A 144,179-nucleotide genomic window follows, 5' to 3' on the forward strand; every position below is an offset into this window, starting at 1 on the left:
CTCGCAATTTGTTTCGGGTACCATTGAATGCTATCTGGCTAGAGTTTTTCAAGCAGCACCCGTATTGTCTCTCATGCGCCCTCTCACCACCAGAGCCACAAAGCGTGGAAACCGGCTAACTTTCGATTGACAGTTGGCAGTTTCCATCTGTCTCAGGCGAGCTCAGTGAGTTTACAAACACCTTAATTGTAGCATGTTGACGTAGTCGCATCAAATGACTGTCACTTTGAAGGGTTTCAGCCCGGCGTAAAGGTGTACTAGCGCGTACGTATTACGGACCGGCCGATGTTTGCTTGTGCTTGGCGGTGGCAAGGGCGGTCCTCCTCCAAGTGGTCCCTGCCTATGCGCATAGGCCACCAGTCCGGACCGGCAAATCTCTACACCAGTACGTTTGCATCACGTTGAATTCTCCGCCGTCTCATAATCTCTGTGCACACGTGGACTCTAGATTGGTCGCACCTTCTTGAACATCGGGATAGAGATATGGAGTTTCAAACGGGAAATATCTGTGATTTTTAGAGATCTCATAATACAATTCTCGAATGTCGATAGATATGCCTGTAAAAACTTATTTCATTTCTTTTAATATTGAAGGAACGTGCATGAACAAAGCGAGATTGGAATCTTGTATCTTGATGAACATGATGAAACACGCATCTGAATGGACAATGCACAGAACACACACACACACACACACACACACACACACACACACACACACACACACACACACACACACACACACACACACACACACACACACACACACACACACACACACACACACACACACACACACACACACACACACACACACACACACACAAAGTTCGATGATACACTGACAACAAATGATTTATACCCGCATATGTTCTTTCTCAATTTTGTATATGTATAAATTACTTCATCTTTAACTGTCCTCCCAGTGATCTAAAAATTCTTGCTCCTTCTTCAATCAGAGAACAGAAGGTGAGGTAAGATGATTTCGGTGCAATTACGCCTGCCTTCTCTTTTAGTGCCTACGGCCTTGTCGCCACCACGTGACCATATCAACAACATAGCAGAAAGCTTGGTGATGCAACGAGCGAAAAAAGACAGCCAGATTTGAGAAATAATAAGGATAAGAGAGAGATATCGGAAACCTGGGCTACATCAGTGGCTGGTGGGGATAGCACGCCTTCTGTTCTCTTATCGGCAACGTGCACCGCGTAGGTAGCGCTGCAATTGTCCCGCAGCGTGACTCAAAAATTCTGCTGTTAGCCACTTGGTTCGTGATAAACGACCGAGCATGTACAGCAGCATTATAGATACGCGTGTGGCAGATAACACCCTTTACCAGGCGCTCTCGATGCAGCCTAGTTGTCTGACATACGCCACGCAAAGCTTCGACAGAGCGTGCATTCTGATCACTGTAAGCTCACACAGGTGGCGTGAAAACGCCCTAAAAAGCTGCCTCAAAAGTATTTGCTGTTCTCGCTAGGATGTGTGTTACGGCACGACGATCGACACAGCAAACTTCGTTGCAGGAAGAAGGTGAAAAGTTTTAGTTCACTATAGGAGGACAGTGAAAGATGAAGTGATGTGTACATAAAACACGTTGGGAAAGAATGCGTGCAGGTATAAATCACTAGTTGTCAGTGCAGCGTCCTTTTCTATGTGTGCGTGTGTGCCTCTTCTGAGTATTTTCTATTCGGCTGCGTGTTTTATCATGTCAGACCAACTAGCTCAACGACATTGTTCATGTATCTTGGTCTCGTTGCCGTGCCAGAGACTTTGCAAAGAAATCATGCAGAATGCCAAGCGCAGCTGGTAGAAACAAAATTCTTTTGCTTTTGAGATTCAGGTTCGAAAAGAAAACAGCCACTTCTACACTGCCCGTTTAATTTATCGCGTCAACTGCCAAGATCTTTTTCTGTCCACAATGAATAGCACTTTCTTTTTTTCACTTGGAGTTTCTCGAGGTTTATACCCCACGAGAAATCTTGACAATGGCTTTCCTCGCTTTTTGTTTTGTCATATGCTATAGAAGCGGCCAACCCCGGAACCTCCCTCCTTATCGAAGAGACGCAGCCCAAGGTTATTTTCGCGAAGTTCTCGAACAGTTAAACCTAACCTTACCTGTGCCGGAGCGCCGCTTCGTTGCGCCGGCAAATGGCGTTCAGGCCTTCGCTGATTATCCGAGGTGCCCCATCGGATGGAGCTTTTTCTATAGTCGAGGCTGGACAGCGTATTTGGGGCCTCTTTCCAGGAATTGTCTATTTTCGAAGCAAAGCTGAACATACCGAACGATTTCCACACGTCACCTGCCGCAACTGCGCTTTAGTACGGAGGCAAGAAGCCCTGCGTGACGCGCAGTCGCTAGCTCAGTATACCGGTGCATCATCAGAGCCAACTAGTGGTCCGAAATCGGCAGTTCCATTTCGCTATCCTAGGGGTGCTCGTCTGAAAGCGTCTGCTCTACCTCTCTTGAGTTTAGTGCAACAAACAGCCCACGTGACGAGTCAACAATATGACGCGTTTCCCGGCGTATGCAGCCACTTTGATAAGGCGCCTGCAACGTCATTTTTGGATGTTGCTCGTTGCTGCGGGCTGACGAAGCGCTGCTTCTTGTATCAAGCCACTGTAATCAAGCCAAACGACCAATGGAACATGAATGAGCCGGGCGATATGAAAATATAGCGCCGCCAGCAAGACACTTCTGCACGCACTCGCGTGTCTTGCTGAGTGCTTCGTCACCTTTCACACCTCGATCGTCTTTAAATTAGAAACTAAATATACACCCTTGTGCGAAGGGACACTATGGAGTGCATCGCTACTGGCGTTATGTTGTTGGAAGACTTTGAAGCAATGAGTTCATTTGTAGAAAATCCATTAGAAGGTACTTTACACACTTCAGACCTTGCGGTATTTGTGACCATTGTGTACAAAGACAGGACCGCTGTGTGTACAGTTTGTGTCTTCCTGCGTCTTAATGTTCAGGCTGGCCCACCGAAGCGGATTCGCACCATCTAACTCTGAAACGTAACGTTCTGTGATCGCTAGCTGTAAAGCCAGGACAGTCGAAGTTATCACTCATTAAAGAAATTATAAAGCTGTGCACTTTCTACTAACTGTGCTTTACGATACCGAGGCGGTACTGAGCCCCTGCTCCCGCTCCTCGTTTCCGAGAATTCTTTCCAGCGTATCTCTGACGCAAAGCGTTGCACTAGTAGCTCGCTTCGGTGATGCTCTCGTGATTGCGACGCGCTCATCCGCCATCTCAGTCAGCTCATTAGAAACTTTGCCCAAAGCAATCGGGAAGAGGCGGAATAGAAACACCTCCGATTGTTTATCCGAAGCTACTTTGTAAACAGCAGCCTCTCATTTGCAGACCGAAGACCAGCCGTTAGCCGGCTAATGTGTTCCGACAAATGAACCTGTCCCGACGCAGTGAATAAATTCTCTGGAGCCTCTTATCCGATTGGTTCTGCAAGACACTCTGTGCCGATGAAACATGAGTACACGGGCGTTCAACGAGACTATACCTTGTATCACTATATAGGTTTCTAAGAAAGCTTGACGTTTCTAGATCGGGCCTGTAACAATTACAAAAAGGCGGCGTTGCTTTCACTTTGTTGCTATGCTTTCACACTGGCTTGCCGGTGTTCTGTATCAAAAAGGTTCCCCAGTTTCGTCCGAAGCAGTGAAAGCAGAATACTCTCTTTTTGTGCGCTCCGTTGCCTGCTCGTGCATCGAGCACAAAGCGTGCCCTGTTTGCGTGTTGTACCAAACGATTCGCCCTGCTTTCGTAGGCACAATAGACACAATAACTGCACGTGGCCAAGCGCGAAAAAAATAAAAAAAAAATGAAAGACCACTTCAGAATCTGCATTGGAGTAATGCGAAAGCACGGATGCTGCTGTTGGTTGCTTCTGGTTGCTTCTAGTTGCTTAATTCACTTCTTGTTTACCTGGTACTTTCAAATTGCGCGCCAATCCCTTCCTATGCCCTTTTTTGGCTCGACTTCAGGTTGCGTGACGTCACATCGTTGACATCTCCTTGACAGATTTAATTAAGTGTTTTATTATTTGACACATTCAGATGTGGCGCCAAGCCATTCGCTAATGAGACTATTTTCGCCTTTGCATTTACATTTGTTACCTCTAATTAATACCTTACTGGCATTTTTTCGGACCCATTACGTTACCTTCCATCGACTGACACCACTCATTAACCTCTATCACTTCTCATTCACTCACAACTGCTGCGGGCACAATTTTGCGTGTTTTACCTCTAATTAATTACCTAATTAACTTATCGGCCTAATTATTTGGGGGGGGGGGACAACATTACGTCACACTATCCAGTGACACCACTCATTAACCTCTACCACTTCTCAATTGATCACGAGTCGCAACAGCTGCGGACAACAAGGGGTTTACTTCTTAGCCACACTTTCTATGCATTTCCAGTGCTCCAAATTTTGACAAAGAATATTTTTCGTCCTGCCCTCTCCAGTGGGTTTATCTTCCACGAATGCTAAATAAGCCCTACGTAGACATCTCCGAAGCGACCCCTCTGGGCTCTACACTTTTGACATGTACATATGTCATCAGTCCGAATCTTATCAAGAACTAGCTTCCAAGTTGACTAGCATATGGATGAAAAATTGAAAGCGAAATGGTATGACCCCGCCTGCAATAATGCTGCACAACCATGGAGTACGGTTAGCCACTGTAGTACGGTGATGAATGGGCTTTAATCATTGAGGAAGGAAACAACTTCGGAGATTGGAGAAAGTGTGGCGGAAGTGACGTCAAAATTTAGGGTTAGCCAAGTCGGGCCACTAGCAACAGCGTTGCTAAGGGCCCGAGGTCCATGAGCGTCGCGGAGACAGCGTCCGGTCGCGGCGCGGCCGCGCCGGCTTCAAAAAAGTGACGTCAGGGCCTCTCCTAAGTTCTTTCCTTCCTCCATGTGCACAACGAACGGTTACGTCAAACTTTTAGTACGAAATCCCGTCATATTTTTGTTGCCGTTCTGTACACAATTTCTGTACCTGCCAAGAATGAGCCGTGCAAAGCTTTCGCATTAATAACCCGAGGTTAAAGCCCATTCATCACCGTACACGGCCAGTCTGCCCACACCAAGTCGAGAAGGTGTTGCCACTCGGGTCGCCAACGGCTGGCTCAAAGCGCTCAGCGAGCGGCAACAGCTAAGGCTGCTAATGCCGCAAATGAGGTCTTGAACTGAGGGCTCCACCCACAGTTCAGTAATTTCTCCTCCTTTATCGTTCCTATCATATCTCTCAAGTCTTGTTTACCTACCGATGAGAACACGGTAAAAAAAGATTACCGCACTTTACTCCCCATTCTGCCCGCAAGAACGATGCGACGTGTGCCCGGCTAGCTCAGTCGGTAGAGCATGAGACTCTTAATCTCAGGGTCGTGGGTTCGAGCCCCACGTTGGGCGTGCATTTTTTTTTTTTTTTTTTTTTTTTTTTTTTTTTTTTCACACCGTGGGTGGCAAGAGGCTTCTTTCCCCATTCTGCCCGCAAGGACGAATGCGATGTGTAATGTGTTCAGTGCTTCGAGGACAAACATACAAAAACTTCACCGTGTTTTTGCCGTTTTCATTTGGGCGTCGACCTGGGAAAGGACGAGCCGAACAAATTTGTTTCTTTCCGTACAAAAAGGAGGGCTTGGTCTGGCGCATTTATTTTTGCGACAAGTTGTCTCGCGTTTCATGTACCTTCGTGACCAAAATGATGTCTTCCTCAGAACAGTAATCCAAGTTCGGCTTGGTCGACTCCTTCCTAATTTTCTTGTCAGTTCGTGTCTTAATGTAGGTGGTACAGTAAGAGGGTACTTGCGAGAAGTGGTGCTCGCGTACATATTGCTGTATGTGCGCTTTTCCACGGAGTACTTGTGCAATGTTAAGCGGAAAAAATTGTATGCGGACCTAGTGGACACAATGCTTCCTGTACCGATATACCGTTTGTAGCACTGTCCAGGCCCAGGAGATGATGTACTCAAGAGAGTTAAGAAGATGCCATTATCACCACCAGTCAAATCATTTTTCTTTAAACTCCACACTAGCACATTATCAGTCAAAACATGGATGCACGCTAAAGGCCTGTTCGTCCCTTGGTCAACAAACTGTTCCTTGTGTAAAAGGCCAGAGACGATAGAACACGTGTTTTTGGACTGTTGGGATGCCATTTTTTTTTTTTTTCTGGGATGTGCTTCAGAAAACTTAAAAAAAAGAGCTACCTCTGGATGCATATGGCATACGATTTTTACCTTTTCCTAATACAGAGGAGTTTCCCTTTGATACAATAATGCTCCTGGGCCTCCACAGCTAGTGGAAAACCAGAATGCAGTTTAACAATCCAGATATACAAGTCAATCCTGTATGAGAACATTTCATACACAGTGTTGTGCGGTTCAGGGAAGTGCATATGACACTCCCCGAGCAGCCACAATGGATTCATGTGCTTGACAGTTTGGTAAAACTGAAAAAGTTTTAACCCGCCGTGTCACGCGAAAGTGTGCTGGCACGTTTTATTGTTCATCGTCTTGTTTTGAATGTCCAAGTCGGCAATTAAGAAAAAAAAAAAAAAAAAAAGCCCGGCTAGCTCAGTCGGTAGAGCATGAGACTCTTAATCTCAGGGTCGTGGGTTCGAGCCCCACGTTGGGCGTGATCTTTTTTTTTTCACACCGTGGGTGGCAAGAGGCTTTTTTCCCCATTCTGGCCGCAAGGACGAATGCGATGTGTGCCCGGCTAGCTCAGTCGGTAGAGCATGAGACTCTTAATCTCAGGGTCGTGGGTTCGAGCTTCGTGATCTTTTTTTTTTTTTTTTTTTTTCACACCGTGGGTGGCAAGAGGCTTTTTTCCCCATTCTGCCCGCAAGGACGAATGCGATGTGTGCCCGGCTAGCTCAGTCGGTAGAGCATGAGACTCTTAATCTCAGGGTCGTGGGTTCGAGCCCCACGTTGGGCGTGATCTTTTTTTTTTTTTTTTTTTCACACCGTGGGTGGCGAGGATTTTTTCCCCATTCTGCCCGCATGGACGAATGCGATGTGTGCCCGGCTAGCTCAGTCGGTAGAGCATGAGACTCTTAATCTCAGGGTCGTGGGTTCGAGCCCCACGTTGGGCGTGATTTTTTTTTTTTTTTTTTTTTTTTTGTACACCGTGGGTGGCCAGAGGTTTCTCTGGGGCTTGCGGATGTGTGCTTATTCCTGGACACAGCTAGCAGTGCCGCATTTAGATGAAGGTGGCATGCAATACGCTGAATACTGAGCGCGCGTGAGAACCTTTCCTTTTCTTCACTCCTCCGCGATTAAACCGTTGTCTTCTCCATCTCTTCGTCAATGAATGTCGTGCTTACCATATATGTAGAAGGTGCGGATCGACCGCAAGGCAATCTTCTGTCGTGCGGATCTCTTTGGTAAAGGCTTTCAAAGTTTTCACCTCATCCTTAACCCATTCCTCTAAGTCTTCGATAGGGTTTGCAGTGGATGCCTGGGCCTTCCTCCACCTGTTCCAGTTCGTTATTCTTGCGATACGGTACCTATTTTGCGCTTCAACGCGTTTACCCTTATCTGCAGAGAGAGGATGAAATGATCCCTCCCCAGGTGCTGTTCAGTATTCCAAATGGCGCTGCTGACGTTCTCCGGTGTTCGAACACGGGACCACCGCTTGTCCAGTGCAGTTGAGACACCAACTGAACTAACCAGGACTGTTTGCAGGCAGGACGCAATTAAAAGAATTCGTCAATAAAGTGGCACTGAATTTGTTCGAATGCTAAAGAGGAATTCGCACAGTGTAGACTTGGAATGACGGATCTCGTACTTCCTTAATACTAATACCATAGGAGATTCCCGTAAACGTTGAACCGATTTCATGACAGTACAGAGGCGTATCAGTGATATGTGCGCTCACAGATATATACTTGCCGACATAAAATCCTTGCGCTAAGGCCACTTATAAATAATAATCACGCTGCCCTTCTGTGTGTATCTTTCGCACTTTAACGCAACGGTAATTGATATCGAAGACAATGAGTAGAACAGAAACAAAAGAAGGGTCCGTTACTTCCGTCCATTATTTCCCTGGCTCCTATTTAACGAGTTCCACGAAAGCAGCACGAGAATCTTCTAGGGCATTTTATAGGAACCTTCGCAGCGGCAGCGCTATCTCAAAGGAGATATTGCATAGACTCGTAAAAAAACTAACCTAAGATTTTTTTTTTTTTTTCTTCGCGCAGATATTACGGCAGGCGGCGCTTCAACTTCGCCGGAACACCGAACCCAGCAACCAGTCGAGACAGCACCCTCTCCACGGTGGGTGCCTCCTCCGAGCCAGCGCGGGACAGCCCTGTTCTGACGGTCGTTTAATTTTATTTTGATTGAAAACGGGAAGAGACACAAGATCGGGAAGGGCTAGTCGTGCGGTCGCGGGTCGTGGATGGGCATGGAGTGCAGCACTTCGTCCAGCAGCTGCAGCGACCGGTGCAGGTGGACCTCGATCCAGCAGGGGGTCTCCTTGATGCTCTGGCGCGGGTAGTCGGGGCCCCAGCCCTTGACGAAGCTCAGCCGCAGGATGCACAGCCGCCGCAGATCGTCCACGCCAATGCCCGCTGCCGCCGACAGACCTGCGATACGTCAAGGCACGAGTTTAAAGAGTAACTCCGCACGCAGCAGCTTGCATAATAACAGACTCGGAACGGCATGTGCCGCTTGCATTACTGCTGCTGTCACGATATTGCGCGTGACTGGGCCCGGCAGCAGAGCCCGCAGCCTTGTTGCGCCGATCGCATTCCGCACTCGAACATAATGCGCGCCCTACCGCCCACACTTCCCCGCAATAACTCGAGATAATCGTTTTTATCATCTCGCTAGCCGACATACTTTGTTTCGAGTCCGAATATGAGCGTTACATAACAGTGGCCCTGTACAGCCTGCTGAACGGGCCGATCAATCATTCGTCCTTACCAGGCCGAAAGCGCGGGGCGATCCGTGAAACAGTGAACCGCTCTCGGCGGCCCAAAACAGAGAGGCATCCCCCTCGGCTGCAGAGGCCTCGAGGTACTTCAAGACGTTCCAACAAGCAGAAACCTTTGCGAGAAAACTCCGCAAGATTGCCAGCGGAGCCGCGCAGATGGCTAGTGTAAGAGGCATTTCTTTATTCAGGAAACACTGCCCACGCTGACATGACGTTGTGCTTGGGGATTCGAAGCATCCAATATCGAGTCGTTTTCTGCGTGCCGCTACTAGAAGCAAGCCTCGCGCTGTGTTGAAACACACACAAAAAAAGAAAAACAAAATCGCCAAGCGCGGAGGATACCACGAAACTAGCATAAAGGGGACGAAGGAGCAGAAATTACAAAGCGTGGCCGACGTTCAGTCATGGGTTGCAATGCGATTCCCAGACATTTCAATGTACAAGGTCGTCCAGTTTAAGGGTCGAGCACGTGGCTGCTTTCTAAGAGACAGGCTTTGCGAAGCACCACCTCACAGTCCCTCAACGCCGGCTCGACTTTGCTCCGACATGCTGCGGTATTGGAACGCAGCGGCGTTGCGGAGTGACCACCTCTTCGCGTTTTCTTTGTAAGAGCGGGCGACACTGTACGTTTCACGAAATCGAGGAAAGATATTGCAAAAGGGAGGTACAACCGACGTCTTCAGTTTCCGTAATGTTTTTTTTTTTTTTTTTTTTTTTTTTTTTTTTTTTTTTTTCTCCCGAGAACAAGTCTACTATGCTCAATACTATTACAGAGTGTCCTGAAATAGCAGCTGCCTGCTGAAATGCGCCCTTCAAGTATTTCTGCTTTTGTTTCTGGAACTCCTTCGCCGCGTGCAATATAGCATTTCCGAATACAAGGGCGCGCAGACACAGCACCGGAGCGAGAATTTGAAATATCAGTTACGTTACCGGCCCGACCGTTTTTTTTTTTCTTTTTTCTTTTTTTTTTTTGTTCCCGTTGGCAAGCGAAGCTCTTGGGTGCAAGAACATTTTCTCAAACCTTCTCTTGAAAAAAAAAAAAAAAAAAGAATACACCCAATTTAGAAAAGCTCGCGAAATAAGAAGCGATAGCACATCGCGTTCTATTTAGCCTTCGGTTCGAGGCTCAGCTTCAAAGTCATGAAAAAAAAAAAAAATCTGCGAAATCGGTCACCGGGCAAACTTAATGGCAGCGGAATATAAGATTTCGGGCCGCTTAAACGCACCTTCAGAGGTAGCGGTGCGTTCTGGACCCACTGCGCACAGATGGAAACCGACAGCGAGTACGGCATGCAACTAAGAGGTGACGGAGATCGCTTGCAACGATAGTACAGTGCTCTCGTGCAGCGGCCAGCGAAACTGATGTCTTCGCCTCCGCGAGATCGAAACGTGGTCACGGCCATACTTTATTTATTTATTTACTTATTTATTTATTTATTCATTTATTTATTTATTTATCTATTTATTTATTTATTTATTTATTTATTTATTTATTTATTTATTTATTACGGTGGCGCAGTGGTAAGGGCTCTCGGCTGCTGAACCCAAGGATGCGGGATCGAATCCCGGCCGCGGCGGACGCTTTTCTATAGAGGCGAACAGCAAGGCGTCCGTGTGCTGCACGATGTCAGTGCACGTTAACGAACCCCAGGCGGTCGAGATTTCCGCAACCTTCCACTACGGCATTTCTGATAGCCCGAATCGCTTTGGGACGTTAAACTCCACAAAAACAAACTAAGATCAGAGGTACCGATAAAACAACAGACGACGTCTTCTCGCCGGTTTGGAAGTCCTAGAGCCAGTTCTCTGAAATTTGCTTCGTTTGCTGAGCACCACGAGTGCGTTTCCTAGACACCTGCTCAAATCTATGCTGCATTAAAAAAAAAAAAAAAAAAAAAAAAAAGAGAGAAATAGAAGAAGAGAAAAAAGAAGCTTTCGCGTCACAGCTGCCACTTCAAACGAACAACCTTGGAGAAAGGCTTCGTTACGCTGGGTAAGAAACTTCTTACCCACACTTTCCAAGTTCATGCACAGATCAGACAATGTCGTAGGTAACAAGTGTTGAAGAAAGTTAACTCATGCAGCGCCTGCTGACTCATGATAGCGTATACGAAAACGCCGCTCTAAAGTAGACAACATGCGCTGGCTCGCATGCAGGGCCTTGAGTGTTCTGCGGACATCAGATTTCGGCTGCATGTCCTCTTCTGCAATGATTCGTGAGATAACACTACACATGATCACCAAATGCTAATTGGAGACGAACGTTAAATAATTTATCACTCGATTTCTTCTTTCACCCATTCTGGTTTATATTTAGACAGGCAAGCGATGGCTATGACTTCAAGGCTAGTTTCAGGTCACATGACCCATGCAAAATAAACCATCGCTACTTCCTCAGCTCTGAGGCTGGTTTTACAACTGCAATGAATTAAAACTGATAAAGCATGCAATGACATCACTGTTATATTTTTTTATTCCTCACGTGACCACACACTGACCCCTTGCGTCCGAGTAATTGCTCGCCTGTTGAAACAAGTAAGATAATAAATTTATTATTTCGCAACGAAAATTTTGCTTTCTATACTCTTCTAAATACGCACTAAAAAAATATTCTGAGCTTTTTTTTTTTTTTTTTTTTTTTTATCGCGGAAATTCCATCGCACGCTTTCAGAAAGTTCGAATTATTGTCCCGTGGGGCCGATTTCCCCACTACAATAGAACTAAACGCCTCGGCTCTCACCTCCCCCCCCCCCCCCCCTTTTTTTTCTTCTTTTTCCTTGACTCAGTGCAAACAGTACAGCCGCGTCAGACAACGCACGGAGGGCCCTCCGAGTATATTTCAAGCAATCTCGTGGCTGCTTGTCGCTCTGCCGTCGGAGGAGTAATATGCGGAAACCTTCGAAAACAATAGTCCGCTTGCGTCTGGCTTGTTGTTTTGCGGATATGTTCTTTGACCCACAAATATTAAGCTGTTCTATGTAAATATTATTTAAGTCATGTTGATTATAGTACTTTCGCTGGCCACCGCAGAGTGGTGAGGTTGGGTCCCGCGGGAGCAAACAGTACACGCCTTCCCTTATTTTCACGAGCTTAATTTACGGCTATGCTGTCTACGATTAAAACTACCCACAGAAGCACCCCCCCGCCCCCCTTCCATTTCACCAATCAATCCCTTTAAGAGAAATAAAAGCGAAAATCAATTTTCCAGAGCGATCTTAAGCGCACTTTTGGACGCTTTTAGGTAAAAAATCGGGGTTAACTGGTTTACTATGACATCAGCTCGGAGTCCAAGGATTTGACGAGACCGGGTCTCGCACGAAAAAGAAGGGCCGAAAATATACAGCAACACCAACAAAAAATTACACCGTCGCATTAAAATAAAAAAAAAAGAGAGAAATGAGCCCGGAGGCAAGTGCGAAAGCAACAGAAAAACAGGTGCGATCGCTGAAAAATAATCGACGCCGCAAATGATTGATTGCAGCAGGGCCGCAGCGACTCGATCCAGACGCATAAACTTCCGCGGCCAAAAGAATAAGGGCAAAAAAAAAAAAAAAAAAAAAAATCCTGCGTGCACACGGACAATTCAGGTGACATTATGCGGAAATGTCTCGCATGGCCATTCTCGCGGCCGGTCGCACGTCGTGCTTGCAGTCAACCGCACGGCTCTCGCACCTCTCGCGCCATAAATTCCGTCCAAAAACGCTGCACTCGTTAAAGAGCGCCCTCAATCATAGCACCGAGCGAGGCAGTGCTCCACGGCTCGTTTATCAGTGCAAACATCGTTAACGGTAAACCCCAGACGGCAGGTTACGGAAGCAGGTTGGCACCGCGGACGGCCTCACGTGCGCACGGGGGCGGCAAGTGCTGGCACGGAATATTACGCCTGCCTTGCGTCAACATGGGGCCATGGCTACGGCTAACCGAAACTCGCTGTAGTACAGCCGTTTACGCGCCAGCAGAACTGCACACAGCCAACGAATGACGGGCGAGAAAAAAAAAATAATATGGAGAAAGGCTGTCCCGCAGCTATGCCAAACAAGTTTAACGTTACCTACAGCTCACGAGCTGCGCGCGCGAATCGTTTAGGCAAGCTAACCAAAACAAAGTTCTCGCTCACAAAATCTAGTTCTCATATTTTGCTACAGTGAAAAAGTGACTTCCGCAACATTGAAGTTTCGGCTTGTTGGTTCATATTTCTAAGCTGTAGCACATAAAAAAACAAAACAAAAAAAAAAAAACAACGCGTTTTCCCAACAAAGCTGCTCTTGTAGAAAAAAGAAAAAAACTTTCATAAAGTTTTTCTTTCTGTAGCATACCACAAACTATACATGCAACTTTCGTTTTATTTTGGCAGTCTAAAAGGAACTAGAGCAAAGAAACAGAAAAAGAAAATATGCTATACAAAGTGTACTAATATTTATTCGGGACGTAAAATAAGAAGATCCATGCATACAGGCTGCATAAAATGTAATAATGATATTGTTGGAATTACGGCCTCCAAGTAGTTCTTCTTCTTTAATGGTGCTGAATGGGCACAAAGTGGTGCATTGTTGGCAACCTGCAAGACAGCTTGAAGAACAAACCAAGCCCCAGTGTCTGGACAACAACGTGAACAGCCCCACTGCTGATGCATTTCCTCACAATGCCTGGACAGCAGCGCTAGCAGAGCGGTACTCAGCAAGATGCGGTGCGCTGAGTGCTTGCGTGTTAGTTAAGCCGTACTCGGTCCTGCAAGCAGCTCATAAATGTTGCCACATCCGTGTGATGATCAGCGGGCTGATTTCTGACAGGAATATTTCCTTCCTGGTACATCAGCAACGCCTGGTTGATCTCAGCCTTAAGCTTTGGCAGTTATTTAAAAGTAAAGCATGAAATTTTTCTAACAATTTCTTTTTATCAACATCATACTCAATCGAAAGTGCTTGAAGTGTGCTTTCACAAGAATGCTTGTCAAATTGAGTTTTAGAAACCTTAATGAAATTCCTGAAGCAACACTCTCCATGGCCAAGCCCAGTGTGAATTTTATTGGCAGTGCTAATGAAATCCCATTCATGCAGGCAGTGACAAGTGACGATACATTGTCAACGAGCTCAACAAGGCTATGCGGTCTAGCTCTGATGATCTCAAATTTTATAATATATTTATAGTGCTAACTGGTTTACAAAAAAGAAAAGGTGCAGTATCTGTTACACTTTCCTATGGACACTTGAACCGCTCTGTAAGGGAAGGACGGAAGGAAAGCAAAAGTGGAAAGAGACAAAGAGGTGTAGTAGTGGAGGGCTATAGAGTAATTTCGACCACCTGGCGATCTTTAACGTGCACTGACATCGCATAGCACATGAACACCTCTCTGTTTCGCCTCTGTCGAAACGCAGCCAGCGGCAGCCTCCGGATACCCCGCAACAATAGTAGGGGCGTCTTAACCACTGTGCCACTGCGGCAGGGCAAGAAGCATTCCGACAGACAAAAATTGTGCAGGGTGTGCTTGTGATCCACAGGTTAGCATCCATGTCATAGGATTGAAAAGGGAAGGAGCACTGATGCCCCTAACTTCAGCGTGGCATTGCACTATCTCGCACATTTTTGCCACGTGCTAGTGATCTGACATATGAGAAACACGCAGGTTTAATTTATGTAACAAACACGAGAACGCACATGTGACGGACGCTATTTAGAAACGCCACAATTTCTGGCCACGAGATCCAAGGAGAAGAAATGTCTATGAATTTAAGATGTGCATGAGGTACCGCGAATGAAAACAAGCAGTGCAACCCAAATCGAGCAGCTGACTCTATGCAGAAATTATTAGGAATTTCGAATATTTTCACATCACTGATTTTTTTGACACAGTCACGAAAAGATGGTTTGGTCTGGTTTGTGGGGTTTAACGTCCCAAAGCAACTCAGGCTATGAGAGATGCTCTGGAAATTTCAACCACCTGGGGGGTACATGGGGCTGATTCTCCGTCTGTGCAAATGGCCTCTCCTCCCTGCTCATCAATAGGCATTATGAGCAAAGAGGTTTACCAGACAGTTGTCGGAAGAGTTATTATCCACACAGGCACACAAGAAACTGGGCTTTGAATTGTTTCGACTAGAGCTGCGTGAGCAGCAACACTCAGGAGACATTGAATTTGAATTCCGCCTCCAGGGGCATAATACGGCAGCTTTAACTGGTCCCATCTGCAACTCCTCCTCTGCGTACATACACTTTCTTACTTATTCAACTGCTAGTTCCTTAATCTGAATCTCTATTATCTGACACATATTCATAAGAATTTTGTCATAAGCTATCACATTGTGTGAAAGACCATCAACATAGATATAATATGGACTAGTATCTACCAACTAAACTATGTCTTGTCGTGTTGTGACTTCACACAGCCTGCCGATCATCAGTGCCCGGTCATGTTACCTGCTAACGACAACCTGCCAGAGGCATGCTCGATAGTTTGTTCACTACACTTCAACGTCACTGACGATGGATCGTTCATAAAATAAGGCCTTAAATGCTACTGTGTTAAGATTTCTTGCATGACAATCCGCGTGCTTAGACGTGTTGTTCGTGATGATGCAGTTCCATTACTGTGGCGATGCGCGAGCTCATAACAGAAACCGTGAAAACGAAATTATACCACCTGAGAGAGTGCGCGCGGGATGCACTCTACGGGTAAAACTGCATGGTCTTGCACTAAAGCTTTGGTTTCAGACTTCTGCTTTTTATCCCATATGGCCCGGAGTACCATTCGAATACAAGACTGCACAGGGTGTAAGTAGCCGCTGCAAATATTCCGATGGAGTGCCTGTGGGCCACAGCTACGTCTGCACAGCCACAAGCCATTTCCGCGCCTGACAGAGTTAGGCAGTAGCATTGACACATCTGCTCACATTCCTCGTTAGTGTCTTCACAGCCCTCTGTCAACTGCTGGCAGCGCCGTGGCCCACTGCATAATGGCGCGCTTCGCTTTTGTGATCCAAGCATGCCGAGCCGCTGCGATGCCTGTCAAAAAGAGCCTCAACTAATTTAATGCAAGGCCTAGCGCTGTCGCATGCACTTTTGCCATATGCTGGCGGCGAGTGATACGAAGAAAGCGCACGGTCCGTATTCAGAGTGGAAGCGTGGGCGAGTTGGTGATGGTTCGATTGGTGCATAGCGCTAAAAAGACAAGGACACAGCGAGACACACAGGACGGGCGCTATCGTGGCCGAAGCGGTGGCCTTGTGGTAGAGCATCCGCTTCGCATTCGGGAGGCACCGGGTTCGATCCCTGGTGCCGCCGGGTACCCACCGGTTTTTAAATGGGTACAAGCTTTCCCCCGGCCTGGTGCTCGGCTCTTCTGGGGTGAAATGCTTGGGAAAAGATGTCACGGCCTAAATAGTTGCGCCGATGTGGCAGTGATTCGTTCCGCCATCGGACAACAATAAGCCCGCCTCGTGCGGCAAAAGCCCATTATGTGGCCCTTTTTTTTGTTTTTTTCAGCATGGCCTTTGCAGACCATGGTTGTTCGAAACTAAGCCCCCAAGGGAGCACAGCAGGGTTAGCAGAGCCTCTCCCAAACGCACACCCCTGAAAGAGCCGGGCGCCGGGCCGGGGAACGCTTGTACCCAATTTTACCGGTGGGTGTCCGGCGGCGGGTTTCGAACTGACCACCTCCCGCAGCCGAGACGGGCGCCCAAACCACTCGGCCACGACTGCGCCCGCCCTGTGTGTCTCGCTGTGTCCTTGTCTTTTTAGCGCTATGCACCAATCCAACCGTATTTAGAGTTTGCATTGTTATTTCCCTGACCTCAGGTCATCCGGTTAGCGAGAAACACCAGAACCGGAACTGACATCCGGATCTGGTGTTTCTACCAATCTACCAATCAGATGACTCGAAGTCAGGGAGACAGCAACACTTCTGATAATGATGCAAACAGTGCAAGATTGCGCATGCCAAGTTGCTGAGCACTGTTTAGAAAAGTGGCCACAACTTCCAATAGCAAAGTTCTAGGAATATTTTCGGATATTTGCCCTGGCTTACTTCAAATGAGAATGTGCAATACAGAAATCAAACAACAGATTCTATGTAAAAGCTATCCGAAATTTTCAATATTTTCATGCCCCTACTACTTTCTGATGACAGTCATGGAAAAAGCATACAGCACTCTGGTGGCTCAGTGGTAACAGTGCACGAGTGCAGATCCCAACGCTACAAGTTCGGTACTGGTGACAGCGGCCGCATTTCAATAGAGGCAAAAAACAAGGCACTTGCATAGTGCACAATGTCAGTGCATGTTAAAGAGCCTCATGTGGTCGAAATTTCCGGAGTCCTCCACTAAAAAGTCCCTCATAGCCTTTTGCTTTGGTATGTTTACCCTATAAACCAAATATACAAAACCAAAGCGAACCAACAAGCACCGGCTTCAGACTTTTTTTCTCTCTCCAAACATTTTAAAAAGTGAGCAGCATATAAGATGATGATGATGATGGATTTTAATGGCGCAAGGGCGACTCAGGCCAAAGAGCGCCAAACTCAAGGTTAATGGTGCACTCAAGTTTATATGATGGAATAGTTGTGATTTTCATGAAGGGATAAAAAACTGGTGTATAGGGCCTAAAAATGTATTCGCTCTGTAACATCGCTAAAAACAATGGTGTATAGGGCCTAAAATTCATTTGTGATATATAATGGATGCGCAATGTATAAGTAGATGTATTAAAAGATCTCATCCGTCCTCTCAAGGAGGAGCGGGCTGAGACCCACGTCGATAAGAAATTTCATGTAAAAAGCCTACTTGTGATAAAAATTTAAGCACCTGTTTTAAAGGAAACATTGGGTTGTCGCCAATAAAAATGGATGGGTGTGGAGGTATTTGATGAGTGAACAAGGAGGGAAAATGACGTCTTCTTTCTGGTTCCAGTTGTGCACATATGATTAAAACATGTATGACAGTGAGTCGATCACCACATCTCGAGCAGTGTGGTGCAGGAGAGTTGGTTAAAAGATATGTATGGGTTATGTATGTATGGCCAATTCTCAGCCTGCACAGGGCTACTTCTTTAAATCTGTCTTGTTTTTCTGTGGTGTACCTGCCTATTTTTGCCTTTATTGTGTGTAGTTTATTTTCTGATGCTGCGTCCCATTCCTCTTGCCATTGTTGTCGAATTATGTTTTTTATGTGTGGCTTGAGGTCATGATAAGTTATCTTATCAATGTCTGTGTCATTTCGAAGGGCAGCTGAAGCCGCTAGCCTATCAGCTGCCTCATTACCAGGTATACAGTGGTGGCCTGGCACCCAACACAGTGTAATTTTAATTTCTTGTTCATGGGCAAACATAAGGGTGTTATAAAGAGAGTTCAGTACTGGGTTCTTATTTTGCCATTTCCAAAAGGATAGGGACTTTAAAACACTGAGGGAGTCTGTGTAGATGATCGACGTCTGTATTTTATTTTCTATAATGTGTCTCACAGCTAAAAGGATACCATGGCATTCAGCGGTAAATATACTAGTATGTCTGTTCAGGATTTTTGACTGTGAAAACTGTGGTCCATGTGCTGCACAGGAGACTTGAGCAGACTTCGAAGCATCAGTGTAATATTCATCACAAGTGTACTTCTCCTGAAGTGACATGAAGTGCTGCTGTATGGCAATAGGGGATGCATGTTTGCCCACTTCAAGAAACGACAGGTCGCAATTAACACCGTGCATTTCCCAAGGAGCAATTAGGTCTTTTATGGAAGTTGTATGAAGACTGGTAACCGAAACATTCAGATATTCAATGTGCGTGGCAACTCTGATTGGATATGGTGGTGTTAGAGATGGTTTTTTTGAGAAAAGTGCTGTGCCAGTTTTGTCAAGCAGGAGCCGACGACATGGATGGTCCAGTTGGCATAGTACCTTCATAGCATAAGTTAGAGAAGTAAATTGTCTCCTTCGTTGCAGTGACCATCGATTCGCCTCGACATAGAGGCTAGCAATTGGGCTAGTTCGGAAAGCGCCCGTAGCGAGGCGAAGGCCGAGGTGGTGCACGGGATCGAGCAATTTTAGCGCAGAGGATGATGCTGACCCATAAACCATCGAGCAATAGTCAATGCGTGATAGAACTACACTATTCAGAAGGTTCAGAAGGCAGTCGCGGTCTGTGCCCCATGACCGGTGAGAGAGAATTTTAAGCAAATTCATCGCTTTGAGACACTTCAGTCGCAACTGTTTTATGTGGGGAATGAAGGAAAGTTTTTCGTCAACAACTACGCCAAGAAATTTATGTTCTTTTTTAAAGGCAAGGCTCTGGCCATTCAGTGTAATGTTGGGGTCAGGCCTGATGCCACGCTGCTTAGAGAAAAGTACACAAACACTCTTTCCAGAGTTAAATTTAAACCCATTGTCATCAGCCCACCTGGACAATTTGTTTACACCTAGCTGAATTTGTCGTTCACAGATGGCCAAGTTGCAAGATTTGAAGCTTATCTGGACGTCATCAACATATACAGAACAAGAAATAGTTTTTGGCAGCACGCTTTTTAAAGAGTTCATTTTGACTACAAAAAGTGTGCAACTGAGAACACCACCTAGAGGGACACCATTTTCTTGAATGTACTGCTTTGAATATGCATTGCCAACACGAACTTTGAAGGTCCGTTCAGACAAGTAACTTCGAATTGCATTCAACATGTTTCCTGTGATGCCAAGAGAGAAGAGGTCGTGGATGATACCATAGCGCCAAGTGGTATCATATGCTTTTTCAAGATCGAAAAAGACGGATAAACAATGTTGTTTATGTACGAAAGCATCCCTTGCATAAGACTCAAAGGCAATGAGCTGATCAGCTGTTGATCGCCCAGCTCTAAAACCAGCTTGGTTTTGATAAAGAAGACCATTGTATTCAAGGAAATGGAGAAGGCGACGATTTACCATTTTCTCAAAAAGCTTGCATAGACAGCTGGTTAGTGCGATAGGCCGATAACTAGCAGCAAGTGTGGGTTCTTTTCCAGGTTTTAATATTGGGATGATGATCGCTTCCTTCCATGCTTTAGGAAAGCGTCCTGTGGCCCATACTTTATTATACAGGTAGAGTATGGTTTCAACAGTGTTCACATGCAGATGCCTGAGCATTCCATATGTGATCCTGTCAGGACCTGGTGCTGTGTTACCACATGTGTCTAGTGCAATCTTCAGCTCCTGCATGGTGAATGGGCTATTGTATCCTCCTGAGGATGGCCTTTTATCATGTATGTGCTTCCTCTCCTCTCTTGCCTTGTGCCGCAAAAAGGAATCTGTATAGTGTGCTGAGCTGAATATGTATTCAAAGTGTTGCCCTAGTGTGTCTGCTTGATGTTCAAGAGAGTCACCACTGGTGCTGACAAGGGGCGTTGGGACTGTGCTATATCCTTTAAGTGCTCTTATCCTGTTGTGAACTTTGTGTGCGTCAGAATAGGAGTTCACTGAAGAAAGGAATGATGACCAGCTTTCTCGCTTGGAGATGCGTCGAATACGCCGAGCAGCATATAAGCAGGATTTGCCATTTGGCACAGATTGGTGCAATTGGGATAGCTTTTTCCATCCTGCAGATGAAATTTTCTGCAAAACATGGCCACAAAAAACCACGTTTATTAGATGTGTGAACGCACCAATTTTGGATGTGAAGCAAATGCCAAAATAATGAAGAAGATCATAAATAAAGCAGAATTTTTCAATTCCGAAAATTAGTGCAAGAATAGTTGAAAATAGTTAAATCTCTTTACAAGAGACACTGTTACAAGAGACACTCGGTTATAAGAGACATTTGAAAATGGTTTGGTTGGTTTTCCTATGTCTTTCATGTTAACAACATTGCATACAAGAGACATGGTTACTAGATACTCTGTTACTAAGGGCAACTTTTTCAGGTCCCTAGAGTAAATTCTTCACTATTTAGAAGATACACAACCCAGGTGCGCTCATGCAATGCAGCTGAAACATGTCAACTCATACATGATGCACTTCAGATTCCCTTAGCTAAATTCTGTTCCATATCAGCATCCTTTTTGTTGCAATCTCTCAGGAACTGAGAAGGAGCACTTCCCCATGATCAGAAAGTCAAAACAACCCCGTTGTTTCAACCACTGGCATCATATTACTGTCACCTACGAAGCAAATCAAAATGCATGAATGGCATCCAACATTTTCAACTCCTTGCTGTTAAAATTTGATCACAAGATAAAAGCTCCGAATCCTGATGTCTTTCTCTTTGTGGACAATGCTTCTTGCAGCACCAAAGTTCTTGTGTTCAAAGCCACCAAAGTTATGTTTAACCTCCGAACTCCACACCCTACCTTCAACAAATAAACAAAGCCATTATGCACTCTGTCAAGTTGCTGTACAAAAGAAGCTGTAAAAAACTGTTTCAGACAAGCAGGCTTCCTTGATGATGAAGCTTAGGCGAGCATCAAAGAAACTGCTGAGGTACTAGAATCTTTTGAGGAATTCGTATCTGCAGATGTGGATCTTATGTGCTCCAGAAGAGCTTACAGACAGTGCAGTTCATGTACAAGTAAATGGCACACGTCCCACAGAGGATGACTATGAGGGCATTTCAGAGAAAAAGTGTCAGCATCTGAGGATGACGAGCATTAGCAATAGGAAGGCTTGCAAAGTGAAGTGCTTTACCTCAAGAATTTGGGAAGGAATACACTCTGCACTCACAAAAATGCATACTAGTATGAATAACTTCTTTGAGCTTTGCTGAAAAATTTCCTGTTAATGCGTGTGAATGCATTTAATATGCTGATGTAAAGTAAACTGATCAACGCAGTGCTTTTAGAATTTTTCATTACAAGAGACCTTGCTAACGAGAGACATCCTTTTTGGGTCCCTTGAGTGGCTCTCGTAGTGAGGTTTTACCGCATAAGAGAAACATTTTCTACAAAGCACAGCTATGAAAGGAAACAAATGTGAACCTTGTTTTCACCCATCATCAGTATTCAACTTTTTCCGTGTAAGTCTGGTTCTGAAAATCGTTAGTTATCGATTGGATTTAAAACAAATATTAAAAAGAAAGCTGCTCTTGAATGTGGCTCTCCCTCAGTGCATGCAAGTCGCTAACGAGGTCTTCTTCATTGTTGAAAACAAATCCTATATCATCAGCAACACTGGCGTCAGAACTTCTTCACCTTCATGTGCAGAATTACTATTTGTCCTCTGGAACCTTTCAATTTATTTTCCTCATTGAATTATGCCTGCGATACAGTAGCAGTGTGAACCGCGACATTACTTTGAAATTTTACTAAATTTCCAACCTATACACTTTCAGCACTCCTTCAAGAATTAGCTCTTCATCGCCACCCTCAACATTCTTTGTGTATGAAACCATTATAAAATGATTGATGCCAGGCTAGAGCGAGGATGTGGGGATCAGATCGTGAAAATTGGAAAAATGTTGACTTTAGAAAAGTTAGCTTTTCAACAATTACAATACTAATTCTCTCTAGTGCTGAAATATTTCACCCTAGACCAAATTCAAAGTGCTCAAAAAAAATATACAGACAATGTAATGCACATAGGCAATGTATGTTTCTTTAGAAGTTTAAGGCTTGTTTTCTCAAAAGTTTGTTTTGAGCATATCACCTTCCTCATGGAAAGCATAGCACAGCAGCAGATGCGTAAATTTGAACACCATTTGTTTTGTTGTAATTGTTGACATATCATGCTGTGTGTCAAGACAGTCTCAGATTTACCATCCAGGCTCACATCTTTTCAATTAACAAGTAATTAGGCCATGATGCATTCTAAACATTACAAGAAGGTGCATAACACATAGTTTAAGAGCAGAAAAATTCAAAAGGAAATTAAGAATGCCTTGATTTAGACCACTCCTTTTATTAAATATTAAGACCATCTACAGACCCATAAGCCAATGTGTAGTCAAGTTAGCCTTTCCACGAGCAAGCAATGTGTTAACGTGTAAACTATGATAAAATGAAAACTACTGAAGATATTACAGTGAAACTTTATATCTGACTGTTTGATGCTATTTTAAGTCCGTATACTAATTTGCATCACTCTAAGTAAAAAAATGAGAATGTTTCCTCCGATCCTGTTATCACCGCTTAAATCATGCACCAAAGTGTAAAATGTGCTCTTCCATGTATTAACTACTGCTCTTTGGTGTTGGAAATTGTAACACAAATGCCGATCAAAACTCTGGTGGTCGGAGAAGCGCAGCATCAAGTCAAATGACCGACTTGTCATTGCCGACATCGGTTACCATCTACTACGGCAAGTACATCTCGAGGTCAGTGTGTCAATGTCAAAGAAGTATCTGCGAAAATTGTGCACAAGCATATGCGCAAGCCTTAACTTTTCCCACACACATGTACCCATCTTCTTCGTTGCTGCCTCACACCAAAATCTGCTTTGGCAGACTGAGAGCCGTTAAAAAAAGATTTACGACTTTTGTTTGTGCATACGAATCACAGCGGATATTTTACATCATTGCGAATTCTAAAGCATGCACTCCCCTTACTAGATGTAAAAATTCTAGAGGGCACTTTTGACCACTAAAGCGATATTCACACGAGGGAGCTTTTCGGGGAGGGGGCGCAGGGGCAACGCCAGCCGGCGGAACTCTCTCCCTTTCTCCCGCATTCACAAGGGTGACGAAGTAAGAGAGGGGTGTCACTGTTGCCTGACGACAGAGGCTCGGCGAGCGCCGAGGAGAGCAGTGTCTGCGCTGCCTACCTCTCTCGTTTGCAGCAGCCGGGTTCAATGTGCATTGTTGGAATTTTGAACTCTGATAGTGTGGATGGGGTGGAGAAGGCATGAGGAAGCCAGAGACAGGTTTACGATGAAGTAGCGAGAATATTACATTAGTACTGCTAGGTCCCTTGATTAGGAGTGCAGTTACTTCAAAAATGAAATGGAATCAAAATATATTTTATTTACCTTGCTCAACACTACAATGCACGGCAAAGATTAAAAAGCTGCCAACCGCCGCTTGAAGAACTCCCTGTACCTATTCTTCATACTGTGACCGGGGCTTGAACATTCGCGGAGGCAGAATGAGATTTCTAGTTTGTACACAAAAGCAACGCATTAGAACAAAATAATTGCATCCCGCATATGTCAGTCGCATTTTACGAATCATAGGCACTGAATTTGGCCGGAAAGAAAAATGTTACATAAAACTTGCTGCAAAAAAAAAAAAAAAAAAGGTTGAATGCGAAACAAAAGACACGAAAAAGTCAAGAAAAATGTTACATCTGAAGGTAAGGAATTGCAGCTAATTATTTTGCATGTTTTCTATATTCATGCCATGTTTCGCAAGAATGTTCAGTTGCTTCGGAAAGTTGCAGCACAATGATTGCGTATGATTAGTGATGCGGCAGAGTGGAAATGACCAAAAGTTGTGGTCATGCACTGGATAAGCAGGCTTGTGCCAAAATAAATGGAGCATTTCAAGCGTATACAGACAATGTTATCAAAAGAGCAGTTTTATACAAGTCACTAACCTGACGATAGTAAGTTATCAAATATGCATCAGTGCGCACAAGCGACGGCATGTTAACAATAATTTGCGCAATGAGTTTCTGTGCGACAGACATTCTGACTACAGTGAAAGCTCGTTAATTCACAACTCGTTAATTTGAAATTTTGGATAATTCGAAATAGTCATCGTGGTCCGGTCCGCAGTGCATAGAAGTCTATGCGCGTAACAGCTCGTTAATTCACTCAAAAATTGGCGCCGCCACCCATAATTCGAACTGCGCGCCGCCAAGCGGCGCTGTTAAAAACCATCGTTGGAAGCTTTCACGGCAGAACGATAGATGGCACAACCATCGGGGCGCCGCTAGGGTGCTGGAACAAGTACTAAACAGTCTTTCCTGCCGCGACTCCTTCGAGGAACGACGTTTTAGTGTTATCGACCACGGTTTCGTGTTGCATTTTGTGAGCCCTCGTTTTGCACGCCGCTTGTTGTGAGCTTGTGTCCGCGAGATGTGTTCGCGTGGGAAATACTGTGTCAAGACGGTGAAGGAGAAAGTGGCTATTTTACGCGAGGTGGATGAACGGAAGGCCAGCAAAGTGGAAATCGCGAAAAAGTACGGGATTCCACCAAGCACGTTGTCGACGTACGTCCGAAATAGGAAGGCCATCGAGGATGCCTATGAAGCCGAAGATTTCGCCAGCAACAGAAAAAGGCTTCGGTTAGCCAAGTATCCAGAAATTGAGACCGCTGTGATCACGTGGGTGAAAGAAATGAGAAGCGCTGACATTCCACTGAGCGGCCCAATTATCATGGCGAAGGCGGCCGATTTCGCCCTGCGCTTGAATGTGGAAGATTTTGTCGCCTCCGAAGGATGGTTTCACCGCTTTAGAGACAGACATAATCTTGTCTTCCGGGTGTTGTCTGGAGAAGCCAAAGAAGTGGATGCAGAAACTTGTGCCACGTGGCGAAGCGGTGCTCTGCAGCAGTACTTAGAAAGCTACTCGGCACATGATATATTCAATGCTGATGAGACGGCTTTGTTTTATAGGCTCCAGCCCGACAGAACAGTAACATTTAAAGGGGACAGCTGCGCTGGCGGCAAGCGAAGCAAAGAGCGGATTACTGTTCTAGTCGCCGCTAATATGACCGGGACGGAGAAGGTCCCTCTTTTTGTTGTCGGCAAGGCACATAAGCCTAGATGTTTCAAGAACATTAGGACGCTGCCGACGGAATACTCCGCCAACAGCAAGGCGTGGATGACGGGCGAATTGTTTAAAAAATGGCTCTTGAAATTCGATCGGAGGATGGAGCTAGGGAAGCGCCAAGTTCTCCTCATTGTGGATAACTGCTCGGCACACAAAGTCGACGCCGAGCTGAAAGCCACAAGGCTCGTCTTTTTGCCCGCCAACACGACTGCGGCCTTGCAACCGATGGATCAGGGGGTGATCAGAAACATCAAATGTTTCTATAGGCGCCACATGATCGAGCGCATGACTTTGTGCACTGGAAACCAGAAGACCAGCACCATCACATTGCTCACAGCAATGCACATGTTGGTGCGTGCATGGGAGCAGGTCACGCCGTCCACAATTGCAAACTGCTTCCACCACTGTGGCTTTGCTGCCTGAAGTATGAAAGAAAGTGGCGACGATGGGAGTCCGGAGCCTCTGCCTGCGGCTGTGCGTGCTGTGCTGCAGGACGTCAGTTTTGATGATTACGTTGGAGTAGACTGCGATGCAGCAGAGAGCGGTGCCCTAAGTGATGAGGACGTTGTCGCTGAAATTGTTGGAGAGCAGTCTGTCCCAGAAGAGGCAGAAGACGAGGACGACGACGAGGAGCAAGAGCCCGTGCGTCCATCCGCGGCAGAAGTTATGGGAGCGCTGAATGTCGCGCGCCTTTTCTTCAGCTTTGAAGAGGGGGAAGAAGACTCCCTGCGTCGCATTCGCATGCTAGAAGACCGAGTGAGTACGGTAGCCCTCAGAGAGAAGAAGCAGAAGATGATAACAGACTTTTTTGCTAAATAAATGTTTTTCGTGCCCTCCGGGCATCAAACGCCTTCATTTTTGCTCACTTTCATTAGTTCGAATTTTGGTTAATTCGAACTGGCCTGGCGGCCCGTGGAATTTGAATTAACGAGCTTTTACTGTACTATATTTGGCTATTGCATTGCAGACGCGAACGCTGTACGTGGTAAATGGTTGAAGGAAAACCCTGTAGATTACAAAGTTCATTGTTGCTGGATGCCAGCCGTTTTATTTTAATTTACTATGAACACTCTGTACTAATTATTCGTTCCACAAACAGAGAGGGCGGCATAAGACCGTCCACTTTGCTATGATCTTCCACACAGACATACTCAAGATTGCTTTATTGTACTCTGCATCACTACCAACATACCGACCGATATAGTGGGTACTCTTCAGCCAGTGAAAATGGAAAAGAATGTTTCTTGGTACATCACAATAAGCTCTGTCCCAGCTAAGGAGCACCCCACCCCACCACAACCAGCTACAACGCGCTTCCCGCAGAATGCAACCCGCAAAGTTGCCAGAAGGGCGAAGAAAAAGCCGCGGACACCACTTCTCCCGGCGGAGGTTTTGTGAGGGGAAAACTGGTTCAGGTGCCCAAAGGCGGCTTGTTTTCACAACATCGTGGTCCGGAGTGGTGGTGTGTTTCTCCCCTGTGTGAATACTGCTTAAAGTGCGATGAGGCGAAAACCATAATAGCGCAGTGGATCGTAGCCCTCCATTACAGCACTTCTATCTCCCTCTCTTCTTTCACTCCCACCTTCCTCCCTTCCTTTACGGTGTGGTACATGTGTCTGCAGAGAATTGTGACAGATACTGCGCCTTTTCTATCCTGTAAATCAGTTTCAAACGCCGCTGATGACTTCTGTACTAACGCCTTCTAGAAATCTGGGTCTGCTTCTGTTTGCTGTGTGGTGCGGCGTTCGAGGAAGTGCCAAATGAAAGGCGCCGCACGGACGCCTGGATCAGACTCCCAGTGGGGTCAGCTTCGTCAATGCATGAATCGCCTGGTGACGTCATGACCTGTCGTGACGGTACATTGCGCGCCCTTTGTCGAACACAACCAGCATTCCATTGAATGCATTAAAGTTCACCGGCGCTCTATAATTCTTTTACAGAAAATGAAAGGCGCAGTATCTGTCACTCGTAGAATCCCGCTATCCTCATGGTAGACAAGGGCAATTATGAAGAGCATTTCCCAATCTGGGGAGTGGCGCAGTTGGTAAAACGCTCGGCTGGGGATCCAAGGAACAGAGGTTCGATTCCCGGTGGAAACAAGGTTTATTAATTTATTTTCAGCTACTATCTCCTTCGAAAGTGTGACAACCTCTGCCAACAGCCTCTGATGACAGCTGCTGCTAACAATGATGAGACATTAAAGGCTTTCGCCTTAAAATCGAAGCAGTAAACAAAAGAGGCAGAAAATCACGCATCCTCTTTTTAAAAGGCCTTCCAGGCTGCTAAATTTCTCAACCAGCTGGTATGTTTTGTCCCTTGTTCCCATTTAAAGCCTTACGACGAGAGTCTACCGTGTACACAAATTGTGAAGATAAAATTGCGACAAACTAACCGTAAGCGTGGACATACGTGCTGCAGCTTTGTGACAAGCATGCAATTCACCACCTGGAGTGCGCAACTGCTCGACACAAGTTCAGACCTCTTAAAAATGCTGTATAGCAAAACATCTTTACAATGTACCTCCTTGAAAATTAGTTTCAGTTTAAGAGCAGTAAGGTAAAATACCCGACTCGGCACCCGTTGAACATAATGCATTCTGTATCCACGTGATTCATACCGGTTCCGTTTTGTTACAGAGTACAATTGTTTGGTACATAAATTTTCCACGCTCTGGCTAGGTATGGTCTAACGAGGTTTTACTAACACTTGCATATGCGGAACATTCAAGCTCTGAATAAAAGCTGTGATCTCCTTTTCATGATTTTCATTACATATATGTTTCTCATTAAAGCAGCCTCTTGCCAAGCCGTAGAGATATACCCCTCACGTCTTGTTAAAGCTGAGGACAACTGAGGAAGGTCTGTAGTCACTACCCCAAGCAATTCCTCCGTGATGGAAAGCAGTCTGCTGTTAAAGTTTTTCTTGCCGCCTAAAAAAAAAAGCTAACTGCCCGACTAAATTACGAGCCAAACAAAATAAAAATATTAATGCTTGTGGCTTGTTCAGTCACGGCCGGTCTCGAGGGAGAGAGCGCTTCTCTTCCCTTACGGCCTCTCCAATGGGGTTTGTTTCCACCGCCCGCCGCGCCTCGGTGGGGTCGCCACAGCCCCACTGCCGCTCCTCCGCTACAGCCGTTCACGCGCAAGGGAAACGCGCGCTCGCTTTTAGCTTCGCCCGCGTCAGTTGCAACCGGCAGGTCCCGACATTTCGCCCCTTATGGTTTATACAAAGTCCGTCATCAGCATCGAACATTTATCGTGTAAGAGGAATAAAATACAATAACAAATCCGCTCACGCGCGCGCTCCTTCGTTAGTGCGGCCGTGCACGGTCGAATGAAGCTTCGGGTACACTTCAACATTTTTTACCCCTAAGTTTTGTACAAAAATAAATTTACCAGGCTATGCAATCTGCCTTTGAATGCTTTAAACAGGTGTAGCGCGACCTGACGTGAGTGCATGGTGAACTGTTGGGTGGAGATTCTGTCAACCGCTACCGTTTTCGTTTAGATCAGAAGAGGCACCGGCAAAAATTCATGGCGCGTCTCAGATTCAGAGTAAATAAAAATTTACTCATATAGTAAAAATTTCACTTGTCTAGTGGAGTGGGCTGTTCTAGCCTCGTTCAAAACATATCAGTCGGTTGAAAGACCGAAGATGTATATGTAGTCTCGCAACTACTTTTAATCAAGGAAATGGGCATAAACAGTTAAGCAGAATCGAAAAGAGCGGCAAACAAAAAAATTGTCCTTCAAAGTTACACATTGCACTATATATTCATCAATTCATCAAAATGCGATCTGCGTCTAGAAAATTCAGGTTCAAAATCTTCCTGCACGGCTTGTGCACGTAAGAAGTTGGCCTCTTGGTCTTCTAGCTGTCACTTTCCTGGAATAATTAATCGAGAAGAACAATTCTGAGAAATTTTTCAAATAGCAAAGAAGCGGACCTAATAACATAGCTGTTGTCAATTCCTTTCGGGCAACTCAGTGTTGAGTTCCGAAATGCTGACTGAATCAGGATCTTAAGTACTTCGAGAATATTTGTGTGTAGAAGGTGCATGGCAGCTTTTTCGAAAAGAAAAAAAAAAGCTTGTCCAATAGGGCAACAAGCTCTGGTTTCGGATAATGCCGTCCACTAGAACATTGTCCTCGTAGAAGAGCGTACTACATGGGGCTGCTTCTTTCGCTAGTTTCAAGAATAGCGTGAGCGTCACACCCGAAGTTGATTAACTAAACGATATATCCAGAGACGTAAGGTGAACCGGAATATGTGACAGTGGGAAATGGGATGGTAGATATGCCATCACTTCTTTCCGTACCTTGATTTTGCTCTCAGATGAAACGTCCGTCTTGACAATGTAGTCATGTGCCGCTAGCTGTTACGGACTTCGCATCTAGCATATGTCATTCCCTTCCGCACATTAACCTTACTTTCCCGAAGAGAGCCTCAATGGGTCGCTATATAAGGCTTGAAATGAGTCTTCAGTAATGTCCTTCTTTAACGCTTTAGAAGTTTCTTGCATACTTTCGATATAGCAGGTGAACTCATTTGTAAGTCACTGCATCGAGTATCCCCTTCATCATTTATTGGCCTTTTTTTACCACTTCGAGCACAAGTAGTGTCAGGAATATCAAACCATTTTTTGTTTTCATAATAAGCATAATATGTAAAAATTTCATTAAAACAATGTTTATTTGCAAAATTAAAATAATGTTTATAATATCACACATTGCCTAATATATGAATTGTAACAACATTTAAAACTCAACCCTACAACGTTTACTTTGACTGTTATACTAATACTTTATATCATGCAAGCATTTTGCAATATACATTACATTTTTATGAAATTATTTTCATCTTCGGTGCTACATGAATGGTTTCGCATCTAGCGCTGAAAGACGGTTTTGCTGTTGCAGACGAGTTGCTGTCATGTTAGCCTTGAAGTGTCATGAATGCGATCACTGCTCATTCAGTTTTCTTTTTGTTCCTATTCTTGTACAGGCTTGGGGAAAATTCGGATTAAAATGGACAAAAGTAGCTACCGTGCCGCAATGTATGCCATGCTTGTCGAACGTTTGCTGAACGACAGTGTATTTTATATCCGTTCACGTGTGGTACGTTGACGACATGCCGCTGCAGCATCTACCTTCTGTGCTCTTTAATTTCGGGGCTGCACTCACCACGAAACTCGCGAGCGACAGCGCGAAACCAGGCAAAAGCCACCCGCCGCCGCTGAAGCAGACGCGGAGCGAACAGTGAGCAGGTCGCGCCCCTTGCAGTGGCGGAGAGCGTAACTCAAGGAGAAAAGTTCCCATTGTTCCCGCGACGATTGAGAAGGCCGTAAGAAAGAGCGCGCGCTCTCTCCCTCGAGACCGGCCGTGGTTCAGTCTAGCAATATAACAAATTTATTTTGTTGACATTTTCACCGAAGTAAAAAACATGCTGCATACCATGGCCCATATTACCCTTAGTTTTTTAACATACCACATTTACTCGAATGTAACGCGAGGGGCGACTCTGCATATTGCCCAACGGGAAAAACTCAAACCACGAATGTAAGGCGAGATAAGCGCATGAAAGAAGTACCTTTAATAGACATTGTAGCCCTTGCAGTCTCATCAAAAACCCTCACTCGTCTTCGGAAGCCTTTGCGGTCAGGCACACATTTAAAAATCACCTCCCGCTGCATCCGCCATCCACGTATGGTAGATTTGTTCCCGCCTCACCGTCGAGCTGCCGGAGGATTGCCGATTTCTGCAGCTATCAGAGTAGCTTTTACTTTAAAGTGACCATTGCACTGTGCACGGCATGTTGCTATTGAGCGAAATGTGATAACAACAGAAGTCACTGCACTAATCCACTGTGAAAGACTCGACAGACGCTGGATGAAGGTGACAATATGATCCTGAGCTTACGAGCAAAAAGCACAACGTTTTGACTTTGGATGGATTGGGATTTGGCTGATTTGACTTCCCTGGTACCAACGTTGCCAACATAATGTCGTAAAACCGCGGAAACCGAAACAGAGTGGTGACGTGGTGACGAATTCAATATGGCTTCACATTAGCGCTGCTTTCGGCCAACCGAATCGCAGTATTCAATTATAATGCGAGGGTAGACTTTAAAAGCCAAAAACCTTGAAAGTAACTCGCGTGACATTCGAGTAAATATGGTAGATTTGCTACCACAGATATCACACTACCATCAGCAAAACATTTACCTGGTGAGCAGAAACAATTCAACAAAGTATAAAGCAGAATCTTATCTCTTAATCACACTGCAAAAGGAGATAAAAAAAAGAAATCCTGTAGCGCATGATTGGTTCGTAGAACAACCCTATCATTTCTACAGAGGAAGTACTGCTAGATTGCAGGTACTTTCTGTCCAGTGTGCCAAATCAGCAGAGACGAAAAATACTTTTGAAAAACAATTAGACTCACTTATGGCTGGAGCAATTCCGCCCACTGATGCCGGCCCAGGGATGTGGCCGGCCACAGCTGCGGCTTGGGCTGCCGCTGCTGCCTGGGCCGTTTGTGCCTGCTGTTGCATCTGGCCATGGCATTGCCGCAAGTCAAAGACCTGCGCACAAGTTTGCACTCAAGGGGTCAGCTCCAGCAAGGAAGCCATCTACCGTATAAACCGGAATATGTTTTCTAAAAAGAAAGCAAGCTAAAATCGCCCCTTGTCTTACACAGTGGACTTAAGCAGAATTTGGGGCACAGTCTGGATACATGTGGCGTGCCTGCTTGTGAACGGACAGCCAAAACCGTATCGACATCCTGCAGTTGCTGGCTTTTCTTTTTTTCCCTCCCAAGCTCATCTTCGCGTGCTCTCTTTCGTTCGACCTATGAGAGTATAAAATGCCTCTTTAGCAATGAATAACAGCATGTGGAGGCAATTTACAGTGACTTTCCAGAAAAAGTGATATTCGCTGAAGCGAAGGGCAACAAGGCCGCTCTTTAAGTGACAGTTCGGCAGTTTAACGAGAGGTGCCGCGGACAAGATCAGCTGTTCGCATGCAGCTTTGCAAGAAATGCTGCGTAAGCAACATGCTTGATGGAAGTAGATGACACACTCTAGGAGGTGGCGAGCAGTAAAGAGTCATCTTCCGAAGGTGCTGCTGAAAGTTTGGAGTCAGATCGTAGCTCCGGTGATGCAGGGACACAGCCGATGTAAATATATGCGCTTCTCCACATTTTTTTTTCTTGTTTTATTTTTTTCCCTTAATTTTTTCCTTCCTTCTTTCTTTCTTTCTCTTTTTTTCTTTCCACTTCGAGGTAAGGGGGTTGACCTATATTCCCACTCGACCTATAATATGGTTTATATGGTATGACGTGCCCACTGTACAGCAAGGTTTGCAAAAGAGCACCGTGCTAGAAAACAATGGCTACACCAACTATGCCACGACAAAAAAAAACATCCAAGACGCATTCCATTTCAAAGGTCTTAAATGTGCAAAAAAACTGCAAGACACCCAGATGAAGACAAGTCCACTTGTGGAAACGTTGGCTCATCTGCGAACTGAGGCGTACCCCATTTACCCTTGTTCAGTTCTTTTTCATACCATGCAAGACACTCAGTTTTATAGAAATCATGTGTCTGGCATGTTTATACAGTCATTTATGCATTCAAACCATTGAAGTCGGACTCAAGGAATTAAAAAAAAAAATCAGTTTTATGCCCTTGCATGACCGAAAGTGGTCGAGAATGGCAAAGCCAAAATTCATGCAATAAGTGCCGCGAAGAGTGCCCTTATCACAAAGTGAGGAGACCATTTCATGGGGGCAATGGTGGCAGGCAGACCGACATTTGTTAGTTTGGGCTAGTAAAATAAATTGCCAAGCCCGCAGCAAGAACATGCGGAAAGCAGAAGGTGCCTCCATGGTCAGCAGCAGCCGCAGAGGTGCGGTCGTGGGTGCTCTTCTCTAGCCCAGCAGTGTTGCTTCGGACTACACCCCGCTCACCCCTAGCAGCATTGTTGTACGAGCAGAGGCACCACAACGGAGCTGGTGGCAGCTGCTCCCACAGTCGTGCTATCAACCAAAGCAATCACAAAACTTCAGCGCGACGATCACTTCCAGTAACGCAGACTGAAATAAGCTGGGTTAGAAATGCCAATTACCCTAGACTCTACAAGATAACCAGCACCTCAACTATGATTACATATTTGAAATTTAAAGAAAAACACACATCTGTGCAGTAACATTCACAAGATTCAGCCCGTAAATAGAAAAATTTAACTTTGAGACCCTGTGGCAGCATTAGAAAAACTTGAAAGTGACTTCCAAGAGCTAACAGCATGCGAAATTCATGATAAAGTTTCCATGAACTGATTTCAGTAAGATTAAGTGTGTTCTTGCGTTCAACAACAATTAGGGCTACATAAGAAAGCCTCAGTTTCATCCTTATGTTATGTTCAACAGACAAAAAAAAGCCAAAGGGGGTAAAATTTTAAATTCAATTTTCTCACGTTCCCTGTTTTGCCAAGTGCCTCTGTCTTACGGAAGTTTTGCTAATCATACTCCGGACTACAAACCGTGTCGACCTCGGTTATATCAAACTCCAAGGAGATTGCAAAATAGTTTGATATGCTGCTGCTGTGTAAAATGCGCTAGCAGATGAGGTTCTCTGCAACAAGGAGTGTGAATATGATTCACCCGAGCTAGCGGCACGCTTCCTGCAGTCACACAATGAATGGGCCGGAATTTTTTAGGTAAACTTGCTATACTATACAGATATGTATGAAGCTACGCTGCTCAAATGACTTTGTAATACCTCTGTCACACGAGCAGATTTAATGTCATTCGATGCATCGAATGTCATTCGGTTTCTTTCGGTGCTACACGGTAAAATATAATGTCATTCGCAAATGGTGGCAATTACGATCAGCTGTAAAAAAATGCTGCACTTAAGGAACATCAGTGCGCATAAAAGGCATTTGAAATCACTGTGTAACATTTTAAAGCTGATCAAAACATTTCTGTACGATAATTCAAACGAAAAACATTACTTTTGACTATGCGGTAACACTTTAGCCATAAAAATCCAAGCCAAGTATCGAGTCACTCACAAACCGATAAATGTAAACAAACAATATGGCTGAACACAGCGGAGCGCGGATACACAGTGCGAAGACGCACGGAGACACGTAGAGCATGCGATTGGCGTCCAAACTGTGAGGCGCTCAGTCAAAACTTTAACTTAGTTCCGAGATAAACATACGGGGAGATGCGGCTACCAAGGAACACAGAGCCCAAAATGATCGTGAGTCGCTACCATGACTGGACCACTGCTGTGACTGAGAGTAATGCCGTTCCGCGAATGCCTGCAGTGTTAATAATTTTACACCTAAATTAACAGGTTTTAAAACGAAACTTTAGAAATATAATTTTTTAATTTCAATGTGCGCAGAATATGTTGTTGAGTTACTTGTTTCTGCTGCGTATCTGGCGTCAAGAGTACACATTCGGTTCGCGATCGAATGCGAATGAGTTCCCCAAACTCATTCGATGAAGAATGTCATTCGAACCAAATGACATTAAATTTTCTCGTGTAGCACGGGAATAATGACATTAGATGCTAATGTCATTCGATACGAATGACATTAAATTTGCTCGTGTGACAGAGGTATAAGATTCGCATCCATGGTGCATGTATTTATTTGTACTTCTGCATGAGGGTTTCAGTAACAACACACAATAGGAGATATCAGGAATGCTTTTGTGTGAAATATCTTCAAATCTCAATGATACAATGAGTGTTTCTCAGCACCACCATTCGAATATCTCATTTTTACCTTCCCTTACTATGTCAAGCAAACCTTGTATATTCACTGTTTGCTGAACCTACATTGCCATGTACCAACCTGTTTAAGCCGTACAGCTAAACCTAATTATAGTGATATTGAAAAGCACATGTAAATTTTGGTTGCATCCAGGTTTCCGTTATGCACTTTTCGTGTGACAACTTGAAATAACAATGCAGAATGGAAATCAAGATAAGAAATATCACCATGAAAATGTGTTCGCAGTAGACCCCTATTATTCAAAGCCACAGATATGGAGGAACGCTTTGCGATTGTGCAGACGGCGCACCGGTGGCAGCTGCCAACTGCCTCCGTGAGACGGGAAGGGCAGAGTCTGAAAAACCGAGCTGGAGGAGAAAGCGTGTGGTTTTGCCACCGCTCGAGTTCGACGCAGAGGCAGCTGCGTCTTCAAGCATGTTCCCGCTCTTGATATGTCAGCTATTGTTGCCCCAGAAAATGGACTTGCCGCTTAAGTCACTGGCACGCTCCGTCATCCCTACTCCTGACACGAGACAGCTATCGCCGCTTAAATTTCTCGAGCGACCATGTGGCGGTAGTGGGCTCTGCTCACCCCATATGTCTTTTCTCTATGATCTCTCTTTATATGTAGTATATATTTTGCTCCTTACAAGCATGAACTGTTGCCTTTGCCATGTAAATGTGCTTGAGCATGGTACTGGTGTGAGCCACATCGTAGCAACAGCAGCCACTCCTGATCGTAATGTTTGTCTTAGGTTAGTTTGTGTTTTACCGTCACGAAACTTCCGTGCGACTGTGTAAAACTTCCAGTAACTCGGCACCACCCAAAAGATAGTCAGCATAGTGAATTCGCTATAACAAGATCAACCGACAAAAGATCTTCGCTACATGGAGTTTTCAAATCCATATGCTTCAGCGAGGAAGGTGGTGAGGAATAAGAAAACTTCGTAATATCGACGAATTCGCTATTTTGAGGTTTTTCACATCCCGGTACTCTGCAGTGTCAATAATTTTTTATTTAGCTAAATGAGTACTATAGAATCGAAACAGGCAAGCGACCAAAATGAGCAACCACCAACCTTGATGTAGGCACTTGGGTATATCTTGTGCACAGCATCCCCGGGGGCTCTGCCAGCCTCCCGGTCCAGGTAGTAGCTTTGCACGAAGACGCTGTGGTCACTAAGGCAGCGTAGCCACACATCACCTTCGCCGCGAAGGTCCAGCTGCACTCCTTTGCCTATGTGTAGCCTAAGTGCATGCGTGTGTGGGGAGGGGGGGTACAGAAAGGAAACAACACGTCAGGATGTTGCAAGCCACAAAGAGGAGCAAGCCTCTCGCACAGTACATGTAAGCACTGTGCGCAGCTGCTCGTCAAAAGAGGCTCCTGGCACTAGCGCAATCAGCAAAAAATTTACAGAAGTAGGAAACCTTTCATTTGAACAGTTTTAACCAGCCTATACACCTTGTTCACAACACACATTCAAACGAAGAGCTAGATGATGCAAGTCATGATAAGCCCACTAGTTTTCCACAATTCCAGGGAAAATTAGCATATTTACAATATTTAAAGAAATTCATGCATTCATATCCACGTTCTCTTCTGCGAAGCTATCATTAATGACAATAGTAGGAGCGACTTTATTGTACAAGAGGTACCAATTTACCTTATCAGCATTGTGTTCTCGCTTTGTAGTACGATTATAACGCAACCTCAAAACCGTCCAGGCTTACCAGAGCCGAGTATTTCCTAAAAAATGCGGGTGGCATACAAAAATATGGAAGCACTGGGGGACATAAATGTAATTTAAGAGGCAACACTGGAGATGTGAATGCTGCAATGAAGTGAAGGCAAGCTTGTGATATACTAGTGTGTATGCTGCCCATCCCCCATACGCCAACAGCCGCAATCATCTCTGTACCACCGCTGATTGGTGTTTTGAGTTGCCAGAACTGCACCCACTTGCCCAACTATGCTTTGAAAACTCCACCGAACCCTTTCAGTGCCTTCCCTCTCTCAATGACCCACAATGCCTCACTTGGTGCACGAAGCTTGATATAAAAAAAAAAAAAAAAAAAAAAAAAAAAAAAAAAAAAGAAAATGCTGATTTTGCCAAGCAGCTCTAAAACATGGCGGTCGGCAATGGCTCCTTTAGCTATTTTGAAAAGCTTGGGGAAAAAAGGAAAATTATGCTACACAATTCAACCCTGATGTGACGAAGTGTTTTGGTTCTCGCAGCTTTCGTGCCCAAATACAAAGTAAATTTTAGTGCACTTTCTATGCAACGAAATTTTACTGCTACCTGTCGCATTAAAATGTAGGCAGCAGTATGACAAACAACGGCAGTTCATTATAATTATGCAAGACTACATGTGAAGCCAGAACGGACATTTCCATGAACGAAAATTTTCCTTGCAATATAGCAACACGGGTATAAAGACGGTACTCGGCACTTCTACTATAGGCTACCTCGCTTTCTCGCTCTTTTCCGTTCGATGAACGTTGGAGAGGGCACCAAGGCAGAATCGGTTCCCTCCTGATGGATCAACATAGCCATCAATGATGACTCCCGAGAACGATGACGGCACCTTGAATGTTTCGCCAACTTGCTGGTCGAGTTCAAAGTAGGCGATTGAGCACCAATACTCGGGAGCTGCAATGAAGCAGATGCAACAAAAAAGCAGGAAAAGAAGTCATGCAGATACTTTCATTCCGGCCCAATCAATAAGTGGGCGCATTTTCAGCCTTGGTTGTGTATTAGTCACACCAATAAAAAAAACCACACTGCAAGAAAAGATGTTATTTTGGTGCACTCAATTAAATTCATGTACAAGGGCTGAATTTTTGGAGTGTACAGGCAACTCTCACCAGGCTGGTTTGACAGTGTGCCCTGCACAGGCAGGTCCGGCTGCATCATGGTGTGGTGTTGCCCTGAAGAAAAAGTGAAGGAAAAAGGCAAGCGGATGAGAATTCTGAAACCTAAAAAAGAATGAAACCCTACAGGACGATTACCACTGGGTAACTCAAGGTTCAGTGATAGCTGTGGAGGTATGTTGTATTTTTCAAAATTACTGAGTCGAGGAATTTGAGAGCGACATCCATATGCAGTGAAAGCTTGTTAATTCGAACTTAGATAATTCGAATTTTCGGATAATTCCAACTACGCTACTTGGTCCAGTCAAACTCAATAGATATGTTCAAAAGGGCCCGTTCATTCGAACGAGAGTCGATTTTGCTATGGATAATGTGAACTAGAGCCGCCATGTTTGTGCAGCCTGGTGCCCAGCACACAGACCCCCCTCCCCCCCTTTCTGTAGCACGGGGACAGAAGATAAAACCAGGTAAAACCATGGAAGAGTGGGTAAAGCTTAAATAGCGCCATGACCGGTGCGGCGGCCGGCGGCGATGGAGGGTGGGGGGTTCCGCGCGATCTCCAAGACCTCCAAGACGTGCAACTGAACGCTCTTTAATTTGACCCTTGCTAATTCGGAAATACGCAATTGCATCAGAGGCGCTACGGGTCTCCCATCGGTTAGGCCGCCTCCGTGTGCGATTGCGTGGTACTGTACTCGCGTAATGACCCCCCCCCCCCCCCCCACATCCCTTTTTTCTTGTCCTCAAGAAATTGAGTTTGGGGGGGGGGGGGGGGGGGGGGGGGAGAGGTTTAATCGCCCGTTGAAAAAAACTTCACAAACTTTTTAGGTTCTTTCTTTCTTTTTTTGCAAGCCTCACATCAACAAAAGAGGTATGTTGTCTGTCGCGACTATGATGCCAGCTTTTAGCATTGTTCGCTTCAAAAGGAATTTGCTGCTATCACGCGTTCCGATTATCTGGTGGCAGCGGATGCCCCAATAGCGGGGTGATAAAGCAAAGGCACTGAAAACCAGCCTTGCGCAACCGGGCCAGTCACCACTGGCACCCTGTCCAGGCTGTTGGCACACTGCCCATTTCGCCCCCTCTCCCCACTACGCGGATCGCTGGAGCTAAAGTCAAAAGATAAATACACTGTGATGTTATCGCTTCTTCGCACCAACTTGGCGCACTGCCAAGAAATGCGCACGGGGACGGTGCGAAATGGTGGAACGCGTTAATGAACAACCTCAGCGGCAAAAGTGGGAGATGGGTTGTGCGACTGGGTCCATCACGCTAGTAAATATAGTAAATACAAATCTGCCGAAATTCAAATGGCTCTTGTCAGCTTGTTTTCAAGGGCATTCGGCAATGCGAACTTTGGATACTCTGCTGATACCAGGAAGTTCGAATTAACAAGCTTTTACTGTATGTACGGTTACTGCACACACTTCTAACACACTTCTAGGTTTTTGTTAGCACTGCCACAAGTGACGCGAAACACAGGCAACTGGCCTTCAACAGATGGTGCTGGAGAAAAAGACATACTATTTTTACTCCAACTCTATTCCCATGATAGCATCTTTCCAGATGCTTCCCGTGGCAGCCCCCCTATGGTTACACAGACAGTGGCTACCACTGCTACTATACTACTACACTGGTGCAAAACCCAGGAACAAGTGCTTGATAGCTGTCACTGTAAGAAAAAAGGTATGACCAGGCAAACTAGCTGCTTCTTTTTTTAATCTGTTTGGATCAGATTCACGCGGACCAAAAAGAAAAGAAGAAAAGTGGCATTTCGTACTAAGTGGTTCATATTACCTCACTTAAGATTCTGTAGCTGTACACAATCACATAAAAGCAAGTTCTCAATGGTAAATTTGGGGGAACAGTGATGTGCATTCTTGAGATTGGCTAGTGAACTCTTATGACACGAGTTATGTCTTAAGAACCTGTTTAGTGGATAGTTAGATGATACAGTTTTTGCAAGAATAAATTAATTACCAAGATGTGCAAGCTGTTTTCTCTCAGTAGCAAAAGAAGAAAGGCTTAACAGTTTGAACGAGGACAACACTAGTGCTCCATAGGATTCATTAAGGCTAAAGCAAGCTAAGAGGAAAAAAAGCACAGCGCCCCTTTATAATCAAACTACAAGTTCTCTTTTCACACTGCAGAGATCAAGAATGACTTAACATAGTAAGTTAAAATAAGCAAATAAGCTGTCGAAAGGACCTCCCAACACCTGCCCCATCAAGAACATGAGGGCAGGTGTGTGGATGGGTGAGGTGGGAAGAGGGGGTGAGGGGAGAAAACCAGTCAGGCAGGATTTCCAGCGTTTCCATGACGGATCAATCAATTAAGCAGCCAATACAGCCTAGAACAAAAACGAGAAACTAAGATGCAACGTACAGAAAGCCGGATGCTGTTGCTGCTGTTGTGGTTGTTGTTGCTGCTGCTGCTGCTGCTGTTGCTGCTGCTGTTGCCGTAACGAGCTGCTGTCGGTGCCTGCAGGGGGAACCATCGTCTGTGTGTACGACAGTGTGCTGTGCCCCGTCCACGTGCCTCCACCTGGCAAAGTGAGAGCAGTGTCTCCAACCACCAGGACCGTCTGTCTACAACTGCGTCTAGCAGGGTCCAGACACGCTACCAACCCACTCTCAACCTAACTAGTACAGCAAGGAAGCGAACACACCAGACAGGCGTGACGCATCATCGAGAGCGCGGTCAGACAGGCATTGTTGTCTGGCTCGCTCGGAGCAATGCATCAAATCCGCAGACAGACAGACACAATATGCCACCTCCCGTCTTCCCTCCCTCTACTGCCACGTATGGCTTGTTAAGGTTACAGTGATATATCCAGAGCAGAGCGAAGGCACAGCCAGTCATCTTGAATGTTTACTTGTCGAAACATTACTTTTAACATCCGAAATGACCCGATGCTTAGGTTAATATGCACAATGAATAACGAACGGAGAAAGAAAAGACCATTTCATATAACGCCCAATCTGCTAACATATGTTTTCGGGTTTTGTGAAAAAAAAAATAATGAAACTCCCAAAGCCATTTTTGAGAACATGTTAACTGCCACAAATTGCTGCTTGCATTTCTAGCAAAGAAAGAAACAAGTTGACTATTGATTGGTCGCCCAACACATGAAAACAGATTTTTTTTTTCTTTATCTGAAGGAATTTAATTTGAGTTTGTGGGAGTGCTCCGAGTGACTCCCTTTGACGTTGCATTCACCAAGCGCGTCAGAAAAAGAGAAGTTGCTAACCTGTGCTTGAAAATGGTTGCAATGACTGCTGCTGGTTCATTCCATTCATTCCATTTTGAGGTACATGTGGGGAGAGAGGAGGTATAGTTGTGTCCACTGAAAGGAAAGCGAGAAAGAGAAAATGAAAAAAAAGAAAATCTTGCTCATCCTGTGCTGACTGTCGGAGATTCAAGCAAATGCAAGCCATCGACAATCAATGCGCTGAGATAGAAGATGCAAAATATAGCAGCCCCTCCCAGAAGTTTACTGATTTGCACACAAAGGCTATCATCGTATGTCAGACATGCAGTGAGGTAACACTGCTCGTCATCATGATCCACTACCGCTGTGCATTATCAGCTCCAAAAGCTACCACAGCAATAACGTTAGAGGACTCTGCCTGCCAAGCTTTCGCCCATCCACTAAACAGAATAAGTCCAGGTGAGACAACAGTACTTCACAAATTTCATGCTTCTTAAGCGTGACTAAACAATTCAGTCGCAGATTCAAAGTAAGTTACATCACTGACTGTAGCAAGAACATAATACAGACATGTAATGCTTACCACACTGCTCCCGCTACATTTAGAAATGCAATGCAATCAAAATTACTCTGAAAGATACAACAAGACTACTAAAAAAAAACATTGTACAGTACAATGACAGAAGTGGCAGTATATAAATTATTGCTACCACTGACAATGACAGTGAATACAATCAGTCTCCCCACGATGTGGCAAATGAGACAGGCCTTGGATATTGCTACAGAAACACAATGTGAAGCAATAAAATGGTGTCGTTTTCCATTTGCTTGTTTGAGACTATTTTGGTGCTCCATCACAACCCGGCACCGGAATACTATTCAAAGGAACATGAATGCTGGTGACTGAATACATAAAATTTCAAATTTTCAAATTTGTACCCACCTATCCAATGCACACTGTACAGACAACAGACAACCATGTTATATACTTTAGGGAACAGTTTTTTCACGCTACCATGGCAAAACGAAGAAAACAATGCGTGGCACCAATTATGTTCATTTCATTTCTAATAAAAATATCCGCTTCATGACAGCGGATATTCACGCCAATCATGCAGTAATGAGAAGGCAAATGTATGAACACGTAGTAAAAACAACTTGAAGCTGATGAAGGAAAAACATGGAGCACAAATGCCAAGAGCAAAATGTCAGCAGCACACGGTGCACAAGACAAGAGGGAGGACAACCACAAGACATTAATCACTGTGCAGACATACCTGAAGACGTGGACGGTGTATCACGAGAACTAAACGTATCTATGTTCGTGGAGCTCGCAGGTGCTTGGACTGCCAGGGGAAAAAAAAAAAAAGAGACAAACACACAAGCAACCTATGCTGCTGACCGCACTAAGACACAAACACATAATGCAACACAGTGCTAAAGCATAATGAATGCACATAGACAGAAAACCGCCATTGCTGTTAATTTTAGCATACTCTACACATAAAAAAGGGATATGCTGTTTTTATTTTCCCAAGGAAGCCAGCCGATGGCACTATTTAATTTTCAGTGAAGCTACAAAAGACATTTCAGTGCAACAAAAGAAACAAAGAATGACACATGTTGCATGTTGCACAAATTCTATTCTTATCTAATATAATGCCTCTCGTGGGCCTTTGAGGTACTAATAAATAAACAAATTTCATCGCCTCCCCTAACAAATTTCGTAAGGGCTATGAGCAGATCAATTTTACTATTCTTTCTAGGAGGAGGAGGAGGGGGAGGAAGGGGGGGGGGTGCCACTCATAATCAATAATCAATATCCTACAGGCAGCACTCAGAGGAATATCCTTTTTAGATCATTTTGAGCAGCCTCAAACCAGCGAATTCAGTGAATGCAATTAGCGTACTCTGCCAACAGTCACAATCAAGTCGTTTACATATAAACTCCATGTATATCTGGCATCACTGCATGAGCAACTTTAGAATGTAATCAAGCTCATTCCTGCTTAACAGCAAGTCAGTTCCTAATATATAGTAAACACTTTTGGTTTCAACATAGGTGTTCCTAGTGCCCCTCGTAAGCAAGAAGCATACAAATCTAGAAACTAATAACTGGCTCAGATACTAATAGGACAAATACAATGCCACAAATTTTGGTCAAAAGGATTTTTGCTAACTTTTGCCACAACACAAGCTCATTTGCAATCTATAACAATTCTACAACCTAAAAAAAAAATACAGTTGCATGCTGTGTATTAGGACCAGTGTATTAGGACTAGCTGGAATGAAAAGTGGCGCTGCGCGTTGAGTGTGTGTAAAAACGTCCAATGAAATCATATTCAGTCAGAATCAGAAGCACTTTTATAAAAGATGGTAACAGAATGAAATGGAGGAAGGGGCAATGCAAATGCTTTGGCAACTCTCAAAGTCAACACAAAGTGGCACAGCACCCACCCAACAAAATAAAGAAATGCCACCACAGGAAACAAAAAGCAAACACGAGGCTGGATCACTGTCACAACGCAGGCGCAGCAACCCTAGAAAGGTGCACATCCCGTCAACACGAAAGCTCCGCAAGAACTTGAAAAGCTATGCAAATTAACTCAGTTTAACAGCACGGTTACACCTCATACACCAAACCAAACCTTTCTGTCTGTTCAAACTGCAGTGAGGCATGATGCAATCTGCTCTGTTGTGACCTAATTCATAACTGCAGACTGACTTATGTACATACGTATTTCTGCACCTCGTGCAGGCTTTTATAAAAGGTGAAACATGGCACTAAGCGGTCTGTCAGCCCCCACAGTTTACAGAGTTAAGGTATGACTCTGTGTAAACCAACCTTTCCAAGCACCAAAGCCTTGCCTGAAAGACAAATGATTTATAAACTCTAATGATACCAAGGACCATGACACACTGCTGCTGATGGCCACCCACAAAGTAATTAAATCTTTGCTTCCAGAAGCCACAAGCGTAAGAAACACTGAATTAACTCTAAATGAAAGCCGAAGATACTCCCAATGGATTTTATACGTACTGACGTGCACACCAATATGCATGACCTCTCAAGAAATATACTGAGCTGAAGTTCTTAATAACTAACAAAAATCACTGACCGCACTGAGCGACTCCTTATGGCATCATAAAACAGCATAAGCAATCGTTCATCAAGCAGAAATACTACAGCTAAGTCCTAGAGTGCGCACGGCCCCTGAACATTGTTACCTAGCTGTGTCTAGCTATAGAATGCTAGTAGGGACTCCCCACTGAAAACCCCCATCAAGAAGAATCACAGCTTTGTACAGCTATGGCAGAGCTGAGTACTCCAAGTATAGCTAAGCAAGTGCCACAGGTTGACACTGTCAAAAGGACTGAAGACAAGGAACAAACAAATAAAGTTTGTATTCAAACATAATGCACTACACAGCTCTGGAATGTCTTGCCAGGTTGTTCCATGAATCAAAAGTGCATCCGCATAAATGGTTCAACAGCTCTTATTTCAAGTCCATCCCTTCACACCAATCTCTCTGCCCCCGCTACCATTTTACTTCTACTTTTAGGATAATTCAGGTGCTTCAGCCAGGCTCTGCAGAGCTCATTATATACATTTGAAATGCATGCAGCATTACCAATTTCTATATAAAAAAAAATCACTTTAAGGCGTGTTTAACTGAAGCACTATGCTATCAACAAACACTATGTATGTCTGCTGGTGACTTTCTACTCAAGTTCAATTCATTCACTAATTAATTAATTAATTAATTAATTTTTAAATTTGATATGTTGGCTAGCACAAGTGCACTGATGTGTGCTATGCCTAAAATGGCCGGCCCATTCTGTCCAGCAGTGATGGAAACTTCATGGACTTCATGGAAACTCCTTTAGATGCTTCAAAACAAGTTTGGAAAGTCTTGTGGACAACTTAAGATGGCATGCCACAAAAGCCTATATCCCATAACAACAAATGCGATACAGACCCAGCTATCCCATCCCAGCTGCAATTGCTTTCCTGCGCCGTGCGAAGCAGTTGTCACCTAGCAGTGGTGCGCAAACACGGAGACAGCATCTCGGCCGGAGGAGGACTTTGCACTCAATTACTGCTTGATCACATCTGTGTTGAGCGGAAATTTTTTTTGGTGGGTGTTGGTGCAGTACCCTTGCTGCTACAGTACATGCGTGAACACCCAAAGGCAACAAAGAAAAAAAAATCTATGCAGGCAGCTCTGTATGAGTTGTCCACGTCTTGTTTCTGTCCTTTATTTTTTTTGTATCACTTACAATAGACACGGAGTGTGTAGGATAAAAGCAACTGTCGCATAAATAATAATGCATAAAGCCCGCACGCGCCTCAATTTCGTCCCACTCTGTGTGCACCCCTCTTCGCTGGTGTCTTCCCCTTCCACTGAGAGCTGCAGCTATACTGCACACATTTCAGACGATGCACATATGCAAAACAATCATGAGGGCATTCCAGCTAATTCTACAGCACCATAACGATGGACAACTTTTAATGCATAAGTATCAAAGGCCTGCTTTCCAGAAAACCCGGTGTTGGCACTCTGAGCAAAAAATTACAAGCACGGCATTCGTAGGTGGTGGCTGGCAGGTGACATTGCCATGCACTGCCTGGTTGTCAGGTTGTGTGACGTCATCAGTCCACATGACATGGCCTGCCAACTCAGGCTTTGCCTTTGAAATGGGAGGGCGAGATCGAAATGCAGCCATACAGGACCTTTTAATCCTGAGTTAGATGCCCCGCCCCTTGGCTATGCAGGCACGTTCGTAGGCTTCATTACAGGGGGTCTATATCTTTATCAGGTGGTCTTTCATACAATGTGGTATCTTACGGCTATGTGCTTTGATAAGTATGTGTGGAATAACAGAGGCACAAATTATTAAATCTCGTTACAAGAGACACTGTTACAAGAGACACTCGGTTATAAGAGACATTTGAAAATGGTTTGGTTGGTTTTCCTACGTCTGCCATGTTAACAACATTGCATACAAGAGACGTGGTTACAAGAGGCACTCTGCTGCTAAGGGCAACTTTATCAGGTCCCTGGAGTAAATTCTTCACTATTTAGAAAAGACGCAACCCAGGTGTGCTCATATAATGGAGCTGAAGCGTACCAACTCGTACATGATGCACTTCAGATTACCGTTAGCTAAATTCTGTTCCATATCAGCATCCTTTTTGTTCATGTCAGGAACTGAGGAGTGCTTCTCCATGATTGGAAAGTCAGAACGAGCCCACTGTTTCAGCCACTGGCATCGCATTACTGCCACCTATGAAGCAAACCAAAATGCATTAATGACATCCAGTATTTTTAACTCCTCGCTGTCAAAATTTGATCACAAGATGAAAGCTTACAATCCTGATGTCTTTCTCTTTGTGAACAATGCTTCTTGCAGCACCAGAAGCACCAAAGTTCTCGTGCTCAAAGCCACCAGTTATTTTTCCCACTCTACCCCCTACCTTCAACCAACAGACAAAGACATTATGCACTCTGTCAAGTTGCTGCACAAAACAAGGTTGGTGACCGCCTGTTGCCTGACAGGCAGCAAGATTGTACAAGAGCAATTGATGCGAAGTTTGCTGTTCAGGTGATTTCAGGTGTCTGCAAAGGCCTGAGAAATGAAGCTGTATAAAACTGTTTCAGACAAACAGGCTTTAAATGTGGTGACATGATGTAAGAGGGCCCATATATAGATACTGTGGAAAGCTTCCTTGAAGATGAAGCTTAGGCAAGCATCCAAGAGAGTGTTGAGGTACCAGAATCTTTTGACGAATTCGTATCTGCAGATGTGCATATTGTGTGCTCCCGAAGAGCTTACAGACTATGCAATTCTCGCGCAAGTAAATGGCACATGTTCCACAGAGGATAACTATGAGGACATTTCAGAGGAAAAGTGTCAGCATCTGAGGGTGACGAGCATGTAAGAATATTTCAAAGAGATTACAGCAACAGGAAGGCTTGCAAAGTGAAGTGCTTTACCTCCAGAATTTGGGAAGGAATACACTCTGCACTCACAAGTATACATACTAGCATGAATAACTTCTTAAAACTTTCCTGAACAATTTCCTGTTAATGCATGTGAATGCATTTATATGCTGAGGAGCAGTAAACTGATCAACACAGTGCTTTTAGAATTTTTGATTACAAGAGACCTTGCTTACAAGAGACATCTTTTTTGGGTCCCTTGAGTGTCCAGATTAAGTGAGCAGCAAAATGTGTGGGCGTGAATAAGAATCAGCAAAAGTAGCCGCAAATGGGAGTCACTAAAGCTGTTGCATCATGAGGAGATTAAGCGTTTGGCTACTGAGTTTTCTGGCAAATACATTTTTTTTTTCCACGGTCCAGTAACACGCTACAATCCGCTTCTACGGCCTCAATAAAGGTATAACAACACAGGCCGAGACACAGGCATTGCATGCGATAAGCTAGCTAAAGAACAGTAGTGTTTCAACATAGTTAAACCTAGTAGGATGTGAGGAAGCTTCTGCGTACAGATGAAAATTGATGCTGATGACAACAGCCAATGTGCAGAATGAGAGAGTGTGCATGTCGGGCGATTGACTACGGCGTGTCACACTCACTTGCCATGAGAAAATCCTGGCTTTGAATCCACTCCATTAGAACAGCTTTCTTTTTTTTTTTTTTAGTGTGAAAGCATTACAAGAAGACAAACAAGCGTTGGATGATTTAGCTTGGCTCTGAGCCTCCGTATTAGTGTCCTCACACTAAAGGTACTGTTACTAATCAACTTTGAAGGGAGTAACCAATATTTTAGACTATGTACAGAAAAACTGCCATGCACCTCACTGGAACATGTACATATTTTAGACCAAAATTTCAAACTCTGCGCTCCGCAAAAGTTTTATTTTGCGGTAAAATGGACAAGAGCAAGACTGTGTAGAATCCCAAAGTTCATTTTTCGTGTTCTACAGACCTTTCAGATCCTTGCCTCCTCATACTGAGTGGCGAGATGCTTGCATTGCAGTACACTAGTGCGGAATGTATTCATGGCATGGCTCGTGACAAAACTGGCAGCCATGTCTTAGATTCGGTATCATTAATATGAGGTGTAGTGCAGATAAATGCTCACGGCATGAAAAAACGGCATCATGGCATTTTTGTAATATCGTACTTGAGGAATATCTCCCTTGAAAATCCTATGTAAAAGTATAGAAAAGCTGCATCGTATATCGAACTCAATTTTGTCTGTTATTCAATATATCGAACTCCGCATCCCGCACTGACAGTGCATCCTCCCCAAAGACGATCGCATCACCCTCGGCCGTTTGCCGCGTGACGTTTTCAGGCAACGTGCGGAAGGAATGAGAAGGAACAGTTCCGCAAGGGCTGGTCTGAGGCAGCACTGCGTCCTTTTCCCAAAGGCGCGTGCATCTGTGATGACCGTTTGCCAAGTGCCAGCACATGAAGTTTGCAAGCCATGTGCATGAAGGAACTAGAGGGAACCAGTTTTGCAACGACCGGTAAGGAGCGGACACAGCCAATGCAGCCGTGGTGTACGGGAAAATGGAGAAACGTGATAGAGCGAAGTGCAAGGGTGTGCCCATTCTTCTGCTGAGCTTTCTCTCTCCTTCCTTTCTCTTTCCCGGTCTTTGTTCACAGCAGCATGTGCTAAGCATGAGCCAAGTCAGCTTAGCCTGTTGCAGACAGAACGTCGGACGCTTTCTCCAGCGTGTATTATGAACCTTCTGCGCGCGGCAACTGAAATGCAATGCGCGTCTTGCATCGGCGCGCTGAACGTGTGTAAGCTATGGCAGACGTTAAGAAGCGGCAGATCTGTTTATTTTTATTTTTGCAGGAATCGTCCATCCTTGTCGTCGTGCTGCATAGCATCAGCTATGGCGGCTGCGGACATTAAGAAGTAGCCGTTTTCTTTTCTTTTTTTTTTTTTTTTGTGAGTCATCCATCTTTGCACCCATGAATCAACGAAAGTGCGTGGTAAGCTGCGATCACGGCACTGGAATTTAGCACTGTTCGTTTCAAACGACATTTGCAGCTGTCACGTTTTCCAATGATTTTGTGGCAGTAAACTACGCCCGCCTGAAGTGTGGCATGATAAATCAAACCAGGCTTGTGCAACCAAGCCATCACGGGCACCTCGCCAAGTTCGTTCCCAGCCACTGCAGGAGCTATCAAAAGTACAGTCAAAAGGTAAGCACGCCGTGATGTTATCGCTGCGCAGCATCATGGCCCACTGCCAATAAGTGAACTGTGGATGCGATGGCTGAAACGGAGGGACGCGTCACCGACATGCAAAGCAAAAATGCTCACGATGTCTGCCACGGCGATGCAAAAACCTGTTTTGAGCTGTTGCGGCGGCTCGAGTGGAGCATTTCCAACAAGTTGGAAGTTTTTCACTCTGTCGCTGAGTTCGCTATATCGCTTGCATGTGAACCAACTTTAGCACTTTTTTTTTTAATTCATGGGGGCAAAAGTGGAGGGTGGATTCATAATGCGAGTGGGTTGATTACGCGACAAATACGGTATATTTTTCACAATCGTGAGCGGCGCCTCAAGCCAATTGCTGTATATTGAATTATCAATATATTGAACTATTTCGCGATCCCCTTCGAGTTTGATATATCCGGGTTCGACTGTACAAGCTAAGAGCGTTTTTTTTTTTTTTTTGTGAATGTAACCTCGGAAGTGGCCATATTCAATATTTTTCAAGCCAGTTCTCAATAAAGTGATTTTACTGAAGTTCGCAGATTTTCAGGACTGTTCAATTATTAGGCACCCTGGATGCTTATCTGCGGGCTCACATGTTTCGCACACTCTTGACTTAATTATTGAGGTTGTATAGTACTGCCATTATTTACTGGTACAGCCTTTGTCAAAAGTAAAGAGCCCAAGGGGTCTGCTTCTGGGCCATCTCGTGTGGCTTGTAATGCATTTCGAGTGTTATGAATCTCTCGATGGTAAGATTTTTTTGTCCTGCCCTCTCTGATGGGAAAGGCCTCTTCAGCGCCGTTACACTGCTCAGAAACAGACCCCCTGGGCTCTACACTTTTGACAAAGGCTGTACATACAGGCTGTTTGAGCTGGATTTAAAAGTGCTTATGCCTTCTATGAAGAGCTCCATTCTTATGTTCACAAACCTGTTAGGTCCTTAAATTATAGCAAAAACTGGCCATAACAAATATGTGCACAGTAAATTATTGAACAAAACGAAGTAAAATGAAAGTCTGGCTGGTCCAGTGCATACTTCACTTGTATGGGATTTCATTCTTTATAACGGGATAGAAAATCCAAAAACCTGATATTGAATCAGATACAATGAATCAGTTTTTTTTGCATTCACAAGGCTCATAATGCCTGAACAAGGCAAAAAGAAAACTTAAAAAAAATTAGAGCAGTGCAGAATCTACATTAGAGTAATGTGAAAGCCCGGATGCTGCTGTTGGTTGCTTCTAGTAGCTTAATTCACTTTTTGTTTGCCCATTTTAGCCTTTGGTACTTTGAAATTGCGCGCTAATCCCTTCCTACGACCTTTTTCGGCTCTACTTCCGTTGCGTGACGTCACGTCCTCTACGTCACATTAATTCATTTCTTGTTTACCCCTTTTAGTGTTTGGTACTTTCAAATTGCGCGTAAAATCCCTTCCTATGCCCTTTTTTGGCTCTACTTCCGGTTGCATGACGTCACATTCAAGATATCCCCCCCATATCCCGTTTCTCTCTTTCCGCTTTCACTCCCACCTTCTTCCCTTCTCTGGGGGTGGTTCAGGTGCCCACAGAACAAGTGTGGCAGATACAGTGCCTTTCCTTTCCTGTGAACCAATTACTCTAATTAATTACCTAATTAACTTATTGACCTAATTATTTTTTCTGCAGCAACATTACATCAGCCTATATCGATTGACACCACTCATTAACCTCTACCACTTCTCAATTGCCAGCAACTGCTCCGGACACGATTTTGTTGACAAGGTTTGCCCACCAAAACGTTCTTTGTAATTCCCCTTGTGTACCGCGATGACGATAGCGGGATTTCGTGAGTGACAGATACTGCGCCTATCCTTTCCTGTAAACGATTTATAGGATGCCGGTGAACTTTGATGACTTAATGAAATGCTAGTTGTGTTGTTGTTATTGCGACAGTAGGACGCACAAAGCAGTTTTGCTTGAGATGAAAATAGAGGCATTTACAGAGGAGCCTCGTTGATATGCTCCCGGTTCATACAATTTCCCATTTCATACGCTCAAAATTGCAGGCAGCAAAAACCTCCCCTAGAGTTACGCTATTTTTTCCCTGGTTAATGCTCCAGGATAACACAAATTTCCGGTTGATACATTCAAAATTTAGATATACTGTAGTCGTATAATATATTTGGCGATCAACCGGTTATGTGCTAAGGTGCGAGGGGGCCGAACCTGGGGACTCGCGACATGGAAAATGGACAGCGGCGCTAACCCGCCACAGTTGCAGCGCCTGCACTGCAGCGCCTAGGTGCAAGGGTACGAAGCATCAAAGTCAACGAGCCACCGAGTGAGGAGCCCATTTCCGCGGAAACGCAACTTCATCAGGAAAAAAGCAGCGACTTTGCGGTGTCTTAGACACATAGAGGTGATACATTTGATAAGTACAATTATGCGTTTACATACAATCAGGCTGGGCCCGGAGGATGCAGCATGCGCAAAAATGCGGTGGATGTAAGAAATTGCGATGCCTTCTCCATATGCGACTGGCGTAAGGGAGTGAAACAGCCGCAAGCAACCAAGGAAACAACCCAGGCTTGTCTACAAACCGGATTATTTATTAAATCTCCTCTGCGCTTAGAACAAAACAAATATCGACTACATTCTGCCAGAACTAAAAATATGCTCAATCTACCCTTTTAAGCAGTGAAAGTGTCACCTCTAAATGACTTTGTACCTCATTCTACAATTAACTTTTCAAAATCAGGCAGTTCCGATCATACGTTTTCCCAGATAATACGTTTTTTTCCCAAATAAAAAAAAAAAAACTATCAACAAGGTTTTAGTGTTCAAAGGTCACCAAGAAATAGTTGCATGCAAGAAAGTGTTGCATTTACCCTCTGTTTGCAACTTCGAACACAAGGCAGAAGGCTGAAAACATTCATTGCAAAGAGCGGCAAGAAGTCCAGTTCGAACCATGTTAAGCCTTGGCACCACCACGACATTGAAGGTGCCTTGTGTCTGTAGCTCAAGTATGTTAGAGCGTGGAACCTGCCTGTGTCTGGAGCTCTTCATATTGTCACGTGCCATGCAGTGACCAAGTTGAAAGAAGAGGAAGCTACCATGCAGAAGAGACTGAGGAAGCGCGAAGGACGTTGCCCTGGCTGCCCCCTCTGCCTCCAGCTCATCACAGTTAACAAGAAGGCAACGATGACATCAACATCATTTGAAGAATGGTTGAAGGCGTTTGATAACATCACACCAAAGCAGCGCAGAAATGTACTCTTCATACTGGACAACTGCTCCCCACGTGAAGTGTATTATGAAGTACTATAGCATTAAAGGCTCCATTATTGCTGTGACCGAAATAGCACGGGCATGCCTCTGGCAAGTGGTAACTGGCTCACAGGTGACATGGCAAGGAACCAATAGGTCAGCGCACTGGGTGATAACACGAAGCTACATGGCCCTGCCCACTTAGAAAGAGATGCCAACTAAGCAGCTCACTGAGATGGGAATCGAACCCTCCAAAACCCATGAATTCAGAATCGGACTTATTATTTTTAGAGCTTATTCACGTGATGTCATTTGCATGGCACTAACATCATGATCATCGTTTTAGATGTCTGCAGGCATAGGAGATGGCACCACAAGTTGCGACGAAAATTATAGAAAGGCGTGATGCCGGGTAGACATGTGTGATGTTTTGAATAAGTGTGTGCTTTCTTAGAGTAAGTCTCGATTCCATCGACAACCCCACATCTTTGTCCGCTGAAGTCCAGTTCGAAGCACCTCTCGGTATGCGACCCGAGTGTTACACGTCAATGAATTAGCCTCCTGAACGGATTCCAACATGCCAACACTTACACAGGCACAGGAGTGGCGGCTATGCTAGCACCGTAGGGCACAATGTAAAGAGGCTTCTGGAGCCTCAGCGGTCACGTTCATTTAATGTTTGTTTTGCCCCGCCGTGGTGGTGCAATGGTTAGGGCACTTGACTACTTTGCCCAAGGATGCGGGATCAAATTCCGGCTGCAGCGGCCCCGTGTGCTGTGCGATGTCAGTGCACGTTGAAGATCCCCAGGGTAGAAATTTCCAGAGCCCTCCACTATGGCGCCTCTCATAGCCTGAGTTGCTTTGGGACGTTAAACCCCATAAACCAAACCAAGTCATCATTTAATGCTTGAAGACATGACTACATTGTACCAATCGCTAACAGCAGTCGAATAAATTGTGCATGCAATCCATGAAGAGCTCAATGTGTCACTGCGAACAACTGTTGTTTCATAACTGGTTGGACTGTTGTGCACAGAAAGGTAATCTGTTTTATAAAGTGTGAAAGTGCCGTCCAATGTGCTTGGACCAATCTGCATTACGCTCACCTCTTGCTACAATCTGCGCAGTGAGCAGAATCAGGGTAGGAGTTCCCAGCAGCGAGTGATTACTGGCAGAAACAGAGCGATCTGAGAGTTGTGAATGCTAGCAATCCCGGGCCGGATGCAGTCAATTTGTGATGATCTTAACATCATGAGGGTCACAGTATTGCCTTTGTAACAGTAACCATCACATTTATTTGGATTTGAAAATTATGACCAAAACCTACCAGATAGTGGAAGGCCATCCTGAAATGTTCCTTTAATGCTTTTAATTTAAACCACCCAATGCTATGGTGGCTGCTACTCAAGGGCTGCCTCATCCACCAGCTGCTAAATCTGATAGTGAACAGTGTCACAGGCCATGCAGGCATGTCAGTAGAGCTTTACATCTGTGTCCAGTAGTAGTGTCACATAATGCGGTAGCTCAGAACTATACACTAATCAATATGCCTTATATAAAAGAGGTATTAAAAAGGCTTAGTGCTTATTGTATTTATTCAAATGTAACGAGTGTTTTTAAAGATTTCTGGCTACCCTTGCGTTATAATTGAATACTGCGATCAGCTGGCCTAAAGCAGCGCCAGGGTGCAACCATACTGAATCCGTCACCACTCGATTCCAGTTTCCGCGGTTTTACGATGTTACGTTGGCAACGTGGTTATCAGGGTAGCCAAATCAGCCAAATTCCAATCCATCCAATGTCAAAATTGTTGAGATTTTTGCTTGTAGGCTCAGGATCATCTTTCGCAGTGGATTAGTGCAGTTATTTCTGCAGTTGTCACATTTCGCATGGTGGCAAAGCGTCATGCACAGTATGACGCTCGCTTCAAAATAAAAGCTACTCTGGCAGAAGAAATTAGAAATTCTGTGGCAGCTTTATTTATTTAGGTACTCTGCATAAATTTAATAAACAAATTAATTCATTCCTTAACTAATAAAGCTCAACAGCTAGGCATTAACTAATCTACCATATGCGGATGATGGATGCAGCAGGAGATGATTTTTAAATGTGAACCTGACCACAAACACTTCCGACGACATCGTCTGGTAGGACGAAAGTGAAAAGGAATACAGTAAAACCTCATTACAAGAGACACTCAAGGAACCTGAAAAAGATGCCTCTTGTAAGCAAGTTCCCTTGCAAGCAAAAATTTTAAAAGCACAGTGTTGACCAGTTCACTGCACATCAGCATATAAATGCATTTACACGCATTAACAGGAAATTGTTTAGGAAAGCTTAGACGTTATTCATACAAGTATGGTATTTTTGTGAGTGCAGAGTGTATTTGTTCCTAATTCTGAAGCTAAAGCCCTTCGCATTGCAAGCCTTCCTGTTGCTCTAACACCTTTGAAGCACTCTTACATGCTTGTCACCCTCAGATGCTGACACTTTTCCCCTGAAATGTCCTCGTAGTCATCCTCTATGACACATCATCATCATCATCATCACCAGCCTGATTATACCCACTGCAGGGCGAAGGCCTCTCCCATATTTCTCCACTTAACCCGGTTTTGTGCTAGCTGCATCCACTTGACCCCTGCGAACTTCTTAATCTCATCCGCCCACCTAACTTTCTGCCGCCCCCTGCTACGCTTTCCTTCCCTTGGAATCCAGCTTGTTACCCTCAGCGACCATCGGTTATCCTCTCTTCGCACTACATGTCCTGCCCATGTCCATTTCTTCTTCTTAATTTCTACTAGAATGTCGGTAACTTGAGTTATTTCTCTGACCCAATCTGCACGCTTTCTATCTCTTAATGTTACCCCTACCATTTTTCGTTCCATAGCCCTCTGGGTTGTCCTCAACTTAAGTAGAACTCTCTTGGTTAGCCTCCACGTTTCAGCTCCATAGGTGAGTACAGGTAAGATGCAACTGTTGTATACTTTCCTCTTGAGCGATACCGGTAAGCTGCTAGTCACAATCTGCGAGTGCTTGCCAAATGCGCTCCATCCCAATCTTATTCTTCTTGTTATTTCCTTTTCATGGTCCGGATCTGCGGTTACTACCTGTCCTAAGTAGACATATTCGCCTACTACTTCCAGTATTTCGCTGCCTAATGTAAACTGCTGTTCCTTTCCGAGGCTGTTGAACATTACCTTAGTCTTCTGCATATTGATTTTCAAGCCTACCTTTCTACTTTTCCTGTCTAGGTCATCAATCATTATTTGCAGTTCATCCCCCGAGCTGCTTAGCAAGGCAATGTCATCAGCAAATCGCAGATTATTGAGGTATTCTCCATCTACCCTTATTCCTAACTGCTCCCATTCCAAGTCTCTGAATACTTCCTCTAATCAAGCTGTGAATAGTACTGGGGAGATTGTGTCTCCTTGCCTAACACCTTTCTTTATGGGAATTTTGTTACTTTCTTTATGCAGAACTATGCAGGCTGGTTATATTCCGAGCATTTTTCTATCACCTGATTGATGGTATGGATATGATCGATAGTAGAGTACCGTTTCCGAAACCCTGCTTGATCCTTTGCTTGATTGTAGTGTAAGGTTGTCCTGAGTCCTGAAGGTTGTCCTCTATGACACATGTGCCATTTACTTGCGCAAGAATTGCCATCTGTAAGCTCATCCGGAGCACACAAGATCCACATCTACAGATACGAATTCCTCAAGAGATTATGGCACCTCAGCAGTCTCTTGAATGATCGCCCAAGCTTCTTCAATGAAGCTTTCCACACTACCCATATATGGGCCCTCTTACATCATGTCACCACATTTAAAGCTTGCTTGTCTGAAATGGTTTTTCTTAGCTTCACTTCTCAGGCCATTCCAGATACCTGAAATCACCTGAAAAGCAAACTTCACATCAATTACTATTGTATGGTCTTGTTGCCTGTCGAGCAACAGACATTCTACCAACCTTGCCTTGTACAGCAACTTGACTAAGTGCATAATGCCTTTGTCTATTGGTTGAAGGTATAGTGTGGAGTTTGGAGGGAAAAACTAACTTTGGTGGCTTTGAGCACGAGAACTTTGGTGCTTCAGGAAGCATTGTCCGCAAAGAGAGAGACATTAGGATTCTGAGCTTTCATCTTGTGATCAAATTTTAACAGCGAAGAGTTAAAAATTCTGGATGTCATTCATGCATTTTGATTTGCTTCATAGATGACAGTAATGCGATGCCAGTGGCTGAAACAACGGAGCCGCTTTGACTTTCCAATCATGGGGAGGCACTCTTTCTCAGTTCCTGACATATATACAACAAAAAGGATGCTGATATGGAACAGAATTCAGCTAGGGGAATATGAAGTGCATCATGTACAAGTTGGCATGGTTCAGCTGCATTGCATGAGCACACCTGGGTTGCGTCTCTTCTAAATAATGAAGAATTTACTTTAGGGACCTGAAAACGTCCTTAGTATCCGAGTGTCGTTTGTAATCATGTCTCTTGTATGCAATGTTGTTAACATGGCAGACATAGGAAAACCAACCAAGCTATCTTCAAATGTCTCTTATAACCGAGTGTCTCTTGTAATGAGATTTCTCGCTTTCTGAAGGTTCGGTCTCCAATGAAGAACGAGCGTTTTTGATGAGACTGCAAGGGTCACAATGTCTATTAAAGGTACTTTTTCAAGTGCTTGTCTCACTTAAAATTCGGTTTTGTTTTGCAAAGTCGCCCTTCGCGTTACGTTCGAGTAAATATGTCAAGTACACGAATGAGGATCTGCAAAGGGAGCCATTAACATTGTCACGTCACAACCTTAAAGGAGTATAGACACCAAACTTTGATGCAATTTTTCTGCTTGTTAATTATATGTCAGACGTTCCTGTATATGGACCACCACATGGCTTTCAGCTATGACCACTAAATAATTTACGATATAATTTCGTTTTCTCACTTGTTTCAGTTTCAGTCTCAGCAGCCGAGAGATCACTGTGAGGTCACAATTAAGTCTAGATCACGCGCGGCACGAAAAAATGGAGATATATAATCGCCGGCTCTTCCTTTTTTGATTCCTGTTCTTAAGGCAGGCTGGCTTCAGCGTTGCAGTGAATTCGAACGACAGACGAGCAATGTACTGCTGTTTATCATCACTCAAGACTTGACTGATGTCACAGCCATCGTTCTGCTGTTGAAACCGAAACAGGTGAGAAAAGAAATTCAATTATAAATTATTCAGCAGTTGTAGGCGAATGCCAGTGATGATTCACATAAAGCAATGTCTTACCTACGCATCTTTGCAAAGGATAAAACACACAAACCCAAATATTAGGTGCCTATACTCTTTTAAAGGCAGCTTTAACTGACTCCAAAATTTATCCTTTTCGCTAGTATAGCCCAGATCTGCAGTCACCACCTGTTCTAGGCATATTTACTCCCTTACCACTTCCAGCACCCGGCTAGCAAACGTAATTGCTGTTCCCTTCCGAGACTATTGAATATAACCCCAGTTTCCTATTTGTGAACAGATGGAATAGTGAATGTGCGCCGAAAATGTTCAGGAATCACGAGTTCATAGTTGATCAAAACTGGCAGCGCAACACTACATTTCCCAATGGCAGTATCTTGCACTCGTCACACGACTTGGCTAGCATTTTCTGATGCACCGATGGCCACCGAGAGTGACTGCCCTGCACGACCACTGCCCACTTGGTCAGAAGACGAGCACACCAGTGTGCCTAACCAAAACATGGTTTGGTTTCGTTTACAGGGTTTAACGCCCCAAAGCGACGCAGGCTTTAGGACGTTAAACCACAACATAACCCAGTCCACAGCTGGTTGTGAGCAGCTTGACTACCACCGATCCCATCATTTTAGATCACCCCGTGCCTGCATATGGAAACGACCCGACTTGTGGAGGACAGCGCAAGCGTAAGGGGGTGAAGATGCGGCTTGCATGTGCTGCTGCTGTTGTCTCATGGCGACTGCTTTCATCGCTATCAATTTTCATCAGAACCTAAAAACTATGAATCTTAAAACACAGTGGACAAGAAAAAAAAAAGGTGTATGGCAGAGGTACCAAGCTCAAAGCAAGTCCATGCAACCACACCACACACAGTGAAGCACTTGCGTAGTTTCGTTTTTGTACAGCCTCGTCCACTTCTAGCTATAAAACGCTCACCGCCTTCAAAACGCTGTTGCGTTCGAACCGGCCACACAATAAAGCTAAGTGGCAGGCCATGTGAAGCAGCACATCCGGGTCCCTATGTGCGTGCATCATTTTGCACCGATATGTGGCTGTTTCGTACGTAATGTTGATTTGAAAGCAGTGTCTGTGTTATAGCTAGAAGTGGACGACCCTGTACATTCACGGTTTGCGACAGTGCTTGCAGGGCTGAGGCCTATCATAGGCCTTGCAGTCCAGCAAAACCAATACGTGAGAGGTTAACAGCTACATGTTATCATGAGCACTGCATTTCGAGTGGCATTCCAAATATGATGCTCTGTCTTCAGGCACAGTAAGAGAGCGTGGACAGGAAAGCCGCACTAGCATTGTTGATCAGGCTTTCTGTCCAATTTGCAAGACATCTCGTGTTCCATCGGTGCCTTGCCTCTACTTGACTGCCAGTAAGGATGTATCCACCTTACTATGTTTCCATAACAACATTCCATAAACTCCCTTTCTAAGTGAGCAATAAGTGAAAATGTGATATCAAGTTTTTAAATGCACTAGCACCAAAACCCCCAACCCCAGACTTCACATTGTTAGCCTAACTGAAGCACCTCTTTGGCTTCGAAATAACATAAAGCACTTAATGACTACTACTGAGTTTCGATCCCATGAAATTTCAAAAACATCTTTGCTGGCAACTAATTTAGACCAATATGCCATCACTGTAGCTGAACAATCTGATGTTTAGCTGTCTGTATCTCGCACTGTGCATGGCATGCCATCGTCTTCATCAACTTCCATCCATGTGCATTGGATCCAGAATACTGTTGTTGCATTGCCCACTTAAAGTGCGTTAAAAACAGTCACAAAATTTTATAGTGCGCTACCACTAAGCCACCCGCAGTGGTGGTGCAGTGGTAAGACGCCTGACTACTGTGCCAGAGTACCTGGGTTCAATCCCCACCACTGGTGGCTGCGTTTTGAGGGAGGAGAAACGAAGAAGGGTCTGTGTGCTGTGTGACGTTAGCGCACGTTAAAGATCCTCAGGTGGTCGAAATTATTCTGTAGCCCTTCACTATAGCTCCTCTTTCTCTCTTTCCACTTTCACTCTCACTTTTCTCCCTTCCATTACAGCAAGTGTGACAGATACTGCACCTTCCCCTTCCTGTGAACCAATTATTATTATTATTATTATTATTACCACTAAGGTGCGCAACCATCCCCTTCACCAATCTTAGCCTGAAGTCTGCATGACATTGAAAGCCAAGCCTTGAACAGACACTGAAGCAAGAACAGAAGTGCTAGTGCACCTAATTTACATTTGGCCTAACCCCACAAAATCATCTGTATATTTTTTTTTTCACTTGCAGTTATCATTATCAGATAATATTACTGCGCTATGCCTTCCTTTTTAATGCCTGGTACACCTTAAAGATATAAGGAATTGCAGTGATAAAGGAGGAAAAAAAAAGATTTTTTGCAATATCAGTTTCTTTACAGACCTGTTTTTGCAAAAGAGAAAAAAAAAGAAAGGTCTCTTTTTTTAAACTATCAGTACCAATTTATGAACGTAGCACTTGCAGGCTTTTCTTCCCTCAGAGCATTGATTAATTTGTCCGGGTCGCTGGCAGCAAACCTTTGCAGCGTTCCTGCTGGAAACTTTCTGCGACAAAAAGATTTCAATGAAGCAAAGAATACTGTGCTTTCATTAGACAACGATGATAGTGATAGTAGAAATTAAGAAGAAGAAATGGACATGGGCAGGACATGTAGTGCGAAGAGAGGACAACCGATGGTCGCTGAGGGTAACAAATTGGATTTCAAGAGAAGGAAAGCGTAGCAGGGGGCGGCAGAAAGTTGGGTGGGCTGATGAGATTAAGAAGTTCGCAGGGGTCAAGTGGATGCAGCTAACACAGAACCGGGTTAAGTGGAGAAATATGGGAGAGGCCTTCGCCCTGCAGTGGGTATAATCAGGCTGATGATGATGATGATAGTGATAGTACTACTGAATTGAGAGCCAGCAGCGACAAAGCAACAGCACCGCTGGTGATACACGACTTAGCGTGGGAGCTATTGCTTTCTACTGCAAGTCCACGAAATGGTGAACAGAGGCATTTTTCTGACATTTCAAAGTTTCCACTTGCAATAGTTAAACTTGAATGAGAATAAAACTAAAGTTGCAGCAGCACTTGCAGCACTGCCACCATCTGACCAAGACATTAGTGGGCGAGTAAGGGATTGCACTAGCAGGCGGGGCCTGTTTGCAGGTCTTGACTGTAAGGCTGAATGGGACGATTCATTATACAATGGAGACTGCTTACACCGTAACTGCTTATAGTGCAGGAGCAGTTATAACGTGGTACTTACCAGCCACCAGTCAACCCCTTATAGGGCACAATGTTAAGTCATATCGTTTATTATGTGGTCGCACAAAGCAAAGTAATTGTTATAGTATGGTTTTAAAATTTGTTTGCTTGGTGGGAACGCAGAACAAGTGCATTTCCCTGTGTGGCACAGCACATCGCACCACATGTTTAGGGTGCGACACAAGCTCGTTTCCTCCTTCAGTCTCCACACATTGCTCCCGTCTTGCGCACGACATTGCGCAAAAGCCACTCTTTTCCCTCTGCATCTGGGTTGCACCATGTTTTCTCGCGATAATCCTTCTAATGCTTTCCTTCACTCGAACATCACTCTTTTCGTAACAAAGTAAGCGGAAATGTTTGTTGTGATAGTGTCTCGTTAAAGTTAAATTGCACAATAGCAGCACTACATTTTTCCCGTGGCAGTGAACCATGAAACGCCAGCGACTGCTCCAACAAATGCTTGGGCTTAGCTTCCTGTGACGTGCAACGACTGATTTGCGAGAGGAGGTATTTTCACGATAACAGAACAGTCTCATCGAAGCAAAATGGAGGAAAGATGTCATATGCTTCCGCAACAGGGCATGAAACACTAAATGAGAATTCCTCAGTCAGCCTCACTGCAAGGTTTGTTTTTCAACAATAAGGTCTCATTATGAGATGCCTCGCATTATTTGTGGGAACGAAAAGAGTCAAGTGATATTTGAACATACTGCGTGCAGTGTGATCACCTTCGCGGAATTTGGCTCGCACCGACAACAAGTGCCTTATCATTTACAGATTAATAAGGCCTTTTTATAAGGGAAGCTACATACCGTATTTACTCGCATAATGATCGCACTCGCGTAATGATCGCACCCCTGAATTTTGAGGTCTAAATTCCATTCTTTAAGTTCCCCGCGTAATGATCGCACCCCGAACATGGAGCCGCCTGGTGGTTGATCTGCAGTCATCCCGCAGCGAATGCATTCCGACGAATTCCCAACCTAGTCTAGTAACGTTGGAGTTCCCATGATTCCATGCTTTGCGGCGTTCGCCATTTTGCAATTCGGCAGCGTCGTAGCGTGCTTTGTGTTTTTGTGCGAGTTTACGCCATTTCACCATGGGGCGGTATGCCAGTTACACCGCCGCGTTCAAGCTCAAGGCTGTCGACTATGCACTGGAGCATGGCAACCGCGCTGCTGGTAGGCATTTCGGCGTGGACGAAATGAGGATACGCTATTGGAAGAAGCAGCGCGAGAAGCTGATGGCCACGAACAAGACACGGCGGGCTTTCCGTGGACCCAAAACGGGCAAGTTCCCTCGTGTTGAGGAGGCGGTCCTAGAATATGTGAGGGACCTGCGCAAGGATGGTTGTGCAGTGTCATTAGAAATGATACAGACGCAGGCGCGCACAACTGCCAGGAAGCTGGGAATCGCCGCAAAGGATTTCCGTGCTAGCTCCGGTTGGACGACTCGCTTTATGCGACGGAATGGACTTTCCCTGAGGCGGCGGACGTCGTTGTGCCAGCGGCTCCCAGCCGCGTATGAAAGCAAAGTGATAGACTTCCATCACTTCGTCACTAGGCTTCGCGAAAAATGCGGTTACCTCATGTCGCAAATTGAAAGCGCCGATCAAACTCCACTGACGTTCGACATGCCCCGGAATACAACTGTGAACGAGAAGGGTGCTCGGAGCATCCTCGTGAAGACGTCTGGCGCAAAAAAACAGCGATGCACAGTCATGCTTGCTGTGACGGCCGACGGGCGGAAGCTGCCACCATACGCGACCTTCAAACGGAAGACTATTCCGAAGGGAAACTTTCCCCGTGGCATCCATATACATGCACAGATGAAAGGGTGGATGACTGCAGACCTGATGGTCGACTGGATCAAGACTGTTTGGGGAAGAAGACCAGGAGCATTTCTGCTTCCCTCGCTTCTGGTTTTGGACAGTTTTAGGGGTCACCTTGTGGACAGCGTGCATGCCAAGCTGAAAGAGCTGCGCACGGACATTGCAGTCATTCCTGGCGGCCTGACTTCGCTGCTACAGCCTCTCGACGTGTCTTTGAACAAACCATTCAAGGACAACGTTCGACGACTTTATGCTGAGTGGATGGCGATGGGCCAGCATGATTTGACGCCGAGCGGAAAGATTAGAAGGCCATCCGTGGAGATGCTGTGCTCGTGGATCACAGAAGCGTGGAGCAGTATCCCCGACGAGGTAGTGGCTAAGAGTTTTAAGAAGACAGGCATATCTAACGCTTTGGATGGAACGGAAGATGACTTCCTGTGGGATTATGAAGATGCTCCCAGCGACGACACTGCCGTTTCCGATGAGTCGTGCAGCAGTGAAAGCGAGGATGGCGAGGATTCAGACTTTGATTAGAGTACTGACGAAAAAAAATAAATGGGCATTGTGCACTCCATGTGATGCTTAATGTGCGTGTTTATTGTGAAGGTAAGCCTTACTCAGCTTTTATTTTTGGTTGTAATCGAGATATATGTTCTAAGACGTCTGACCTGCAACTTGTTTGCGTTTTCGGTGCTCAAAAATTTTTTGTATAAAATTTACCCCGCGTAATGATCGCACCCCGAAATTTGCGTCAGTATTTTTAAAAAAAAAGTGCGATCATTATGCGAGTAAATACGGTATACGGCGTGTATTTCAACCAGACAAAAACTAAGGCTTCAATTATAGCTCGGCACTGCACGAAGTGCGAATTTTTGTGGCCCTTGCAACTCATTTTATAAGCTGTCTATGCTGTATATACAAGACCTCCAACCGAACCAAAACAGACTGCACTGTCTGCAGTGACCAGCAAAGGCAGAGGCATATTATTTTCCATTACTTTTGGGTAGCCTCACCATAATGTATGTCTGCAATGCCGCAAAACAAAGAAGGCACAAAAGAAGCAGTGTTCGCCAGCAGAACTTCCAGTTACAGTCCAAAAGAGTACAGATAAAAGCGCTTTGAGTGCTACCAGAAGTTCTCTACGTTGTTCTCAGTCGGTCAGTAGTTTTCTTTCATGGTGCCCAAAATTGAAAAAATAGTTTCGGACTGGAACAGCCACAAAGTGGGGAAAACTACTGGATCCCAAAGGGTTAATGCCACTTTGTGGTGTCCATTTTAGAGCTCCCTTTGCTTAGGTTCTTTAACAGGTTAGTGGAAATTTGCACGAATACTTTTGGGACAAAAATGGATGTAAGAAATAAATTTTCACTCAGAATACAACTTCGTTCAGATCAGAGTTGGCTGTCGTGCATATAAGCACAGACATCTTCAATCAACGATGTAACCGCTAACAATCAGTGACAGTACCTAGCAGCTTTCCCATTAATGAGCTGTGATTCAGCTACCTTGATGAACTATATATATATATTCCTTCACAAATCGAATTTCTTATTTTTTCCAAAACAAATTGTCAAATATTAAGTGCCAGCTCTAAATACAGTAGAATTGCGATGATGTGTTCCCGGTTCATATCATTTCCCGTTTCATACGCTCAAAGATGCGGGCAGTAAAGCATCTCCCATTGAGTTACACTATTTTTCTCTCGGTTTGTATGCGCCCAGCTAACACGATTCTCCGGTTACTACATTCGAAATTTCTACAAACTGCATTCGTATAATATGTTTTGCGATCAACTGGACATGTGCTAACGAGCACTCCCGACATAAAAAACTGATCAGCGACGCTCACCTGCCACAGTTGCTTTCCTGCAGTGCCTAGATACAAAGGGATGAAGCATCAAAGAAAGTCAACGAGCCAACATAAGAACCGCCCGATCCCATGAAAACACGACTTCATAAGAAAAAATGTGGTGGCTTCTTTCTGAGGTGCCTTAGGGGCATAGGGGTGAAATAATAACTTTTCAGTTGCTTAAAGAGCGGGCCGGGTCTGGGGGACACACACGAGCAAAAACGCTGCGACTGCAAGTCATTGCGATGGCTTCCCCACATGTCACTGGTGTAAGCGGGCGAAGCATCCGGAAACGCCAAAGGAAGCAATCCTGGTTCGCCTCCTACGAACTAGATTTGTAACTAAACCTCTCCCCCGCAGAGGACATCGCAAATATGGACTTAATTCTACCTAACGAAAAAAAAAAAAGCAGTGCATACTTTGTCTATAAATATAATAATAATAATCGGTTCCCAAGAAAGGAAAGGCACTGCATCTGTCACACTTGCTTTGTGGATGCCTGAACTGCACAATAAGGGAAGAGAGGAAGGTGGGAGTGAAAGCGGAAGAGAAAAAGGGGTGCCGTAATAGAGGGCTCTGGAATAATTTCGACCACCTGGGGCTAATGCTAATCTGCAATTTTATGCAGTGAAAGCCTCGATTCTAAATGCCATTGTACCTCATTCACCAGTTAAATTTTTAAAATCGGGCGGTTGGGATTCTATGTTTTCCTCGCATTTTTTTTTTTAAATCGTTTCAGCAAGGTTTTACCGCACAAGGAGCCAATATACAAGTCAAAATGTGAAATAGTGAAGAGACAGATAAATACTGGAAAGGCAGGGAAATCGAAATCGAATAAGGCAGACTGGTAAGAAACAGCACTTGATGACACTCTCCACTGATGCAAAAAATCCATATCGCTACTGAGGTGGAGAAGCAAGTATAAAGACCACCGGTTTAGCAAACGACTACAGTCTGGCTGGAAGTCCAGAACAGCATCTGGACGCTGGCACACTTGCCTGTCCTGCTTTTTCACTTCCTCTGCTGCTGAAGCTGTCTAGTCTATTCAAAGTGCGGTCTGTCGAGGCACTGATGTGCCACAAGACATACCTAGCATAGAAACACGCAGCATGCGACGTGCTACAGTCGAACCCGGTTATATCGAACCCGGATATATCGAATTTTGGTTATATCGAACTGACGAAATATCCCCTTGAAAATCCCATGTAAAAGTATAGGAAAGCCGCGTCATATATCGAACTTAATTTCACCGGTCGTTCGATATATCGAACTCCGCACCACACACTGGAAAGTGTGCCTTCCCCAAAGACGATCACATCACCCTTGGCTGTTTGCCGCGTGACGTTTTCAAGCCATGCATGGAAGGAATGAGAAGGAACAGTTCGGCGACGGCTGGTCTGGGCAGCGCCGCGCCGCGCCCATTCCCCAAAGGCGCGCGCATCTGCAGTTATCGTTTCCCGCGCACCAACACATGACCTTTGCAAGCCATGTGCGTGGGTGTGCCCATTCTTTTGCCGAGTTATCTCTCTCCTCCAGCACGCGCTACACATGCGCCAAGCCAGCTCAGCCCGTTTTCAGACAGACGTCGGACGCTTTCTCCTGCGTGTGTTGCGAACCCTCTGCGCGTGGCGGCCACGCGGCTGACGTGGCTATGGCGCCTGCGGACGTTAAGAAGCAACAGCTGTCTCTTTTTGTTTTGATTTTCTTTTTTTTTAGTCATGCCTTTTATCGTTGTGCTGTTCGGACGTTAGGCGGCAGTTTTTTTTTTCTTTTTCTTTCTTTTTTTTTTTTGTGGGAGTTGTTTATCTTGCATGTATGAATCAACGAAAGCAAGCGGTCAGCTACTGCGATCATAACGTCCACCCCAAGCGCGGCGTGGCTTGTGCAATCAAGCCATCACGGGCACTCTGCCAAGTTCGCTCCCCACCACCGCAGGAGCTTATCACTGCGCAGCATCTTGGCACGCTGCCAAGAAATGAGCTGTGGATGAGACGACCGACCGAAACGGAGTGACGTGCGCCATCGACATGAAAACGCTCGCGATTTCTGCCGCGGCGACCCAGAAATCTTGTGTTGAGCTACCGCGGTGGCTCAAGCGGCGAGAGGGACATAGTTCTAACAAGTTTGAAATGTTTCGCTCTGTCGCTGCCGCTCGTCGATGAGATCGCGCAATCGCTTGCATGTGAGCGAGCTGGCCTTTACGCATTTTTTTTTTCTTCAAATTCTCGGGTGCAAAAGTGGAGGGTGGGTTCATTATGCGAGTGGGTTGATTACGCGACAAATACGGTATCGTTTTTTCGCATCGTAAGTACCGTCACAAGCCAATTTCTATATATCGAATTATCGATATATCAAACTATTTCGCGATCCCCTTAGAGTTCGATACATCCGGGTTCGACTGTACTACCAGTCTGCTTTTGCCAGGCATCCCAACACACATAATAAAAATGCAGAAAGCTCTCTACAAGCTTGGGTGTGGCCGTGTCACATCGTGTGCCACATCCAACGAGTCAAGAGTAGTTCTATTGCTAAGCACCATCCTAAGTATTAGAGGATTTCAGCCTGCACGTGCTTTGCAAAATTTACAGCACCAGTGCATGCATGTGTCACTGATGGCAAAGGTATCCTGCCGCTTGCAGTCCCCATGGGAATGCTCAGCGGGCAAAAATGGAGGTGCGCTTAACGCGACAGAAAAATTGTTTTGGCAGACAAAATTTTCAGCACAGTAATTCTGCAAAACCACTTACAATTTAAATAAGTACAGTAGATGCTGCAACAAATATCCGTCAAGTCAAACACAGAGCTAGAGAGTGGAGGGGTGCAACTGCAATACTACTCACTCAGAGACTGGCTGCTATCCAACACAGAGCTGAAGTAGCCGGTCTGGTTGTTGGCAGCCCCCGGTGCCGAGCTAGATGGCGGCTGTGCGACAGTGTTGGGGGCTCCACCGGCCTGCGGTGGTGGCGGCTGCTGCTGCGAAGGCGACGCTGCCACAACCCCTGGTACTGGCTGCTGTTGCGGAAGTATGGCAGAAGGGGCGGCTGGCGGCATAGGTACGGGCACAGCTGGATTGACCGAGGACTGGCTTGACTGGCTAGCCAGACTGCCATTGGGAGATGCCACTCCGGGTCCTGCATGAGGCAGCCATAGGTCGAAAATTAGAGCGAGAACTCTGCGATGACACTGTCAAACCTTTTCTCTCAAATTAAATGTTTTCCTTTTAACCCATTTCTATACCTTGATTACAACTGCATACTTCTCAGGCTCGGCTGCTCGCACAGAGAGGTTGCATAATTTTAAAGATGCTCCTTCCTTGAACTTCACCTGGCAAAAACTCGTCTTAAATTTTTAATAAAAATAATCCGTGCAAAGGCACCCATAGCTGAGCTGCTGAAAGTGGCAAATGCCTCCGGCAATTTTTAATTCATGAAGCAATTTGCAATGAAAAGTTTACAGTGGTCACTGATCAAAGCCACAGTTTAATACAGTAGACTTCTGCTAAAATGAATTCCTGGATAAGATGAACAAAGTGAGACAATGCACATTTCGTGCACCTCGTATGCTGCTAAATACTATTACATGTCTCCATTCCTAAATTGTATGAGTAAAGAATGCATTTTCACTCCCGCTTGGGCCAAGAAACGGCCTGCAGTATTTTGCAATAAAATAAATACTGGTTGGTTTCCTATAGGACTCAAAGAAAAAAAGAATCCACTAAACATAAACTGTTTCAAATGCGCTTAGGTTAAGATGAAGTTATTGCAAGCGACTACAAACCTTTGTTATGGGCATATACTTTAGATGTGTGCGAATATCCAAAATTTTCAATAGGGTAAGAAATGTGGAGCTTAAAATAAAATGTACAACTTAAACTGAGGACTAAGCAGGAAGCTGTGGAAAGGCAAATGATGGCAAGGCCTCCACATTTCCGCCCTCAATTCATACATAGGAATGAGTGCAAAACAAAAATGTGTGATCAAGCTGATCTGGCTTCGTTGTGCACTTTTCTTTAATTTGCTTTCTTTTTTTTTCTTTTTCTCCTGCTTGCCCTTTTGTTAATGCTAGACAGTAAAGGGCTGAGGGGAAAGGGAGCTAGATACACCACAGTCGCCTGCCCAGAGTGCACGCCGCCACCTTTGCTGAGGATTTCAGTGAGCCAATGACGGCGCCTTCCTGAAAAAGTCATGCAGGCCTTACAGCGGTCAAGGGCAGAATTAAAGCACGCAGCCATCACTTCTGGTCACCACAAGGCACATGAATGGAAACTGGCATTTACTCTACACAATGCACGCATTTAATAAGCACTTTTCAAACCCCTTTTCAGGAACCCTTTAACAACATTTTAGTGGAAATGAAGGGTGCATTGGCATAAAGGCAAGGCAATTCATGGCTGCCGGGGGTAACTGGATTCCAAGGTAAGGCAAGCGCAGCAGGGGTGGCAGAAAGTTGGGTGTCCTGATGAGATTAGGAAGCGTGAGGGGGTCAAAGTGGATGAACCTCACACATGACCGGTTTAATTGGACGGCTATGAAAAAGGCCTTTTTCTGGCAGTGGCCATCATCAGGCTGATGATGATGATGACAAAAGGCTGAAACAACGAGGCTACGACATAGACAGTACGAGACATTTTTTTTTTTTTTTTAAGAAAGACAACTGAACTGCAGAACCTTCTTTCAAAAGAGGTAAACTTTCTGAACTACATGAAAAAATAAAATTTTGTTTTTTAACCTTTCATTTATTACAATTCACTAACACAGGCCTTCCTTTTTTTTTTTTTTTGCCCAGGCTTGACTTAATGACAGTAAATGCATCGGCAGGCCACCAAATAGCCTTCCACAAAATTTAAACTAACTTTTAAGCATCAGCTTCAGTACAATGGGCAATGTGAGGTGCCTATAGACCTTTGCATCAGGTGAGGAGGATGTCGAAGCACCTCCTCTCTGGGCTGTTACAAACTGGTTCCGCTGCTGCTTCCACCGTGCTAGTGAAACATGCACTCGGCGAACAACATGGCGACATCCAGGAAGCCCTCATCACAATGGTCTACAGAGGTGTTAGTAAAAGCAGTCAAGCAGTCATTTTCAAATGTTTGTTCTGGAGACAAGCACCCACTGCTCATCCATCTCTGGAAGGATAGCCGAAGTTCATGGCAGCAATGTTTCGTATTTTTGCCAGCTCCCTGCTGATTTCTTCTAATATGGTCTGCAGCACAAAAGGTACACTTCTGTGCAGATGCAAAAATGTTGGCGACGCTGCCACCATCTGGGAAACAGTATGCGCATACGCAACAGCTGCCTCCAACAAACAAGTGCCTAACAGACAGCAACGTAGAGCCCAGCGTCACTGTGGGCATGCTTCACTGGCTGACAATTGACGCCTATATGTGCACTTTTTGAAATGGGTGTTGATACAGTGACATACCGTGTACGAATCGGCTGCTTCAGCCAGAGGGTATCGTCCCGGCATGTTGGGACAACGCATCACCTTGCGACCGCAATGCTTTTAGCTAGGTACTGCCCTGGAGGCAAGCTTCTGGCGGCATGTTTTTGCATGGCTTACCTTCTCATCTGTTGTGGGGACGTTGAGACAAATCCAGGCCCTGACAAAAATGATCGAATCCTTGAGGCTTTGAAGAGTGCAGCGTCTTCACAAGAAAACTTTCAGAAAGAACTACTAGGTAAAGTGAAGGATATTTCAACTGGTATAACGGACATTAAAAAACGCCTTTCAAAGGTTGAGGAAGCACTAGAAGAACTGGAAAATAGCTCCGAAACGGTCTCGAATCTTAAGGACGCAGTCGGCAACATGAAAACTAACATATCGGCTCTTTCCTGTTCTCATGATGATCAAAGCATGATTAACCTTGTGGACGACATGAACAACCGTATGCGCCGAAAAAACTTGTTATTTAAGGGCTTACCAGAAAAAGAAACAGAAAATTATCAAGCCTCAGAGTCACTAATTGTCGACTTTTGCAGTAAGTATCTTGATGTACACATTTCTGATATTGAGCGAGCCCACCGTGTTGGTATTCGAAAGAAGGACCAGCATCGCCCAATAATTGTTGAATTCCTCCGCTACAAAACTAAATGCATGATCCTTGACAATGCATCTAAGCTCAAAGAAGTCACGGATCCCAAGGTGTATATTGAAGAAGACTTTTCCCCCCGAATCCAATTTGCCCGGAAAAAACTTCGAGATTTTGCTCGTGAAAACCGTGATCCGAATGAAAAGCCGAAGTATTCTTTTGACAAACTTATTCTCTCGAAGAAACAATATCGATATGATGCTGTGAGCGACAAAGTCTGCTTATGCACTCTGCAAAATCGTCAACCATGACCAGCTGAATTTCGGCAACAGGCTACTAAAGCAACTCCATTTTCTTTAATTGTAGCAAATTTCCGTAGCATAATCAATAAGCAAGACCAGCTTGCGTCCTTCGTCCACACTTGCTCTGCTGATGCCATCGTGGGAACAGAAACGTGGTTAACTCCAGAAATTGACTGTTCAGAACTTCAGATTTCAAAGTTCTTTTCTATCTTTCGTAAAGACAGAACAGATAAAAGAGGTGGTGGCGTCATGATTGCTGTTCGCAAAGGTATTCATACAAGGCCTATCGCAATAGATAGCCCACTAGAAATTTTGTGGGTCTCTTGCTCATTGCTAAACTTTAACATAGTTATCGGAGCATGCTACCGGCAGCCAGATTATTCCACTGACTTTGCTGTAGAATTAAACGACGTATTAGCACATGTTCAGAACAAGTATTTTAACTCTCCTGTCATCCTCGCCGTTGACTTTAACTTCCCACATATCAACTGGTCATCTGTTTCACTTGCTGATTCTTGTCAGCCCCGTGGTTGTACTGATTTTCTTGACTTGTTGCATTTATTCCAACTGACACAGCTTGTTTGTTCTCCGACAAGGGATGATGCCATTCTTGACTTAGTTTTTACAACACACCCTGAACGTGCCTCTGTAAATGTGCTTGAGAGCATCAGTGACCACCGTGTTGTTCACTGTATGTTCCAGTTAGTTACCCCGAAAGTATCTGTGTCCAAAAAATTGATTTATGATTTTTTTAAAGCAGACATAGACAGTATTCATACCCACCTTGAGAACTTTTATTATTCCTTTGAATCTGCGTATTGTAATCGAAGTGTTTCTGAAAACTGGTTGCTTTTCCGTGATTTGTTAAAAAGTTTGCAGGAGAAATACGTTCCTAAAAGGTGGCTTTCAACCACAGGAAATAATGAATGGTTCACAAGGGATATCAAACGATGCCTGAACAAAAAGAAACGCCTGTATGCGAAAGCTGCACGCACACAGGCAACGTTGTACTGGACCGCATATATGAACTTTGCAAAATCCTGCAAGCAGAAAATTGAAGAAGCGAAAGATAGGTTTTTTAATTTTGACATGCCAAACTTTTTGAAAACCAACCCTAAAAAATTTTGGAAAGTCATTTCTCCTGCACAAAAAAAGGAACTCCCGTGTTTAGTCTCTGCAGATGGTACCTCAATTGACCCAGTTGGCATGTGTGATCAGTTTAATTCTTTTTTCTGTAGCATTTTTGGAGAAGAAAAGCCGTTGCCTACATTTGAACCCGCACCTAGCATTGAATTCACAATGCCTAGTATTGAAATACATCCTGAGGGTATAGAGAGGGCCATTGAACGCCTGCCTGCATTTTCGAGCCCGGGCCCTGATGAAATTAGCACAAAACTACTAAAAATAACAAAACAATATACATCGCGCATCCTGGCACTCATCTTTCAACAATCAATTGATACGGCTGAGATTCCTGATGATTGGAAGCTTGCACATGTTTTACCTATATTTAAAGGAGGGGATAGAGATAATATGACAAACTACAGACCCATATCACTGACATCAGTTGTTTGCAAATTACTAGAACATATCATATCATCTCATATAATGAAATATATCACTCAGAATCATATCTTGCTTCCCAACCAGCATGGATTTCAGCGCGGTCGTTCTTGTGAAACCCAGCTGTTTGAACTAACTACCGACCTTCACCGTAACTTAGAACAGTTAATCCAAACTGATGCCATCTTCATTGATTTTGCAAAAGCCTTTGATCGTGTGCCCCATAATCGCCTCATATATAAAATGAGTAGCATTAACATAAATATTAATGTTATCAGATGGGTAGAAGAATATTTAAACAACGGAGTTCAATCGGTTATTACTGACGACTTTAAATCTTCTCCTCAGCCCGTGAAATCTGGAGTCCCTCAAGGATCTGTCCTTGGGCCCACATTATTTCTAATATATATAAACGATATTGCTTCCAGCATTACATCATCAATCAGGCTATTCGCAGATGATTGTGTCCTCTACTGTCCAATTTTTAATCTTACTGACTGTGTTATGTTGCAGGATGATTTATCTAGGTTAGACATGTGGTGCTCTGAATGGCAAATGACTATAAACACTAAAAAGACTAAATTAATGCGATTCAGTACCTGCAGCCTGATTTTGTCGAACACCTACTATATTAGCAACGCGGAAATAGAGCCTGTCGAATCCTTTAAATATTTAGGAGTTTATTTAACCCCTAATTTATCATGGACTGTGCATATAAATAACCTTCCGACTAACACATATAAAACTCTAGGTTTTATCCGCCGGTCACTTTGCAGAGCTAATACAGATACCCGACTAATCGCTTATACCACACTGGTTAGACCGAAGCTCGAATACGCGTCATTCATTTGGTGTCCTCATCAACTGTATCTTATTAACAAATTAGAGGCACTTCAAAACAGAGCGAGTCGATTCATCTCACGTCAGTATTCACGTTATTCAAGCATAACAGCAATAAAAGAGAATCTTAAACTTCCAACATTAGAAAGAAGACGTAAGCAATCACGCCTTGCGTTTTTTCATAAACTATACCATAACCCTACCTCTTTCTCAGCACCGATAATTACGCCCGCCACACGCACGTTTCATCGTTTTGACACGATAAAAAAATCGAGCCCCCATTTGCACGAACAGACGCAGTTAAATTTTCGTTTTTACACCTAGCAATAAGAGAATGGAATGCTCTCCCCTCTTCTGTAGTTAATACTATCGATTATGACCAGTTTACTTCATTACTTAACGATTTTCTAACAGTGTAGTGGGAAATTTTCACCTTTTGTGGTTTACTTTTGTTTCGATTTTTCCTTTTGCTTTAACCTTTGTGTGTCATGTATTTTCTTGCATATTTCCGTGTCATCATATTGTGATCATGTTTTTCCTAATTGCTTCTTCTTGTATATTTAGCACTTTTACATGCCGCCACGTTACTGTGCCGATTTGTTCATTGTGTTTATTTCATGACGTTACCACCCCTCCCCCCCCCCCCCCCCCCCTATGTAATGCCCACTTGGGCCTTTAGGGTAAATAAATGAAAAAAAAAAAAAAATTACTTAAACAAAGAAATTTGAAGTCCTTTTGTTTTAGTTTCTTAAACTAACCATGCCTCTGCATTGCAAGCACCTTTCATGAGCACCTTCCGGGAAGCCTCAACCCAAAGCGGCCTTTTGTGCCACCCGCCACTGCAAGGTGCCGGAACAGCTCTCTTATGGTATCGCTTCATCGGCAGAATTCACAAGATTTTATCAAGATAACAATGTTAAGGTTCCCGTGCAAGTGAAAATCCGGCAGAAGCAGCGTCATCATTCACCATGAGCAAAAGATCCTGCCCAACAGAGCAATAAAATTTAGGAACAGGTTGAAGCGTTTGAACTGATGCCAACTTTCGTAAGTAATTAAGCACAAAATAAAACTGACTCAGTTAGGTGGAGGGGGACATCGAACCCAACACTTCCGGGTTGTGGGACGGCCCCGGTGCTCATAAGCCTCGAGGCTCACTGGTTCAAGTTGAATCATGTTTTTATTTTAAAGGAACACTGATGAGATTAAAGGAGTCGAATGTGTGAAGGCTAAGGTTAATTCATGTCAAGCCACTTTGTGGTAGAATTTAAATTCACGAAATAATCGCTAAATAAACTTATTCGGCATTAGGCTTCTCCGCAGCACACGGTGACAAGTTAGGACACCAGTGATGACGTCATCTCTGGAGATGATGCATTTCCAACGCGGAAACATTTGCTCTGAGAAAGAAGACAACGACAACAAAGGTAAAGGTCGCGAGGTGTCGTTTGGCGGTATCGGGTGATTCGCAGAAAGAATTGGGCGAAAGACATTGAAACTCTAAATGTCACCCATAATGATGTCATTGTCTAGTTTCACCACACTGCTGCAATGCTGTGAAGAGAAGCCTGAGAACTGTCACAAATTTAATACAGTAGAACCTCGGTGATACGAATCTCACGGGGTCGCGAGAAAATTCGTATCATCCGAACATTCTTATCATCAAAACAAACAAAAATAAGTATGCAGAAGCATAAGAAAGGCAGTAGCGCATATCTGTTTACATCAGAGAAGTTTTATTACGGTCATGCGGTCATACCTCGCCACTCGCGGCGCACAGCGCGACAGTCTACCGCGACGCGCGGGCCGCGCGCCTCCGTGGACTTCTCGCGGCGCGTAAAGTACGACAAGAGACAGCAAGGTGCCAGTCGCGTGGCGCCACAGACTGCTCGCGATGTGTATACAGCGCGACTAGCGGTCACGAAGTCTACAATGTGCGGCCCGTGTGCACCCGTCGCGTGCACTGCCTACTACTACTCACGGCCGTGCGCCGCTGCAAACCTTTCACGGCTTGGAAAACGATCGCGATGCCAGCGATGTGCGGTTCGCCCGCCTCCGCGTACTTTTCACAGTGCGTACAGCATGAGTGGGTATAACGACATGCAGGCCGCGCGGCACCGCAAACTGCTTGTGATGCGTACATACAGCGCGGCTGTGATCGCGGAGTCAACGATGTGCGTGCAGTGCGTAGTGCTCAAGGTTGCGGTCGCAGTTCACGCGTTTGTATCATCAGTAGTGGCGCGGGAGGGTGTTCGGACCATCCGAAATTTTGCCCATTGTACACAATGCACTCTGGCCGAGGAATTTCGCAAATTCGTATCATCCCGAAATTCATATATCACCGAGATTTTACTGTAGTAGATTACGTCATAACTTGATATGCTAGTGCGAAACCATTTCGTGAGCTTAATCTACAATTTTCATATATTCTAATGCGCTCATCTCGGGAAATTGTCGAAAAAGCATTTCAGCTTCCCTTAAAATTAAATAGGCTCCTCCGTGTTTTCAGCATCCCCAGTAGAATAGCTGCTTTGGCACACAAGACACCCGTTTTACAGCATGTATAGTCGTACATAGATGGAACGTCACAAAGCGTGCGCTTCATCGGCACAAGCCCAAGAATATTTACAGAAGCGAATCACAACAACCACTGTACACACAGTTAAACCCATGAACCTTTGGCTTGGAGCACCACGTTCCGTTCACTTTATTATTCATTAGTGTCAGTCAAGCAGGCCAACGAAGTGCCGAGAACAGCGAGCTACTTCATAACCTCCAAGCTCCATGTCTATTGCATTTGTGAATTGCACTAAAGCACGCACCATTTCAATCCCGAAAGATGTAACAATGTCCAGTAGAGCACAACTCTGGCAAGTTCCCTCTCCAGAACACTTGAAAATCCATAAAAATTATCTTCTAGTAACTTGTTAATCATATAAGCAAGAAGCAGTTCTAAAAAAACAGTGGTATAGGATGAGAGGTTCGACACCACGAAACTGCTCATTAGCTATAAGAAACGGTGAAATGGAAGACACCAATTATTTTAAATCCAAGGATCTTTGACATGCAATGACCTCATATAGCACTGACCTCACCTAAACCCCAGTTGCCATTGCCGGAATTCAGCACCATAGCTTTGTGATGAGCAGCTGAATGCTACAGCCACTCAGCCGCATGGTGGACGAAGACTTACAAGCATGTAAAGTAAGTTCCGGCCATGAGCATGACATGAAACATGAGATGCTAGTTCCACAAGCCATCTCCCATCTTTTACCTGTGCTCGAGGGAGACAGCAGCATTGGCCGCCCATAGGGGTCCGCTGTTGACGCCTGTGAAGTCTGTGCGGGATGATGCTGAATGGTCTGTGACACATGCTGTAGGCCACTAGGGCCACATTCAAGGTCACCATACTCATTTTTGACGTAATGGCCGTCACCACTTCCGAAAACATCTGTAGAATAAAAAGAAAATGTTGAAAAAAAAAAAAAAGGCATGCATGAGCTCCCAACACAGAACTAGTATATATGCCACAAGTTTGAAGGTTTCAGTCATTGCAACACCCCACCCCCCTAATCCACACACACACAAGGTCAATTTCAATGTTTGTTGAGTAGATTACTCAAAATCCATTATGGTTATTCAAATGCTCCACAGAAACTTTACTCAAGTTAGCCTCAGTGGTGTGAAAATTAAAATCAATAGTGGTGTGAAAATTACCTTTCAAAATTGAATGGCCACTGACAGACGCCTTGTGGCCAACTAAACATAAGAATAAATCATTACAAAGATAAGATGGTGGTGATGACACTTCAGTAGAAGTTTATAATGCTCGAAAAAAAAAAAAAAGAACAGCAAACAGCTTCAGCAAATCGTTCTTTTCGATCGACAACATGGTAGGCAAATGATCGCCTACATGAGAGGCCACCCATTATATTACCCACCTATTTCAGGAGGTCCTGCTTTTTGCTTTAAATTTAATCATTATACCGTCATTTCAATGCCAGTGTTCCAGCATTGTACCCCCATAGTCCAGAGATTTTGCATGCCCACAAGACGGCCCCAAGAATGCAGAAGTAGAATATCTAAACCATCTCTTACCTGAATGCTGAAGAGTCAGACCAGAGAGATCTGCAAAATGTGAAATATGACGAACTGTTACTGACAACCAGCATACAAACACTTATATACAGTGACAGTCAGAATCCAGCTACTGAAAATAAAGTTATCTATATATTGTTAAATGACAGGGTGGAATATTCCCTCAGAAAAGGGGGGGAAGCTATTCTCTCAACTGTTGTCAGGGCATTATTCAGGTAGTGGGTAAATGCAAAAGCCTGACTCCCGTTACATCTAATGACATGTTCAGTGGGATGACAAATACAGTAGCTCGCCCTTCATTTTGTTGTTTCGGTACGACAAAAATCGAGGAGAAAAACATCCATACCGATGCCAGGAGATACCACCCGCTCGTAATGGTAGGGGTTGACGCAAACACTGTCACACTTCAAGTCGAATGCGTACTGACAGTATTTCACATGCTTCAGCTCGTTCTTGTGAAGATCCGGCCACCTCCAAATGCGAGCATAAATAACGTGCGGAAATCCTTTCCTCCCCGCGACCTGGAATACGTGACAATTCATTCACGCTGCGCGCAATTTAGCTCGCAGATCTGAAGAGCACGCTGGATGCCAGAGCACCTTACCTGAAGCCTACCATCTAAAGTCCGCTGTATGGTCACACACTTGCTCGGATGAGCACCGTTAGTAGTGATCGCTGTGATGAGGCTGTCAAGTTCGTCTCTTTTCTCCTTTAGCTTCTTAACCAAGCTTTCGATGGCGCGTTTGGCGAAGCTTTCAGATTCACCACCCTGCCTGTGACACATTAAGCTGTGCACGATGCTCAAGCAGGCATCCGCAGACGTCGGTGCGGCAGTCGGTATCGTTGCCATCGCCGAGATGTGCACAAGCTGGATCTGTTGGGTGTCTACAGAGAGCTCTTAGTCCTGGCTAACACACGAATAAAACACACAAACAATGCATTGCGTCTAATGCCATTGATGAACAATAACGCCGTAGCGACCGCTTCCCTCAGCTTAGCGACACCACGACACTCTGGCGGCGAGATCTTTCGAGATTCTGATGGTGACGGACGAGCGCATTTATGCCGATCAGGGGGTAGAAGCGTAGAAGGAACTGCGAGCCCTGCGAGACCAAAACATGACCAAAAGCTAGTTCTGTTTTGAGAATTTTGTGTAATTTGCTGCACATTTTTTACAAATGAATAACTTTTGGTTTTGTTTTTAAAGAAAATCAAAATTCACTTTATTAATGTGAATGACGCAGAATGTACTATTTGGCGTGTAAATTAAGCAAGTCTGGCTACGCTGTTAGATGCTTTGCCAGCTTCAGTTTTCCTTGGCGTTTACACTGCTGATTTTAAATATCGAGTAATTTGTGATACCGTGTTGAGATCAGAACCTAGGGACGCAGTTTAGTTCGTGTATTTGCTCTAAATGTCGACGGTAACGGCAAGTTCCAGAGAAGACGTAACAATGGTTCAGACGCCTCAGAAGACAAAAGATGGGCCCGGTATGGTGGCTATGTACTTTGAATTTTCGCACTCCTTGAGGTTACTGATCAATTAAGATATAAATAAAGTGATTACTATATATGCCTACTTGAAGCACGCTCGGTTACTTCACTTTATTCATGAGCATTAAACCTATTAATGAAACCTAACTAGTATCTTACCGGCTTTAGGCCTAGCTTCTTCAATGCTCGATGGTCTTAGGAAATTGCCAGCGTTTGTCCCCTATCGTGCAGCTGTAAACAAATCATTCACCCCCGTGCCGTTCGACGCACGGTTGTCTTCGAGCAGCTGCTAATGTATGCGCTTGGTGAATATACAATCAGATAAGCTCTTCCGCGGGTTGAGTATTGCGAGACTACTTATTAAATGTGAACGAAGCTAAAAAAAAGCATGGGGCAGTGTGTACTGCTGTTGTTTTCTTCTTTGCTGCCTGAAAAACCAAGAGCTGAGTGAAGCATTCGAATCAATCGCCTATAGGATCACTATGTCATTGAGCAAACTAGGATTATAGATTCTTGAAAAGTAGTAGAAGTAGCGGAGGTGGCTGCGGAAGGCGCAACTACGTCGAGGTCCGAGCGGCAAAACAGCAGTCAGAAAAATGGGCTTTCCTGAAATCTTGCGCATTGTTTGCTGCTAAGAGGAACGTTCGGCTTTAGTTCTGCCGTGTCTGGGTCAATGCGCGGCGTTTAAACGGCAAGAAACCCCCTTTCCACTCAGAGCTTTCAAGTTTTCATCGTTCAGTTTGTGGGACTGCGTCTTTTATTTCGTAATTTTAAATTTGGTGATGCAAGAGCATGAGACTGCTGCTTACTGAGCAAATGAAACCACTTGCCTCATATTTGCATACAATTTAAGAGAACTTCTTGTTGGGGTAGTTCGTAGTTAGTGTGCTCTGTCCCGTTTCCTTTGCTTGTGTGTATATGTGTGTAGTTATTTAAATTTACCTTGTATATAATTGTGTGAAGAATCTGTCTAAATTCTTCACATTTCTCACAGTTTGTATGAACGTGTATTTTGGTCTTATTTTTGCAAGTATCGCTGCTTAAATGGTATATTTTAAAATGCATTGTTAAATTAGAACTTAATGTTCGGCAAGCATTTCGTACATGACTAACCAAATTGCAGTTTGTGTTTATTGACTTGTAACTTCTATACCTTCAGGGCAAGAAGCCAATGGCAAAGTTGATGAAGCAGATGAAAGTGTCACAACACCTGGAGGAAAGCGAAAGTCTGGAAGCTCGCAAGGCAGCGCTCGCAAAAAGCAAAAAAAGAACAGCATTTCACCAAAGATGGTGCAGCCAAAGAATGCACTCATGCAGCTGAACGAGCTCAAGCCTGGCCTGAAGTATTCTGTCGAATCGCAAGAAGGGCCAGCCCACCAGCCCAGCTTCGTTGTCTCCGTGGAAGTCGACGGTCAGCGCTTCACAGGTCGTGGTCAGTCCAAGCAACTGGCGAAGCATGCCGCCGCACAGGCCGCTCTCAAGTCGTTCGTCCAATTTCGCAATGTGCCCGAAGCTTTTTGGGCCATGAGCCGCACAATTGTGCGAAGTGGGGACTTCACCAGTGACGAAGTTGAACAGGACGAAGGCATTGGAATCTTCAGCGGGTTCTCATCAGATGGCAACACCATTGAAGAATTCCACAGGGATCAGCTGAAGCGGTTCTCAGGGGGCAAGGATGGGGACGCAGAGAAGAAGGCAACGAAGGCTGCAGAGGAGGCAGACAAAAAGAACCCAGTGATGCTGCTTAACGAGCTGCAGCCGGGCCTGGAATACACGCTCGTGTCCGAGAATGCGGCAGTGCCCACGCAGCGCTTCACCATGGCAGTGACAACGAGCAACGGGGATGTGTACGAAGGGTGCGGCTCCAACAAGAGGTTGGCCAAGGCTGCGGCAGCACGAGCGGCGCTGCTCAAGCTGTACAACATCATGGCCAACCCGTCGGGAGTGGTTCAGTGTGGTGAGACTGGGGCCAAGGTGGGCACCCTTCCGCAGGCATTGGCTGACAGGCTGGGCAACACGGTCAACGAGACATTGCAGAAGGTGATGGCTGACCGTGCAGAGAGTGCCAAGTGGAAGGTGCTGGCAGGCATCATCATGACCATGCCTGCATCGGAGGACGACAAAGAAGAGGATGTCAAGGTCCTGACTGTGGCCACAGGCACAAAGTGCATCAACGGGGAGTACATTAGCATGAACGGCGCTGTGCTTCAGGACTGTCATGCTGAGGTGGTGTCCCGGCGTTGTTTCAAGGACTTCCTGTTCGGACAACTTGAGCTCTGGAAGAATGGGAAGGGAGAGGAGTCCATCCTTGAACAAAGGCCGGACAAGCGAGGTTTTCGGGTCAAGCCAGACATCAAGTAAGCCAAAAGTGCGCTATCTTTATTGTACGTGCAGAATGAAAGTGTCAAAAATGAAACTGCAGTGTGAGTCGTTTTGTGCATGCTGTTGTTTTAAATGGCTGCCTCTACATGTATGGTGCAACTGTGTTACATAACCTTTCCTTTTATTATTTATGTTCAAATTTTACTGTAAAGAAGGTGAGCATTTCATCTGGCAGAAGTGTGCTGTTCAAAGCTTGTTGAAACCATATTCAATGGTTTATATAAACGGAGGTCTTGCAAAAGCTTGATTCACTTCTCTCGCGTTTTCTTTCAGGTTCCACTTGTACATAAGTACATCTCCTTGTGGAGATGGTCGCATTTTCTCTCCCCACGAGCTGCTGGGCACTTCTGAACCTCTCCCTGCTGACAGACACCCCAACCGTCGTGTGAGAGGGCTGCTGCGAACGAAGATTGAGGCTGGCGAAGGCACCATTCCCCTCAGGTGCGTCAGTTGCTGCTTGGTCGTGAGGGGAACTTTGTTTGACATTCTTTATACCAGACCTTTTGTCTTCACCATCAAGAGGATTGCTGCAGCTGGGGTTATAAATGCAGAAAGGAAAACTTCAAATTCATTTCTCTTGCTTGTCCGGTCCGAACACCATTGTTAATTATGGAAAACCCTGCAATTCTAAAATGGTTGTGTTAACATGCTACTTCTACTGAGTTGTTTTGCGTTCACTGCTGCAAGTCCAACATTTTGAAAGCAGTGTTGAAGCACGGAATTCAACAGTGCATGTGATTTGTGACGATGTGAAGAAGAGTGGTGCTGTGTGCTTTAGTGAGACTCCTAAGCACCTAATGAAGAGCTTCACTGTTTCTTACACTAATTTCGTGTATTCATACTAGAGTTGCTGAGCTGTGCAAAGGTTTTCTCAGCTGATGCTTTGTTGAATGCAGCTGGAACATCTTTTACTGTCAGCATAATTTCACCATGTGCTCTGGTCAGTTTTCTATCCCTTTAATTTTTGCAGATGGCTTTCCTTGTTTCCATTGAAAATTATTTGTTTTCTGCCTGAATAGTCTGCGCAGGCTTAAAGAAAGCCAGACACAATTTTCTACCGGTGTGAAGTGCAGTTATTGCTAATAGGGACCTGTAGTATCATTCCATTTCAGAAGCTGATGATAGGAAAGCAGAATAAAACAATAATAAAGCTGGTTTGCATTACAGTTTTGAAAGTCGCACGAAGCTGCCTGTGTTGAGCAAAATTCTTGTTAACAAATGTACTTATATACACTGAAAAATATGGTATGATTTTCACAGAGAACTTGGAAAACGTTCTAAAATTTCAATCAAATTGTGATAAAAGTCTAGATTTTTTATGAAAAGATTCATATTGAGAAAATAATTTTATCTTCGCATATACCTGTTACATCTGTTGTGGCTTCCCTCTGAAGCCAGTGAATGAATTTTATGACCAGTAACACATTGTCTTGCCAGTGAGGCTAGTGAAGCTATCGCAGTAATATTTACTGTGTTTGCTAGGTAACAAAAAGGGAACGAATAACATAGACTTTATTTGAAACATTCAATGCTAGGAATTGTGCGTGCTTTTAGAGGAAGCTTCAATTTTTTTAGTCCCAGAGGTTCGCTTGTTCCATTCTGTTGAGCTTGTTATTCACTGTGAGCATTTCGGGTCTTTTTTGAAGATGCGAGGAACTCACGTGCTCACCACTCTGAAAGTAGGCATATATGCACTGCGTTACGTGGCCTTTATTTTTACTCGGCTACCAGCCGCAATGGTTCAGTGCAGCTTGCGACGTCAGCTGCTGTTAAAGAGCCTCAAGGGGTGCAAATTAACCTTGAGCCTTCCACTGCGACGTCCCTCTTAGCTTGTGTTGCTTTGGGGCATTAACTTCAATTCACATTACTGTTGAGAGAAGCTGTGCTTAGCTACTTATACAGGTAATTGACAGGGTACAGAACCACATATAATATTGTACATTACAGTCCATTGTTAAAGGGAACATAAGACCGCGTGGCCGCCGTGCTTTACAAAGCACTCACAAGAGAGGCGATGCAACGAACGATTACACAAGGTGCATGCACAGTAAGCTCTGCCAACAGCTCATCCCGAGCATGCACATAATGCCGCCCATTCTCGCCAGTTGTGGGCGGCAGTGCTTTGCAGAATATTTAGGCCAAATGTACAGGGCTGTAACTAGGGCTGTAACTTGCCCAGCATTGCTTCGTCGGGGTTTGCTCGCTCCGCGTGCCTTTTGGTTTTGCTTGAAAGGGCTGCTGTGCGCAGGCTGGGCCCCGTGCTGCAGACGTGGGATGGAGTGCTGCACGGTCAGCAGCGGCTGCTCACCATGTCCTGCTCGGACAAGCTGGCCCGCTGGAATGTGCTGGGCCTGCAGGGGTCACTCCTCTCGCTGTTCATCGAGCCCGTGTACCTGGAGAGTGTGGTGCTGGGCTCCCTGTACCACCCGGGGCACATGCAGCGTGCCATGTGGGGCCGCCTTGAGGCCCAGCTCTGCCTGGATTCAGAAAGCCCCTTCCAGCTGCACCGACCACTGCTGGGTGCCATATCGAGCCCTGAGTCCCGACAGGTGCGTGTTGTCAGTTGCGTGATCTGTGAGTTTAGCCCTGCTTGCATTCTTCAAATTCGGTTTGTAGGCTTTTTTTTATTGGTTGCAGCAGACCAAGTGCCATCAGGTTCGTGAATGTGTCATTGCACAGTTTTCTCTGCAGTTTCTTTTTCTCCTCATTGTATCTTGTAAAAGAAAACATATAATTTAGACATATCAGAAACAGTAATGATAGACATGTTCCAAGCTGCCATTGATAAGCGTTTTCACTTCTTTCTGCATACTGCTGCTACTGTCAGCATTTTGGTTTGTCATGCTGCCGTTGCTACAGTGAACTTACATTAATGTGTTTACAAGCTACGTTTACATTGTATACTTGTCTAATGAGGCGAAAGAAAGACTAGCTGTCACCGTAATTATCAGTAGAGGTCCGATTTTTAGGCACTAGATATTCACGTTTCAGGCGGCAACCATAGGCAGTCAAAATTACATTTTAGGCACTGGACGGAGCAAAATAGGCACTGTAAATGTCTTCAAAATTGCACATTGCATAACATCTGAACATTTGCAAAATAAAAAGATGAGAGGGAAGATTTGGAATTTTAACAAAGTTGCGAGTCTTAAAAGTAGTTTTTCAAGGCTGTCCTGCAACATACCATACAGATCTCAAGCGTCAGCAGAGCAAAAAGCGTGGTTGCTTTCTGTTGCAAGAAATTTTTGGACTAACCCTTTTAAAATGCATTTCATGCACCTTAAAGCAAACAATAAAATACGCATCTGTTGAAAGCCCATGCATGATTCTATGTGTAACGCCTTAACAGAAGGTCATATGTATTGAAATAAATGCAAATATCGTCAATTTCAGTTACCTCTCATATATGCTAAATGTTTGAATTTACGCGATGGCTCAGCGTTAATAAATATGTTGCCACTTATGTTAGCATTGCTTTGTAATTAGTGGATTTAAGTGTCTGGAGCCACGTCATCTTGTAATGGTGCTTGCAATTAGAAGGGTCTGGACACCCGAAATACTTGATGCAAGAAAGTATAGCCATGAACTTCTCCTTGACACTGAATACACTGGTAAAAATAATTTTTTCAGCACAGGCCTGCATAGATCCGCTGATAGCTCACAATAAATATGTGCCGTTCATCTAAGAATTACTGTCAAACTGTAAAAGCAGTAGCAAAGAGGCACCATCTCCAAGATAATGGCTCGAGGTTATGGCTCTTCTCACTCAGAACAAGGTTGTATATAAGGTTATTAAAAATGCTCGAGATCAGAAAATGTTATAGGAGCAGGCTTCTAGTACTTCGAAGCATCTAATGGCCCTGTACTCTTCGGTATCCTAGAATTTTCACCGGCAAGCACTTTTGAAAACTGCTTCAGTACTGAAAATCCTCCTCTTTTTTTTTTTTTTGTCCAAGGTGCAGTGCAACTTGCCATCAATCTTTTCAGACACTAGTCAGTTTCAGCTAAGTGTAAATAAGCTGGCATCATGAGCAGATAAAAATGGTTCCTGGTTTTCCACGCAAAAGTCTGTGGCTGTTCTCATTTCTCTTAGATGAGGACTGCACACTGACCCCACCATCTACCTAAATAAAATCACACTACCAGTAAAACACGAACACAAATTTCTAGGTTTAACTTTTGATAGGAAGCTCTCTTTCCTTCCTCACATAAACGTCCTGAAAAAGAAAGCTTCCAAATCTCTCAATATACTCAAAGTCCTCTCACGCAAACACTGGGGGTCTGGCCGAACGTGCCTTTTGCACATCTACCGCTCAGTCATTCGCTCTTGCCTAGACTATGGCTGCATTGTACAGTTGAATCCCGCTATAACGAAATTCACGGTGCACGAAAAAAAATTCGTTCTCGCGGAACTTCGTTATCGCAAAAATTTGACGTGAAACGCAGAAAGAATTGCCCAAGCAGCAGCAAAGGCATTTAATGCCAAAAATCTGTAAGCTTGGTTTGCTTACGCTTCACGGCGAGCAACGCCGTCACGCGATTTTCGCACTCGGTCAGCAAACCCATTGCAACATCGTCGTCTCGGACAGCAACGAAATTCCTGATGACATCAAAAGCGTCCATCACCTGTACGGCGGTTGCCGCAGCCGGCGCTTCCTGTACGTCGTCGTCTTCTTCATCGGAAGAGTCCTTATCATTCCGGGCAGCTTTTATGATCTGCTCATCACTCACATCTTCGTGAACAACAACACAAGCGTCAGCGCCGATGTATTCGTCGAGCTCGAGATTAGGCGGCACGGTTCCTATTTCTCCCAGCGTTTTCCAGGCGGCCGCGATCCCCGGAGCCGGTGACGCCTCTTCGTCGTCGTCTGTAACGCCTGGTGTTAGGCCAGCAGAGTGTACGGGTCGACCTTCGGCAAATCCGGCGTGCCTGAAACAGTTCACAATTACTGAGCGCCCCAGTGTGCTCCAGGCAGCAGACATAATCTGCAGTGCCACGTACAAGTCCACCTTCGTGTCTCGGCCGGTTTCAGTGTTAAAAAGCAGCCGCTGAATTAACCTCCCGCGGTAAGCGCGCTTCAGGCTAAGAATCACGCCCTGATCGAGAGGCTGTAAGACAGACGTGCAATTGGGAGGGAAAAACCTCAGCTCCGTGTTAGTGAGCTTGACTTCGTCGGAGTGATGCGCTGAACAATTGTTCAAAAGCAAGCAAACTTTACGGCCCTGCCGCTTCATGTCGCGGTCGAATGCCATCATCCACTCGGTGAAAATAGCGCGGGTCATCCATGACTTGTTGTTCGCCTTGTACTGCACAGGTAGGCTACGAGTTCCCTTAAAACAGCGCGGCTTGGCACTTTTGCCTATGACTAACGGCGGACGCTTGTCCGAGCCATCCATGTTTGTGCAAAGCAGCACTGTGATGCGTTTTTTGCTGTGTTTGCCGCCGTGACAGCGCTGCCCCTTGAAGTCGAGCGTCCTAGCCGGCAACATCTCGTAGAATAGCCCGGTCTCGTCGGCGTTGTAAATGTCTGCAGGCGCGAAGTTGCTTAAAATTCCGGCCATGTTACTCGCCTTCCAAGCAGCTGCTCCATCCACGTCTGCTGACATTGACTCGCCGCACAACACTTTTCCAACGATGTTATGGCGGGCCTTGAAACGGTTTAGCCAGCCAATGCTGGCTTTAAAATCATCAATGCCAAGTAGGCATGCATAGTTCAAGGCTTTCTGCTGGACGATGCTTCCGGACAGGGGGACGTTGCTGGCTCGTGCTTCCACAAACCACGCATGCACTGCTTTGTCCAACTCTTCATGGAGGGGCCGCGTCACCTTTTTGTGCTTCGAGGATGTGCCTGAAGCAAGTGCCATTCTCACGCTGTCCTTATTGCCTAGAATCGTTGACAGCGAACTTGCAGGAATTCCGAAGTCTTCAGCAATTGCCGCCTTCTTCCTTCCGCTTTCTGCTTGGGCGATTATTTGAGCTTTTTGCTCAAGGGAAAGAGTTTTGCGTTTTTTCACTTGCGTTGCCATCGTGTCCCGCGGATGAAAACTCGTCGTTGTCGAAGAGAAAGGCAGCGAGTGAACAACGCGACCACGACACAAAGCCAAAATGGCGGAACTGCAATCACGTGATTTCATGCTTAATGTGGCTTTGGATTTGACTTGGACTTCTCGCCAATAAAACTAGTTTCGGTTTCGATTTTGAACGCGAAAATTTCGTTGAAGCGGAAACGCTCTGCAAAAATGGTTCGTTGTGCAGAGAAATTTAGGCCATTAATTCTTATAGGATACTCGCGGGGAATAAAAAATTATTCGTTGTCGCGGAAATTTCGTTGTGGCGGTATTCGTTGTGGCGGGATTCAACTGTATACGGGTCAGCAAGACCTTCATATTTGAAGCGCTTGGACCCTGTACATAATTCAGGTTTACGTCTTTCTACTGGCGCTTTTATACTCCGTTTCATACATCAGGTGCAATGCAGCGAAAGCTACGCAAGTAGTCCGCAAGAAAAAAAACAGGAGGCGTATCACTATGCGCTCGTTCTGTAGGCGAGTGGTTCCTGCCGAAACGGGCTCTATTCCGAGCATACACATTTGCAATAACATGCTTAGACATCTTCAAAGACCGGATGTTATAGAAAAAATGCGCACCAAAGAACCATTTTCTCAAAAAGAGATGCGAAACGCTGAGGGCACAGCCAGCGCCATCTGGTGGCACAGCTGGCAAGTTTGCGGGGCAGCAAAACGCAGCACGAACAAAAACGACATAAAAAAAACATACAAATTAGCCGAATCCGACCTTTTCTCCCTAAAAATGGTGCCTTTTATGAAGTTGATGGCAAATGTAAAATGTATTAAGCTTGCAGACAAAGCAACTATTATTTTCTCTCGTCAAGAGCAGGCACTATTTTTTATCGCGGATACGGAGAGCGCAAACAAGAGCTGTAGCTTTGGTAGTGTTGCACTTGATGTATGGAACGGAGTTTAGGACATCACCTATCGCAAGTCTTTATGTAGACACGAACGAACCATCCCTAGAACTTAGAAGGACTATGCTCATATTTTCATATATTCAGAAAATACGCTCCCTACCAAAACATATATGCTACCTCATTGTCACTAAATGTGCCTCCAGAGTATTGTCCAAAACTAGGCCTCAGTCAATCAAACCCTTGTTACTTCTATTTGAGGATAAATGCGAAGAACTGGCAATACTAAACGCCCTTTCCAATATTGCATCAAGACAAAATTCACTATCACCATGGTACAACCTTCCTGTTGTGTGCAATTTCACACTAAACCAGTTTTCTAAACATAAAACACCACCTGAACACATCCTGCAAAAATTTATAGCTCTTAAAGAAAAGTATGACAATTGCACGCAATTTTATATGGATGGATCCAAGACAACAAAACGTGTTGGAAGTGCAATAGTGCATGAAAAATGGGAAAAAACAGATTACCTCAGTGTACAAGTATTTTCACAGCTGAATGTATGCTCTGGCAGTGGCTGTAAGCAAAATAGTCAACGAGAACATTACAGACAGTATTAAGTATTATATACACAGACTCCTTAAGTGTTCACACAGCCCTTCACTACAAAAATGCAGTTGCACCACTACTTGGGGAAATCATACACAACATATCAACAGCCTCTGCTCGAGGACATAAAAAATGTTTTGCTGGGTCCCGAGTCATGTCAGCATTGGAGGCAACGAGAGAGCAGACTTTTGCGCTGCCCAAGCCCATGGAAAACAAATAAAGAACATAGATATGCCTTACAGAGACTGCATGATGCTAGTGCACAACAAACTAAAGGACGAATGGCAGTCGTCATGGAGTAGGGAGGTAAATAAACTGCAGTTAGTGAAGCCCACTTTAGGGGAATGGAAATCATGTCGCCATCAAGAACGTTTTATAGAAGTGATTTTATGCCGTCTCCGCATTGGCCACACACACGACACACAACTTTTTGTTGAGAAAAGAAAACAAACCTCTGTGGGAAGAATGCAGACAGGAACTCACCATAAACCACATTTTACTTTCATGCACAAGATTTTAAATGCTAAAGAAAAAGTATTTTACTCGATTTTACGATGAACACATTTCTTTCCATCCAGATTTGATTTTAGGTGAAAGCGGACTTGTCGATCTATCATGTGTTTTTAGCTTTTTAAAGGAAGCAAATTTTTTACGAAAACTGTAAAATAAATAGTGTATGCCACTTGCAACCGTGTGCTTGGCGCATGATAGCCTGAGCTGTTTATGAGCCGTTAAACCCAACACAACACAACACAGTCAGTTCATTGATTAGTATTCTTGCAACATTTTAGCACTTTACCTGGCATGAGCTTTAAAGCTCCCCTGTGCACCCAATTTCACTGGCAACACTGAGATAAGCCAGAAAAGCTTATTTTTTGCATGTGCTGCTATTTGCTGTATTTTTTTCATTGAGAGTCCACTAACCCAGGGCTTTGACCTAATAAACAAATAAGGTCACTGCTTTCCTCGGCTATCAGAGATTATCTGTCTGCAAAATCCCAGAGCCATGTGTGCCCTGAAAATACAAATCAATGTCCCGTGCCAATACTTTTCGGAAAGCCAAAACTCCTCATCCTCTGTGCTGGCGCTCGAACCTTGACAGTGACACAGGACTGCAGAAGTGGCATCTGTTGGTTCATCTGCTTGACCGATGGGGGAAGAGCAGGCGTAAACAGTGCATCATGTCGTCTGTGCATTGCATGAGTTTTTCCATCACAGCCTTCGTTTCACACGCACACAGGCACACAAAAAGAACGTCTTAGTTTCTGATCCCAGTTCATCCCTGTGCTTCAGCGTGTTTTGTACGCTGTACTGCTCATACAGCCATGTTGTTAAAAACATGAAAAAAACTGAAGTGCACAGAAGAGAGAGACAAACTTGCAGAGGCACTCGCATGCTCAAAGGGATTGCTGCTCTAAAAAGATGTAGGTGGAATCTCTACATCTGGGCTTCAACCATCCGTCCGACGAGCCTCTCGACTTTCAAACTGAAGCTTACCTACCAGTCTAGGTCAAAGAATGACGGGGATTGGAAGTTCAAGGGGGGAAAAAAGATGCAGATATGACAGATCGCCGCCAGGCCTCCTACACTGTGCCCTGTAAATACTCGGGAATACTCAGTTAGCAGAAAGAAAGAAAAAAAGAGAGAAAACCCTGCTAAGGCCGGGTTATGACATCAGCATTTGAAGTATTCCACCAGACTGCACGCCTCACCACTAAGGTCTAAGGAGGAGCCGAAATTTGATTGCAGAAAATGGTCGATCGGGCAAGAGAGAGAAAAAAAACTTCAGAGATGGAATAGGAGGAGGGAAGCATGGCAAAGTAGATTGATTATGATGGCCGTAACTCCGTTAATGATGACTCTTTAAAAGTTTACGAATACGTGTTCTGGAGGTGATGCCTTACAAGCACCAGGGTATGTAGGGCGCACTTTTGACCAGGGTTTGATCAGTGGCCCCTTGAACAGCGTTATCGTATTTGCATGATTACAACCCCCCCCCCGATTGTAACGCGCAGTAATATTATGTAAACCACGAAAATAGCTTAGCAGTGATTCTACCGCGCACAAAACAATCCAATGAACAAGCATCTGAAAATTCCTTAAAACGTTGAATGGAACAAAATTGGCACATACAGCAACGAGTCGTGGACGTCATAGGCTACTCGCCATTAGAGTCGGAAGACAGCTCTTTCTCGCTGTTCACCGACCACAAAAGGTCATCTTGTGCATACGTGACCATTGCTAGCGGGTGGGTCTTCCATGTGCCGTAATCCATCTCTCAATATCCCCGAGCGTCGCTCTTGAGATGACGTGAAGGCTTGCTCACAGAGCCAGTCGCTGTACACTGCACGCACGCAATCCTTTTAGGGACTTATTTAACTCATGATACCGATTGGACAAACGCAACTCCACCAAAAAGCGTTACCAGAAGCATTAGCATTACCACAAAAAGCATTATTGGCCAACCGGAAGCGTCCATGCCAAAAGCTCACCGGCTTACTGATACCGACGGCAATGTGGCTGGCCACGGCTTACTGAGCGGCTTTGTTTCGGGTTTTGAGATTTTTCAGTTTTGAGTCCAATTGTAACGCGCATGTACTTTTAAGCGATTATTTTCAGGAAAAAAGGTGCATGTTAGAAGCATGCAAATATAGTATATTCTCTGCCTGTGACAGTGTCACGAGAAAACACACTTCATCAAAAGCTGCTGCATGTGCCCTCACTGTCATAAATTTATGGAATGGCACTTTGGCAAGAAAAATAAAACTAATTGACACAATATTGCATTTGTACAATACCGAGTAATGCTGTATGTACCTGCTCCAGCCAGGCTGCATGCAAAGGTGGAAGAAAAGGGAGATGAGAGCTTTCTCGCTCATCTTGCATTGCATAAACATTTGCATGCATGTGTGCTCGCATATACAATATCCACGTTATAGCATATTAGAAGAAAAAATCTGTTTACGTGATTTTTCACGCCTTTCAGTAAGTAACGACTCTGGGCAGGCAGCTAAGGTTTTTTCAGATTGAGAGCTGTGTCACGTGATTATCCAGTGCCTCAAGGTTTGTTGGCCAAGTTGAGCCACGGCAGTGAAAAGTAGTGCAGACAGTTTTTGTGTGTACAAAGCCATGCAAATGTTTCTGGTTTTTTGTTATTGCTGCCAACAGCATCTGACTGTTGAACTACATGAATGGATGTTGGTCTTTACAGGGCAATTATGCTCGTTACAAGGTAAGTACAGATACCCAACGACGAATGCCTCATTGTCGTAACCCTTCCCCCCTTTTGCACTCTTGTTACGGATCACATATTTTGCTCTTGAGTGGGTTAATATATAGAGTTCTAAAAAGATGGGAAAGTACTTTTTTTTTCCGACTCAAAAACGATTGTCACGTATTTGGCGATGACTGTTCTTTTCTTGCGAGGAAAGTGCATGCCACGGTAGAATAATGGAAGACAGTTCGAATTAAGTGTCAGCATGCTTTGTTTTGGCTGAACTTTCTGCGTACAAAGTGCGCTTTTTTTTTCGGCAGCATTTAGAAAATATGCATAAAATATTCTCGCGGGGCAATTGTTCCTCAAGGAGTTCTTCATATCAATGCCAATGTGACTTCTTCACATCCACAAACGTTCCTGTTAATTGAAAGGAGTTTTGTGACTGACATCCGCTGTGGCTGAAAATGTGTGCTTGATCGAGGTTTTCTTTTTACTTGTTGATGTTTATGAATATAGTATTTGAAAATATACAGCCAAGTCACCATCTCAAAATTAACGTAAATAAGAAAGGGAGAGCTGGATGGCATAGACTTACCATGAGGCCTAATATGCTCTGCTGCTAGATTCGCAGCATTGACAAGTTACCTGCTAGTGGTGCAGACACCAAGAACATTGGGCAGAATTGTATAAGTCGCGTGCATATTTTACCCAGCAGCTTTTTTTGCACATTTGATCCTGGATATAGTATCAGACCTGTAAGGGATCACAAAATGGTGCAAGTGTAACCGAATACGTCAAACCCACTTATAACAATATTGAATTAGCAATGAAATATCATTGTTATATCTGGGTTATGCCAAAAAAAGAATGAAACGGCCAAACTTCGGAGAAATAAATGACAGGAAAGTAGTGTTGATTTTTTTTACAGGAAAACTGTCAGTCAGCTTTGACTGTGTCATGGCATATTTAGTGCACATCTTGCTGTGCGCGCGTGCCAAATTCTGCACATGCCCAAGTGGGGAACCTTTAGCAAAAATGAAGTCCCAGAGGAACTTCATCATCTGTAAGCCATCTTTCGTGCAATCTCCTGACCATCATCCCCGTGCATCGTCAATGTGCAAGTACATATTCGTCAGGTCTTAGCACACCATTGTTATCATTACATAGTTGGGAGCTTCGCGAATCTGCGCATCACTGACATTCCAAATGAAGCCTGCATTCCAGAAAAAATTCTTGACACGAAACTCTGTGAGCTTGCAGGACTGAGGAAACAGTGAGAGGCAGAAAGGGAAGCATTCGCATTATGTGGGTGGTTTGGCTGGTGTATTTGCAGCATTTTCATGATTTTGTCTCTTACGGTTGGTTCCTGGTGGCCAGATTTATTTGTTATAACGGATAGTTTTCTAGACAGCATTGTTATAAAGTTTGTTTCCATAGAAAACATCAAAAACAGTGTGTTAGTTTTTTGTTATATATTCGATATATTGGTCTAAACGGTATTTCTGTAAGTGGACTTTACTTTAAAATGTAGTAGCTGGGAACCGCATATAAAAAAGAAAAAAACATTTCTGCCATTTTCTTTTTCTTTTTTTACCTTTGTTATGGGCAGCTTGCTTCTCTGGAATTTGCAAAGCTTCCTAGTCCTCATACAATAGTTAGTGTGCACAGAATGTCCTAATATTTTCCGAGATGGCTTTCCATCTGCCTGAACAGAAGCGAAGAGAGAGAGCACATGGATAAGTTTGAGTGCATATGCGCACTTTTGCAGTGTTATCCAGTGGCTGTAATTCTGTGTAAACTTCGCCTATAGGAGACTAAATCTTGTTCTGAACCTGCAGGCAATAAGGCTGGCGCAGACAAGAGAAACCTGCGTAGGAGCCGGCATGTGCCTGCCCACGTAGCGTAGTTTCATGTTTGCACCGTAAGTCATTCATGCTTGTGTCACGGCTGCGGGTGCAACATGCTGGATGCTGCTAAACTGTACAGTTAAATCTGGTTGTAACGAAATTATAAAATGTCTGATTTTTTGTTGCATCCAGGTTTTCGTTACATGCAGCCTTCGCGTGTAGGCGCAAATAGACAATGTAGAACGAAAACCAGATTAAGGATTGATTGTAAAGGAAACCACCTTGAAAGTGTTTGCAATAAATCTGAATTATTAGAATTTATAGAAGCGGTGAAATGCTTCACGATTGTGCTGATAGCGCTTCACGAGGCGGCAGCCTCCACCGTGGCTTGTGCAACGTGTCTACAAGGGAGTGGGAAAAGGGCGCTGAAGGAACCAGTCTAGGGGAGAGTGCGCATATTCCCGCTTGCCCACCAGCGTTGATCCAGCACACCGACTCTGCCTCGTGTTACTGACGCACTCTACTGTTCCCACTGCCGACACGCAGGGACCCGCGAGCAACTGAGTGGCAGCGATGAACGCACTCTGCTATCAGCACCTAGATTAGCGCCCCTTGTGTATATATATATATATAACCCCACTTTTAAGAACTATTGCAGTGCCATGTTCCAGAAGCTAAAGCAGCGAAGACTGCTGCGTCTGCCATGTATCGGCACTGAAACACGACGCATTGTATCAACTGCGGTTGCTCATTGATATAGACGTTCCTCTTCTCACTTCAGTTCGTTTTATATCATCCAGAAACTTGTGGGTTCTGCCAAATTTCCAGTAATTCAGCACTGACTAAGGGATAGTTGGTGCAGCGAGTTTGTTTTATCAAAAAATGCCCCTATTCTGTAGTCGTCATAAAGCATACTTTGTGTAAACAGTTTAAAACTGTGCTTGGCTTGACCATATTGCACATCTGTGTAGCACCTACAAGATGAACATTGAGGTCATTCCCAATAGAACATTAATTCGAAACCTCTGCACAAGTCTTCTGGAGCAAAATTTCAGTGATACAAACTGTTAATATGAATTTTGAGGAGGTAACACAAATTCTTGCAATTTTCTGACCAGAGTGCATTGTGCTGAATTTGATAAGGGTAACGAAGTGATTACTTATTAGCATCCACTTAAGCGCAGCCATATGAAAGCTATACAGCTTTCTCAGAACCTTCGTAGATAAAAAAAGGTTTGTCCTGGTTCGTGGTCGAACCCGGGACCACCGCTTTTCTGGGGCAGTCGCTCTCGCAACTGGGCTAACCAGGAAGGCTAGCAAATGGTGGGGTGAGAGCTAATTGATTAATAACTGAAGTAGGAAAGGTCCCCGAACTCCGGACCAGGAATGTTTCTTGACAAATTTTGTGATGATGTGCAGCTCTCCTTTGTTGCCATATGGCTAAGATGGGGTGGCTGCCAATAAGTAATCGTTCCCTTATTGCAAATTCTACTCCACATTGAGGGGATTCCCTTAAACATTGGATTAACATTATTGTGTTGAATGTGGCAAATTTCGAATGATACAAATGCACAAGCCATGACACTATTCGGTGGAGATTTTATGAAAGCCTTTTAAGGGCAAACATGTCGAAGTGAATAACTCCCAAAAAGGCATATCCAGCATATCAAGCATTCAGACTTCTCCATATAGGCATCCCATGCCCTAGAGCAGCATGACATTCCGCTTTTGCCAACATTGAATAACTGCAGTTTCCGCACGTCATTCATATTGGCGACAGTAAATGTACCGTCACAAATTTTTAATAATGCCGTCTACTGAAATGTCTTGTTTAGCAACATATGCAAAAAAAAAAGCACGATTTCGTCAGCGTTGAATCTGTCCGACAACGAAAACCCAACACAAATTGGAGGTTCTATGGACGGCCACTTTTCTGTGGTGTTACTGCTAGTTGCCCCTCTTCCTCTTAAAAGTGTGTGACAGGGCCTTAACAATTCTTGAAATGCCGCTGTCAACCTATGCCATTAGAAAAGGCAGCTGCAATGCACTTCGCCTTTTCCAAAAGTGTCAAGCCGTCATCTGGAATGTTTTTGGCACAAGTTTTCATCTTGAAGAAGCAGGCATACAACATCGTACAGTTGAACCTTGTTATAACAGAGAGGCAAGGAAACCTGAAATAGTTCAATATGTATGCAAATTCATACATAAAATTTAATCAAAAGTGCACGCAAGCTTGGCCCTATTTGGATATAAAAAATTTGGGACACTCAAGCTCTCAGCCTGCGAGGATTTGGCACGATAACAATAATGGCTGCCATGTGCAGTTCCTCATGCCAGTCCTCATTTACGTACATGCATTTTGCTACTCGCTTGATCGCTAATCCCTTAGATTGCGCCTCTGTTGTCTGGCACACATTCGCTAGCATACAGCGGTAAGCTAGTGAAATAAGAGGCCACCCAACCTAGGTAACCAAAAAGCCTTAAGCCGTACAGCTATCCGCTCATAAGGTTTCATCACTGAAGCTGCATATGCAAGCAAGGTGGTTCCAACAACAAAATGGTCCTGTGGTAATTAGTCCACCTGACCACACTCGTTAGTTTTGATCAGTCATACTACATAACTCCCGCACTCTTTCAATGCTGTAACATTGTAAACACAGCAAAACAACACTCTAGTTGCGGGCTGCACTTATTTTTCTCGTGTAGCCAAGAGGCAAAAGTAATATACAAGGCTTCGTTTGGTTAGTACTTGGTCAAGAAAATGCTGCGAGAGCAGCTACACTTCACAGTCACTGATTGATAAGCATATTGCAATGACCGCGCTGTTAAGCCAACCATTTCAAACAAATTAGATGCTTGTGCATTCTAACTTCCTTCAACTTTTTTTCAATGCACCACAGACACCCAAAGTTCTTTGACTTAAGTTGCAACTTTTAATTTCCCTGATAGTAAATGATGCAGGTTAACACCCCGCAGTGGCTGAGCTCTGAGCACACATCAACGACGTCACACACAGTGCTCCTCTTCCTCAAAGTGTTGCTACATGTGTAAACAATGCGGTGGAGTCCATGTGAGTTCTTGCACTGTCACGATATAGACAAGTATATAAACTCACAGAGGTTACAAAAGCCCAAACATTTTTGCATAGCGCACAGAGGCGCTTCGCGTTTTGGCATTCAGGGACAGATGACGTCTGAAGCCTGGGTTTGTGAGTGTGCACAGTTTGCTCTTGATCCGACCACTCCGGTTGCTTGTTAAATCTCGGCTCTCTTAAAGTGTGCCCTCTTTTCAAACATGGATAGCATGCAGTCGACAGCTGCCACATTATGCGAAAGACCATCTGATCCCAGTTTAAAGGGACATAACATTGGCCAAAATATGTCATGAGGTAATGGTGGAGATGATAAGACTGCCTCGTATAGTACAGATTGAGCACTACAATATCAATGAAAAGAGGCTGTAAAATTTTAATTTGCCATTGAAAATTGCATACAAGACAACTGAGGCGCAATCTAGCGGAGGAACCCTATTACTTTTACTGTAGTACTCCATGTGACTACATGTCAGCAAAATATTGCAGATTTTCGTAAATGTACGCTTCTTTTTTTCTTCCAGGAGTGCTTGTCATAATTTAATATGTTTTGCGTCCTTAAATAAAAACCAGCCCTCTTTTCAGACATTGAGAGGTATGCTTTCAGGCTTTGCCACTAGATTGTGATACAATGTTGGGAATTCCGTGAATGAAGCGATGATAGGCCCACTAAAACTTTCGTCGACGAGGCGTACATTATTGTGCCGTAAAAGCCTTGAGTGTGAAATTGAAAAGGACGTTACTCTAAGCAAAAAAATGTAATTATTGGCTGCCGAGTGAAAATTATATATGTTTTCGGTACGTCTTTTTTGTCGACCACCAGTCATCGCGGTCGCTGCTCATGATTTCCAGCATCGGACTACATAAAACGGACACATGCGCTGATCGAAAACGTCTTCATAAAAATTTTCTACAGCATTGATACCAAAACCGCTATGGAATAGAACATTTCAGACGTAAATCTTTCCATTGCGGCGAAAAAGTTTTAGACCTAATTTGTAGTGTTCTGTCCCTTTAACAAAGACGTCCAAACACTCCTGCATGTCTGAGGGGTTGTAGTATGGCTGACTTGTGGATACATGAGTGCGGGTTCGATTCCCATCTGACAACTGTCGACTAGGCTGCTGGACTCTCGGGTCTACAGCAGCTCCATGTGACCTGCCAACTCTCATGTGACAGAGGCATGCTCACAATTTTCACTCACAATGCCCATTGCCAGTGCCAGCCCTCTTCCTCTGCTTTCTACCTTACACTCCCATTTTCCTTTCTTTCCCATCTGCCCACTGCACTCCCCAGGCGCCACATCAGTACTGTGCTCAATGCTTGCAGCAGCTTGCATAGCTGGGTACACCTAACCTTCACATTTAAGTGCACAACAGGATAGTGTTAAGGGTTCCCTCGGGTTAACACTGTCTGAGAAATCTGTGTTTATGATCATCTTGACGGGTTGCAGGAGATCTAGCAGAATCTCTCACCCCAGGTTGGCCAATGCAATTGGGGACCACCCTGTAGCTGCCGACCGGTCACACCAACACCGGCAGCACACAAGCCAGGAGTGGGCACTTAAGAGCTGCGCTCTAAAATAACTTTGCACTTTTGTATAGAAGCAACTCTTCTTTTTGCTGAGCCGCAGTTAAGGGCAGCATTAAAGGAGATGGCGGGAAAACCATGATACTGGAAATTGTAAAAAGAGGCCAGGAACAGTGATGATAGGACAAACATTACTGCAGATATGTGTTACGGTAACTGTGAAGCAGTAGTACAGCACACAGTAAGACGATGACAGTGAGAAGACAAGGAGGGTTGGAAAGAGAGAGATGATAAAAGTAGAAGATATCAGTAAGCAAAGGAGACATACACATTGCAGGAAGAGAAAAGTAGCAAGTCAGTGAGACTTGTTTTTTGTTTTGTTTTACGTGCACCTAGGCTCAGCCTGCTGATACATTTGCGCACAGCCTCTCTCTTTCTCTCTCTCATGCTTTGCTAGGCTTCCGTTGATGTTATAGGCTTGAATCTGCTCAGAATTTTGAAAAATCGTGAATATGACTGCATATTACAAGGGACAGTCAAAAAGAAAACACTAACACAAAAACTTTTATCAACAATTGTGAACATATGAACTGGGGAATAGCATCATTCAGCAGCTTATCTGTGATGTTCTTAATGTACTTCATAGTACACTAGTAATAACAAATATACATTGTTCAGCTAAAACTCTCTGTTCATATTTATCAACGGTATGAGATTCATGCACATTACAGTATGTATATGAAAATGGTGTTGATAATGCCTTCAATTTAGTTTTTAGTGTTTTTTGTTTTATAAAACCTCTTTTTATGAGTGAAAGCAGCTATTTGCTCATTAGAGCGTGATCAATTGATACCAGCCGGCTTCAATTTATTTGGAATGTGCCTTGAATTTGAACTTCAGGTTGATTCAGATTAATGTCGCAATTAATTCTTGTTCATATGAACAAGCCATGCAGTTTGCATGCATCGATGCACAGCTTATTATTCTTGCCCATGGCCGTCAACGCATGACACTTTCCCACTAGTTAACACTCGCAGCATCTCGTGCACTGTGCATGTCGAACATGTCACAATGTGTTGTCATTCCACATGCATTCTCGCTTAATTATTGTGGTAGCTGAGTGGTAGTATTGTAGTGCCAGCATGTATTGGAGACTACTTGAGATCCATCACTTGCTGCATGTGCATGCAAATGTGTCTCCAGCACATCTATACCTATGAAGTGCAATGCCAGCCCCCTCCCTGCAGTTTAAACTATTTTTCAAACAAGTTTTCAATTCCATTAATACTGAGATAAAACTTCATTTCCAAAAAATACTTATTCAGATGGTATGCTTTGTAACCTGATTACCGATAACTATAACGTGCTGAAAGGTGGACATGTCGTTTGTATGTGTGTTATGCTTTGACTGTTATTTACATGTAGTGCTCTTTGTGGCAGTTATCTAGCCGAGTAAAGCTTCGTTTGAGGTTGGTTATGTTACCTGTTTAGCGCATGTGTTCCACTAAGAAAGTTTATCTTAATCTGGGTTGTTCATGCAAAATTAACCCAAGGTGAGTTCTGGAAAGTGAACTTATCTGGATTTAAAGCATGTAATCTATGTTTTGCTAGGAAAATCCAGGCAAGTTGGATGATTTGTGATAGGCTTTGGGTGTTTCTTTTTCTGAAAGGATCAATAGTAGTTTTCATTCACAGCCCACATGTGTCTAGTTGTGGCACCATCATATTTGAGTTGCTTCTTTGTGCTTAGCAAGGGTAGATAGGCTTCTTGAGTGAGAAACGAAACATGGGGGCTGTCAAAAAATTGAGCTTGATCGCTGAGAGTAAGCGGTATATAGTACACAAGTTAGAACAGTGAAAACAGCTGTACCGGTTCAGCTGGAGTGTTAGGCACGAATTCTGGGTACTTATTTCCCCTTACTCAGCTCTGCACTTGCATATATGTCTTTGCAGAAGGACAGAGATTATCACTAGTGAGCTACAGTATTACTCTGTTGATATCAAAAAGAAGACTTGTATCACTTTGTTGGCAGCTGTAACTTCTTGAAAAAAATTTTTTGGTGGAATTTATGTTAACACATTTTACAATGTGTTTTAGTCCTGTTAGGAGCAGTACAAAGTTAAGTATGAGCAGTTAATTTACTAGTGAGGGAGCCGACTGTGCTGCTGATGTTGCAGTTCCTGTTCTGCATCCTACCATAATTATTGCATCTCTTTGTGCTGGCTTTGCTAACCTTACTGGAGTAAGACACTGTGAAGGGCTTGTTGGTTCATACTGCGCCTTGTTTGTGCCAATGTGTTCCTTCAGTCCAGTTTTTCACGCAGTTTTACTTGTTTGCTATCATTACTTAAATATTTTATGGGAAGAACTTTGTCCAGTAGAAATTTGAAGCTATGCTCCCATAAAACCTTTTTGTAGCTGCGTAGCCAAAGCCACAGTGCCGAAATGCACGTGAGCTCGCTGTGCAACATGATATAGCAGTTCCTTCGGAAATTTTGCGCATCGTATGAATAATATACTGTTGCAGAAATATTCATGTTATTACATCAAGGTTATATTACAATTCAAACCAGTAAAACTTTAGTGTAGTGCATTTTAGAATCTGTACACTCTACAAGCAAATTATGAAGGCACCCTGGTACAAATTGGATGGCTGCGCCATTTGTCGGGAATTTTGCAAAGTGTACGTAGGCTGCCTCTGCTAACTCTACCCGCCTATTTCTGTATGCTTACGCAGTGTGCTTGTTTCGATCGACAATGTACATAGCGTGGGATATTTATTGACCGCTAATTAATGTTCACTTAGGCCTTCAGTGGTGTAGAGAAACACATTTCTGCGTCATTGGCAGCTCGAAAACTATTATTTCAAGTAAAGGGCAAGCTGAAAAAGAATCAGTAACTGAGGCCAGATGGGCCAGCACTGCATGGTGTAATAACATAGTGATGAAAGATCTGCCCCATAGCCTTGGTTGCATAGCCACAAAAAGTTGTCCGGGAGTATAGGGAGCCTGCGTGAAGTGATGCATGATGGGTAATCTGCCATGTTGTCAGCAGACGACACAGCATTGCACTGCAGCATAGCCACGTTTGCATGGTTGCGTAAAATGAGCGCTGACAATGCTGCCACAATCGGACAGGCTGACTCTTACCGTGCATTGTTCAGGATTCTGAGAATACACCTGCGCAAGTTCAAGAAGGCAAGCTCTCTGAACAAACCTGACGCGATTGACTCGCACGAACAGACGCGAGATCGGCGTCGATCTGGGCAAGTACCAGACTAGTCCTCAAAACTAAAGAATCATGAATGTCAACTTGCAGCCACAAAAATATGCCCATAGTGTAGTCGTCCGGACAAAACGTGAATGAGTTCAAGCCGTCCACTGCTTTTCTTCATAGTGCCCCCAATCTTCCGGGCGCAGCTTCGACAGGGAATATAGTGGCATCTCGTATGCACGCAGGGCAGCGCACAAGTAACCGCGTGCTTGATTGGTGAACCATCGAAAACAACGAAGGTTTTGCGGTCAGTTCACTGCTGCCTTGCTGCACTGTGTTGTCTGTTGCCAGCGACAACATGGCGGACTATCCAGGCTTCGTGCACACTCTCTATAATTTGACTCGTGTTCTGGCACAGCAGACTGTGAGCAGCAGACTGCAGGTCTAACTGCCACTGTTGGTCTGTACAGGTGAACAAGTCTCCAAACTTCAGCATCAACTGGACGGCTGGCTGCGAGGGTCCTGAGGTGGTGAATGCCAGCACGGGCAAGACCGAGGAGGGCCAGGTGTCGAGGCTCTCCAAGCGGTCACTCTTTGCCCGCTTTTGCCACCTGTGGGGCAGCGTGCCCTCCATCGAGTCGCAGGACCCCGCCCAGCCGCCCCGGCTCTACGCTGAGGCCAAGAAGTCTGCCGGCTTGTACCAGGAGGCCAAGCAACGCGTCAGCGAGGCCTTCAGCGCGTCGGGCCTTGGGGCATGGGTTTCCAAGCCCATAGAGGCAGACGAGTTTGAGCTCGTGTTTTGAGCTTCTGTGGGAGGAAGTTTGTTTACTGGTACCACATCCACTGATGCGGCAGGACGTGGTGTCCCACTGCAACAAAACGCTGAGCGTTGTTTCCTTCTTCACTTCTGCTCATTTTGATCGCAATCGCCATTTCATTTTTTTGACAACTTCTCACGCAACCTGCTACTGTTACTTTTTATTTTTTCTATGTAGGAGTTGGGTCTGTTAGTTGTCTCTCTTCCTTTTCCTGGTCTCTCTTGTTCGTGCACGTTTGTTTTTCGTACATAGGCTGCATGTAAAAAGATGTGCACTCTCGTCATGGAGCAAAATGCTCAATAATTGCATTGCTTGAAGTTTTAGCCTTGGGAACTATCACAGATAGCACTTCAGCTGGCGGGAATTTCCCGGGCCGTTTATTTCGGCAACTGTTCTGAGGACAAATGTTGCAAGTTGCTTCACACTCTTGCAAAACTGCAGTGAGAAAATGAAATCTTGCAGGGGCTGGCTCTCACTATTGTCATGGAATAAAAGTGACATGTTGTTTCCCTCAGTTACCTTCTTTTTTTTTTTTTTTTTTTGACCAGGTAGCATTGTGGACAGCTGGTTATATCATTGTTTTATTTACTTTTCATTGTTTTATTTCACGGCTCGATCATTATCATCTCATTACTACCAAGTACATCTTTAGTCATTGTTGAGAATCGGGTCGTGAGAGCTTTTTTTATCCATTTCCCCCTATAGTGACGCGCATATTGTTGCCCAGATAACTTCAGTAGAAAACCAAGTGTTGAGTATCTCAGTCGAATTGAGTTTTTGACTGTTTTACCTCTGGGGTTCTTTTTGTGTATGTATTACTGGTTGTACAGTTTAAACAATGTGTTTATTCTCACAACACTTCTGATGAGATCAGGCCATGTAAACTTATGTGGCGCAATAAACTTAGTTATTGCCACTAGTGAATAATGCATAGGCCACATGCTTGGCCACATGCAGGCCACATGCACTAAAATATAGTAAGCTGTCTGTAAGACGTATAAGAAGTATGCACCTACGTCACAGTGACGGCCATTTTTTGGTGCCCCTGTAAAAGTTGCAGGCATATCTAATCAGCTCTTTTCATCTGAATACCTCTTATTTCGTGGAGCCGTGCAGATTTGTCCAGCTTAAGAGAAATAATTGAAATTGCAGGTTTACGGGAGCGCATAGGTGAAGGGTCGACAAAAACACACAAATGAGTTTGCTAGGAGGCACTGATTAGGCCCAAGAAGTACCTTCAGAAACCCTACATGACATGTTTCAATCAGCCATTCATTAGTCATTTTTCCTGTTTTATGACAAATACAGCTCTGTCACATAAAAAGGTATCTTCCAACATTTACTTAGGATGCTTTCCGCACACAGTGTTGTGCAACTTTATTGGAACCGTTATAAAAATTCTCCTGCCTCAACTGGGACCCGTTTTTTGGTGAAACTGTGCACAAAGCTCGTGTGTTCTTGACTCTTGTTGGACAGTAGGTTTGACAATCGCTCCTGTTGCGCCAGCTTGCAGTGAAGAATGCTAATCAGTTCCAGTTACGTGCTGTTTCAGACGATCATTGATAGTACTTGGGTTTTCTCATGCTTTCATCCACGTGGTTTCCATTATCAGAAACCAGAACCGTCTTTGAAGAGATTGAGCATGCCAAAGACATCAATTTCCTGTAAAGGACACTGGTGATGCTACCAGGTGGCTTTTCTGGAGGAAAGTGCCACAACGAAAAATCGCCGAGGTAAGCGCTCGGTGTTGGCCTCTTTCACTCCCAGTGTCATCGCAGACGGTTCTGTTTTCTCACTATGCGTGACCAAGCCAGCTAAGCACCATTGTCAAACTTACTACGCAACGAAAAAGAATAAACAGCCCGCAAGCCCTGTGTTTTCATCGGAAACGAGCCTTCGGTTGAGGCGAGATAACTTTCAGAACGGTTCCGGTGGGGCTGCGGAACACTACAAATGCATTTTGTTGGATTCCAAGAGTGAAAGCTCTTAGCTGTACTCAATCCCAGTAGTTTCCTTTAGCACTACAAAGTCCGTGATGAGTGCAAAGGCAATATTTGGACTTTGTAAAATGTAGTGCTAGTATGAAATGGCTATACAAGCATACTGGATAACGTGCACATTCGTGACATTATTTCAAACCAAGCCTTAGCGTACGCTCGCATTACATAGGCTATTTCTTGAGTTTAGCATTTGTGACTCTTGCGTACGATAAAATTGTTTTGCCACAGTTGTAGTGCACTTTGGAGCAGGAAGTTTCGCTTTGGAGTGATGAACGTGTCATCCTTACTGGATTTTCCAGCTCGTTTGTCAATCATAAGCGGCACACCAGTCATCTTTTTGGCCATACCTCTTTTACGGTGGCATCCATGAGCGCATATCAAATTTTTTTTTATTTCCAGTCATGATTCTGCTTCTTCAAGGCCCAGAAAAGGAAGTTTGCTCGTTGCAAAAAAAAAAAAAAAGAAAAAAGAAAAAAAAAGAAATTTCAGTTTGAAGAACCAGATGTCGCCGTGACTTCGTTTGGATGCACTGAGCTAAAGGTATGGACGCGGCAAAAGTGTAACGCCACGCTATGTGCGATTTTTAAATTCCGGATGTCCTTTCAGGGTTTTGTACAGAGACAGCGTTTGTCTGTGATTTTACAGCCATATCTGCATGTGCTGCGAGCAGGCGATGTGGCACGGAGGAACATGCTCAGTGCACTGTTGTGATTGGCTGAAGAGGTCTCCTAGATTCCATAGTGCTGCAAGTTAGTTATGGGATTGAGTACACAGATGTGTCGTGTAAAGCTGATCTGTTATGCCCTTCTCTTTTATTTTATGCCATTGTGCTCACATTTGCATTCCCTTGCACAATGCAGCACATTTGCAAAAACCTATTTGCTGTTTGTTACAGTGAAAGCTCGTTAATTCAAATCTCAATAAGGCATTTCTCATAGCCCGAGTCGCTTTGGGACCCCATAAAGCAAGCCAAAACTCGGTAATTCAATTTTTTGGATAATTCGAAGTGAATGCACTACTTGGTCCGGCCAAGCTCCATGGAAGTCTGTCGCCCATATTCACAAACGCACCTCGACTCAGCGTTCCAGAAAACAGCTGCTCCTCCACTCCAGGCCTGATTCGGATTCATGCATCTATTGAGTCTTCATCTAAATGACCTTCACAAGCAGCCTCGACATTACAGCCTAGAAAAACGTTTTGCGGGCTACGCGGGCTACATGGACAAGGCGTTTGGGAAAAGTTGCCTGAAAGACTTTCATCTGACAGCACTTGCTGCTCGTGATGCGGATCATAACGTAAGCATAGAAAAATGTTGTGAATGACTTCACTTATGCAGGTTTGAAGTGCAATTTCTTTTATGCTTGCCCTTTGTCTATTTAGGGCTTGGGGGCAAGCAGTGAAAACGTGTGCTGCTTTGCAGCACTTTGCAACACATGCACACAAGCCGACGAAAGACTCTCCAGAAGCAAATGCCACTTGTGGTTGCCACGCAAGCTGAGAGCTGTAATCGTAAACGTGCTTGCAAAGCCATGCCTTTCGCTGACAATGATTATCCCTCTTTAGAACGAGCTAATCAACACGCTCCCTCGACAGCGCCGCACGTGCGAAGACGATACTTGCCCCGAGGCGGTGACCACGCCATTGATGCGTGCAGCTTGGCCCCTCATGTTCCTTTACTCAACCCGCCTTTTCCTGCAAGTGTGCTGCCGTCTACGGTAGCCACAGCGCAGAGCGAGGCCACTATTAGCCGTCAAACGTGCCCTGCAACTCGGCACTCAGTAGGCTCTGAAACATAGCTGCCCAAAGGTGGTGGGGTTGGTTAGCCTCTGACCAGCTGAAAGACCAGTTGGCCTTGATAACCCTGGCCTAGGACATTCTCAACGCTTAATAGCGCGGTAAATAAAGTTGTTTCCTCCTCCTCCTCCTTGCTGAGATAGTTGGTGAAACTTGAAATCTACCAGTGTAAAGAAGCATAATGCGATGATCAACTACAGCACTGGAGTCGGTGTCTGACAACTGTTATCAATGCTTGGCATCAGGGACAAGAACATCAAGAGGCTAGCCACGGTTGCACCCGTGAAACGATTATGTGCCAGATGTTCCGGACTGGGCACTGATTGATGAGGCTGTCACTCAGCTGATGGTTTCGAAAATTTTTTTTTTTGTGCATCATCTATCTACTTTTCTGAAAAGTTTAGTACACTGTTCTTCATAAAGGCAGCAGAGCAGGCAACAAAACAGAAGAAGCTCAACGTTCCACTCTATTATATTGTTTGGTAAACTGGTTGAACGATGTGTGCACAGCAAGCCCCAAAGCAGCATTGTTGGCAACCTGAGATTCGCAAGAAAACTCCAGTTTTCTTTTCTAGTCAAGGAGCGATTTGAGTGGAGGTTGCTTTCTGAAATGAAAAACGGGCATTTGGAGTAGAAGTTCTAGTGAAGGCATATTTGTGAATATGCCGGTACGTATGAAAAAGCCCAATAATTCGAAAGTGAGTCGGTTCTGCCACGGATAGTTTGAACCATGTGCCGCTGCACTTGGGTGGCCTGGTGCCCGGCGCATGGCCAAAGAAATGAGGAGCATAGTTACGAGGCTCTGTACAGCCTTTTTCGAAAGTTTAGAGCCCAGCGGGTTTGCTTTTAAGCCATATATTATGACTAACAATCATGGAAGTCCTTGCCATTGGAAAGGGTAGGACAAAAAACTTTCCCTTCAGCAAGTTTGGAAACCTGGGAATTCATTATGAGCCACATAGTATGTATGGCTCAGAAGTGGACCCCCTGGGCTCTAAACTTTGACAAGGGCTGTACCTCGAAAATAGAGATAGAAGATGAACACAGGTAATATTATAGAAAGATGGGTAAAGCCGAAATGGCAAAATGATGGTGACGCCACAGGGTAGGGGTCGAGTTCCTACCTACATTCTGTGTGACCTCCAAACCTTGCAACTAAATGCTAGTTAATTCAACCCCATTATTTAGGGAATATGGATAAAGCCAAGGCCTCAGACGGGCGATATGGGTCCCGCGCCAATTGGGCCGTGTCCAGGTACAGTGGGCAGTGTAAGCAATTTTCAGAATAGCACTCCTCAGACCTGAACTGCTTGTTGGAGAATTGAACACTCCCCTCTGACATGTGCACAATGGCAAACATACCAAAACGGGCAGCGTCACGTCCAGTAATAAGCAGACTTCTTCGGTTCTGCTTTTATGAGCTTCACGCCAATCCATGATGAGCTAGCTAACTGCTCCCAGTTGTGTGGTGTTTCGAGCGATCATCGGCAGTACTTGGCATTTTCCACACTTTCATCCGCATGGGGAACCGCTGCTACCACTTCACGCCATGAAGGACAAATGCAAAACATACTCACTCTCGCGATGTTCACATCTGAAAAGCAGGCGACCATTGCCCAATTCTCACCAGATAAATTTGCCATAATGCCAATAGTTCTTGCAAGGTTTTTGAAGGCCATTTGGTAATTCTAACTTCATGTAATTCAGACTTTCGCAGGTCGTAAGGTTCAAATTAACGAGCTTTTACTGTACTAGGATTTTTGTTGAACAGATATTCGTGCTTCATTTTCAGGAAAAAAAAGTTGTCTTCAATGTTGGCAACCTTTGGCACACCGTGTACACAGCTTTGTACAAAGGCATTTTTGTGAGAGTATGCAACACCTAACAGTTATTTGTTTCAAGTGAATTTTGCATCCTTCATGTCACAATTAAAGGGACAGAAAAATTATTAAAGCTTGAAAATGAGCAACAAATTAATATTCCACCAGTCCTCTCTGCAACGCAATTTTAGGATTACAGAATTCGCACAAAGCTTTTAAATTTGACTCAAATACAATGAATATTGCTACAGATTTATTGTGTTGGAATAATGCTACAAGTATTATTTCAAGGCCCCTTAAAATTTCATTTCATGGCATATGTAGCTAATGCAGTAAATAATATTTCATAAAACAATGATGTAGCACATCTGCCACTTTTCTACAGGCATAATGTAGTAACAAGTTTTTTTTTTTTTTTTTTAGTTTTAAGCATAATGTGCACTTTTTGGAATATTTCATTTTGATGCTTATGTGATGATATTTTAAGCTTTTACGAAGTTTTGAGCATCCCTGCAAAATTATGCAGTTGTCTTTCTTTAAAGGCTTGAATATATATGAAAATGTATTTCATTTCAATGGAAATAGAAAGGGGCATCTGAAAGGGTTAAAGGGACTCTGAGGACATTCAGGTTGGCTTGTATCTAGGTTATGGCATTCTATCTGAAGCACTACTTTCACAAAAACGGATCTCTCGAAATAAGTACAGACGTCAACGCTGCAATATGAGTTGCAAAGGCACTATGTTATGTTGGCACACTTTTTCGAGTGGTGGGAAAATTTTTTAATTCAACTGTGTCAGCAATAAAGGCACCGTCTACTGTCAAGCATCAACATGCCCATGATAATTCATAGCATCTATTTTTTACTATAAACAATATTGGGCGGAGTTGTCCTCAGTGTCTCTTTGATGGTGTTTGCCACATGGCGTCTTCGACTGATAAGCACAGCACAACGCAGTAAGGCATGAATGGTGTCCCATTGGGCAATGTGTGGTTGCAAATGCCATGTTGAGGCAATGCTGATAATGCAGTGGAATTCGCTCAAGGATGCCAGATAAACCATTTTTAATGAAGAGGAAAAAGGTGAACCACCTCAAGGGGGCATATTTGAAAGAAATGATTAGTATCATGGTCGCTGGTACAAAGCACGGCTGAGAGGCTAATGGTAAATGACTTCATATTTTCTCTCAAAATATAATGCACATTAAAATCAATAAATAAAGCCATGGGGCGAGCAGCTGAGTTCATATTGATATTTGTGAACTGGCAACTTTGGAAGTTATTCTAGCCGAAGATAACTGCATGCATCGAAAGCTGTAATAAGCCTAAACCTTCACCTACATAATCACGTCAGTTCACAAGCACACATGCGCGTCCGGCATTGCAGATCATTTCTGCAAACGTCTTGCGCATCCTGTGCATTGCATGCCATTATTAAACGCAGCTTTATCGCGTTTCATTGCTGAACTGATCGTTGCTAATTGTACAAATTACTAACTGCTGTTAGCACCGGCCGGTAATGAACGTGGCTTCAGAGAGGTTAGCGAGCCTTGGAAGCCCATGGGGTATGGATTGCACATGAAGCAACGGCATTCTATGCGTGTTGTTCAGCTGAGGCATATAGGAATATCCTACTTGTGCAGTGTTTACGTCTCTTCCTGCACATCGGTGTGGAGGCAGTGCACATCAGCCAAACATGTCAGTAAAGGGAGCCTGCGTCAGTTTTTGTTTTGTTTTTTTAAAGGTGTGCTCATTTTATAATAGATCATAAGACCTTGGGAGATTGCTTGGATGCTATAGCATTTTTGTCATTTGACCCCACATATGACAAGTCGTATTATTGGGGGCATCGAATGGGGAAAAATACTACAGCTTTTAGCTTTAATGCAATCTTCATGTACAGCTTGCCACATTCAAAACATATGATGAAAAGTATATGTTCTGTCTTCTGGACCATCTTTGACCTTCATTTGTCTGTGCTTTGTACCATGCCAGGCCAGTTATAAACTTTGGCTAAAATTCTACAATTTATTTAGACTTCCATTTGAACTCTCGTCATCACATACTGCCATGTCCAGTTGTGTACACCACTGGTTATCTTCAAACTTGCATTGTGATTGTTTCTTTTTATTTTCCTTAGTTTTAAAATTTTCACTTGTGTTGACTTGAGCAAGCTAGGGGCTTTACTGTGTATAGGCTAGAACTTGGCACTTTTTCACAGGCCCCACTGTTTTCCTTTGGTTGCAAAGGGAGAGCACTTTATCGGCATAATCTGTTTTAAGGAAAACGTATGCAAAGATATGACAACCACTGGAGGCAGCATTTGTACTGTCTTTCTCCAACACTTGTACTCACAGTCTCTTCACATTTGTAACCCATCTTCAGACATACATACCCTCAGGTAGTGTAGACCTCTCTCTTTCCTCTCTAGAAATTCTACTGATTATGACAGATGCCAGTACAACCACATGCTTTTTGTTTTGCTTTTTTTTTTACGAGTATAGTTTGTGCTGTCTGTTGCATTTCCTCAATGTTTTTACATTTATTTTCCAGCACAGTGCACCTACATTTCTTTTCTCTCCACTACTGTCATGCATAACACAGCATGTGAAAAGCTGTAGACTGCAGGCTTTGTAGTGTTTATTTGGGCATGAATTAGGAGTGTGGCTATTGCTTTTGAGCGTGTGCTTTGTCCGGTCACATTGACTGTACAGTGACTGAGCCAGCACTTTGTATATAGGGTGGGTTCAACATGTTTCCTCATTTTTTTCCCCTTAACCCCCCATCAAACCGTTGCATTGACTCTGTACATATCTGCTGCCAAAAAGGCCTGTAAAATTTGTTCCAGCGTTCTTGTCTGTGTCACAATTGGTCGCGCTGCTTTAGTGTTTTACTGGCTGTTCTCAGATCGACGAAACAGGCAGCCGCTGCAGTAAGTGGACAAAATGTACCTTCAGACATGGAAATGCAAGCTGCATCACAAGTGCCAGACACGCATGCATATTAATTACCTGTTTCGTCCCTCTTATGATACAAGAATTCTAGGCTGTATTCATTGCTGTATGATCCACTTGATAACACTAGACCTGAAGATAAAGTTTCTTCAAGCCATCTGAGCATGGATCATCTCTCAATGGCATTGCATGCAATGCCCACAGCACATCTATATACAAGAAATGCCATTATCAATGTTTTTCCAATTACAAGTGCTTTGAGGACATGTACAGATTCAAGCAGTATGAAAGAACATTTTTTACCATTTAGGCAGTAAGTATTCCCTAGTATGCATGAGAAGAATATTTTTTGCCATTCCTCTTGAAGGCTCTTAAAGCCTTCAAGTGTAATTTAGAAGCAAGTTTTATAGTTAAATATGGTTTACATAAGTCTACATCATTTTGTAGAACACTCGTGCAGTGTATTAGAGAAATCAATGCCTACAGCTGCTGGGTTTTACAGGCAATGTTTCTGCATGTTTAAAACGACAAATCTACGCACTAGAACAGCAGAAGCAATTTATCTGAAAACAATGGGTCAACACTGATTTAACTTTAGCGTGGCAGCCCTTCTAGACTAGCATGACAGATTTTGCAGTCTGCCTAGCCGAACGTTGCTATGGCAACAACAGACTAGCTGCTATAAATGGTTTGCTGTGACCTACTGCGAGTGACCATAAGTGCCAAACGCAAAGTCAATGCTAATTAGGCTTAACACTCGCTGAACAGAATAGGATACTTCCGAATGTATGCGCGCACACATTGGCATAATTACACCTTCTAAAGTTTTGACTCCTCTAGGCTGAAATGAAAGCTTTCACATGTAAAAGTTGCGCTTGCCTGTGGCTGAACTGTTATACAGCTTTATTACGCACGATATTAAAAACTTGGCTTACTGTCGGCTCATCGCCGCATCCTTCACATGTAGGTTTCTCTTGTTTGAAAAGTATAGTATGAAGTTTTGTGGGAGATGTGAGTCCATTGCAGAGACGACACTGGATTACTTCAAAATATAAACATCACCAGATCTAGATGCATGCGAAGGGGTAAGAAAAGATGACATGCGTCGAAAGAATACAATACGGACACCTGCTACCGGATGTTCATAAAATCGTCCCGTGCAAAAAAAGGAAAAATGGCCGAGTGAGCGGCCACCGCATGACAATTCGTTGCGACGTCCTGCGGACGTTAAACTTCATAATGAATTTTTTTTCAAAGGAGTTTATAGAACATTCCACGGCTTCCGATTGACACCCGATGGTTGCCGTATTGCTCGCATGTATGCTCTGAAAACAAACGTACGTGCCCTGGACGCATTTTATGGCAGCTGATAAAAACACCGCGAAGCAATGAGGTAATATTTCCTTGGTATTTCTAAACACGAACTAAAATTCACGTGCAAGTAACTGTCGTAAAAGCTGTGAGGCAATCCGTTGTCAGTACCGGTATTCGGATAGTAAGATATGCAACATTCAGATAGTGTATCTGAAAAGCGCATACAGCGAGAATAAGCCCTAAAATGCCAGTGTAATAGTGTACGAACCCTATGCTTATAAGTGAAGGTCATGAGCTCAAACCTTATATCTCTTTGTCACGCCTCGGTCCGGATGTCAAGGCTCCACTGCTGGCTGACGGCGACGGCCAGGCAGACTCCGCCATGTCCACTCCCAGCGAGCAGCACTGCACGCGACGACGCTCAGGACAGTCTCGCCCGACCACTGGCCGAGTGCTTTCTTATATGGGCCAGCATGCCGTTGGCATTCGAACCGGCCAATGTTATATCCCTTTGTCACGCCTCGGTCCGGATGTCAAGGCTCCCCTGTTGGCTGACCGCGACGGCCAAGGAGACTCCGCCATGTCCACTCCCAACGAGCAGCACTGCACGCGACGACGCCCACGACGGTCTCGCCCGACCACTGGCAGAGTGCTTTCTTAAATGGGCCAGCAAGCCGTTGGCATTCGAACCGGCCAATCCGGAGGCAGCAGCCGACGGCGGCTAAAAAGGTCCAATAGCGAGCCCTCTCGTTTAACGCCGCTTATCCTCCGCGTTGCGAGGGGGAGAGGAGAGCACGCAGCTACGGCATCGGCGAGGGGTTGCAGCGTCTGGCTGTCTGGCCCGCGTGCCCGGACTTCGGCTGCTGCCTCCGGATTGGCCGGTTTGAATGCCAACGGCTTGCTGGCCCATTAAAGAAAGCATTCGGCCAGTGGTCGGGCGAGACCGTGCTGGTCGCTTGGCAGGGTACAGCCACACAATACCTGGTACTCCCCTGGTGGGGCTGGGACAGGTGGGTCACCGCCGCTTGCGGCGGGGGCTAGCCTGCCACAGAATTTTTATCTGTTGTAGGCCGTCATTGCAACCGCCATCGGTGGCGGACGATGGCTGTTGTTGCGGCGCGCGTCTTTCTCTCCCCACGGCCGCTCAATGGAGGCGCACTTGGGTGCGGCCCGTCGCGTCGCCCAGAAGAGCCGTATTGCGCCTAGTTCTCATCGCCACCGCTGCGGCGCCACCGCTCCGGGACGAGTCCGGGCGGAGAGCTGCGCGCAGCGGCCGTGCTTTCGTTTCGGCGTCCGCGTGGTCGGCGCTTGCTCAATTTAGGATTTATGAGCGGCGTTTCACACATTATTTGATGCTACGTGCAAGTTTGCTATTGATAAGGTCATCATCATCATGTCATCATCACTGGGCTTTTCCAAGTCATTCGTGGTCTTCCGTTTACAGCGAGAATCGAGGCAGTCGTGGGCTTCGCTGAGTGGGCACCCATTTAGTTGCGTTTCAACCACTGTAATAACGTATTAGATATTACAATCTTGAAATCGGGACAAGGTTTGTGGCCATTTATTCAGCGCGAACTTTTCTGGAAACACAATTGAGGGCGTAGCGTTCAACATTATTGTTCAGCCAGTTCCTCCGTTTTCACTGGAAATAATATTCAAGTGGGTACCGCCACCTAAACATACTACCTAACACAAACTGTTGCAAAAAAAACAACACAAGACAGCCAGTTCATCGACACGCCCGCAGGTTCAGGCAATTTTTTTTGTTTGTTTGATTATGAAGTCGCGTGATAAGCTTGCGTGCCTTTACAAGCGAAGAACTTTCCTCGAAAAAGGTTTATGTGCAAGCGTGATTTTTTCCACTGTCAGATTGATGTTGCCTGTCCAGTTGGTCAGCAGTGGTCGCATTAGTTTGGTTAGGTCCTTAGTGTGACTGCGGTCTTCTCTCTCGCAAATCAACTCCGGAAATTGCACAAAATAGGGAAGAAGGGATGAAACTAACATATGTTGCATAGCTTGCTGCTTCTTCTGACCTCCGGGCACTTCATCACCTTGCTAACAAAGGTGCATGGTGATATTCAGATACCTTAGGCGTCCGTCATCAAGAATTTTGATAAGTCGAGGGTTTTGCAGGAATCACAAGGCACAAAGTTAATAATGGATGGGGACTAATAAAATAAAATTATATTGATACTCTTGATACTCTTTGATACTCTAAAGTATGCACTAGAAGTTATTTAAATTTTGGTAATATATAATTAATGAAAACACGGGCAGGCAATGAAAACAGAATAAATAAAAATGTTTCATGAGATTCTGTAAAACTATTCATACTTTCTCTTCAAATGGACGTGCAAGGTAACCAGCCAAGAATGCAATCGGTGCTAACTCTATCTCAGCTGCTGGTTCACACCACACTTGAATGAATCCAAGCTGACTCGAAAACTCTCTCGCAGCAAACGTGATATGTCATTTGATAAGGTACGACTTTCATAATCATGAATTCCAAGTTTTATAGCTGCCTATTGTTGATAGGTGCATTTGCAGACCGATGCTTGCAAGATGCCAACCAGCACAAAGCATGGCAAAATGTGTATAACATCAGTCGATATATATATATTTTTTTTTTCGCTAGTGGTACCTTCAGTATTTTCTCCGAGGTGAAAACTGCAGCCCTGCGTCAACTTTGTCGTTCCCGCCTTTGAATTGCCTTAGGCTGCTAAAAAGCGATACTATAGACCCGCTTTCAGAGCCTGCTTTAGGGCGTATCGGAAGCTGAAAATAAGATTCGGTTAAATGCAATGCAGTAAGGCACACAGAAGACATTGTTGTAAGATACTTGATGTGATCAAGAAGGGATTTGCGCCACTGTGGATCTGATTGTCATGATTGTTGCTTCGTGCGTTTGCTTGGTTAGCCTTTCCTTTGACGTGCCTCTTTGGACCTGAATGTCTTCGATATGACAAAGTCCAACTCTAACCAAGATAGTCGCTCGTCACCTAACAAATAGAGCGGCTCCTCTTGGTGTCTCCATGGCTTCACTTATGTGATGTTGGGCAAGGCATACCATTTTGATATCATCGTCATAAAAGTGATCGTGGCGCAGCTATCTTGAAACACACATGCTTCAGGATGACATGAGGGGTTGTCCAGTAGGAAATGAAGTGTGGCTATAACAAGTGGGGAAAATAAAGCTATTGACCTGCGCACATTAATTTTGTCAAGATTGTTTGGCTCAACATGAGCCGCGTGAGTAACCTAACTTGTAATGTGGGCAGTTCGGGAACACGGAGGGGACAGCTGAAGGAAGCAGGATCTTCAGTTTTATGTTCTTCCTGTAATCGTCATCTGTGAAGTGTAGTGAGTACACCAGTGACTTGTCACTCGGCTCCCACCGGCTTCCTTTTCCATCCTAGCCCTCCCGAGATATTTTTTTCAGCCATGCTGCTCGACGTTGTGAATCGCACGGGAACTCATGGTAATCGATCTTTTCTTGCTTTCGTGGTGCACAGCGGCACACAGCAGTTGCCTGGCATGGTGCTGCATACGCTTAGGACGCTGTTATGCTGAGTAGTCAAAACGATAACACGCGCCAACCCAACCAGCGCGCTCCTTCCGCGTCGTCTGCTCGTCCGTGCCGGCTGCGTCTTGTCCTGGAGTGGTGGCGCCCCCGCGGAGAATGACGGCGGAAACTGTAACTTCTCCCAATACGCGCTTCCCCAGCCATTGAGGCGCGACGCGACGGGCCGTACCAAGTGCGCCTCCATTGAGCGGCCGTGCTCTCCCTATAGACCAACACCGTGTTTACAAACAAAGGGGGCGCTCGCGGCGCCACAGCCGACTGGGGGTGAAAAATAGGGTTAGCGCCCATAGGAATACATAGAAGCGAAATATTCCAAAGCAGTTTTCTCATTTCACGGGGCACCTGTGATGTCATTATTCGGCACAAAGCAACTATGAACATCCTAGAACAGATCGTCAAAATATGAAATCTCATTACCGAGGTGAAGTATTTTTAAAACACCGCGAAACGTATCGGGGTGCGAGTTGGGAGGGCGACCCGTAGAAATACATGTAAACACAACAGAGCATCAGAAGTGGTGACCGGTCGTTAAACGTTCACCAGCGCTTTGAAGAAGTGTGTGATAAAGTATGGTGCGTCATTACGGAGGCAGTCTACTTTTAAAACTCCCCGAATAACCTGTGTTATGAATCCAGACACCGCCAAAAGGCAAGCTGGGTGTAGCGAATTGCGCAGTTTTGCTTATAGTCTGATATGCTGCCGCATAGGGTAAATAAGCTTGATAGTACTGTCGCTTCATAGACAGAATTACATTTAAAAAGCAGTTGTCAAACGCCATACGACAATATGAACCGAACGAGATTCGCGCATTGTAGCAGACGACAGCGTGGCTGGCGATACCCACCGCGGCCGCCTCCAGCTCCGGAGCGTCTGCTAGCGACAGCGGGTGGTGCATGGTCGTCTGCAACTGTGCGCGGTCAGTTTATCGTGCTGTGGGCGGTCCCGCAAGTCTTCGGACTTGCATTACTTGCAAGAGCATGAAATATGACGTCGGGGCGTCGTACAAGACGTTCACCAAAAAATGAAGGGTTCAACGCTGCTGAATCGAGCAAAATGTTGCGGTAAGTTGTGTTTACATGTATTTCTATGGGTCGCCCTCTCAACTCGCACCCCGATACGTTTCGCGGTGTTTTAAAAATACTTCGCCTTGGTAATGAGATTCCACACTTCCACGGTCTATTCCAGGGCGTTCATGGTTGGTCTGTACGGAATAACGACATCACAGATGACACGTGAAATTAGAAAACTGCGCTAAGTTTTTTTGACGAACCACACAGAAAGACGGACGGGACAGGCGCTAACTCCAACTAAGTTTATTGAAATGAATGTTTTTTTTTCCTTCTTACTTTAGGGTCATGCGCAAGCGTTCACTGTCTTCGGGTTATATATGTGCACATGAATCTTTCAATAAACTTAGTTGGAGTTAGCGCCTGTCCCGTCCGTCTTAGAAAACTGCTTTGGAATATTTCGCTTCGACGTATTCCTATGGGCGCTAAGCCTATTTTACACCCCCAGTCGGACCACGCTGGCGATAGAAGCGCCACCGCATCCTGCTTACGACACAGATCAGTGTTGGTCTATATCTTTTCTTTGTTCTCTGTTTTCTCTTCTGTCTGCACGAGGCAGCGTAGGTGGCTCAGCTACAGAGCCAGTAGCAGGCCCGTGCATTTTGTTTTCCTTCTTACAGCCACAACAACAACAACCGTCGTCGCGTGCAGTGCTGCTCGGTGGGAGTGGTTATGGCGCAGTCTCCCTGGCCGTCGCGGTCAGCCAACAGTGGAGCATTGACATCCGGACCGAGGCATGACGAAAGGATATAAGGTTTGAGCCCATGACCTTCAGATAAGCATAGGAGTCGTACACAATTACACTGGCGTTTTTTAAGGGGTATCAGGTGTAGAGATGGGCAAAGCGGTTCACTTTAGTGAGCGCCTCAGAACGGCTCAACTCACTGAAGTGAGCCGCCTCATTTGAACGGCTCACCGGCTCACTTAAATCTGGGTCGCTCAGGAGCGAGCAGGGTATTCACGTGACGTCACAGCTGACGTCAGTATGCAGCCGACGCACGCCATATTTGCGTCCTGTTCTGACCAGTACTACTACGGGGCGGCGGTTAGCTTAGTTCGTGCGCGTCCGTTTGCTCTGTCACTCTGCCTCGTGCCAGCACCGTTGTTATGAAAACTCAATCGGTATCATGAGTGGCAGTTCGATTTATCGGCAAAGTGTGCGCAATGCAGACAGAGACCTGTCCGAAACAAAACTTTGGTACCGACCCGCGTGCAGTCGATATGTGCAATTGTACGGTAAGCGTCGGCCTGTGCCCACGCATAAATGTGCGCGACATTCATGAATTCCTTGTCCTACGGACGAGCTTCGTCACAAGCATGGAGGAAGGAAACAACTTAGAAGAGGCCCTTGCCCTTCCCAACGCATTGGAGAAAGTGTGGCGGAAGTGACGTCAAAATTTAGGGTTCGCCAAGTCGGGCCATTAGCAACGGCATTGCTGCTGCTATGGAAACTCGGGCCACTAGCAACAGCGTTGCTAAGGGCCCGAGCTACGTGAGCATCGCGGAGTTAGAAAATGCGGAGGGTAAAGAAGGAGGAGAGACATTGCAGCGTCCGGTCGCGTCGCGGCCGCGCGGTCATGCCGGCTTCAAAAAAGTGACGTCAGGGCTTCTCCTAATCTCTTTCCTTCCTCTATGGTCACAAGAAACCAATCGCAAGCCTACTGACCACTAGAAGAACGCAACTACGTTACAAGCGGCTGGGTTAAGAGCCACGGTTGAAGCAGACGAACTCGCTCTTTGTGCAATAATTACGTGCGTGCCGTCCAACGTTTATACCAACTAAACCGCTGAGCTTTTGTAGCTGATATTCTGCATAGAAATGGCGCTTGTTAGTCAGTATCTTTTATACAAAACTTGTTTGGTGTACTTGCCTCAATCGATCAGACGAAGTCGGATGTTTGCATCGTCTGTGGCGTTACCGCCACAGGCCATAGCGATGACACCGGTGGCGCCACCACGTTGCCTTGCGGGCTCGAAAAAACTTTTTGCAACAAAACTCTTGAAATGCAGCAGTTTTGGCCAAGCTAAACTTGATTTGTTTTTAGAGGCAAATACGTTTATAATGTTCTACAAACCTTCTGCAAAACAACTCTGCCCGCCTACGTTCATTCGCCAAATCTGCATGTGGTCTGCTTTGATTAGCAGACGACATATACACAGACGTTGCGAACATCCGACTTCTTCTGTTCGAATGAGAAAAATACGGCAAACACAAAGTTTAGCGAGCCTTCTTTGAAGGATTTTATTGCAGCAAAACACGACGGGGAGGTGTTGGCGGCGCGCTGCATGCATGCGCATGACTGGAAGCGATACATTGCCGCGCAGCTCTTTTACCGGGAATGTATCTTCCGAGTGCGTGAAAAACAGTCGTGCACGGATAGTGACAAGAGCTGGCTTCTAGGGCACATCCGGAAGATTCCAGTCCAGCCCATTTTGACATACATTTCTCATATTCCATGATACTTGTGCGGTTGAGCCGTGCCACCATACGTGACGTTGCATCTCGGTGAGGTGTCTCGTTCGAGTGGAGTTGCTCGTGTGTACTTCCGGAACCTTAAAATGCCGAGGTCGTTCGCGCAGCTCTTGAGCTTCCGTTGTTTACACTGTGCACGCGTCTATTGCAGTCTACGATAGCTCAATAAACAGCATATAGCTACGGATGCCACTGCTTGTAGAACCGCACGACAGCACTTGATACGTACGTTCACCCTGTTCGTTCCATGGACACAAAAATGGCCGACTGCGCCTCAATTACCCACAATGCACAGCGCGGCAGTGAATACCCCCTATTGGAGAGACATAATGTCTGCTCTTTCTCTCTCTCGTTTATTGATTCGCGCCCGTTCGACGTCCCGAACTGCAACGAAAGTAATCTCCCTTCATGGTGACTGCAATAATCGCAGTAATTAAATAGCGATATTCGTTTTTTTAGATGCGATCCTTTCTCTAAGTGCACTATATTTACTGGAGGAACATTCATTCCTCAAGAAAGAATTTCTAGCGTTTCACAATTACATTGACCATCATGCAGCATTATTCCTAATAAATTCTTGGTACCATCAATCGCTAAAAATAACCCAAAATCTCTTGTGGACTGACTATTAATAAATATAGATAGTGACGTTATAGACATATATAGATCAGTTCAGTTCAGGCGTTCAGTCGTGTCCGACTCTTCGTGACCCTATGGACCATGTCACGCCACGCTTTCCGGTCTCTCACTATCTTCTTAACATCACATAGCTTCATCTGCAATGCCTCGAGAATGCCATCTAACCATCGCGTTCGCTGCCTACCCCTTCTCCGGCTACCCTCAACCTTTCCCAACATCAAATCTTTCTCCAGCGACTCCTCTCTTCTCATCAGATGACCAAAGTAGCTGAGCTTTAACTTTAGAATTTGACCCTCCAATGAGCAGTCAGGGTTTATGGTTGACAATATCGACTGATTTGATCTTCTGGCAGTCCAAGGAACTCTTAAGAGTCTTCGCCAGCACCACAATTCAAAGGCGTCAATTCTTCGGCGGTCAGCCTTTTTCACAGTCCAACTCTCGCATCCATACATCACAACTGGAAAGACCATAGCACGGGTTATACGGATCTTGGTTGGCAGACTAATGTCTCTGCTCTTTACTAGGCGGTCAAGGCTAACCATTGCTCTCTTTCCCAGAAGCAGGCGTCTCCTAATTTCATGGCTGCAGTCTCCTTCCGAGGTAATCTTGGCGCCCAAGAACAGAAAATCTGTCACAACTTCCACTTCTTGTCCATTGATGCTCCAGGACTTGATAGGGCAAGACGCCATGATCTTCGTCTTTTTAATGTTCAGTTTAAGCCCAAACTTCTCACTCTCTTCTTGTACGCGCATCAGAAGTCTCTTGAGTTCCACTTCACTTTCTGCCATTAAAGTGGTATCATCCGCATATCTAAGGTTGTTGATACGTTTTCCAGCAATCTTCACTCCAGTTGAAGACTCGTCCAGACCGGCCTTCCTCATGATGCACTCTGCATATAGGTTAAATAGGCAGGGCGACAGTATGCAGCCTTGCCTCACCCCTTTCTCAATCGGAAACCAATCAGTAAGACCATGCCCAGTTCTGACTGTGGCCTCTTGCCCTTCATAAAGGTTCCTGAGGAGACAGATGAGGTGAATTGGAACTCCCATCTCTTGGAGAGCTTGCCACAATCTGCTGTGATCTACGCAGTCAAACGCTTTCGCATAATCTTTAAAGCAGAAGTAAATGGGTTTCTGGAACTCTCTTGCTTTTTCCATGATCCAGCGAAGGTTGGCAATTTGGTCTCTAGTTCTTCTGCCCTTGCGAAACCCAGCTTGCACGTCCGGAAGCTCCCGATCCACATACTGCTGCAGCCTACCTTGGAGGATTTTTAACATCACCTTGCTAGCATGCGAAATAAGCGCGATCGTGCGGTAGTTGGAACAATCTTTGGCACTGCCTTTCTTTGGAATGGGGATGTAAACTGACCTCCTCCAATCCTGTGGCCACTGCAGGGTTGTCCAAATCTTTTGACATAATGTATGCAGTGTGTTAACAGCGTCGTGGTTGAGGTTTTGAAGCAACTCAGCTGGAATACCATCAATTCCGCTAGCTTTGTTCTTAGCAAGGCTGGCTAAGGCCCTTTCAACTTCACTCTTCAGGATGCCCGGCTCGAGATCAGCAATCACAACCGTCCTATGTTGGGTTTGCACATCCGGGTCCTTCTTGTACAGTTCTTCTGTGTATTCCTGCCACCTCTTCTTTATCTCTGAGGCTTCAGTGAGGTCCTTGCCTCGTTTGTCCTTAATCACGCCCAGCTTAGCACAGAAGCTTCCTTTGATATCTTTGATTGTCTTATACAGAGCTCTTGTGTTCCTTAATTGACTGTTGTCCTCAACTGCTTGACACTGTATGTTCAGGAAGGCATTCTTATCTCTCCTTGCTATTTTCTGAAAATCCGCATTGAGAACCTTGTATCTTTCTCTTTCCCCCATACCTTTTGCCATCTTCCTTTCATCAGCTATTTGCTAAGCCTCTTCAGATAACCAGTTTGGATCACTGCCTTGTCGTGGCGGAGGGGCTTGCGAAACTCGATGAAGTCGTGAGCTCTGCTGTGTAGGGCCACCCAAGATAGACAGGTCACGGCAGAGAGTTCTGACAAAATGTGATTCACTGGAGAAGGTAATGGCAACCCACTCCAGTATTTCCTGCCAAGAAAACCCTATATATAGATAGTGAATTATAAATATAAAGAAAGCGGGTTAACTGATTCGAGTTCCCTCATATAGCCCTGGAGACCGTGAATTCAGGTGAGCTTGAAGTATTGGCCTCGAGATCGAGCAGATCCGCCACCTTGCGGCGTAGAGGCGAACCCTACTCAGTGTGGATGCGTGTTCGCGTCGCGTGCCAGCCAGCAGTGATTTACGTGCGTGCGTGCGGCGGGTACAAGAATGTGTTTTGTTTGTTTCGCGGCTCATGTGACCTTTTGCTTACCTATCTGCATCTTGCAAAAGAAATGTGAACATACTATCATCCCACGCTCCATGAAAAAGAACAAAAAAAAACTTGCCCATATCGCTTATATGTCATGCTGGATAAGGACATCATCAGTCGTGGTCTTCGGCTTTTTAGATTCTTTGACACGCGGCGTCTCAGACGCAGTGGTGGTATCGTTAGGCGCCATGTCAAAGCAAAGCTGGTCGCTGCCGTCAGTACAACTTAATGCAAACGCTCAGTTCAATTTGCAGTTCAATTTGAACAGGCCACTCTGTGCCTTCTGTATGCGCAATAGAGTTGCCTGAGTACCTCTCTTTCTTTCTTTCTTTCTTTCTTTCTTTCTTTCTTTCTTTCTTTCTTTCTTTCTTTCTTTCTTTCTTTCTTTCTTTCTTTCTTTCTTTCTTTCTTTCTTTTTGCTGTTAAACCTCCTTTGCGATGACTGAGTGGTTGTGCGCACGACTGCTGATTTCGAGAACGGGGGGTTCAATCACGGCCGTTTTGAAAGGCACTCCTGTGCTGTGGGATTTGACTGCGTGTTAAACAGTACCGCGTGGTCAACGACAACGAAGTCCGCCACTACATCATCCGTCATAGCCGATTTCCCTTTGGTGCTTTGAGCCCCGGCCCTTGTGTGTGTGTGTGTGTGTGTGTGTGTGTGTGTGTGTGTGTGTGTGTGTGTGTGTGTGTGTGTGTGTGTGTGTGTGTGTGTGTGTGTGTGTGTGTGTGTGTGTGTGTGTGTGTGTGTGTGTGTGTGTGTGTGTGTGTGTGTGTGTGTGTGTGTGTGTGTGTGTGTGTGTGTGTGTGTGTGTGTGTGTGTGTGTGTGTGTGTGTGTGTGTGTGTGTGTGTGTGTGTGTGTGTGTGTGTGTGTGTGTGTGTGTGTGTGTGTGTGTGTGTGTGTGTGTGTGTGTGTGTGTGTGTGTGTGTGTGTGTGTGTGTGTGTGTGTGTGTGTGTGTGTGTGTGTGTGTGTGTGTGTGTGTGTGTGTGTGTGTGTGTGTGTGTGTGTGTGTGTGTGTGTGTGTGTGTGTGTGTGTGTGTGTGTGTGTGTGTGTGTGTGTGTGTGTGTGTGTGTGTGTGTGTGTGTGTGTGTGTGTGTGTGTGTGTGTGTGTGTGTGTGTGTGTGTGTGTGTGTGTGTGTGTGTGTGTGTGTGTGTGTGTGTGTGTGTGTGTGTGTGTGTGTGTGTGTGTGTGTGTGTGTGTGTGTGTGTGTGTGTGTGTGTGTGTGTGTGTGTGTGTGTGTGTGTGTGTGTGTGTGTGTGTGTGTGTGTGTGTGTGTGTGTGTGTGTGTGTGTGTGTGTGTGTGTGTGTGTGTGTGTGTGTGTGTGTGTGTGTGTGTGTGTGTGTGTGTGTGTGTGTGTGTGTGTGTGTGTGTGTGTGTGTGTGTGTGTGTGTGTGTGTGTGTGTGTGTGTGTGTGTGTGTGTGTGTGTGTGTGTGTGTGTGTGTGTGTGTGTGTGTGTGTGTGTGTGTGTGTGTGTGTGTGTGTGTGTGTGTGTGTGTGTGTGTGTGTGTGTGTGTGTTCTCCTTTTGAAGGCTTCTCAGCATCCGTAACTGTGGTAGTGAGAAACTTTGCTTTAGAGAAATGCTCGAACGCTTCAGAAACATACCTATACCCAGGACCTAATTGTTACACCAGATATACAATACACGTAGTACAATGTATACTTCACTGGTAGCCCATTTGAATAATTAGAATCCCTTTTCGTCTAAGTGCTGTCTTCCGAGCAAACTCGTTTCTGACAAGGGGAGTAAAATTATTTCATATGGGCTTAACTATCGCTGTTAGTTCGGGAATAAATGCACCTCTATAAAGATGTAAAAACAGCGCCCATGCGCAGTTTTTTACGTTGTCTTCGCAACGACTGATTCTTAGCCTACCTTTCAACGTTACTGGAAATTAATCGCTGATAGTCTTACATTTTATCAAGTGAGTAAACGTTCTCTCACACGGGGAAATCTTTTGGCATTCTAAAGATAATAATTACACGACTGGTTTATCATTTATCAACATCACACACATCAGAAATCTCTTATACTTTCCTCGGTTTCAGGAAATTATTTAGAGTCATTGGTGCAGTGCTATACTATATCATATTCTCTAACATTGACCGCGAGAAGCATCCGCTTTGTTGCGAGCTCGGAAAACTGAATCCACTCAGCGCTCTACACGTGAACTGTCTGCTTTCTTGTGCTGCAAGGCTTCCTGTGCAGTGTCGACGTAACCTAATTTTTTTCGGGATTCTTGGTGCCTGGTTGTGTAGCCAGAGCCTACGGCAACCCGCCGAGCAGTACACTGTCAGTGCTACATTTAACCTGCTTAATCATCGAGCCAAGCACGATATAATAACTAGGCTGTGTCGATTCATCCTAAAATACTGCATGTCAGAGCACGAACCTTGTATCTGCGTGGGCGCTTGACACTAAATTTGTCTGTCTCACTCGTATAAGACACTCGCACACTGTTGAAAAGGCGATACGAAAAACAAAGCTGTCATTAGCCAAGTGGTACACTTCAGGCCCAAGTATCAGGATCGTGAGCGCAGTGTAACGCAAAAAGCATGCAAAGCCATGCAAATCTAAAAGAATTGTTTCGTGTCTTGTTTTCCTAAAATGCGCGCTTCTTTTCCGCAGCATTGGTCAATATTTTTTTTTGCTGCAATATTGAATTGTAAATAGTAAATTGCTAATGCATTGCAGAAGTTTTTATTGCCAACAAATCCGCCATAAACCCGGAAGATACTCGGAAGCAAACCTACGCCGCGTGTGTTTCTGCGAGCGCCATGGCGAGCGCCGCCGGCTGCCGATCCACACTATCCGAGCGACGGTGGCGCCACCTCTAGGTTGATCTCGCGCAATGCTGTGCTGGGAGCCCCTCCAAGCGTGCTGCGTGCTGCGCACAGCAGACAGCAGGAGTCACGTGTGGTTACTGTCCGTCTCATGTATCCCGAGAGGAACTAATAATAGGGTGCCTCAATGCGCGCATCGAGGCACCCTAGGAGTCTTCTTCAGTGTTGCCATTTTAGCGGATTTCCCGCTAAATTTAGCGTTTTTTTTTTTTTTTTGTGTGTGTGTGTGTCTTAGCGGGAAAAAGTTGCATCTAGCGGCTAGCGGTTTTTGTTAGTGGATTACGAATATTTATTTGGCTGGTCACGTTGTTTTGGTGGATTTCAAGTTTTTCAGTGGATTTTTAGTGGATGTTAAGTTCTGTCAATCGTCTTTGCTTAAAAAGATGCCTGCAGGTTATGTGCAAAAACTGTGGGGTTGATCTCAAACAGCGACAGCCTTCTGGTCGTCCGTGATGCGGTCAATTCCGTTGGCGTTGAGTTATATGATACGCTTTGAAGTAGTGACCACGATGATCTTCGCATCTGGTGCCGTTCTGCACTTGGCTGCTCTAAGGTTTCATTGACCCGTCCGCCGAGCCTGCGAGGCGCGCGGCGGTGGGTGACTCAAACCGGAAGTTGAAAGATCGTTTAGCCAGCTGAACTTGTTGCAGTTACCTAGCAGAGTGATTGATATCCATGTAATTGCTATTTCCAAATGCATAAAATAAATCTGTAAAATATTAGATATTGCTTTTTTAAACAGTATATTCCGCGCTACACTTACTAACGGTAGAATTGCTTCAGGGCCTATTTATGTCGCATTTTCTTTCATGATTATTAATTACAGGGAAGAACGCTTGTTAAAAGGCACGAACAGTACTGTGTAGTGCGAACTGCCCCTGCTGCTGGTAGTGAATTATGTGCTAAATAGTGCGAATGAACACTCGAAGAAATCGTTCTCTTATATCAGCCACAGATATATGGGATACAATTTGTCAGCTTTTCTGCTCGAGGCCATTTATGAAGCCTTACGCACGAGCTTATAAAGCACGCTAGCTACTTACAACGGCGGTCGAAATTCTGGTTTAGTTTTTGCTTAACCTGTTCTGCTGAAGGCGGTGACATCGAATGATAAATTTCCTTCCATTTTTAAGCCATGGAGGTTTCACTCCACGTATTTTCCCATCCAGCACCGCAGTACATATTAGCGGTAATTTTGGTGTTTTTTTTTAATAATATTTAGCGGATTTTTAGCGGATTTTGAGACTATTTTGCGGAATGCTAGACAACAGAGGTGGCAACACTGGTCTTCTTTTCTCGCTCGCTGAGAGCAGACGTCTTTCTGGTTGCTCCGCGGATGTATGGCGTCGAGTGGCCTCGTGGGACATGCGCCTGCGGCTCCGCGACACTACATGGTGTCAGAAGTGGAATCGTGGTGGCCGGAGGGTTTTTCACCCGAGCGACACTGGAAAACGGCAGGAAATACTCAACGGGCATTGCCTGCAAAAGCCACCATGTCGGACGAAGAGAAAGCTCCACAGTTCTGCGGAGCAGGGCTTCAAACGCCTCCAAATTTCACTTTGCGAACCCCAGCGCATGGAAAGAATGAGAGTTCCAATTCGAAGACTATCGCTATGCTTCGGGCCTCTACCAAGCACCGGGCGAAGTTCGAGTCAGAACGTTGCTATACGTAATGGGTTCCCAAGAAGCCCATCGCGTCCTTGACACTCTATAGCGCTGACCACGAAAGAATGGAGTTCGTTGGAGGCGGTGAGAAAAAAACTCGCCGACTACTTCATTTACCCACCAAACGAGGTCTACGAAAGCGTCCGTTTCCACCGGCACGTAAAAGATGAATGCGAATCGAATAACGATTTATACACCGCGCTAGGCACGCTTGTGAAAAAGTGCAACTTCTACTTAGCCGATGTGGAAGAATGACTGGTTCGAGACAGATTCGTCCCGGTCTTCGTGACACAAACCTGGTGGACAAACTGTGGAGCAGCCCAAAGCTCACACTAGAGAAGGCAAGGTTTCAAGCACGAATTTATGAATACGCCCTGAAACCTCTTTCAACGGTCTTCCAAAGGGCACAGAATCCTGCCAATGTGGATGCCGTAGACCAGAATCGTCTCAACGTGGATGCCGCCGACTGACGCAGGCGACAGCAACATGGCGGCGAACGGCCACAGCAAAGACTGGCGGAGAGTGCAACTTCTGTGATGGAGACGCTCATTCGCGGTCTGCGTGTCCAGCTGGAGCACAAAGGTGGTACAAGTGTGGCAACAAGGGACATTTTCGAAAGGTTTGCCGTAAGAAGGCTGCGTTTTCACCGAAAAAGGTACGCGTGTCGGCAGTTAGGGAGGAAACCGGAGAAATTTTCCTGGCCACTGTAAAGGCACCGGAAGTAAAACTCGCTACGTGCAGGTCCAGATAAACTTGGTGCCAATATTTACGAAGATAGACTCTGGTGCTGAAGTGTCGGTTTGCCAGCAACGTTTCCGGTCATTCCCACAAAACTCGATAAAGTGCAAGAAGTTCTAACTGGCGCAGGCTAACTCGCCTCAATTTGCTAGGTGAGTTCGTCGTAGAAATCAGCTGGAAGGGTCGAACTTCAAATCAAATTTGTTACGTAGTCAGCCCACTCAGGGACGCAGTCTTCGGCTTACCAGCACTCGAAGCACTTGGCGTAGTTCAGTTCGTGGAGTCGGTTAGCTCTGATAGAGAGCACTATGAGGTACTTTGTCATACAGCATTTTAGGGCTAGGAACAATGCCAGGAGAATACAAAGTTCGTCCCCGAACAGATGCTGTTCTTCATGTTATAAGTGCTCCATGCAGGTAAGGTCCCCATACCACTAAGAGAACCACTGAAGTGCGAAATATAAAGAATGGAGCGGATGCGCATCATAAGAAAAGTAGATAGCCCTACCGAGTGGTGCGCAGGAATTGTCCCAGTTGTGAAACCATCTGTAGAAATGAGAGAGTGTGTGGATCTCACGAAATTGAATAGCAGTGTCCTTTGGGAGCGTTTCACGCTACCAACAGTTGATCAGGCTCTCGAATCACTTTCAGGGACAAAATGGTTCTCGAAGTTCGATGCTAACTCTGAATTTCACCAGGTTCCATTGAGTAGGGACTCGGAAGAGTTGACGACATTCATAACGTCTTTTGGTAGATATTGTTTTACCAGGCTTCCATTCGGAATTACTTCCGCTCCGGAATATTTCCAGAAGTGAATGTCAGACATTCTTTGCGACCTTCCCGGTGTTGTCAACCTCATGGATGATATCTTGGTGTTCGGCGACAGCAAAAAAGACCATGACAAAAGACTGTCAGCCGTAATGAGACGTCTCTAGGATGCAAACGTAACTTTCAACAAACACAAATGCATGTTTGGAGTAAGAGACGTGCGGTTTCTGGGCCATATTCTGAGTGAAAGGGGCACACAGCCGGACCCGCAGAAGATGGAAGCAGTAAAACGTCTAATGCCGCCTAAGAACGTGATTGAACTGAGAATTCTGCTAGGCATGGCTAACCAGTTGGGCCGCTTCTTGCCTAATCTGGCTCAGACTACCGCACCACTGCGCACTCTTTTGTGTAAAGAAAATTAATGGCGTTGGGGGTGTGATCAAGGAAATACTTCCCAAAAGCTAAAAACGCTCATATGCTCTACGCCCTGCATGACAATGCATGATCCCAAACGATGCGATTTTTTATGCAGCACCAAATTATTTCTGACATGCGGTGCCAACAACTATTATACTACTACTACACCGACGACCTTGCCTTGTCAGATGGAGGACAGGATGCACTGGGTGCAACCCTTCTGTGCGGGTACAGACCTCAACCAACAACCATCATCATCCTACGGCAACACAGGGCAAGACCCCCCATACCTCAGGGGCGGGACGGTTTTTGTTTCGGGGAGCGGGCGTTGTCCCAGCCAAGGGGCTCATGGAATCTGGATTCGCTCCGCCGGGGCGGGTTCGCAGTGCCGGTGCACCGCCCCGCAATTGCGCCTGACGCGAGCAAGACTCCTAATAGCAGACTCTTCGATTTTCGTCTTTGAATATGATCATCGGGTGTCCCTATTCATAAAATTTCTTTGCGCCAAGGTGCCGTACTCTTCGCTGAAGGTGGAACCAACGCTCCTTTCTGATCTTATTCTTCGCGGGGCTGAAGGCAGCGCGGCGTCTCGCTACCCAAATTTGGTAGTTAATTTCTGCGAGTGCCAAGACGAATTGTTTCCGTGCTTCACTGGGCAGCGGATTGAGGTACCTTACAGTGCAGTACGGGATGCCTGGAAGCTGGAACAAACCTCTCAGCCGATCGAGGAGCGCGGTTGGCAGGATGCAATCATAAAAAATGTGATCTGCAGTCTCTCGTACCCCAAGGAATGGGCAGGTGTCGATTTGGTCCGATAGTCTTGACACGAATGCTCGTCGGCGGATTGGAAGTATGCCTTGCGAGAATCACCACATGAACGACGCGCGACGCGCATCGAGGAAATAAGCAGTGATGAAACTCCATAAGGGGCGCTCGGCGGGCATTGGTTCTTTCGATAGGTGTTTAGGAAGTGCTGGTGGCAGTAGGTCAAGTGCACTCTTAAGTTGAATACCGAGAGGGTCTTTGGCAGACTTTTCCCTTAGGAGCATCAGGTCTTCTGCCGCTATGCGGTAGAAATCTAACGGTGTCCTTCTCGCGAGGGCAGCTGTGTGATAGAGGCCTTTGTGTGAAGCCTGTGAGCCTGGTTGAAAGGAAGAAGCTGGTGAGCATCCTTGTCAAAGGCATGTCACATTCCACTGCGCGCTGTTCACCTAACATGCAGTGCCCTAGTCAGAGCAGAGAGGTCAGGAATGCCGAGGCCCCCTCTGTATCTTGGCTGTTTTATGAAGCATCTTCAGACTTTATCTGGAGCATCCTGCCATAGAAAGCGGGATGTGTGCTTGTCGAGAGTCTTCTTGGTGTCAGTATAGTATGTCCATGATGCTTGCCGTGAAGCTTATCAAGGTGATGAGGAGGGTACGAATGATCGTTGCTTGCGCGGTGAGAGGGCATTTTAATGCTCTCAGATCTTGTATCCTCCTGATCACCTTCTCTTCCGTTTTTTCCCAATTGCGCATGTAGGCGCCACTCAGTTCAAAGTAGAAGCCCAGTGTCCTGGTTTTATGAACTGCTGGGATGTCTGCCACCATGGGGGTGCTGTTGTCGAGGTGCATGACAGAGCTCTTCCGTTTATTTAGGCGCTCCCCACTTGCATTGCAGTAGTCGCCTCTAATTTGCAGAATCCGTTCGGCCGAGCGTACATCCGGAACTATGATGGTAATGTCATCGACATAGCTAAAAATTGGTTTGCTCGGTGAGCCAACTGGTAAAGAAATTTTGCTTATGGAGGGGTCTGTGGCAAAGCGCTGCAGCAACGGCTCAATCGCTATTGTGGATGGAGCGGAAATCCTCCCCTTGGTTATCACTGCAGAGCGCGGTTCTGCATATAATGTTTGCATCATGCGCGCAAACCCCTTATCAATTTCTGCGAGCTGTAATTGGCTGAACAGGTATTCATGGTTGGGCCTGTGGCATGCCATCGTCGTCTCGGCGAAGAAGAAGACGGCAGCCTAAGCACGCCTGCCAAGCACGCGCAGTTCGTTCTACGTGGCTACAGGACTGAATGCCAGCGGTTCGCTGTCCTGTTGTCGTTTGGCCCAGAAGGTACCGCCAAAATATATTTGTGGAGATCCGATAACGAGTGTCTGTGGTTCATCTCCACAAATTTGGTGACAAATTACTAAAATGACTACGAAATGGCCAATATGTCAAACGACGACTTGTAATTGCCGCAACAGATTAGAAATGAGTAAACGTGCTTAGCTATGAGTAGTAATGACTACATTGACTAGGCATGAGTCAGATGACTACGGAACGACCAGTATGTCAAACGATGACTTGTAATGGCCGCAACTGAGTGGAAATGTGTAAGTATGCTTAGCTATGAGTGGTAATGACTAGGCATAACTGAGCATGACTCAGCATGACTGCGGAACGACAAATATATCAAATGACAATATGACCGCAACTGATGGAAAGTAGTAAACATGCTTAACTATGAGTGGTAATGAGTACAATGACTAGGCATGACTCATGATGACTATACGAAATGGCTTTTGAGGACTACACGCTTTCGCCGTTATCCTTTTAAGAGACATTTAAGAGAGCCTCTAATTATTTTATTTATTTAACATCACCTTTTCATTTCACGAAGTTTATTATATTTTTGGACGGGGAGGTGGGGGACGGTAGGAAATTGCAGTAACCCATCAGTATAGTGTGTAATTCTAAGACTCGAGAATCAAAAAATGTTCTCACCACCACATTTAATTAGGTGTAGGTCACTCTTGCTTATCATTTCGCATTTCACAAGTTTTTATATTTTGTTTAAATTGTTTTCCTGTGAGGGAGGGAAAGAGGGAGGGAGGGAGGGAGGGAGGGAGGAAGGGAGGGAGGGAGGGGAGTTGGAGAGAAAGGAAGGCGCACTGCCTGTCTTAGTTCAAGGTCGAATGTTCAAAACCAGATGATATTGAGGTTTGGCATCGGGGAAACAGGGCTTCCGCTCTAAAAAGCCGCTTTCATTTCACTCCCTCGTCCCGCCTACAGTGTTTGGCGCGAAAGCGCGATGCATGCTCGTCTTCATGTTTGCATGAATTACAATGTTTTGGCAGGGGGCGCTCACATGCTGCATTAAGGTGTCGGCATGCTCAAATAGAACGTCAGTGCTATGCGGCCAGACGAGCAGTTGCATCAACAAGCGATTACTTGGAGCACGCAGGCGGCACCTTTTGCAGCATGTGGGCGGCATCTACTAAAACGCTATAAGTATGCAAACATGACGACGTCGCATGCACTCTACTTTTTAACGAAACAACAGTTACCGATGGGACGAGGCCTGGAAGTGAAAGGAATGAGAATTCTCAAAGTCTTGCAGATAGGAAGTATGGCCCTGAAAAACGTGCAAGTGATGGATCCATCCACTTATACAGCGAGAAACGGCATTTTCTTTGCTTGAGAAGACGATGGTGCATTTTATGGCATATTGTGTGTTTGGTGTGTATGCGTTACATTTTTGAAAAGCAACGTTGGTGTTGGCACAATAAAGACAGCGCAAGTTTGCGCTTGTACTGTGCGTTTCTATACGTGCTTTGTCCTTTGTGCAATATATTTTTATCTTAAAGAATTCCTGCCCCACCGGGGTGGTGCAGTGGTAAGTCGCCCGACTACTGTGATGGAGGCGAAACGAAGAGGCGTCCGTGTGCTGCGAGATCTGCAGCGCACGTAAAGATCCCCAGGCGGTCGAAATTACTCCGTAGCCCTCCACTACGGCTCCTCTTTCTCTCTTTCCACCTTCACTCCCACCTTCCTTCCTATACGGCGCAATCTCGGAGCACGTGCTGTATTCGCATATCTGTAACTTCTTACAAGACAACTCATTTTTCACAAGTGATCAACATGGCTTGAGACGTTCATAATCCTGTGAAACGCAGTTACTTTTTCTTACGCATCGCTTGCGGCGCGGCTCAGATGTCCACAGAAACAAAGTGTGACAGATACTGCGTCTTACCCTTCTTGTGAACCAATTATTATATTAAAGAATTTCTAACATTTCTTCCGGGATAAAGTTCCAACCTCCGAAGAAGGATTTCGGTTGCATGTCGCCTTGACTTTTATGCAAGGATCATGCTAATACTGAATACGGGTCTGTAGTTTTTAAAATTATACATAATTTACGTCATACGAAAACATGCGAATGTGGACCACACAATTAATTCCGACATGCAAGTAATCAAAACGTGATGAACTATTTGGTGTTTTGGCAACTAAAACAATGCAGCTCTGCATGCCAAATATTATGGCATATGTAGCGGGAATATTCAAGTAAACAATGAACCAATGATTACTACATAAGTTTGCGGGATCATATTTTATTTTTTCTAAGCTATGTTATTCAACACAAATTATACGCACATGCCTTGACTCAATAAACCATTGATAAAATCAATACGCACGTTTTCAGAAATTATAGCAAAGTTGTTTTTGCTCACAAGCTGATTATTTCCTTTCACATTAGAGATTAAAGTACGATCTTACACGTTCATTATCGTTAGGAACGAGCGCGAAATCGGACTGAAATTTTGACGCCCACATTGGACCCTTGTCGGTTACATTAGGTCTGGTGCAGCATAATACATCGTCAAACTAGTTGCTCACAAAAAACTCTGCAAGTCCGACGCGGGCCCAAGAAATGACTCTGCCACGTTACCAGATTCTTCTACCTGCGACTCGTCATACTTCATTTGGAGTCGTTGCAGAAAGCTCACATTGCCCACATGCCTTATACTTCTATGTAAATTTAAGCAGAACAGCCTAAGTCACCCTTGGATGTTTAAAAAAATGCGACTTTTTGTCCTGAGAGTCCAATGTGACTAAGTCCAGGGTTGCCCTTAAAGCTCCCGCACTGGCCACCACAGCGGCGGACATGCGGGTGAGCCCAAATCGAGCTTGCCGTGAACAGCCACCAATCCGATGTCGGTATAAGAGGGGCTTACCGAGATGTAAAACAAACGTTCGTCCTCATAAGCCACCCACGCCTGTTCATACATCTGACGGTGGCGCTGACAGTTTAATTTTTTTTTTAATCTACGACGCGAAACCAACGTCAAGTGAAGGAGGCACGTATTTGCGCATGCGCACCTGCGCACTGCACTCCACATTGCACCCACCGCTTCGGTAGTGGACGACGGCCGTTGCGACGCGCGTCTTTCTCTCTTTTCCTTTTTCTACTTCTATCTTCCTATTTGCTCCTGTCCGCACGAGGCAGCGTAGGTGGCTCAGCTACAGAGCCAGTAGCAGGCCTGTCCACTTTCTTTTCCTTCTTCCTACAGTCGCAACAACAACCTCCAGCGGCCGCGCAGAGTGTATACCCATCAGGGGGCGACCCAGTTCGTTTAGGTTTGCCTTTGTGTTCTCATCTAATTCGGCTCCGTGTTCGCCCCTGCTACCCGCCGACAACGAGGGAAAAATCATTTCATGCTTTCAATAAACAGTAAAAGAAAGTGAGAACGAGCGTGTTGGGCTGCTATAAAAAAAAAAAAAAAAAGACAATCTATAGCATATAATGTTATTACATTCCACTATTAAGACGATTCAAGCAAAACACGTAATTTCTTCCTCCGTACAGCCACTACTTCACAGACACTCGGCTGCTGGTCCCGAGAACGCGAGTTCATTTCGTGGCCTCATAAACGAATTGTTAGCATAGGTGAAATGCAAATATATGCATGTACTGTTCCATTGTCAGTGTTGTCAATGCTCTTTAAGTAACCCCTGTTTAGCCCCGACGCGGTGGCTCTCTGGTGTTTCATGGAGCTGGCAGACATCCCAACTCTGCCACCAGTTTTTGCAAGGTGGTAGAAATTTGTTCTAGGGCAGCGTTGTGGCCTGGCGGCTCGGGATCCAGCTGAATGCATCAAGAGGTCGCGGCAAAAGGCGACGCGTCGTCTTGCAAGAATTAAGTGTAATCTTGCAACTCGTGAGAACGGCCAGGAAGCAGGCCCAAGAGAAGGTGACACGTGCACACAGCAGGCGTATCAACGGCGAATACCTGCGGCAGCGACCACCGTTTTTATGCACTCGGTAATCCAGGGAGGAAGAGCGGAAAGCCCGGAACAGTGCAGTGTCGCGGTGTCGTATTGTGGCCGACGTTATCAAAGGCATCTTTGATGTCTTGTGCCAGAATTATATGTTCTCTGTGTCGCAGTATGGAATCGAGCACTTCCTTTATTCTGAGGAAGGCGTCCTGTACCGAAAGGCCTCGTGTCTAAAACCTGTCATAGTATGCGGAAGGTGGTTCTGCGTGCATGAGCTTGGGGAAGAATACTGAAACTACAAATGCTCAGCAATGAGGATCTGCAGGTGCCACATTATCGCCCCTATCACTCAACGTAGCCATGCTGGCCCCAAGTAGGAAATTTAAACCTCTCTCAGGGTAGATTAGATTACATATTTTAAGCAGACAACATTGGAATATAGGCCGGCCACTGACTGCTGCTTAGCATTGTAAGAATAAAGAAAAAGTCCACCAAGCGGCCGTTAACAAAGGGGTCGAATTCGAGCAGGGCAGTGGACTAAAGTGCTATTTTGAGAAGTCAGAAGTACTCTAAATTCGCGGAGTTCCACACAAACGCTAAGTCCAGTTTTATCTCAGAGGCACCAAAATCTAAGAGGGTGCAAACATTCGAATACTGGCCATGTGGCTACAAAGCAACCGGACGGCAGACCATGCAAGGCAAATCACTCAGACAACCAGTACAAAAATATCGAGGATGATACATTCAGTCACATGACACATGACAAGGGCGTGCGTGAGGAGGACAGTATCAGATTCGTCAGGTCCTGGTAGTCAGTAGCATCACTAACAGTATTTGATGCCTCAACCACGGCAATGCAGAAACCATAGCAATAAACTTTTTATAATAAGAGGCGCCTATAAGGAAGCGTTACGTCTTCTTTTCCGCTCCTCGACTGAAAATGTCATGCTCTCGAGTATACACAACGTTTGAAGAACTAAGACAGCCCTTCTAGATGATCAAAAAAATGTGGCTGATGACAACGTCGACAGGGAGGACAATCCTATCGAAGTTGCCCACCTACCAGGAGCCTAACTCCCCGGAGACAACAGTTGCGACCCCCTCCAGATACAGTACCTGATTTTAGTGGCCCCTATCCATCCCCGACGCAAATGCACCACTTTCATCAACCTTAAGGAAAATTTCAGGAAACATAAAGGAAGCATATCCAGCCTTAAGGAAACAACTTGTGAATAAAGAAGACGTCCACTATTTATACGTGGGAACTTACTCTGTCCCGGACAATTATAAGGTGGTAGTAATTGGCCCACAATTACTAGACACAATGCAGGCCTCGAAAATCATGGATCACCCGAACACTGCTGAAATCAGGGCGATCAGAAACAACGAGAGAAAGGGCCAATCGTACTACATGACTCACAGATAACCTGCCAGCTTTTTACGGCGGGCAGAATAGCTCCTGAGAAGCATTCAAGAGTGCCATCGGATTACATGAGCCCCAGATCCCAAGGGTAAAGCGAGGAATTAGATGGCGAAAACTTTAGCCAGCAAACAAAATAACCTGGCAGACGCTCGTCATTGTCCACCCCCTGTACCCGCTGTAGTCGTAGACTACGGCGTCTATGACTATATATAGATGCATATTCCCACAACCGCATATGACATTTCAATACGGCGAAGGCAGCGGACACAAGATACAAGGCCAGAATAATAGAATAAACAATAACATAAGACCCTTCTGCCTACAAAGGATACTTCGGAGTTTTTCGAAGTGAGAATTGGTTATCACCAGCTGATAACATCGTCAGTGATGTGCGAAAACTCTTGTGATACGTTCCGTAAACAGTCTTAGTGCTTTTCGAAATGCATGTTCGCCATGGTGTTCCAGTCAGCTGTAAAAAGCGCCTCCTTCTCACGTGAGAATCCACTGTATAGTATCGGTTCTGTCTCAAGTTAAAGAATATAAAAATGAACTAAGTTCCCTGTGAGGAAAGAACAAAAAACGTTTTGACTCAAGTTTATTAACTTTCATTTTCAACATTACACGATTCCTTGGTTTCGATAGCGCATCCAGCTAGACTGTTGTTTCACTTCCTCACTCGAAATATCCGCGTAGAAAGGCCTCCTGCTATACTGATCATCATAACAGGCAACCACAATCCAAAGAACCAATATGATCATGCCTGCGAGCATCGCGTATTCGAGGCGAATGCCCGTGAACAGAAGAGCGATTGCTATAGCGGAGAGAAACGTTATGGCCAGACAGGCGACTACAAGATTGCGGCGATGGAGCGGACTGCGGTATTCTATCACATGCAGCGTCGTGTCCATGTCTGACCCGGAGTCGTCCATGCATCGAAGAACAGAAGCCTGCTCGTTGAGACGGACAGATTGAACGAGACCGCTGCAGGCATGGATGTAGTCAGGCCGGGCAAGCGGAACACACTTCGCCGCCGAAATGCTCGACTGTGAAGGCATCTGAAGAGGCAGAGAAAAAGACAAGAAATAAAGATCTGAGCATACCACGCAGTCAATTCAGACACATCCCCAGCGCAATATAACTGCCTCCCCGGTAAGCCCAAAATGACTACGTGTGGAGATTTTATTCCTGTCTTGAAACTGCCAATTGTGCACGCGCAAGAAGAGTGTTAGGATAGCACGCTAACAGGAAAACACACTATAAACAACAAAACTCGGTTGCAGCTGCACATCGTCAGGAACAATGACACGCTTTTGGTAAATATTTATGGAATGTAGAGATCTGTGAACATATTTTTCACCCCGCCGATGGTTGGTAAAGGAGTGGCGGTCTGAGGTGATGCCTGAGAATGCGGTCTCCGCAAACGTTGTTTCAAATAGTCACAAATAGTGAGAGAGGGCTGCTCACCCGCCGCAGATAGACATCACTCTGGTGCCAGGTCACGCTAAAGGTTAACAAAGTAACATGAGCTCTAAATATTGGTGGGTAGTTCTCTTCTTCTTTCTTGAAAGAGGAGAGGGGGGGGGGGGGATGGAGGATTAATCAAAGCTAATATATTGCTTTGAGTGATATACTCAAGGATGTCGTGAATTAAGGTTCCGTGCTTTTCGCGATGCCCCAATTTAATTCCTTTAAGGCGTATAGGCACCTAATTTTTTATTACGTGTTTTCTTCTTTGTAATGACACTTCAGACTTTATCACAACATACATGTCACTAATTGCCCTTTGCCTACGAGCGCTAAATAATTTATTATCGTATTTATTTTCTCAAGCGTTTCGCTGTCAACAGCCGAGCGAGGTTGTGACGTAAAAGTTAAGTAAAGAACTTCGATAGTATCGCTGCTTCTAGTCGTTGTGGCTACTGTTCTTCAGGCAGGCTAGCTTTAGCGTTGTGAGGAATTAATACGAGGAAAGAGTAATTATATCGCAGTTTTTTTCGCCCCTCACATGACCTATACTTAACTTTGATGCTGTAGTCATCGCCTAACTGTTCAAACCAAGGCAGATGAGAGAAAAAATGCATATATAAATTAATTAGGTGCCGTAAGCGAGTAACACATGCTAATCCATGTGCAGTAATGTCTTCCATATATCTTAAAGCAAGAAGAAATTTGCAACCAAAGTTTGGTGTCTACGCTCTTATAACTTTTTGTTGCCGTCACATCTAAGCGTAGAAAGGGCACTGAATTTGAAGGTGGGCTTTCCCAGTCTGAATTTAACAGTCCTCATAAAGCTTGAAAACTAATTGAGGATGCCATATAAATCTGTGAATAAGAAAATGGTATAGGTTACGCTTTAGAGAGAAAGAGAATTCACTCCTTTTGCGCATTCCTCACTTTCTTCTCTTTCCATGATTGTCACTTGGAGGATGTTTCCACATGTGTTGCTCCTCCGATCTGGCCATACTCTCGTCCTTGCACGCGAACTACCCTCTTACTGGTTCCCGCGATAACCAACCTCCGGTAATGCATTCACAAGCTCTCGCCATAATTTAGGAGAACCACAACAGCCAAATGTTTATACTAGAAAATATGATTTAACAAAATTAGATGTGTACTACATGGGACGTTACACAATGCACGATTGGGAACAATGCAGTGCCCAATGTCCCATGCAATCGGCCCTCGACACTCTCTAGATAAAATTCAGCCATTTGTAAAATGGTGCCCGCTGTCGGTGTTTTAATGTTTTGTTTATTTATTCCTTAGTGTGAACGTTGCACAGCTCCTTGAAACGAGAGCTGTCAAAACCCGGTTTGAGAGCCCTCGCTAGTATAGACGAACTTCAAAGTAATTAAGTCACCCATGACCTAGAATCCTCCCTATCTTCGCAACTTCGCTCTTGCAACTTTTGATTCCATCACAGATCCACTATATGTGAAGAGCGAGATCGCTCTCACTCAACTATGGTACTTGCCACGGTGGGCTGGTTTCCATAAAAATAAATGAGTTCATTAAGTGATTTAGGCCTTACGGCCAATGCTGCAGATTTTAAGGTTTAACGCAGAGCTAAATGGTGAGGCCACTCCCATCACAGCGTTCATTGTAAAATGATGGATCATTTTGCATCGGGTGGTGGTGGTTTATTGAAAATAAACAAAGGTGGAAAAATAAATCTGCGAACTGTGGCAATCGCTAATATCTCAAGTACCCGAGCACCGGCAGCAAAATCGAATGCGACAGAGGAAAAGTGGCGAGGAGAGGTACACAGGTTAGCTATTGTGGGAAAGGACAGGAAACAGCTATGTGCGCTATATACAGAAACTTCACTTCACAACAGAGCAAAATGTCGAGGAGAGGTACAGAGGGTAGCTATTGCGGGAAAGGACAGGAAAGAGCCATGTACGCTATATACACAAACTTCACTGCACAAGAGCTTTCCTGCCGCTTAGTGCCACGCCGTAGGGACATTCTATTTTATTTAGCACTCATGCCCGTCAGCTGCAAAACATAGAAGGGAGAGGTAGAGAAGTTCAGGCAGCACTAAAGGAGACTCAAAAGCTATCAAAGCAGTGCTGCGCCTCGGAACGCAATCAGAGCTTGTAAGCCGATTGTTGATGTCCTTGATGAGGGAAGCACCCGAAATCGGAAAGCTCTGCGGTGCATTCTAGACATCCTAATTTTGATTGCTAATCACTGGTAGGCCGTTTAGCGGCTATGACAAAAACGACCAGAGCGCGAATACACTTTTATTTTCAGAAGGCTAATCTTCTGAAGGAGTGCTATACGGATTTGCAGAATCGCTTAAATTGTCACCCTAGAAAAGCTGCATACGTTAGCAATTCAGTGTCTTGTCACTTTGCTGTACGTTGTGATAATCTATCCGATTGGCTCCTTTATGGCAAGTAATTTTGTTTGATATGTGACGAAACTAGCAACTGACGTCGCCTCGGGAGACTGCCTATTGTCCTTTGGTACACTCGCGAAGAAAGGAACAGACCAATGGAAGTTTTCGCAAGAGCTGAGAAGGTTTATCTCTGTTGACAGCAGCTCAGTATTTCCGGCAGTGGACCATGTCCTTCGTGGTGCGATGGCGTCAGTAAACACTCTGTTTGCTTCGACGGTGCGGTTACCATGTCTGGGGTTGTTTTAGAGGTCCAAGTTAAATGCAAAGAGCGTAACAAAATATTCTACGTACACTGCTATGCGCGCTCCCTAGACATGTATATGACTTGTTGATGCTTGTTTATTTCGAGTAGCCAGACTTTCTTGGCACTCATTTGCGGACAACATGCCTAGTGCAGTGTGTCTCACGCGGTTTTCGATTGGACTTGTCAGTGGTTTGACAACCACTTTGGGCGTCTTGAGGCGCCCAAATCGTTCAGTGCAGGTCAATGGCCTTGCAGAGCAGAGGCTGCGAAAGCCATAACAGATAACTGTGCTTGCCTCGTGAGAATGGTAAATGAGGCTATGGAAAACAGGCACCACTCAGAAACGCAGCCAAAGAGTGGACCCGTGCGGCAGCTGAAGAAACTTCGATTTTACAGCCTATCTAGGTGCGCATCCCGTTTTGTAGATGACAGTAAAATTTCATGAGATCCGAAAATAAACCTCTCGATCACTTCTCGGAAGGTAAATGATCTGCAGGATGCGCTAACTGGAATAATAGAGGAAGAAAATGGGCTTGCCGAGATTTTTAATAGGATATCTCTGGAACACGTCGGGTACGTGATGTACACATAGCTCTAAAGATGAAAGTGTTTAGACACGTGCCCGAGTTATGCTAATGTTTTTCCGCGGCAAAAGTGGAAGAACTTCGCGTCACTGTATGCCATCCCATTACTGGCTCCTTTGTTTCAAGAAACTGAAGTATTAGTCACAAAGAAAGCGGTTGGGAGCACTAGCTTGTAAGTGACGAATTTGAATAATGAGTAAATATTGGGTTGCATGCGGAGTTGCGCCTATCGAAATCACAAATATCAGGCTAAGTGAAATCTCGCGACTGTTATCCGTCGCCTCTGCTGATACAAGTGAGTGGTCTGGAAAAATCAGAGTACAAAGGCTTTTTTACGATTTCAAAAGTTTTTTTTTTTTTTGTTAAATACCTGCGACCAGTTGCTGGTTGCAGGAGACCGCATTATCAACCGAATTTGATTGTAGTATTATGCACACTATGTCAATAAAAAAGAACATGAATCAGGTCCAATGTCTCACTTCAGTTCCGCCTCTGTGGATTTTGGGTTCTCATCGTGATCATTTCGAAGAACCCTCATGCGGAGTGTGGGATCCTTTCCTTCTTTCGCGTGTGATATGTGTGTACATTTTTCATACGCGCATTTTTCTGTTGTTGCCTTCTCAGTGCCTTCTATCACGCAGGAACATTAAGGCTGTCATAACTTTTCTCTCCTTTTGCTTGACGCATGATAGCCTTAGTCGCTTATGCGCCATTAAACCCAACATAACAATAACGCCTCTCTCCAGTGACCTTTTTGTTTCTCTGCTATTAATTTATTTAAAACGCAATATCATAAATTTTGTACACATTAGTTGCTCTCTTGTGCTACTCATTGCGGTTGTTTGCAAATATGTTTGTAGAAGGCTATTACAAATAGATGGGTGTAAATAATTTGAGTCTTGTTAAGATTGCGCATTTACATTTTCACATAATTTGCATGCTGGTGATAATTTGCATACGCACCTACCAAGTGGAACAATTAGCGAACAGTGCATGGTTGAGTATCCATACTTTATCCAGTTCTTGTGGCATCTTGTACAGCGGGAGACATTGGATCACTATTATGATTTCTGCCCCTCCCCCCGCCCCCCTCTTTCTTCCCGCCCTAGGGGCGATATCTGTGCATACCACTGTTAAGAATCTTTTGGCATTTATTAGCGGCGGTACAGCTTTTACTCGCATGCTGACTCCTTTTAAAGGGATTGCATTAGCGAGATTAACGTATATTAAATTACCAAAAGGGAATACTTTGTCAAACTGGACTGATATAGTCGATTTAAAAGAGAGCAAATATGCCATCTTTTTGAGCAAAAATGACGGTTTTATAAGCCAGGACATTGCGTAAAAGCGAATTCATACGGCGCCACTACCACCTCTGTATTCAGATAAGAGTGGTTTGTGAAGTACTTATAAGCGTTATCAAAGAACAGTGTTTATCTGTCAATCAGCAAGAACCATGTCCAAAAGGAATTCTGAGCACACTGTATAATCTACAGTGCAGAAATGCGATAACCTGAGCATTGCTGCTGAACACGGTGCATCGCATTTGCTCTCATTATCATCAACTAAATGCACCTCATCATTATCATTAAATGCAGCATCATTGTAGTAGCCACTATCGTCTTCGCGCTAGAGAAGGAGAATTACGATGTGCTTCGCACGATCCTGGGCGTGGCGCAGTTAGTTAAAGCGCTCTGCTGGAGACCCGAAAGATTGGAGGTTTGGTCACCGGTGGAGACAGGATTTTTATTCTTCTGATGATTGACAGGTGGAGTGGACACTTTCTATTCATTGTTTCTGCGGGCGCCACTCATGAGCTATTAAATGCTTGCGAATTAATATGAGGACACCACACGATGGGCAGGGCTAGACGCAAAAACTAGTGTTGAATTACATTCCTCGAATTCTGCTCACGAAGGCTGCATCTAGCCGTTGTACGCAGCAAGTTCAAGCTTTCAAAGGCATTCACGTCGCTTTGAGCGTGCTGAGCGGCCAGTGAAGCGGTTTCATTCTTACTTGAGCTGTCGGATCTTCTTCGAGCAAAACGAAATTGCAGTGTCTGCTCCCCTTTCACTCTTTCAGTGTGCGCTCATGCAGACACGTGCACACATGCACGCCGTCAAAGTGTGAAACGTGGTGCGAGCGCATAGTTTTCCGTGCTTCCTGGGCAGTGGAAAGGCAGACACGCATGCTGAGAAATGTCTTGCAAGTACCACTCTCATGCTGCAACACATTTCATTTGGTTCATCAAGAACGGTTACTCAGCGCGCGTCATCATACCTTAACAGAGTGCGATCGACCAGTACGCACGCAGCGATACGGCATATTTAATTTTGGTTTTTCGATTTGCTTGTTACTTATGTATATGTGATATCTACTTATTTATCTGTTTTGCTTCAATCTTTAACATAATCTGAAGTATAAAAT

At 44.9% G+C, this 144,179-nt stretch overlaps 2 protein-coding genes and 4 non-coding genes across 11 annotated transcripts; 5 read left to right on the plus strand and 1 right to left on the minus strand.

Annotated features, from left to right (window-relative positions):
• Nucleotides 1-5,375: 5,375 nt before the first annotated feature.
• On the plus strand, nucleotides 5,376-5,448 carry TRNAK-CUU (transfer RNA lysine (anticodon CUU)). Its single transcript has one exon. It is a non-coding gene; the product is annotated as a tRNA-Lys (tRNA).
• Nucleotides 5,449-6,603: 1,155 nt separating this feature from the next.
• On the plus strand, nucleotides 6,604-6,676 carry TRNAK-CUU (transfer RNA lysine (anticodon CUU)). The gene has a single exon. It is a non-coding gene; the product is annotated as a tRNA-Lys (tRNA).
• A 229-nt stretch (nucleotides 6,677-6,905) lies between these two features.
• Nucleotides 6,906-6,978, plus strand: TRNAK-CUU (transfer RNA lysine (anticodon CUU)). Its single transcript has one exon. It is a non-coding gene; the product is annotated as a tRNA-Lys (tRNA).
• An 84-nt stretch (nucleotides 6,979-7,062) lies between these two features.
• Nucleotides 7,063-7,135, plus strand: TRNAK-CUU (transfer RNA lysine (anticodon CUU)). Its single transcript has one exon. It is a non-coding gene; the product is annotated as a tRNA-Lys (tRNA).
• A 1,200-nt stretch (nucleotides 7,136-8,335) lies between these two features.
• Nucleotides 8,336-79,014, minus strand: Med (Smad/Smad4 homolog Medea). Of its 5 annotated transcripts, none has more exons than XM_084606648.1 (13): nucleotides 78,591-79,013; nucleotides 78,333-78,507; nucleotides 77,987-78,016; nucleotides 77,163-77,339; nucleotides 67,999-68,289; nucleotides 42,776-42,844; nucleotides 41,538-41,633; nucleotides 40,673-40,768; nucleotides 38,282-38,344; nucleotides 37,883-38,066; nucleotides 36,495-36,663; nucleotides 32,072-32,210; nucleotides 8,336-8,632 (listed from the first exon to the last, which is right to left on the minus strand). In XM_084606648.1, exons 1-13 carry the CDS (start codon nucleotides 78,834-78,836, stop codon nucleotides 8,421-8,423), a joined length of 1,947 nt encoding a protein of 648 aa, XP_084462774.1. In that variant the 5' UTR covers nucleotides 78,837-79,013; the 3' UTR covers nucleotides 8,336-8,420. The 5 variants fall into 5 exon arrangements, with proteins under 5 accessions (XP_084462774.1, XP_084462773.1, XP_084462776.1 ...); XM_084606647.1 differs by having other exon boundaries at nucleotides 40,673-40,831; XM_084606651.1 differs by lacking the exon at nucleotides 8,336-8,632 and adding an exon at nucleotides 28,945-29,513 and having other exon boundaries at nucleotides 40,673-40,831; nucleotides 78,591-79,014.
• Nucleotides 79,015-79,252: 238 nt separating this feature from the next.
• On the plus strand, nucleotides 79,253-111,845 carry Adar (Adenosine deaminase acting on RNA). Of its 2 annotated transcripts, XM_084606652.1 has the most exons (6): nucleotides 79,253-79,476; nucleotides 80,639-81,836; nucleotides 82,135-82,302; nucleotides 84,110-84,410; nucleotides 92,611-92,631; nucleotides 102,769-111,845. In XM_084606652.1, exons 1-6 carry the CDS (start codon nucleotides 79,401-79,403, stop codon nucleotides 103,099-103,101), a joined length of 2,097 nt encoding a protein of 698 aa, XP_084462778.1. In that variant the 5' UTR covers nucleotides 79,253-79,400; the 3' UTR covers nucleotides 103,102-111,845. The 2 variants fall into 2 exon arrangements, with proteins under 2 accessions (XP_084462778.1, XP_084462779.1); XM_084606653.1 differs by lacking the exon at nucleotides 92,611-92,631.
• The last annotated feature ends 32,334 nt before the right edge of the window (nucleotides 111,846-144,179 follow it).

The sequence above is a fragment of the Amblyomma maculatum genome, chromosome 6 (assembly GCF_055883805.1).
Source record: "Amblyomma maculatum isolate TAMU_Amacu chromosome 6, ASM5588380v1, whole genome shotgun sequence".
NCBI lineage: Eukaryota > Metazoa > Arthropoda > Arachnida > Ixodida > Ixodidae > Amblyomma > Amblyomma maculatum.

Excerpts from the sequence above, each read along its gene's own strand:
- Adar (XM_084606652.1), top strand. The coding sequence starts at position 79,401 with ATGTCGACGGTAACGGCAAGTTCCAGAGAAGACGTAACAATGGTTCAG. Across the intron at positions 81,837-82,134 it reads CGGGTCAAGCCAGACATCAA|GTTCCACTTGTACATAAGTA; the intron begins GTAAGCCAAAAG and ends GTTTTCTTTCAG. Across the intron at positions 82,303-84,109 it reads GAAGGCACCATTCCCCTCAG|GCTGGGCCCCGTGCTGCAGA; the intron begins GTGCGTCAGTTG and ends TGCTGTGCGCAG.
- Med (XM_084606647.1), bottom strand. The coding sequence starts at position 78,836 with ATGGCAACGATACCGACTGCCGCACCGACGTCTGCGGATGCCTGCTTG. Across the intron at positions 32,211-36,494 it reads ACCCAAGTGCCTACATCAAG|GTCTTTGACTTGCGGCAATG; the intron begins GTTGGTGGTTGC and ends ACTTGTGCGCAG. Across the intron at positions 8,633-32,071 it reads CGGAATTGCTCCAGCCATAA|GTCTGTCGGCGGCAGCGGGC; the intron begins GTGAGTCTAATT and ends GACGTATCGCAG.